This window comes from Petromyzon marinus, chromosome 40 (genome assembly GCF_048934315.1).
Source record: "Petromyzon marinus isolate PM22_M1 ecotype Great Lakes invasive population chromosome 40, UKy_Petmar_22M1.pri1.0, whole genome shotgun sequence".
Lineage (NCBI taxonomy): Eukaryota > Metazoa > Chordata > Hyperoartia > Petromyzontiformes > Petromyzontidae > Petromyzon > Petromyzon marinus.
The window spans coordinates 3,589,691-3,733,869 of record NC_133706.1 but is presented as its reverse complement, the minus strand read 5'-3'; the positions used below and the strand labels follow the sequence as shown (position 1 = coordinate 3,733,869).

The 144,179-nt window shown below is 45.4% G+C and overlaps 3 protein-coding genes and 1 long non-coding RNA gene across 4 annotated transcripts; 2 read left to right on the top strand and 2 right to left on the bottom strand.

The window, feature by feature from the left end:
* Nucleotides 1-40,077: 40,077 nt before the first annotated feature.
* DDX41 (DEAD-box helicase 41) lies at nt 40,078-72,190 on the bottom strand. Its single transcript, XM_032968567.2, has 17 exons — nt 72,002-72,190; nt 66,016-66,111; nt 64,723-64,885; nt 63,520-63,594; nt 61,773-61,833; nt 60,014-60,150; nt 59,180-59,252; nt 58,604-58,757; nt 57,630-57,766; nt 55,883-56,045; nt 53,563-53,694; nt 52,679-52,750; nt 51,851-51,947; nt 49,722-49,871; nt 47,631-47,702; nt 41,952-42,062; nt 40,078-40,925 (listed from the first exon to the last, which is right to left on the bottom strand). Exons 1-17 carry the CDS (start codon nt 72,074-72,076, stop codon nt 40,789-40,791), a joined length of 1,905 nt encoding a protein of 634 aa, XP_032824458.1. The 5' UTR covers nt 72,077-72,190; the 3' UTR covers nt 40,078-40,788.
* LOC142930512 (uncharacterized) lies at nt 70,549-70,945 on the top strand. Its single transcript, XR_012946448.1, has 3 exons — nt 70,549-70,644; nt 70,695-70,816; nt 70,859-70,945. It is a non-coding gene; the product is annotated as an uncharacterized LOC142930512 (long non-coding RNA).
* A 4,055-nt stretch (nt 72,191-76,245) lies between the features above and the next one.
* LOC116950646 (small ribosomal subunit protein eS27-like) lies at nt 76,246-80,361 on the top strand. Its single transcript, XM_032968571.2, has 4 exons — nt 76,246-76,355; nt 77,847-77,955; nt 79,100-79,210; nt 80,167-80,361. The coding sequence occupies exons 1-4, from the start codon at nt 76,299-76,301 to the stop codon at nt 80,193-80,195; spliced, it is 306 nt and encodes a 101-aa protein (XP_032824462.1). The 5' UTR covers nt 76,246-76,298; the 3' UTR covers nt 80,196-80,361.
* Nucleotides 80,362-83,695: 3,334 nt separating this feature from the next.
* On the bottom strand, nt 83,696-116,964 carry LOC116950645 (tropomyosin-like). The gene is made up of 8 exons (XM_032968570.2): nt 116,692-116,964; nt 107,687-107,820; nt 105,516-105,633; nt 103,410-103,480; nt 101,653-101,728; nt 91,706-91,768; nt 88,648-88,717; nt 83,696-87,062 (listed from the first exon to the last, which is right to left on the bottom strand). The coding sequence occupies exons 1-8, from the start codon at nt 116,821-116,823 to the stop codon at nt 86,980-86,982; spliced, it is 747 nt and encodes a 248-aa protein (XP_032824461.1). The 5' UTR covers nt 116,824-116,964; the 3' UTR covers nt 83,696-86,979.
* Nucleotides 116,965-144,179: the final 27,215 nt, after the last annotated feature.

Below are 144,179 nucleotides of genomic sequence, written 5' to 3'. Positions count from 1 at the left end.
GGTGAGTAGAATTTAGTACTGCAGAGGTGGTTTTTCCAGTGAAAGGTCGCAGTATATCAGCAAGAAAACGTGCCAGTTTGTAGGTGGGGGAGTTGATAGTAGAGACGATGGGACGAAGGGGTGTATCTTCTTTGTGTATCTTTGGAAGGCCATATAATCTTGGTGGTCTGGCAGCAGAGGGTTTCAACGAGAACTGTTTGATCTCATCAATTAATGCTGTTGAATCAGAGATGATTTTGTTCGTTTTGGTGGCCAGGCTGTTGGTGGGATCTCTTTTTATTTTTGTATAGCTGCCATCGTTGAGTAGTTCTTGAATTTTGTTGTTATATTCTGTTTTGTCCATGATGACAGTGGCATTGCCTTTGTCGGCTGAGAGGACGACAATATCATCCCTCTTTTTTAATTGAGATAATTCAAAACGTTCGTCTTTGCTGATGTTTCTGGGTAGCAACTTAGCGTTTTTGAGGGTTGCAGCGATTTCAGATCTTGCTACGTCTGCAGAGATGTGACTCAAGCCCTTGAGTGCAACGTCGACATGGGCAATGATATCATTAACCGGTAAGTGTCTCGGTGTAACAGCAAAGTTTAAACCTTTAGCTAAAACGGATTTCAGACCATCAGAAATGGAACTGTTACTGCGATTAATTACGACTTTGTTGACGTCTATCTTTTCGGTGTGTGGATCAGATTGTTTGCTGGAGAGGTGATTGAATTTGGAAATCAAATTGTCCCTACATTTGTTCGACATAGTGGCAGCCGAAGAGGTAGTCATATTGTCTACATGTTCCCAATCCGATGTAGACATTGTTGCTGTCAGACTTACATGCACCGAACTCGATCAGTTAGACAAGACACTCTACAAATCACACTAAAAATTGACAGCAACAATGTCTACATCGGATTGGGAACATGTAGACAATATGACTACCTCTTCGGCTGCCACTATGTCGAACAAATGTAGGGACAATTTGATTTCCAAATTCAATCACCTCTCCAGCAAAACATCGGATCCACACACCGAAAAGATAGAAGTCAACAAAGTCGTAATTAATCGCAGTAACAGTTCCATTTCTGATGGTCTGAAATCCGTTTTAGCTAAAGGTCTAAACTTTACTGTCACACCGAGACACTTACCGGTTAATGATATCATTGCCCATGTCGACGTTGCACTCAAGGGCTTGAGTCACATCTCTGCAGACGTAGCAAGATCTGAAATCGCTGCAACCCTCAAAAACGCTAAGTTGCCACCCAGCAACATCAGCAAAGACGAACGTTTTGAATTATCTCAATTAAAAAAGAGGGATGATATTGTCGTCCTCTCAGCCGACAAAGGCAATGCCACTGTCATCATGGACAAAACAGAATATAACAACAAAATTCAAGAACTACTCAACGATGGCAGCTATACAAAAATAAAAAGAGATCCCACCAACAGCCTGGTCACCAAAACGAACAAAATCATCTCTGATTCAACAGCATTAATTGATGAGATCAAACAGTTCTCGTTGAAACCCTCTGCTGCCAGACCACCAAGATTATATGGCCTTCCAAAGATACACAAAGAAGATACACCCCTTCGTCCCATCGTCTCTACTATCAACTCCCCCACCTACAAACTGGCACGTTTTCTTGCTGATATACTGCGACCTTTCACTGGAAAAACCACCTCTGCGGTACTAAATTCTACTCACCTGGTATCGACAATCAAAGGCATTTCCCTGTCCCCAAACGACCTGCTTGTCAGTTTTGATGTGGTGTCCTTGTTCACCAAAGTCCCGGTACCTGACACCATCGCTATCATTGAAGACCTGGTTCATCAAGGACTGCATACTGATGTACCCCCCCTGGTGAGACATTGCTTAACCAACACATACTTCACCTGGAATGGAACTTTCTACAAACAAACTGAGGGCACCCCAATGGGCTCCCCCCTATCTCCGGTTGTAGCCAACGTATTCATGGAAAAATTTGAAACTGAAGCCATCCAGACTGCCACTCTACGCCCGACCTTATGGAAGAGGTACGTTGATGACACCTTTGTCATCTGGCCACATGGCCAGCCTGCTCTAGACCAATTCCGCGACCACATCAATTCCATACACCCAGCCATCAGATTCACCATGGAGGTCGAAAAAGATGGCAAACTACCCTTTTTGGATGTCTTCATTAAAAGGAAACATGATGGTTCAATGAGCCACTCTGTCTACAGGAAAGCTATCCATACAGATGCTTACTTGAAACCGGATTCCCACCACCATCCATCCCAGAAGAACTCCCTCATCAAGACTCTATACCATAGAGCCCAATGCATTTCCGACCAGGAACACATTACCAGTGAACTCAAGCATGTACACCAGGCTCTCAGGGCTAATGGCTACTCCGACTACACAATCCGCAAAGCCATCACTCCAGTCATGAAGAAGGATCCTCTTGTGGAGCCACTCAAAACCATCACCTTACCCTACATTGCAGGGGTCACTAAAAAGATCTCCAAAATCCTGAATAAACACAAGATCCAGGTCCGATTCAACACAGTACATAAAATCCGTGATTTAGTTCCATCTGTAAAAGATGCTGTTCCAGACATACAGTACCCGGGCGTTTACAAACTAAAGTGCCTCTGTGGTAGTAGTTACATTGGAGAAACCAAAAGACATATCTCGGACCGCATCCGCGAACATAAAGCAGACTTGAAACACGGTAGGACGAACTCCTCTGCCGTGGCAGATCACTGTTATAATTCAGTGGGCTCACATGACATTGACTTCTCCAAGACGGAGGTTCTTTGCAAACCAACCGGCTACCATGAGAGATTCGTTCATGAGGCCATTCACATATACAAGCACAGAGACAATTTCAACCGAGAAGATGGATTCTGGCTTAGTAACCACTGGAAAGATGTTTTAAATCATTTCTGTTCTTAATTAATTGTATTTTTACGAGGACCTTCAGACCGCAGCTCCTTCGCCAGCATTGACTCTTAATACCTCTCACACCACGGTTAATGGTATGGTTTTACAACATGGAGTATAATAGCGCCTCTCAGCTGTCTCTCTTCCCCTCCTCTGTTCCGACCATGGACGAACTCGTCCGTCTGAACGGGGCCCGTAGCTATCCACCCATTTTTCGCCATATAGCATTGTGATATATAACGACTTATTGTTGGTAGCTTAGCTGATTGGAGAATATAGAGTTTATTGATAACATTAAGGTAATTTATATTTTAGTTTTTTATTGGTTCACTATATAGTACTGTGAATAGCTCAGATGTGTAGGCCTTGACTTCAACATAGTCATTTCTGTGACCAGTCACTAGCTAATCACTAAGTTATTTCAATGCTAAATTCGCCTAGTTATTTCAATGCTAAATTCTCCTGTTTGATTTGTACTAAGTGCTTCGGTGAATGTGTATGCTCTGACTTTAACGTAGCTATTTCTGTGAGCAGTTACAAGCTATTCACTCAGCTATTTCAATGCTAAATTCTATGCTAATTCCATTGTCAAGGGGTGCCTCTGCGGATGTGTATGCTTTAACTTAGCTATTTCAATGCTAAATCCTATGCTAATTCCTTTAACAAGGGGTGCCTCTGCGGATGTGTATGCTTTAACTTTTAACATAGCTATTTCTGTGACCAGTCACAAGCTAATCATTCAGCCATTTCAATGCTAAATTATATGCTAATTCCTTTGTCAAGGCGCTTTGTTCCTCTCACACAGCTTAAAGGCCGTGATCTGAACGTGGCTCTTTCACTCCAGCGCTGTCCTACCAGACAGTCTCGTCCCTTCACCTGATGAAGGCCGCTTGTGTTGTGGCCGAAACGTCGTGAGAATATTATTGTGTTATTTTATTTTATCAATTTATTATTTTATTCTCATTCTACGTGACTTTACCGAAAGAACCAAAGAAGATCAAGGCATCATGTTTGCAATGACCACAACACAAGCAGTCAAAATGCAAACAAAAAAGACATCTCTGATAATAATATGCACTGTCCTTGAATTTGATTGGTCCACACCCGAGACAGCTTTTCTTAGAGCCTAATCTCCATTGGTGTTGGACCAGAAGACGCCAAAAGGCGTACAACTCAAAAACAGCGCACTATCAGAGTATTGAGGGCTCGGGGTGAGCATTAACATTATGAGCCCTCCTTTGCCAGAAACAAGATATAGGAATAGGTTTTAGCCTTTTAACTGACTGCTTGTGTTGTGGTCATTGCAAACATGATGCCTTGAATAAAGGTGTCAGTTTTTGTGCCAGTTAAAAGGGTAAAACCTATTCCTATATCTTGTTTCTGGCAAAGGAGGTCTCATAATGTTAATGCTCACCCCGAGCCCTCAATACTCTGATAGTGCGCTGTTTTTGAGTTGTATGCCTTTTGGCGTCTTCTGGTCCAACACCAATGGAGACTAGGCTCTAAGAAAAGCTGTCTCGGGTGTGGACCAATCAAATTCAAGGACAGTGCATATTATTATCAGAGTTGTCTTTTTGGTTTGCATTTTGACTGCTTGTGTTGTGGTCATTGCAAACATGATGCCTTGAATAAAGGTGTCAGTTTTTGTGCCAGTTAAAAGGGTAAAACCTATTCCTATATCTTGTTTCTGGCAAAGGAGGTCTCATAATGTTAATGCTCACCCCGAGCGCTCAAATACTCTGATAGTGCGCTGTTTTTGAGTTGTACGCCCTTTGGCGTCTTCTGGTCCAACACCAATGGAGACTAGGCTCTAAGAAAAGCTGTCTCGGGTGTGGACCAATCAAATTCAAGGACAGTGCATATTATTATCAGAGTTGTCTTTTTTGTTTGCATTTTGACTGCTTGTGTTGTGGTCATTGCAAACATGATGCCTTGAATAAAGGTGTCAGTTTTTGCCAGTTAAAGGGTAAAACCTATTCCTATATCTTGTTTCTGACAAAGGAGGTCTCATAATGTTAATGCTCACCCCGAGCCCTCAATACTCTGATAGTGCGCTGTTTTTGAGTTGTATGCCTTTTGGCGTCTTCTGGTCCAACACCAATGGAGACTAGGCTCTAAGAAAAGCTGTCTCGGGTGTGGACCAATCAAATTCAAGGACAGTGCATATTATTATCAGAGTTGTCTTTTTTGTTTGCATTTTGACTGCTTGTGTTGTGGTCATTGCAAACATGATGCCTTGAATAAAGGTGTCAGTTTTTGTGCCAGTTAAAAGGGTAAAACCTATTCCTATATCTTGTTTCTGGCAAAGGAGGTCTCGTAATGTTAATGCTCACCCCGAGCGCTCAAATACTCTGATAGTGAGTGCGCTGTTTTTGAGTTGTACGCCCTTTGGCGTCTTCTGGTCCAACACCAATGGAGACTAGGCTCTATGAAAAGCTGTCTCGGGTGTGGACCAATCAAATTCAAGGACAGTGCATATTATTATCAGAGTTGTCTTTTTTGTTTGCATTTTGACTGCGTGTGTTGTGGTCATTGCAAACATGATGCCTTGAATAAAGGTGTCAGTTTTTGTGGCAGTTAAAAGGGTAAAACCTATTCCTATATCTTGTTTCTGGCAAAGGAGGTCTCATAATGTTAATGCTCACCCCGAGCCCTCAATACTCTGATAGTGCGCTGTTTTTGAGTTGTACGCCTTTTGGCGTCTTCTGGTCCAACACCAATGGAGACTAGGCTCTAAGAAAAGCTGTCTCGGGTGTGGACCAATCAAATTCAAGGACAGTGCATATTATTATCAGAGTTGTCTTTTTTGTTTGCATTTTGACTGCTTGTGTTGTGGTCATTGCAAACATGATGCCTTGAATAAAGGTGTCAGTTTTTGTGGCAGTTAAAAGGGTAAAACCTATTCCTATATCTTGTTTCTGGCAAAGGAGGTCTCAATGTTAATGCTCACCCCGAGCCCTCAATACTCTGATAGTGCGCTGTTTTTGAGTTGTATGCCTTTTGGCGTCTTCTGGTCCAACACCAATGGAGATTAGGCTCTAAGAAAAGCTGTCTCGGGTGTGGACCAATCAAATTCAAGGACAGTGCATATTATTATCAGAGTTGTCTTTTTTGTTTGCATTTTGACTGCTTGTGTTGTGGTCATTGCAAACATGATGCCTTGAATAAAGGTGTCAGTTTTTGTGCCAGTTAAAAGGGTAAAACCTATTCCTATATCTTGTTTCTGGCAAAGGAGGTCTCATAATGTTAATGCTCACCCCGAGCGCTCAAATACTCTGATAGTGTGCTGTTTTTGAGTTGTACGCCCTTTGGCGTCTTCTGGTCCAACACCAATGGAGACTAGGCTCTAAGAAAAGCTGTCTCGGGTGTGGACCAATCAAATTCAAGGACAGTGCATATTATTATCAGAGTTGTCTTTTTTGTTTGCATTTTGACTGCTTGTGTTGTGGTCATTGCAAACATGATGCCTTGAATAAAGGTGTCAGTTTTTGTGCCAGTTAAAAGGGTAAAACCTATTCCTATATCTTGTTTCTGGCAAAGGAGGTCTCATAATGTTAATGCTCACCCCGAGCCCTCAATACTCTGATAGTGCGCTGTTTTTGAGTTGTACGCCTTTTGGCGTCTTCTGGTCCAACACCAATGGAGACTAGGCTCTAAGAAAAGCTGTCTCGGGTGTGGACCAATCAAATTCAAGGACAGTGCATATTATTATCAGAGTTGTCTTTTTTGTTTGCATTTTGACTGCTTGTGTTGTGGTCATTGCAAACATGATGCCTTGAATAAAGGTGTCAGTTTTTGTGGCAGTTAAAAGGGTAAAACCTATTCCTATATCTTGTTTCTGGCAAAGGAGGTCTCAATGTTAATGCTCACCCCGAGCCCTCAATACTCTGATAGTGCGCTGTTTTTGAGTTGTACGCCTTTTGGCGTCTTCTGGTCCAACACCAATGGAGATTAGGCTCTAAGAAAAGCTGTCTCGGGTGTGGACCAATCAAATTCAAGGACAGTGCATATTATTATCAGAGTTGTCTTTTTTGTTTGCATTTTGACTGCTTGTGTTGTGGTCATTGCAAACATGATGCCTTGAATAAAGGTGTCAGTTTTTGTGCCAGTTAAAAGGGTAAAACCTATTCCTATATCTTGTTTCTGGCAAAGGAGGTCTCATAATGTTAATGCTCACCCCGAGCGCTCAAATACTCTGATAGTGTGCTGTTTTTGAGTTGTACGCCCTTTGGCGTCTTCTGGTCCAACACCAATGGAGACTAGGCTCTAAGAAAAGCTGTCTCGGGTGTGGACCAATCAAATTCAAGGACAGTGCATATTATTATCAGAATTGTCTTTTTTGTTTGCATTTTGACTGCTTGTGTTGTGGTCATTGCAAACATGATGCCTTGAATAAAGGTGTCAGTTTTTGTGCCAGTTAAAAGGGTAAAACCTATTCCTATATCTTGTTTCTGGCAAAGGAGGTCTCATAATGTTAATGCTCACCCCGAGCCCTCAATACTCTGATAGTGCGCTGTTTTTGAGTTGTACGCCTTTTGGCGTCTTCTGGTCCAACACCAATGGAGACTAGGCTCTAAGAAAAGCTGTCTCGGGTGTGGACCAATCAAATTCAAGGACAGTGCATATTATTATCAGAGTTGTCTTTTTTGTTTGCATTTTGACTACTTGTGTTGTGGTCATTGCAAACATGATGCCTTGAATAAAGGTGTCAGTTTTTGTGGCAGTTAAAAGGGTAAAACCTATTCCTATATCTTGTTTCTGGCAAAGGAGGTCTCAAAATGTTAATGCTCACCCCGAGCCCTCAATACTCTGATAGTGCGCTGTTTTTGAGTTGTACGCCTTTTGGCGTCTTCTGGTCCAACACCAATGGAGATTAGGCTCTAAGAAAAGCTGTCTCGGGTGTGGACCAATCAAATTCAAGGACAGTGCATATTATTATCAGAGTTGTCTTTTTTGTTTGCATTTTGACTGCTTGTGTTGTGGTCATTGCAAACATGATGCCTTGAATAAAGGTGTCAGTTTTTGTGCCAGTTAAAAGGGTAAAACCTATTCCTATATCTTGTTTCTGGCAAAGGAGGTCTCATAATGTTAATGCTCACCCCGAGCGCTCAAATACTCTGATAGTGTGCTGTTTTTGAGTTGTACGCCCTTTGGCGTCTTCTGGTCCAACACCAATGGAGACTAGGCTCTAAGAAAAGCTGTCTCGGGTGTGGACCAATCAAATTCAAGGACAGTGCATATTATTATCAGAGTTGTCTTTTTTGTTTGCATTTTGACTGCTTGTGTTGTGGTCATTGCAAACATGATGCCTTGAATAAAGGTGTCAGTTTTTGTGCCAGTTAAAGGGTAAAACCTATTCCTATATCTTGTTTCTGGCAAAGGAGGTCTCATAATGTTAATGCTCACCCCGAGCCCTCAATACTCTGATAGTGCGCTGTTTTTGAGTTGTATGCCTTTTGGCGTCTTCTGGTCCAACACCAATGGAGACTAGGCTCTAAGAAAAGCTGTCTCGGGTGTGGACCAATCAAATTCAAGGACAGTGCATATTATTATCAGAGTTGTCTTTTTTGTTTGCATTTTGACTGCTTGTGTTGTGGTCATTGCAAACATGATGCCTTGAATAAAGGTGTCAGTTTTTGTGCCAGTTAAAAGGGTAAAACCTATTCCTATATCTTGTTTCTGGCAAAGGAGGTCTCGTAATGTTAATGCTCACCCCGAGCGCTCAAATACTCTGATAGTGAGTGCGCTGTTTTTGAGTTGTACGCCCTTTGGCGTCTTCTGGTCCAACACCAATGGAGACTAGGCTCTATGAAAAGCTGTCTCGGGTGTGGACCAATCAAATTCAAGGACAGTGCATATTATTATCAGAGTTGTCTTTTTTGTTTGCATTTTGACTGCTTGTGTTGTGGTCATTGCAAACATGATGCCTTGAATAAAGGTGTCAGTTTTTGTGGCAGTTAAAAGGGTAAAACCTATTCCTATATCTTGTTTCTGGCAAAGGAGGTCTCATAATGTTAATGCTCACCCCGAGCCCTCAATACTCTGATAGTGCGCTGTTTTTGAGTTGTACGCCTTTTGGCGTCTTCTGGTCCAACACCAATGGAGACTAGGCTCTAAGAAAAGCTGTCTCGGGTGTGGACCAATCAAATTCAAGGACAGTGCATATTATTATCAGAGTTGTCTTTTTTGTTTGCATTTTGACTGCTTGTGTTGTGGTCATTGCAAACATGATGCCTTGAATAAAGGTGTCAGTTTTTGTGCCAGTTAAAAGGGTAAAACCTATTCCTATATCTTGTTTCTGGCAAAGGAGGTCTCATAATGTTAATGCTCACCCCGAGCCCTCAATACTCTGATAGTGCGCTGTTTTTGAGTTGTACGCCTTTTGGCGTCTTCTGGTCCAACACCAATGGAGACTAGGCTCTAAGAAAAGCTGTCTCGGGTGTGGACCAATCAAATTCAAGGACAGTGCATATTATTATCAGAGTTGTCTTTTTTGTTTGCATTTTGACTGCTTGTGTTGTGGTCATTGCAAACATGATGCCTTGAATAAAGGTGTCAGTTTTTGTGGCAGTTAAAAGGGTAAAACCTATTCCTATATCTTGTTTCTGGCAAAGGAGGTCTCAATGTTAATGCTCACCCCGAGCCCTCAATACTCTGATAGTGCGCTGTTTTTGAGTTGTACGCCTTTTGGCGTCTTCTGGTCCAACACCAATGGAGATTAGGCTCTAAGAAAAACTGTCTCGGGTGTGGACCAATCAAATTCAAGGACAGTGCATATTATTATCAGAGTTGTCTTTTTTGTTTGCATTTTGACTGCTTGTGTTGTGGTCATTGCAAACATGATGCCTTGAATAAAGGTGTCAGTTTTTGTGCCAGTTAAAAGGGTAAAACCTATTCCTATATCTTGTTTCTGGCAAAGGAGGTCTCATAATGTTAATGCTCACCCCGAGCGCTCAAATACTCTGATAGTGTGCTGTTTTTGAGTTGTACGCCCTTTGGCGTCTTCTGGTCCAACACCAATGGAGACTAGGCTCTAAGAAAAGCTGTCTCGGGTGTGGACCAATCAAATTCAAGGACAGTGCATATTATTATCAGTTGTCTTTTTTGTTTGCATTTTGACTGCTTGTGTTGTGGTCATTGCAAACATGATGCCTTGAATAAAGGTGTCAGTTTTTGTGCCAGTTAAAAGGGTAAAACCTATTCCTATATCTTGTTTCTGGCAAAGGAGGTCTCATAATGTTAATGCTCACCCCGAGCCCTCAATACTCTGATAGTGCGCTGTTTTTGAGTTGTACGCCTTTTGGCGTCTTCTGGTCCAACACCAATGGAGATTAGGCTCTAAGAAAAGCTGTCTCGGGTGTGGACCAATCAAATTCAAGGACAGTGCATATTATTATCAGTTGTCTTTTTTGTTTGCATTTTGACTGCTTGTGTTGTGGTCATTGCAAACATGATGCCTTGAATAAAGGTGTCAGTTTTTGTGCCAGTTAAAAGGGTAAAACCTATTCCTATATCTTGTTTCTGGCAAAGGAGGTCTCATAATGTTAATGCTCACCCCGAGCCCTCAATACTCTGATAGTGCGCTGTTTTTGAGTTGTACGCCTTTTGGCGTCTTCTGGTCCAACACCAATGGAGATTAGGCTCTAAGAAAAGCTGTCTCGGGTGTGGACCAATCAAATTCAAGGACAGTGCATATTATTATCAGAGTTGTCTTTTTTGTTTGCATTTTGACTGCTTGTGTTGTGGTCATTGCAAACATGATGCCTTGAATAAAGGTGTCAGTTTTTGTGCCAGTTAAAAGGGTAAAACCTATTCCTATATCTTGTTTCTGGCAAAGGAGGTCTCATAATGTTAATGCTCACCCCGAGCGCTCAAATACTCTGATAGTGTGCTGTTTTTGAGTTGTACGCCCTTTGGCGTCTTCTGGTCCAACACCAATGGAGACTAGGCTCTAAGAAAAGCTGTCTCGGGTGTGGACCAATCAAATTCAAGGACAGTGCATATTATTATCAGAGTTGTCTTTTTTGTTTGCATTTTGACTGCTTGTGTTGTGGTCATTGCAAACATGATGCCTTGAATAAAGGTGTCAGTTTTTGTGCCAGTTAAAGGGTAAAACCTATTCCTATATCTTGTTTCTGGCAAAGGAGGTCTCATAATGTTAATGCTCACCCCGAGCCCTCAATACTCTGATAGTGCGCTGTTTTTGAGTTGTATGCCTTTTGGCGTCTTCTGGTCCAACACCAATGGAGACTAGGCTCTATGAAAAGCTGTCTCGGGTGTGGACCAATCAAATTCAAGGACAGTGCATATTATTATCAGAGTTGTCTTTTTTGTTTGCATTTTGACTGCTTGTGTTGTGGTCATTGCAAACATGATGCCTTGAATAAAGGTGTCAGTTTTTGTGGCAGTTAAAAGGGTAAAACCTATTCCTATATCTTGTTTCTGGCAAAGGAGGTCTCATAATGTTAATGCTCACCCCGAGCCCTCAATACTCTGATAGTGCGCTGTTTTTGAGTTGTATGCCTTTTGGCGTCTTCTGGTCCAACACCAATGGAGACTAGGCTCTAAGAAAAGCTGTCTCGGGTGTGGACCAATCAAATTCAAGGACAGTGCATATTATTATCAGAGTTGTCTTTTTTGTTTGCATTTTGACTGCTTGTGTTGTGGTCATTGCTAACATGATGCCTTGAATAAAGGTGTCAGTTTTTGTGCCAGTTAAAAGGGTAAAACCTATTCCTATATCTTGTTTCTGGCAAAGGAGGTCTCATAATGTTAATGCTCACCCCGAGCCCTCAATACTCTGATAGTGCGCTGTTTTTGAGTTGTATGCCTTTTGGCGTCTTCTGGTCCAACACCAATGGAGACTAGGCTCTAAGAAAAGCTGTCTCGGGTGTGGACCAATCAAATTCAAGGACAGTGCATATTATTATCAGAGTTGTCTTTTTGGTTTGCATTTTGACTGCTTGTGTTGTGGTCATTGCAAACATGATGCCTTGAATAAAGGTGTCAGTTTTTGTGCCAGTTAAAAGGGTAAAACCTATTCCTATATCTTGTTTCTGGCAAAGGAGGTCTCATAATGTTAATGCTCACCCCGAGCGCTCAAATACTCTGATAGTGCGCTGTTTTTGAGTTGTACGCCCTTTGGCGTCTTCTGGTCCAACACCAATGGAGACTAGGCTCTAAGAAAAGCTGTCTCGGGTGTGGACCAATCAAATTCAAGGACAGTGCATATTATTATCAGAGTTGTCTTTTTTGTTTGCATTTTGACTGCTTGTGTTGTGGTCATTGCAAACATGATGCCTTGAATAAAGGTGTCAGTTTTTGTGCCAGTTAAAGGGTAAAACCTATTCCTATATCTTGTTTCTGACAAAGGAGGTCTCATAATGTTAATGCTCACCCCGAGCCCTCAATACTCTGATAGTGCGCTGTTTTTGAGTTGTATGCCTTTTGGCGTCTTCTGGTCCAACACCAATGGAGACTAGGCTCTAAGAAAAGCTGTCTCGGGTGTGGACCAATCAAATTCAAGGACAGTGCATATTATTATCAGAGTTGTCTTTTTTGTTTGCATTTTGACTGCTTGTGTTGTGGTCATTGCAAACATGATGCCTTGAATAAAGGTGTCAGTTTTTGTGCCAGTTAAAGGGTAAAACCTATTCCTATATCTTGTTTCTGGCAAAGGAGGTCTCATAATGTTAATGCTCACCCCGAGCCCTCAATACTCTGATAGTGCGCTGTTTTTGAGTTGTATGCCTTTTGGCGTCTTCTGGTCCAACACCAATGGAGACTAGGCTCTATGAAAAGCTGTCTCGGGTGTGGACCAATCAAATTCAAGGACAGTGCATATTATTATCAGAGTTGTCTTTTTTGTTTGCATTTTGACTGCTTGTGTTGTGGTCATTGCAAACATGATGCCTTGAATAAAGGTGTCAGTTTTTGTGGCAGTTAAAAGGGTAAAACCTATTCCTATATCTTGTTTCTGGCAAAGGAGGTCTCATAATGTTAATGCTCACCCCGAGCCCTCAATACTCTGATAGTGCGCTGTTTTTGAGTTGTATGCCTTTTGGCGTCTTCTGGTCCAACACCAATGGAGACTAGGCTCTAAGAAAAGCTGTCTCGGGTGTGGACCAATCAAATTCAAGGACAGTGCATATTATTATCAGAGTTGTCTTTTTTGTTTGCATTTTGACTGCTTGTGTTGTGGTCATTGCTAACATGATGCCTTGAATAAAGGTGTCAGTTTTTGTGCCAGTTAAAAGGGTAAAACCTATTCCTATATCTTGTTTCTGGCAAAGGAGGTCTCATAATGTTAATGCTCACCCCGAGCCCTCAATACTCTGATAGTGCGCTGTTTTTGAGTTGTATGCCTTTTGGCGTCTTCTGGTCCAACACCAATGGAGACTAGGCTCTAAGAAAAGCTGTCTCGGGTGTGGACCAATCAAATTCAAGGACAGTGCATATTATTATCAGAGTTGTCTTTTTGGTTTGCATTTTGACTGCTTGTGTTGTGGTCATTGCAAACATGATGCCTTGAATAAAGGTGTCAGTTTTTGTGCCAGTTAAAAGGGTAAAACCTATTCCTATATCTTGTTTCTGGCAAAGGAGGTCTCATAATGTTAATGCTCACCCCGAGCGCTCAAATACTCTGATAGTGCGCTGTTTTTGAGTTGTACGCCCTTTGGCGTCTTCTGGTCCAACACCAATGGAGACTAGGCTCTAAGAAAAGCTGTCTCGGGTGTGGACCAATCAAATTCAAGGACAGTGCATATTATTATCAGAGTTGTCTTTTTTGTTTGCATTTTGACTGCTTGTGTTGTGGTCATTGCAAACATGATGCCTTGAATAAAGGTGTCAGTTTTTGTGCCAGTTAAAGGGTAAAACCTATTCCTATATCTTGTTTCTGACAAAGGAGGTCTCATAATGTTAATGCTCACCCCGAGCCCTCAATACTCTGATAGTGCGCTGTTTTTGAGTTGTATGCCTTTTGGCGTCTTCTGGTCCAACACCAATGGAGACTAGGCTCTAAGAAAAGCTGTCTCGGGTGTGGACCAATCAAATTCAAGGACAGTGCATATTATTATCAGAGTTGTCTTTTTTGTTTGCATTTTGACTGCTTGTGTTGTGGTCATTGCAAACATGATGCCTTGAATAAAGGTGTCAGTTTTTGTGCCAGTTAAAAGGGTAAAACCTATTCCTATATCTTGTTTCTGGCAAAGGAGGTCTCGTAATGTTAATGCTCACCCCGAGCGCTCAAATACTCTGATAGTGAGTGCGCTGTTTTTGAGTTGTACGCCCTTTGGCGTCTTCTGGTCCAACACCAATGGAGACTAGGCTCTATGAAAAGCTGTCTCGGGTGTGGACCAATCAAATTCAAGGACAGTGCATATTATTATCAGAGTTGTCTTTTTTGTTTGCATTTTGACTGCGTGTGTTGTGGTCATTGCAAACATGATGCCTTGAATAAAGGTGTCAGTTTTTGTGGCAGTTAAAAGGGTAAAACCTATTCCTATATCTTGTTTCTGGCAAAGGAGGTCTCATAATGTTAATGCTCACCCCGAGCCCTCAATACTCTGATAGTGCGCTGTTTTTGAGTTGTACGCCTTTTGGCGTCTTCTGGTCCAACACCAATGGAGACTAGGCTCTAAGAAAAGCTGTCTCGGGTGTGGACCAATCAAATTCAAGGACAGTGCATATTATTATCAGAGTTGTCTTTTTTGTTTGCATTTTGACTGCTTGTGTTGTGGTCATTGCAAACATGATGCCTTGAATAAAGGTGTCAGTTTTTGTGGCAGTTAAAAGGGTAAAACCTATTCCTATATCTTGTTTCTGGCAAAGGAGGTCTCAATGTTAATGCTCACCCCGAGCCCTCAATACTCTGATAGTGCGCTGTTTTTGAGTTGTATGCCTTTTGGCGTCTTCTGGTCCAACACCAATGGAGATTAGGCTCTAAGAAAAGCTGTCTCGGGTGTGGACCAATCAAATTCAAGGACAGTGCATATTATTATCAGAGTTGTCTTTTTTGTTTGCATTTTGACTGCTTGTGTTGTGGTCATTGCAAACATGATGCCTTGAATAAAGGTGTCAGTTTTTGTGCCAGTTAAAAGGGTAAAACCTATTCCTATATCTTGTTTCTGGCAAAGGAGGTCTCATAATGTTAATGCTCACCCCGAGCGCTCAAATACTCTGATAGTGTGCTGTTTTTGAGTTGTACGCCCTTTGGCGTCTTCTGGTCCAACACCAATGGAGACTAGGCTCCAAGAAAAGCTGTCTCGGGTGTGGACCAATCAAATTCAAGGACAGTGCATATTATTATCAGAGTTGTCTTTTTTGTTTGCATTTTGACTGCTTGTGTTGTGGTCATTGCAAACATGATGCCTTGAATAAAGGTGTCAGTTTTTGTGCCAGTTAAAAGGGTAAAACCTATTCCTATATCTTGTTTCTGGCAAAGGAGGTCTCATAATGTTAATGCTCACCCCGAGCCCTCAATACTCTGATAGTGCGCTGTTTTTGAGTTGTACGCCTTTTGGCGTCTTCTGGTCCAACACCAATGGAGACTAGGCTCTAAGAAAAGCTGTCTCGGGTGTGGACCAATCAAATTCAAGGACAGTGCATATTATTATCAGAGTTGTCTTTTTTGTTTGCATTTTGACTGCTTGTGTTGTGGTCATTGCAAACATGATGCCTTGAATAAAGGTGTCAGTTTTTGTGGCAGTTAAAAGGGTAAAACCTATTCCTATATCTTGTTTCTGGCAAAGGAGGTCTCAATGTTAATGCTCACCCCGAGCCCTCAATACTCTGATAGTGCGCTGTTTTTGAGTTGTACGCCTTTTGGCGTCTTCTGGTCCAACACCAATGGAGATTAGGCTCTAAGAAAAGCTGTCTCGGGTGTGGACCAATCAAATTCAAGGACAGTGCATATTATTATCAGAGTTGTCTTTTTTGTTTGCATTTTGACTGCTTGTGTTGTGGTCATTGCAAACATGATGCCTTGAATAAAGGTGTCAGTTTTTGTGCCAGTTAAAAGGGTAAAACCTATTCCTATATCTTGTTTCTGGCAAAGGAGGTCTCATAATGTTAATGCTCACCCCGAGCGCTCAAATACTCTGATAGTGTGCTGTTTTTGAGTTGTACGCCCTTTGGCGTCTTCTGGTCCAACACCAATGGAGACTAGGCTCTAAGAAAAGCTGTCTCGGGTGTGGACCAATCAAATTCAAGGACAGTGCATATTATTATCAGAGTTGTCTTTTTTGTTTGCATTTTGACTGCTTGTGTTGTGGTCATTGCAAACATGATGCCTTGAATAAAGGTGTCAGTTTTTGTGCCAGTTAAAAGGGTAAAACCTATTCCTATATCTTGTTTCTGGCAAAGGAGGTCTCATAATGTTAATGCTCACCCCGAGCCCTCAATACTCTGATAGTGCGCTGTTTTTGAGTTGTACGCCTTTTGGCGTCTTCTGGTCCAACACCAATGGAGACTAGGCTCTAAGAAAAGCTGTCTCGGGTGTGGACCAATCAAATTCAAGGACAGTGCATATTATTATCAGAGTTGTCTTTTTTGTTTGCATTTTGACTACTTGTGTTGTGGTCATTGCAAACATGATGCCTTGAATAAAGGTGTCAGTTTTTGTGGCAGTTAAAAGGGTAAAACCTATTCCTATATCTTGTTTCTGGCAAAGGAGGTCTCAAAATGTTAATGCTCACCCCGAGCCCTCAATACTCTGATAGTGCGCTGTTTTTGAGTTGTACGCCTTTTGGCGTCTTCTGGTCCAACACCAATGGAGATTAGGCTCTAAGAAAAGCTGTCTCGGGTGTGGACCAATCAAATTCAAGGACAGTGCATATTATTATCAGAGTTGTCTTTTTTGTTTGCATTTTGACTGCTTGTGTTGTGGTCATTGCAAACATGATGCCTTGAATAAAGGTGTCAGTTTTTGTGCCAGTTAAAAGGGTAAAACCTATTCCTATATCTTGTTTCTGGCAAAGGAGGTCTCATAATGTTAATGCTCACCCCGAGCGCTCAAATACTCTGATAGTGTGCTGTTTTTGAGTTGTACGCCCTTTGGCGTCTTCTGGTCCAACACCAATGGAGACTAGGCTCTAAGAAAAGCTGTCTCGGGTGTGGACCAATCAAATTCAAGGACAGTGCATATTATTATCAGAGTTGTCTTTTTTGTTTGCATTTTGACTGCTTGTGTTGTGGTCATTGCAAACATGATGCCTTGAATAAAGGTGTCAGTTTTTGTGCCAGTTAAAGGGTAAAACCTATTCCTATATCTTGTTTCTGGCAAAGGAGGTCTCATAATGTTAATGCTCACCCCGAGCCCTCAATACTCTGATAGTGCGCTGTTTTTGAGTTGTACGCCTTTTGGCGTCTTCTGTTCCAACACCAATGGAGACTAGGCTCTAAGAAAAGCTGTCTCGGGTGTGGACCAATCAAATTCAAGGACAGTGCATATTATTATCAGAGTTGTCTTTTTTGTTTGCATTTTGACTGCTTGTGTTGTGGTCATTGCAAACATGATGCCTTGAATAAAGGTGTCAGTTTTTGTGGCAGTTAAAAGGGTAAAACCTATTCCTATATCTTGTTTCTGGCAAAGGAGGTCTCAATGTTAATGCTCACCCCGAGCCCTCAATACTCTGATAGTGCGCTGTTTTTGAGTTGTACGCCTTTTGGCGTCTTCTGGTCCAACACCAATGGAGATTAGGCTCTAAGAAAAACTGTCTCGGGTGTGGACCAATCAAATTCAAGGACAGTGCATATTATTATCAGAGTTGTCTTTTTTGTTTGCATTTTGACTGCTTGTGTTGTGGTCATTGCAAACATGATGCCTTGAATAAAGGTGTCAGTTTTTGTGCCAGTTAAAAGGGTAAAACCTATTCCTATATCTTGTTTCTGGCAAAGGAGGTCTCATAATGTTAATGCTCACCCCGAGCGCTCAAATACTCTGATAGTGTGCTGTTTTTGAGTTGTACGCCCTTTGGCGTCTTCTGGTCCAACACCAATGGAGACTAGGCTCTAAGAAAAGCTGTCTCGGGTGTGGACCAATCAAATTCAAGGACAGTGCATATTATTATCAGAGTTGTCTTTTTTGTTTGCATTTTGACTGCTTGTGTTGTGGTCATTGCAAACATGATGCCTTGAATAAAGGTGTCAGTTTTTGTGCCAGTTAAAAGGGTAAAACCTATTCCTATATCTTGTTTCTGGCAAAGGAGGTCTCATAATGTTAATGCTCACCCCGAGCCCTCAATACTCTGATAGTGCGCTGTTTTTGAGTTGTACGCCTTTTGGCGTCTTCTGGTCCAACACCAATGGAGACTAGGCTCTAAGAAAAGCTGTCTCGGGTGTGGACCAATCAAATTCAAGGACAGTGCATATTATTATCAGAGTTGTCTTTTTTGTTTGCATTTTGACTACTTGTGTTGTGGTCATTGCAAACATGATGCCTTGAATAAAGGTGTCAGTTTTTGTGGCAGTTAAAAGGGTAAAACCTATTCCTATATCTTGTTTCTGGCAAAGGAGGTCTCATAATGTTAATGCTCACCCCGAGCCCTCAATACTCTGATAGTGCGCTGTTTTTGAGTTGTTCGCCTTTTGGCGTCTTCTGGTCCAACACCAATGGAGATTAGGCTCTAAGAAAAGCTGTCTCGGGTGTGGACCAATCAAATTCAAGGACAGTGCATATTATTATCAGAGTTGTCTTTTTTGTTTGCATTTTGACTGCTTGTGTTGTGGTCATTGCAAACATGATGCCTTGAATAAAGGTGTCAGTTTTTGTGCCAGTTAAAAGGGTAAAACCTATTCCTATATCTTGTTTCTGGCAAAGGAGGTCTCATAATGTTAATGCTCACCCCGAGCCCTCAATACTCTGATAGTGCGCTGTTTTTGAGTTGTACGCCTTTTGGCGTCTTCTGGTCCAACACCAATGGAGACTAGGCTCTAAGAAAAGCTGTCTCGGGTGTGGACCAATCAAATTCAAGGACAGTGCATATTATTATCAGAGTTGTCTTTTTTGTTTGCATTTTGACTACTTGTGTTGTGGTCATTGCAAACATGATGCCTTGAATAAAGGTGTCAGTTTTTGTGGCAGTTAAAAGGGTAAAACCTATTCCTATATCTTGTTTCTGGCAAAGGAGGTCTCATAATGTTAATGCTCACCCCGAGCCCTCAATACTCTGATAGTGCGCTGTTTTTGAGTTGTACGCCTTTTGGCGTCTTCTGGTCCAACACCAATGGAGATTAGGCTCTAAGAAAAGCTGTCTCGGGTGTGGACCAATCAAATTCAAGGACAGTGCATATTATTATCAGAGTTGTCTTTTTTGTTTGCATTTTGACTGCTTGTGTTGTGGTCATTGCAAACATGATGCCTTGAATAAAGGTGTCAGTTTTTGTGCCAGTTAAAAGGGTAAAACCTATTCCTATATCTTGTTTCTGGCAAAGGAGGTCTCATAATGTTAATGCTCACCCCGAGCGCTCAAATACTCTGATAGTGTGCTGTTTTTGAGTTGTACGCCCTTTGGCGTCTTCTGGTCCAACACCAATGGAGACTAGGCTCTAAGAAAAGCTGTCTCGGGTGTGGACCAATCAAATTCAAGGACAGTGCATATTATTATCAGAGTTGTCTTTTTTGTTTGCATTTTGACTGCTTGTGTTGTGGTCATTGCAAACATGATGCCTTGAATAAAGGTGTCAGTTTTTGTGCCAGTTAAAGGGTAAAACCTATTCCTATATCTTGTTTCTGGCAAAGGAGGTCTCATAATGTTAATGCTCACCCCGAGCCCTCAATACTCTGATAGTGCGCTGTTTTTGAGTTGTATGCCTTTTGGCGTCTTCTGGTCCAACACCAATGGAGACTAGGCTCTATGAAAAGCTGTCTCGGGTGTGGACCAATCAAATTCAAGGACAGTGCATATTATTATCAGAGTTGTCTTTTTTGTTTGCATTTTGACTGCTTGTGTTGTGGTCATTGCAAACATGATGCCTTGAATAAAGGTGTCAGTTTTTGTGGCAGTTAAAAGGGTAAAACCTATTCCTATATCTTGTTTCTGGCAAAGGAGGTCTCATAATGTTAATGCTCACCCCGAGCCCTCAATACTCTGATAGTGCGCTGTTTTTGAGTTGTATGCCTTTTGGCGTCTTCTGGTCCAACACCAATGGAGACTAGGCTCTAAGAAAAGCTGTCTCGGGTGTGGACCAATCAAATTCAAGGACAGTGCATATTATTATCAGAGTTGTCTTTTTTGTTTGCATTTTGACTGCTTGTGTTGTGGTCATTGCAAACATGATGCCTTGAATAAAGGTGTCAGTTTTTGTGCCAGTTAAAAGGGTAAAACCTATTCCTATATCTTGTTTCTGGCAAAGGAGGTCTCATAATGTTAATGCTCACCCCGAGCCCTCAATACTCTGATAGTGCGCTGTTTTTGAGTTGTACGCCTTTTGGCGTCTTCTGGTCCAACACCAATGGAGACTAGGCTCTAAGAAAAGCTGTCTCGGGTGTGGACCAATCAAATTTAAGGACAGTGCATATTATTATCAGAGTTGTCTTTTTTGTTTGCATTTTGACTGCTTGTGTTGTGGTCATTGCAAACATGATGCCTTGAATAAAGGTGTCAGTTTTTGTGGCAGTTAAAAGGGTAAAACCTATTCCTATATCTTGTTTCTGGCAAAGGAGGTCTCATAATGTTAATGCTCACCCCGAGCGCTCAAATACTCTGATAGTGTGCTGTTTTTGAGTTGTACGCCCTTTGGCGTCTTCTGGTCCAACACCAATGGAGACTAGGCTCTAAGAAAAGCTGTCTCGGGTGTGGACCAATCAAATTCAAGGACAGTGCATATTATTATCAGAGTTGTCTTTTTTGTTTGCATTTTGACTGCTTGTGTTGTGGTCATTGCAAACATGATGCCTTGAATAAAGGTGTCAGTTTTTGTGCCAGTTAAAAGGGTAAAACCTATTCCTATATCTTGTTTCTGGCAAAGGAGGTCTCATAATGTTAATGCTCACCCCGAGCCCTCAATACTCTGATAGTGCGCTGTTTTTGAGTTGTACGCCTTTTGGCGTCTTCTGGTCCAACACCAATGGAGACTAGGCTCTAAGAAAAGCTGTCTCGGGTGTGGACCAATCAAATTCAAGGACAGTGCATATTATTATCAGAGTTGTCTTTTTTGTTTGCATTTTGACTACTTGTGTTGTGGTCATTGCAAACATGATGCCTTGAATAAAGGTGTCAGTTTTTGTGGCAGTTAAAAGGGTAAAACCTATTCCTATATCTTGTTTCTGGCAAAGGAGGTCTCATAATGTTAATGCTCACCCCGAGCCCTCAATACTCTGATAGTGCGCTGTTTTTGAGTTGTACGCCTTTTGGCGTCTTCTGGTCCAACACCAATGGAGATTAGGCTCTAAGAAAAGCTGTCTCGGGTGTGGACCAATCAAATTCAAGGACAGTGCATATTATTATCAGAGTTGTCTTTTTTGTTTGCATTTTGACTGCTTGTGTTGTGGTCATTGCAAACATGATGCCTTGAATAAAGGTGTCAGTTTTTGTGCCAGTTAAAAGGGTAAAACCTATTCCTATATCTTGTTTCTGGCAAAGGAGGTCTCATAATGTTAATGCTCACCCCGTGCGCTCAAATACTCTGATAGTGCGCTGTTTTTGAGTTGTACGCCTTTTGGCGTCTTCTGGTCCAACACCAATGGAGACTAGGCTCTAAGAAAAGCTGTCTCGGGTGTGGACCAATCAAATTCAAGGACAGTGCATATTATTATCAGAGTTGTCTTTTTTGTTTGCATTTTGACTGCTTGTGTTGTGGTCATTGCAAACATGATGCCTTGAATAAAGGTGTCAGTTTTTGTGGCAGTTAAAAGGGTAAAACCTATTCCTATATCTTGTTTCTGGCAAAGGAGGTCTCATAATGTTAATGCTCACCCCGAGCCCTCAATACTCTGATAGTGCGCTGTTTTTGAGTTGTACGCCTTTTGGCGTCTTCTGGTCCAACACCAATGGAGACTAGGCTCTAAGAAAAGCTGTCTCGGGTGTGGACCAATCAAATTCAAGGACAGTGCATATTATTATCAGAGTTGTCTTTTTTGTTTGCATTTTGACTGCTTGTGTTGTGGTCATTGCAAACATGATGCCTTGAATAAAGGTGTCAGTTTTTGTGGCAGTTAAAAGGGTAAAACCTATTCCTATATCTTGTTTCTGGCAAAGGAGGTCTCAATGTTAATGCTCACCCCGAGCCCTCAATACTCTGATAGTGTGCTGTTTTTGAGTTGTACGCCTTTTGGCGTCTTCTGGTCCAACACCAATGGAGATTAGGCTCTAAGAAAAGCTGTCTCGGGTGTGGACCAATCAAATTCAAGGACAGTGCATATTATTATCAGAGTTGTCTTTTTTGTTTGCATTTTGACTGCTTGTGTTGTGGTCATTGCAAACATGATGCCTTGAATAAAGGTGTCAGTTTTTGTGCCAGTTAAAAGGGTAAAACCTATTCCTATATCTTGTTTCTGGCAAAGGAGGTCTCATAATGTTAATGCTCACCCCGAGCGCTCAAATACTCTGATAGTGTGCTGTTTTTGAGTTGTACGCCCTTTGGCGTCTTCTGGTCCAACACCAATGGAGACTAGGCTCTAAGAAAAGCTGTCTCGGGTGTGGACCAATCAAATTCAAGGACAGTGCATATTATTATCAGAGTTGTCTTTTTTGTTTGCATTTTGACTGCTTGTGTTGTGGTCATTGCAAACATGATGCCTTGAATAAAGGTGTCAGTTTTTGTGCCAGTTAAAGGGTAAAACCTATTCCTATATCTTGTTTCTGGCAAAGGAGGTCTCATAATGTTAATGCTCACCCCGAGCCCTCAATACTCTGATAGTGCGCTGTTTTTGAGTTGTATGCCTTTTGGCGTCTTCTGGTCCAACACCAATGGAGACTAGGCTCTAAGAAAAGCTGTCTCGGGTGTGGACCAATCAAATTCAAGGACAGTGCATATTATTATCAGAGTTGTCTTTTTTGTTTGCATTTTGACTGCTTGTGTTGTGGTCATTGCAAACATGATGCCTTGAATAAAGGTGTCAGTTTTTGTGCCAGTTAAAAGGGTAAAACCTATTCCTATATCTTGTTTCTGGCAAAGGAGGTCTCGTAATGTTAATGCTCACCCCGAGCGCTCAAATACTCTGATAGTGAGTGCGCTGTTTTTGAGTTGTACGCCCTTTGGCGTCTTCTGGTCCAACACCAATGGAGACTAGGCTCTATGAAAAGCTGTCTCGGGTGTGGACCAATCAAATTCAAGGACAGTGCATATTATTATCAGAGTTGTCTTTTTTGTTTGCATTTTGACTGCTTGTGTTGTGGTCATTGCAAACATGATGCCTTGAATAAAGGTGTCAGTTTTTGTGCCAGTTAAAAGGGTAAAACCTATTCCTATATCTTGTTTCTGGCAAAGGAGGTCTCATAATGTTAATGCTCACCCCGAGCGCTCAAATACTCTGATAGTGTGCTGTTTTTGAGTTGTATGCCCTTTGGCGTCTTCTGGTCCAACACCAATGGAGACTAGGCTCTAAGAAAAGCTGTCTCGGGTGTGGACCAATCAAATTTAAGGACAGTGCATATTATTATCAGAGTTGTCTTTTTTGTTTGCATTTTGACTGCTTGTGTTGTGGTCATTGCAAACATGATGCCTTGAATAAAGGTGTCAGTTTTTGTGCCAGTTAAAGGGTAAAACCTATTCCTATATCTTGTTTCTGGCAAAGGAGGTCTCATAATGTTAATGCTCACCCCGAGCCCTCAATACTCTGATAATGCGCTGTTTTTGAGTTGTATGCATTTTGGCGTCTTCTGGTCCAACACCAATGGAGACTAGGCTCTAAGAAAAGCTGTCTCGGGTGTGGACCAATCAAATTCAAGGACAGTGCATATTATTATCAGAGTTGTCTTTTTTGTTTGCATTTTGACTGCTTGTGTTGTGGTCATTGCAAACATGATGCCTTGAATAAAGGTGTCAGTTTTTGTGCCAGTTAAAAGGGTAAAACCTATTCCTATATCTTGTTTCTGGCAAAGGAGCTCCGATTGTGCTTTTTCACAAGCACAATCGGAGCTCCCCAGGGACTGGTGGATGGTGAGATGATGTCTGCGGCCAACATCTCATCAACCGCCAGTCGAACATGTTCCTTCTCTGCCGGGCTCAGCCGGTAGGGATTCTGTCAGATAGAGGCCGCGTCGCCCGTATCAATGTGGTGACTCAGAAGCGACGTGCACCCAATATCGAATTTACCTTTGCTGAAAATATCCGAAAATTCACTCAAGAGCATCTGCAACTTCCCCATCTGATCCGCGGACAAGGTATCACATTCAGCGCACAATTTGTCAATCCAACTGTCATCTTCATCACAGGATTGTAGTGCGTGAGGCTCAGCACCCACATTTCCGACGATGCCCCCATCCGGACGTGCCGGCGACGCATGAGCCAACACCGTACCCTCCTGGATGACCGTGGTATCCCACCCAGCATTAAGAACCTGAATAAAGGGTTCCTGGTCGTTGGATACCAACATTTGGGCTGCCACCAACGTCAGCCCGCGACTGACCTTATTGGATGGCCCCAAGACAATACCGTTCTCCGTAGCCCCTAAATCGAGCGGCTTCCGCAAGCGGAAGGGAACCAACATCTGCGCGCCGGGAGGGATGCTCACCGTTCGCCGCACAAGCGCCTGCACCGTAGCGTTGGCCGCACACAAAATGAGTGGGAGAAGGTAAAAATGCTATACAATGGCCGGAAGGTAATTCCCAACAGCCACGATCAATGCAGATTTTCACGGGCATCCTATCAAGGAAATCGGTTCCAAGCAAACATGGAACAGCCAAGGATGTGGAGACCAGGATGTGTCCAGACAATTTAACGTCAGCGATGCGCACCTCGACCGTTATCCAACCGATAATGCCCAATGAGTCGCCATTCATTGGCGGCGAAACACGGTGCATCAACAGGGTCTAGAACCCGACATTTAGAGGGCAAAATATTGTAAATCAATTCCGAAATGATAGTTGCCGATGCACCCGTGTCAACCAGCATCCTTATTTCCACACCCTTGATAAACCCCAGCACGGCAGATGAACCCGCGGCTGCGACCACCACTCGATGGGCCAGCTCCGACCACTGATCCGGTCAGAACTGACGAACGCTACAATTACGCGTAGGGCTCCCCCTCACCCCCGTGCGACCGGGACGCGAACCGAACCGCCTAGATGGATGAGGTGAGGCCAGGGGTCGGGTGTGGAGTGTGTCGCGACTCGCCTTAGGGTGCATGGGAGCGTAGGATGGCGGTGATGCCGGGTGGCGCCGTCGTGATACGCGGCAGCCCAATGACACGTGCCCTGGCAGGCCGCAATTGTAGCAGGTAACACGGCCGCCCCGGGAACGAGACGACGATCTTGGCCGCCGCTGCTCGTCCGTCCGTCGTGCGTCCCCGTCACCCCGGCCGTCACCACCCCGGGTCGACGCGCATGCCGACAGGGGCTCCGCTCAATCTGACGGCTCCGGCTCCATACGGGACATGGCACACCTAACCAGCGCCCTGTCCCACTGCAGAATTTGCTGGGCTTGGATGCACCTAGCGACCTGAAGAGGCGAGACGTCGCCATCCTCAGCTGGAAGGATGGTTTGGAGGGATTTCGCCAATGCCAGCAGTTTCTCAAAATGGGCTATTACTGGAATTTTCAGATTGTATTCTTGTTCATAATAAAGGTTTTTGGGTTAGATCGAGTTATTTATAAATGTGTCGTAACCCTCCACCACCCGACACGGCCAAACACTAAAAAATGTGCCACGTTTACAAAAGACAAATAGTTCACTACTTTATCCCACCGGTGTGTTGAAAAGTGAATCAACATCATTTACAATTTTGAGTACGATGTTTCGCTGGTAATTACATCCAGCATCATGGGGCAATATTAGTCTTTTGTAAACGTGACACATGTTTTACTGTTTGGCCGTGTCAGGTGGTGGAGGGTTACCAATTACATCCATTCTCTCAGTGTGAATATCTACATCGATTTATGTCGTTAACACCGACGTACATAACCGTGTTCGTTTCCAACAGAACAACAACTTTACGTGTGTGAGCATCTATATTATCTTATTACGGTAAAAGTTAGAACAAAACAGAATTATGCTTTCAACCCTGTTAAGCTGTGAGGTGTCGACCGCGCTGATTTCTCCGGCAATGCTGTCTATTGCTATCTGAACCGCTGCTTAAATAGACGAGGTCATCATGCCAACAACTCCCCAACTCTTGTGACCCCTTCATGGCGCCAGCCTGCCTTAACATTGGAGACATCAAAGTCATTATCACAGTAAGACATTTCGGTAGGAACCAGTCGAAACCAGTTTGCGAACAGTAAAGCAACTTTCAGAACAACAAACATTAACTTGCATTCACCCCATGTGTCAGACAAGGCCGTAATTATAATATATATTGGGGGGACACACATCCTCCTTGTTAACAGCACCTGCCCCAATAGCCATGGCATCTTTGCCTTTGGTGGTGGAAGCAGCGAGAGCGCGTTGGTGGCAAGGAGAGAGGTAACGCGCTGTTGGGAGATGGAGCGTGGTACAGCCACCAGCAGGTGGCACCAGACGTCTTCCTCATCTGCGAGAGATACTTCCAATCCGGCAACCGCGCAAACACGTGACATCGTCATAAGCAGCAGTCAGGGTCAAGTCACTGCTGGATTAAGGTCATCTCCAAGCTGTTGCCACCTCCTCACGATCCTGCGATGTAACGGGTGGCTCAGCGGTTAAGCGAGTGGCTCACAGCAATTAGAAACTTGCGGGTTCAAATCCTGGCTTGGTGGGGATTGACTCATACCATCGTCCCTCCCTATGACGGGGGGGGGGGGGTCGCATTCCCTCTCGTACATGAGGACAAAGGGGGAGAACCCGGCTGAGGCATGAGGGGCAATTCTATATACAGCGAGAACACCCGGAACGTCTAAATCCCAATCGGACTGCGCCTTGTTGACCTGTTGGCACAGCATGGACGTGAGAGTCCTGTGCAAGTGCTCTACCATCCCGTCAGTCTGGGGATGGTTGGGCGACGGCCGGATCTTGTTAGTGCCCAGCAAGTCGCACACCTTTAATAATTTAGAAGAAAAAATTCGACCTTGGTCCGTAAGGAGACGTTCCAGGGCCCCCTTATCCAAAACATACCCGTGTAGGAATGCGTCCATGAACGGACGCAGCCGACTGATGTGCCAAAGGCCATGCCACTGGCCACCGGGACAGGTACTCCACCCCGATGAGCAAAAATTAGTTTCCCCTCAAAGTGATGGGAAATAGTCAGAGAATGTCGAGAGCAACGAGCTCGTTAACACGGGACACCTCGATGGACTGCAACGGTGGTCGGGCCTGCCTAACCCTTACTCCTAAACCATAACCCCAACCCCTAACCACTAACCCTAACCTAACCCCTAACCTCTAACCCCAATCCCTAACCCAAATCCTAACCCCTAACCCTAAATCCTAACCCCAACGCCGACCCTAGCCCTAACCCTAACTACTACCCTAACCCAAATCCTAACCCTAACCCCTAACCCATAACCCCATCCCCTAACCCTAACCACTAACCCAAATCTTAACCCCATACCCTAACCCCTATCCCCAACCCCGACGCTGACCCTAAGCCAATCCCTAACCCAAACCCCGACCCTAAACCCTACCATAACCCCTACCCTAACCCGAACCCCTAACCCATAACCCCTAACCCTAACTCATAATCCAAGTCCTAATTCCTAACTCTAACCCCTAACCCCAACCCCTAACCATAAACCAAACCCTAAACCCAAACCCTAACTGCTAACCCTAAACTGAAAACCATAACCCCCAACCCCGACCACGACCCCGACACCAACCCCACCCCTAACCCAAACCCTAACTCCTAACCCTAATCCCTACCCTAACCCATAACCCTAATCCCTACCCTAACATAACCCTAGCCCCTAACCCAAATGCTAACCCCTACTCTAACCCTAACCCAAACGCTAACCCAAACCCTCACCCCTAATACTAAACCCTAACCCAAACACTAATCCCTAACCCAAACCCTAACCCCTAACTCTAACCCAAACCATAAACCTAACCCCTAATCCTAAACCCTAACCCTTACCCCTAACCCTAAAACATAACCCCTAACTTTAACCCCTAACCCAAACACTAACCTATAAACCTAACCCCTAACCCTAAAACCTAACATCGAACCCTTACCCTAACCCTAAAACCTAACCCCTAACCCCTAACCCCTACCCTAACCCTAAACTCTAACCCAAACCCTAACCTCAAACCCTAACCCAAACCCAAATCCTAGCCCCTAACTCCTAACCCCGACACCAGCCCTAACCCCTAACCCCTACCCTAACCCCAATCCTAACCCCTAACCCAAACCCTAACCCTAACCCCAATCCCAAACCCAAATTCTAACCCCTGACCCTAACCCCAATCCCTAACCGAAACCCAATTCCTAACCCATAACCTCTAACCCTAACCCCGATGCCAACCCTAACCCTAACCCCAACCCCAACCCAAACCCTAACCCCTAACCCCTAACCCTGACTCCGACCCTAATCCTGACGCCGACCCCAACCCTAACCCCTAACCCAAACCCTAACCCCTTTCCCGACCCTAACCCCTAACCCCTAAACTGACCCTAACCCCAAACCCTATTCCCTAACCGCTAACCCTATAACCTAACCCTTACCCAAAACCCCTAACCATAACCCCTAACGCCAATCCCTAACGTTAACCCCAACCCATAACCACCTAACTTTAACCCCTAACTACCCTAAGAACCATAACCTTAACCCTAAACCCTAACCCCTATACCTAACCTGTACCCCTAACCACTAACCCTAACCCCAACTCCTAACCCTAACCCCGAACCTCAACTCCTAACCCTAACAACCTTAACACTAACCGTAACCCCTAACCCATACCCCTAACCCGAACCCTAACTCTAACCTCAATCCCTAACCCAAATCCTAACCCGTAACCCATAACCCCATCCCCTAACCCTAACCACTAACCCTCTAACCCTAACACCAACCCTATTGTTCTGCTCGGTGTTTTGTTCCTTGCAATGCAATATAATGTATTTGTCTACAACAGGGCATCACGTGACTTGTGGAGAACCTATAGTGCACATATAGCCACCTCTAACCTGTCATGCACATGTAATGACGGAAATAACAGACCACGTACCTGACACAAGTGTACAATTAGACAGTCAGCAAGTAGGCCAAGGCCTCCAATTGGTGCAGAGAGGCCTCCACAGTGATTGGTAGGGAGGCCAGATTGAAAGAAATTGGAGGGAAGATTTGAAAGGTAAAAAGGCGTGAAGCATGGGTGAACTGTAGTAGGACGGTTGAGGACCGCTGGTGGGGAAGGGTTAGGATTGGCCCAATGGGAGTCAAGTGATATAAGTTACCAGAGAGGGGGCTTGGGAGTTATAAACGGAGACAGCACAAGTAGAGTGGATATTCGAGGAGATAGAGCTAAAGCCTCAAGAACCAGCTCTGGGCATCGTTAGTGCTGTATCTGAATAAAGGCTCATAAAAAGTCGCAACATGTGTCGGCGTCACTATAACTGGTGTCAGAAGAGTGGGGTTACAAAATAATATTGCGCCCAAACCAACGGAAGGACCCACTGATGATGTCCGACGATGAAGAGGTCTTCATTCCAGAACATCCCGGGCGACGAGGACCCGGAGATCAACCTCGGGAAAGCAAGAGAGGCTGCGGCAGCGCTGGTGACAACCGAGGAGGATCAGGCGCAATACTCAACTGAGCGTCGCCCGGGACTCAAGGATGGGAGCGGTTGGAGAGGCGGATCGACCGCCTCATGGACGGGGTCTCCCAGCTGGTGCTGCAGCTCGCCGGGAGGGAGGAGAGACTGAGAGTGACAGAGGTGGCGGCTGGAGAACAGACGGCCGGAGCCACCCGGCCGACTGTTGTGGAAGCCAGGGAGTCAGGGACGCCCGGAGCAGTGGCTGGGGCACCATCGCCAGAGTCAGCTCCAGTGGCACGTGTGAGAGCACCCGACAGGCCTCGCCGGCTAGGGCTGGTCAAGAAATTTGTGGCAACGGGAGGCAACTGGGGAGCCTTCACCAGGCGGTTTGAGGCTGCCTACCAAGCTTTAGATTGGACGGAGGAGGCGTTGAAGGCACTACCCTCAACGACGAAACCCTCGCTATCTTTAAGGCCATACTGACAGAGTGAAGGGCTATGCTACAAGCAGCCTGCCGCCACCAGCCTTCCTGTCAGGGTCTCGGTTCGTGCTGGTGGTGCCCACATCCTTGCGGGGAAGACTAACGCGAGAGGTGCACACAAATCAATGACTGCATCTGGGGTGCTGAAAAACAGTTAACTCTACAACGCATAAATCACTGGCCACGTATGTCTGCCAACATGTACGATTTGGTCGCGGGGTGTTATGAAAATTGATGAAAATAATAAAATTTAAATGAAATTTAAAATTTGCATAATTTATCCGAAATTATGTTAATTGGTGTAATGTCATCAATACAGCTCCCCTTCCATGTGTCTCCCTGATTTGTTTGCTCTGTAGCAGATCGGCCTGACCGTTTTGGTGCAAGTTCCAAATATCCCGCAATCCACTCAAAAATTCCTCTTAATACGAGCATCTCTGGAAATTCACTTCAGAGTGTATATCAAAACAGTTGTATCCAGAATGCATCAGTTCGACTCGTGTGACTCTGGTATTCCCTTCAGAGCACGTATAAAAACACTTGTATCACAGGATGTGGTCAGTTTGACTCGAGCAAATCATCTTACTTCAACTGTCTTTGTTATACGGCTTGCTCTGGAATTTCCCTTCAGAGTGCGTTTTTTTAGTTTGTTTTACACCCGTTACAGTCACAGAGCAACGTTAGATCATAAAACCTTGGTTGATACAACAGTGATTTGTTCCTTAATTCAAGCATAAACTGTCTGCGAGAGATTCCGGACGACGCCCCCAATATGTTGTATATATAGGTGTTATGAAAATTGATGAAAATAATAAAAATGCAATGAAATTTTAAATTAGCATAATTTATCCGAAATTATGTTAATTGATGTGATTATGCGCATAAATTATACTGATTCGAGAGATAATGGTATTAATTTATGCGAGTGGGCGTGGTTATGATAATGCAGGTCGAGCCTCGGTGACGAGGATTGTGTTATGAATTGGAATAACGCAATTGATCGTATGCAGTTCTGTAGGTGTTGTGAGCATGAATGAGAGAGAGTCGATTCGACTCTGCTATTTAATTCCGTATTATCGATAAGGATACGATTACTCTCGATTGAACATTATGAATTATGTGTGTTATGGATTATGTGTGGTGATAGGTCCCCTCAAGGTTCAGATCTCATACGCAGAACAATCTTATGCAGAATTTCATCACACACAAACCTTTTGCTTTAATACATTTTATTTCCTAGCTAAATTTAATTTTTGAATATGAAACTCTCTATCTTGGAATTTCAACACAGCGTTAACATGATACCATCACGATTACGTTGTTTCACTTTGATAACGGCACCTGTGGTTAATTCCCGACACGTAACGCAATCGATTGGTTGTTGAGAGAGATTAATACATGCAACTATTCTAGCAAAACCTTAACCTTATCATATGTAAATTCGTGTTTAAACATTGCCCACACAGTACCACATCCATTCATAGACCTTCAAGTCAATTCGTATCACGTTGTTAACAGTAGGACGATTGGTTATTATGCAACTCAATGACAGCAGTATTTTCCTTTATTAATTGATTTTTAATGCACCACCTTGGAGTGGCAACCCTTCTTGATTATCCCGATATGCGTATCGTGTGTCTTCTTTATCACTGGTTGAATTCCTTGCGTAAAGCAGACGCCGAGGATAGCATCTCTTGTGTCCAAAATGTGTTTCCTGTGTGTTGCGGCGCGGTGGGGGAGTGAGGGGGAGAGTGTGGAGGAGGGGTTGCATACGACCGGCTGCCAGTTTCTGTCCACCGCTGGCTGGATGAGTCAGCACGACGCTCGCCGTCGTCGCGCCGATGGGTGTTGAGTGCGGGGCCGCTTCCCTCTCGGCCCTGGTGACGCGAAGTTGCGCGCTGTAGCACGCTGGTGGCACGCTGTTGGCACGCGCTGGTGCTGGTGCTGGTGGCACGCTGGTGGCACGCTGTTGGCACGCGCTGGTGCTGATGCTGGTGCTGATGGCACGCTGGTGGCGCGCGCTCCCTCTCCTTGAAGATGCGCGAACGCGCCCGTGCTGGTTCGCTGACAGCAGTTTCTCTCCACTGCTGGATGAGCTGCTGCACGCTCTTGCTTGGCGTTGCTAGCCGCGCTCTTTCTCCTTGAAGATGCGCGAACGCGCCCGTGCTGGTTCGCTGACAGCAGTTTCTCTCCACTGCTGGCTGAGCTGCTGCACGCTCTTGCTTGGCGTTGCTGGCCGCGCTCTTTCTCCTTGAAGATGCGCGAACGCGCCCGTGCTGGTTCGCTGACAGCAGTTTCTCTCCACTGCTGGCTGAGCTGCTGCACGCTCTTGCTTGGCGTTGCTGGCCGCGCTCTTTCTCCTTGAAGATGCGCGAACGCGCCCGTGCTGGTTCGCTGACAGCAGTTTCCTCCACTGCTGGATGAGCTGCGCCGGCGCGCGCTCTTTCCGCTGCTGTGGTATCTGACGCTGCGCTCGCGGGCGACAGGTCAAGTTTTCTTCTGCTGTGTGAGCCGGGTCACACGCGCTCTCTTTGTTGAGGTTGTTGGCGGCTCTCTGACAGCAGGTTTCCTCCACTGCTGTATGACTCAAGTCGCACGCGCTTGGTCGCTGGTTTGCTGAAGTTGTTGGCGGCTGTCCAAGCTTTTCCGCTGCTGGTTGAGCCACGTTGCACGTGCTTTCTCTGTGGAGATGCTCGAGCGCTCTCAGCGCTGATTCGCTGATACTTTGTTGGCGGCTGGCCAAGCTTTTTCTTCTGTTGAGTGAGTTGATTCGCACGTGCTCTCTCTGTTGAAGTGACGGAACGCGCCCGTGCTGGTTCGCTGACAGCAGGTTTCCTCCACTGCTGTATGACTCACTTTTGTTGATACATCGCGACTCAGCGATCCTCGCTACTCAGCGAGGCTCGGAGCCAGCCGCTCCATGCGACTGCTCGTCCTGTGGACGTCTTGAATCGCTGATCTGTCTTGAATGAACTTTTGAAAATGCGGCTGACCATTATATTCAAAGACATTCTTCTCTCTGTGCAGTGAAGGGGGGGGGGGGGCGTGGTCTGTGTGTGTGTGAGTTCGTGTGTGTACAGATGGCTCCTGCGATAACGATCTGTTTGCCCTGGCGTGAAATTCCTCTCTCGCGCTTTGCGGGAGAGACAAAAATAGTCGGGAGCACCTTCTCCCCTCTATACTTTGAGTTAACATCGCTCAAATACCATTTGGTCCCATGTTCACCAAGACTCGTGTTTGTAACTACGTCCTCCCGACGCACCTCTCGGGTTACAGAGATTCGCATTGTTATGATGGAGTTATTAAAAATAGAAATAATTTTCATCCTGAGTTTAAGAGGCCCGTTTCCAGATTGTTGGAATCCATATCCCTTGGTTCTGTAAGGTTATATAATGGAATATCGTTTAAGGTTAACACGTTATTATTAATGTTATATTGCAATTTTCTTTAAAACTTTGTTTGCCTGGTTGCCGTGTGTGGGGTGGGGTGTGTTTTTTCATTAAACCCGGATGGCTTTTCCAGATGGCCCATTGTGATAAGGTGTGATTCCTGCTTCTCCGCACTGCGAGAGAGACAAAGGTGGTCGGGGTTGCTTGGGATATTGTTTAAACTCTTTCGTAAGTTTGCCCGTTCGCCTCATTCCTTCTCGATAACCTTTGATGTGACTCGGTATTCCTGCTCCCAAGTTTGTGATTTAACAGTAAAAGTATTAAAAGGTGAAAATCATTTGACGGCGAATTAATAATTGGATAAGGATTCACTGATGTGTCTAGTGGCCTGTTCTTAATTGGAGTGAGCGTTAGGACCGCTAATTTTATCTTATTCTTGTTATTGCATTTTAAATTTTAACCGTTGTTTTAATGACAAAAGAAAAAATGGTTTAACCCGTGGGCGTCCTCGTTTCTGGCTTGCGGAGGGCTTCCCTCTGCGTGACCTACCTTAGGGCACATCAAACTCTTGTTAATCTGGAGATCTTCGCAGATAGCTGATAACATCCTCGCCTCGAGAGTCTTTATTTATTTATTTATTATTTGTTTCCCTTTATTTATTAATGGCCTGGTTTTTCGTGTGCCTGGCTTACGGGTTTTATTGATTATTTTTTTCGTTTGTTTAAAAAATATATATATGATATATATAACAGCAAATATTATTGTTAATATCAATTTTGGAAAAGGCTCATATACAACAGTACACGTCGAAAACTGGCAAGTCACAGATCGCAGCCTCCCTTGCAGTCCATCGCAGTCTCCAGGCTAAACGAGCTAGTCACTCTTGATATTCCTGGGCACTTCCCATGCTCACCAAGAGGCAATTAATTCCTCTTGGTGGGAGTCGAATACTGTACAAGAAGGCCAATGACATGACCACTGCGTTCATCTATGCACAAAGGCTCCCCAGAACAACTCGCTGACCCGAGGGCGAAATTTTTAATCAATACTCCTGCGGGAGGTGTGCGAGGCACTGGGCACTAAGAAAATACGCACTTCCCCATACCACGCTCAAACCGATGGTATGGTGGAATGGCTGAACAGAACGATAACAATCTTGATTTTAAGCTTTCCTGACTGCAGGCATCCATACTCTTTGGTTCTTTTGGTAAAGTCACGTAGGTAGAAAATTAATAGATCACAAAGTTTCGATTGCAACACAAGTAATTGTCATCAGGTGGGGCAACCACAGCAAGAAAAAACTGCTGAAGTAGGCGAGAGATCTGCCGTGGCACGAGGTTATATAGGCCTCGGCAGTAGGGGGGGGAGAGAAGTTAACCTGATTGCTAAATTCAACCTCCTGTCAAAAAATAAGCCAGAACCACATGCTAAAAAGTTAGATGTTAACAAGATTGTCATCAATCATAGTAACATCCCAATTTCTGATAGCCGAAAATCGGTACTAGCTAAAGGGTTGAATTTCGCAGTCACCCCTAAACACATCCCAGTGGATGATATCATTGCCCAGGTCGACGTAGCCCTCAAAGGCTTGGGACACATCCCGGCAGACGTTGCAAGATCTGAAATCGCTGCTATCCTCAAAAACGCTAAGAAACCCATTAGCAGTCACCCCTAAACACATCCCAGTGGATGATATATAATATCATTGCCCAGGTCGACGTAGCCCTCAAAGGCTTGGGACACATCCCGGCAGACGTTGCAAGATCTGAAATCGCTGCTATCCTCAAAAACGCTAAGAAACCCATTAGCAACATCAGCAAGGACGAGCGTTTTGAACTCTCTCAATTAAAAACACAGAGATAACATTTGTCATCCTCTCAGCCGACAAGGGCAATGCCACTATCATCATGGATAAAACCACTTACAACAACAAAATTCAGGACCTTCATAATGATTGCAGCTATACCAAAATCAACAGAGATCCCACCAACCGCCTAGCTACAAAAAACTAACAATATCATCACTAAGTCGACTTCTCTAATCGATAAGACCAAGCAGCGCTCTCTAAAACCTTCGGCTGCTAGACCACCCAGATTGTTATGGCCTTCCAAAGATCCACAAAGAAGGTACCCCGCTCCATCCTATCGTCTCCACCATTAACTCACCCACCTACAAACTGGCCCAATTTCTGTCTGAGACCCTGCTTCCTTTCACGGGCAAGACCACCTGAACTGTACGTAACTCAGCTCACTTTGTTTCTCTAATCAAGGACATCTCACTCTCTCCAGATTATTTACTTGTCAGTTTCGATGCAGTCTCCCTGTTCACCAAGGTACCTGTACCTGACACCATTGCAATCATTGAAGACTTGGTCCAACAAGGACAAGAATCCAGATGAACCAACTTTGGTAAGGCACTGCCTTACCAACACTTACTTCACCTGGAATGGTACATTCTGCAAATAAAACGAGGGCACCCAAATGGGTTCTCCCTTATCGCCAGTTTTAGCAATGTTTTCATGGATAAATTTGAAACAGATGCTATCCAGACATCCACCCTACGTCCTTCCTTGTGGAAGAGATACGTAGATGACACGTTTGTCATCTGGCCACATGGCCTGCCAACACTGAACCAATTTCTCAACCACATCAATTCCATACACCCATCTATCAAATTCACCATGGAAGTGGAAAAGGATGGCAAGCTACCATTCCTGGATGTTTTGATCGAGAAGAGACCTGATGGCTCGTTGGGACACTGTCTACAGGAAAGCCACCCACTCGGATGCCCATCTAAAGCCTGACTCCCACCACCATCCAGCCCAGAAGAATTCCCTCATCAAAACACTACACCATCGGTCCCATTGCATCTTCGACCAGCATCACCTAGCCAGTGAGCTGGAGCATGTACACCAAGCCCTCAGGATGAACGGATATTCTGACCGTACAATCCGCAATGCTTGTCTCCCCAGCCATGGGGAGACAACCATCTGAGGATCCAACCAATACCATCACTTTGCCATACATAGCAGGGGTTACCAAAACAATCCAAAATCTTAAACAAACACAAGATCCAGGTTCGTTTCAACACAGTACAAAAAATCCGTGATTTGATCCCATCTGTAAAGGATGTGATTCCTGATATGCAATACCCGGGTGTCTACAAACTGAGTTGTGGCTGCGACAACAGTTACATTGGGTGATACGAAACGACATGTCTCGGACCGCGTTTGCTAACACAAGGCAGATCTGAAACACGGTAGGACCAATACCTCTGCCGTTGCTGATCATTATTTTAATGCTGTGGGCTCACACGACATTGACTTTTCCAAGATGAAGGTACTCTGAAAACCCACCGGCTATTATCAGAGATGTGTTCATGAAGCCATTCAGATATATAAACACAGACACAACTTCAACCGAGAAGATGGGTACAAACTGAGCAATCACTGAAAGGACGTTATTAACCAGGTAAAGTCTTAACTGACTGTGATGTTTCCATCCTACCTGCCTATGTCAGCTGTTATTTTTGACTCTCTGTGTCTTTCTCTCTCTCTGTCCATCTCTCTCCAATCTCTACTCCAGTACTCCAGTGGCCCAGGTGCTGCCGCAGGGTCCACTTTCTGCCCTGTCTCCTCCCCCCCCCCCACTAACCTCTCCCCCCTGCAGCCGATCTCTCCAAGTGCTGCCACGGGGTCCACTTTCTGCCCTGCCCTCTCTCTCCACTCACGTCCTCTCTCTCCCCCTACTGCCAAGGCCGATATAACCTCATGCCATGGCAGAAACTCTCGCCTACTTCAGTTTTTTCTTGCTTTGGTTGTCCCACCTGATGATGATTGCTTGTGTTGCGATCGAAACGTCATGATCTATTATTTTTCTACCTACGTGATTTTACCGAAAAAAACAAACAGAACGATAACATCTATGCTTTGCCACGCTGGAGGTGAGGTGTGGACCTACTGGAATCTCCATACCCCTGGGGTTTTGGCAACATATAGGCTGGCTCCACATGCCTCCACGGGATTTTCCCCTTTTTTCTTTTATATAGCTGAGAGCCAAATCCGCCCGTAGAAAGCCACTGGGTAAATCCTCCACAGGTGTGCCCGACCGACCTGTGTCCTTGCAGGTAACGCTCGATCGACTGTTCGAAGCACGCAGTGGCGATGGAAAACACGTGCAGTTGGGACATCGCCGTTGGTTTGTTCACCCGTCGCGTCTCAAACCCTACCTTCATCATTACACAAACACCTCATATCCATGTCCTGTTCCGCCGCTGTCTAGGGTGTCAGACGAGCCACAGCAGCCGTCCGGAGAAATTGAGTTACTCGTACATGTGTGGGGGCCGACGCCCGCCTCCCCGCTCCCCGTGAGCGGGCGGGGTGCGACGTCCACCTCCTCCACTCCCCCCTCCTCCTTGTCGGCTGCCTCTCGCCAGGCCCCCGCCGATCAAGTGATCGCCCCCCCCGCGCCAGCGCCCTCTCTAAGGGACATGGCTGATTGGCTGGCTCACCACCGCCCGGGGTTATTCCGCACACGCCCACGTATACCACTACACAAGCGAACGCGGAAGCTTGCACGCGCGTGCCCCTGCATGTGCGTATTTTGCGCAAAGGTTAGCGCTAAAGAAAACGGGCCGACGGCAGTATTAATATACGCGTGCCCCTCCGGGATGTTAAGCCCTAATCTGCTAGCACACAAAGACTAATGCTAAAGGGCTGTATGAATACACGCCTCGACGTTAATGTTCTTGCCGCTGTGTAAACGCCGGCGAGCGGGTTTATCGCACCCTGCCCCCCGCCCTAATTACTCACGCGGCACTGCAGGCGCGCGTTTTTCACACGCGTAAACACGCGCAAGCGTCGACGGCCGTGTATGTTTTAATACACGCGCACCTCACACACGCTCAAGTTACTAACACCGCGCCGACGCTGCAGCCCCGCGCTCGCTCTTTCGCACACACCGTCTCCCCGCGCAGTCGCACCACACAAATCGCAAACACCACGCCGAGGTTCTACCCACACACACAGAAATCACACTGCACCGACACTCTGAACTAAAGTTTATTAACAGCGCAAATACACACTACCTGGAGGTGGAATATTTCGTGAGGAGAGTTTAGCCTAACTCTGCCTATGAACGCAGTCACACAGACGTCCTACCACGTACCTCGAAGCTGGACTCGCGGCGTCCCACGGACACTGAGAGTCGGAGGGAGGATGAGGGACGACTTGACCTGTCACTGTCTCGCAGCAGCACATGCTGGCATCACATGGATGCTGTGAGCGGCTCGAAGAGGCAGGATGGCAGGGAGAGGGTCTTCACCACCCGGAGGTCGAAGCCAAGAGACCGAAAATCACCCGGGGCCCCCCTTTTTATTCTCTAAACTTCAAAGGCCCAGGGTGATGTCATACCGCGCAGCCAATCGTGCGCTTACCTGCACCCTCGCGCTTGTTTCCTCCTTTCTACCGTGGCCTAATCCCCTCACTTCAAAGGGCCGGGATGGCGTTTGTCCCGCACGACCAATCGTGCGTCTACCTGTGGTTACTGCCTGTTACTGCGTCCTTCCTCCAGTGCCGCGGCGGCGGCGCCGGCCACCCATTGTCCCTCGTTGCCCATTGTCTGGAAGGGCCCTTGCGCTTTTGCTTGGTTAGTATTCCGCCCTCCGTCCTCCCCCCAATGTTGTAACTCATTGCGGTTGGCCCAGGGAACCTTATCTGTGCCCATACAATTTTAAGCCAATTTTAGGGGCATCGCAATGTAACCCGTCCTGCGAGGGTCGGCCAATCTCCTGGCATCCGGAAACCGTGGGATTCTTCCTCTTCGGGCCCTTCAGATCAAGACCCGATGTGCCAGGCAATCCCCCGCCAGGACACTACGTGGGTGCGCTGCATGCGGGTGTGTGTTTAGTGCGGGGGCCGGGAGGGAATCGCGGCGCTTGCGAAGTTGCTCCGCAGTCGTGGCACCACACATGCTCCTGTGCCGCCCACAGGACCAACTCATATAGCGGACGAATCACTGCGGGACCCTGCAGCATATTCCGGTCTGGCAACAAAGACATGTTCGTGACGGTCAAGTCTCAATTCCATGGCATAGGAATTCGGAATCCAGGATGTGGAATTTACTCCTGATTTGGAATTAGGACTCCTGAGTATGGTTTTGAGACTCCCTGCAATGGAATTGAGACTTTCAAGGTTTGCAAGTCAGATGCCTCAAAAGGCAACATGGTACAGTATATAAAATGTTCCCTATAGCAGACGAGTAGAATGGTACATGACTCGAGTATGTAGAATGTAGGGTTCTGGAGATATTTCGAGAAAAATATTTTATCAGTAAGGTGTTACTGTAACGTGTGTTGTGTATGCAGTGTAATTCTTCAGCCATTTTCACCACCCGGAACCCTCCTGTGGACCCACCCCAGACCCCCCAGGACGTCAGACCTCTCCAGACCCCAGAATCTGAACGCCTTCAGATCTCACACCTCCCCACCCACCCTCACCCCCCCCCCCCCAAATTTGTATGAAACAAGACAAATAGATATACTCACAACGTTTATTTAAAAATAAAATTTTTATTGTTTATTATTGTAAAACGGATGTATGTGGATGTCCGTGTTCAGGCTGAGGGGTCTATGTTGAGGCTATATATCTGTTGAGGCTCTGGGTCTGTGTTGAGACTGTCTATATTGAGGCTGTGCATCTGAATTGCGGCTGTTGTTCTGAACCGAGGTTTCGGGTTAGTATTGTGGCTATGCGTCTGTGTTGAGACTGTGGGTCAGTGTTGATACTGTGGTCAATGTACAGGTTGTAAGTATTGAAGCTGTGCATCTGTGTTGGGTCCGTGGGTCAGTGTTGAGGCTATTATTATTTGGAGGCTATGCGTTTGTGTTGAGGCTGTCGATGTGAGCAGAATCGACAGAAGCTGTGCCTTTAGTAGAGGACACTATAGCAGTCGTGCCTGGAAGCAACGTAGCCATTACTACCCATTCTTATATTTCACAGATCTTTAAACATTAAACATACAACTCTGGGACACAAAGCATTTGTGCATCTTTACAAAACACCAGTCACTTTAAATCTGGATTGAAATGTTCCTTGAAGTGTCCTTTACTCCACCTCCTCCGTAAGCACTCAGACCTCCCCAGGGCCGAAATTCCCACAATGACAACACCGAGAGAAACCCATCCACTGTCCTCCTTCACCCTTCCCTCCACCCATCCGCCCAATGGCAGTGGAAGCCAGTGGGCCACTCAGTAGTCAGTGGAGCCATGCGCAAGGTAATCCTTGCGGCCAATGTTGCTGACTTGCTTAGTCTGCAGGGCCTCCAGTTTCGGGCACTCCGTGATACGGTGACCCAAACCGCCACAGAATGTGCAGCCACGCTCGCCTGCTCACATATGGATGCACGCACATGAGGATACACACGAGCACGCCCACACACGCACACACACGGGCACATGCGCACACACACGGGCACGCGCGCACACACACGGGCTCGCGCACACACACACGGGCACGCGCACACACACACGGGCACGCGCACACACACACGGGCACGCACACACACACGGACACGCACACACACACACGGGTACACACACACCACACCGCACACAAACACCGCACAAACACAGATGATGCTGGATGTAATTACCAGCGAAACGTTGTACTCAAAAATTGGAAATGTTGTGGATTCACTCAACACACCAGTGGGCTAAAGTAGTGAACTATTTGTCTTTTGTCAACGTGACACATTTTTTACTGATTGGTCGTGTCGGGTGGTGGAGGGTTGCGACACATTAATAAATAACGCAATCTAACCCAAAAACCTTTATTATGAGTATTCATTTTTTGCATTGCCTTTGTGCTGTTTGCCTTTTGGGGTTCTCTGGTCAAACACTGGTCTTGGCCAATGAGTTTAAAAGACAAATAAAGCATATTTGTTTGCATGGTTTACCACAAGCATGATGTGTGGTTAATGCAGACTTGATGTAAAAGGTGTCGATTTGGTGTTTGAACATGTTAAAACCTCCTGTATTATTGCCAGAAAGGGTAAAGCTTTGTAAAATTAAAACTATTTTATTTACCAGTTAAAGCGCACTGAGTTATTAGCACTTTTTTGAATTAGCGATCTCGGCACAAATTATTGCTCATTGAAGTGGCTTATCATGTGGAAAATTATAGTAGCAGCCAGGTAATCTAAACACGTCCATTCTAAATGTGCAGGGAAAAACCGGAAGACCCGGAGAAAAATCCACGCAACCACGGGGAGAAAGAGAAGACGTAAACTCTAAATATACAAGTATCGTTAGGGTTGTGATCAAACCACGACCTCCTTCATACCAGACGTAGGAGATAACATCTTGCCACCGCGGTGCCCCCCTATTCTTTCGTTTATCCCTATGACGCTCACCTCCAATGTCCAGCATCGACTCGTCGCCCGTCTGCAGCAGCTGCAGCACAGGCGGCACCTTCTGCTTGGCCTCCATGAGCAGAGCCTTGAGATCCATGAGCACCGACTCGTCTGTGGACATACGTGTGGAGGTTGACGTGTATGTGGAATGCCCGGTTAGTGGGAAGCGGTGGGGCAGCGGTTCGCGCTGCGCTATGAACCCGGCCATGACCCAAGTTTCGATTCCTGCTCACAGCCATCAACAACAGTGACGATTATCTGAACTGGTTCCGGGCCTCCCCCAGGTCGACTCAGCCTGAAATGAGCACCTGGTGCAGTGTGTAAACATTGCCACTGGGGAAACAAAGGTGGTCGGGTGTGGTGTTGGCCCACCCCCTCCTGTGCCATAGGTGCTCGCTAACAGCAGTTTACCCAACAGTTTAAGTCTAAACAAAGGATATTTTTATTTGGAGGTTAAGGTCAAGCAAAATGGCAACAGAGAAATGGGGATTAAGAGGCTGTCACAGCCCACACTCCGGGTTTGATTGTCTTGTTAATCACCAATTAACTGGTAACCGTTCTCAGACCAGTAACCGTTTCCAGCAGAACATTACCAATGAACGCAAGTATCAACATCCAAACAACAAGACCCAAGTCACCACATGCTGGCCAAGGAGCCTCTACTAAACATCTCTAGATTTTTGAGGAGCTCCTTGAAGTGTTCTGTCCACCACTCAACTATCTCCTAAGTTGAGGTCAATTTTATGCCACCCTTCCTGAATACAGCCTGGGCCACGTCCCGTCGACCCCTCTCCTAAGGCGTCGGATGGTTTGCCAGAATATCCTTTAGGCTGCCCTGGAGTCCCTTTCCATGGCCTCTACAAACTCTTGTCACGCCCGGGCTTTCGCTTCTGTGACTGCTACAGCCGCCCGCTTGGCAAGCCGGTACCTCTCAATCGAGTCGGAGACCTTTTTCCAAGCAAAGCTCGGAAAGCCTCATCAACTTGACAGCTTCCCTCACCACTGGTGTCCTAGAGTTGCTGCCATGACAGGCACCAACTGCCTTCAGGCCACAGCTTTCCGCAGCTGCATCCCAAATCGAGGTCCTGAACATCGTCCACTTGGAATTAATGTCCACGACCTCCCTGGGAGTTCAGGAGAAGTTTTCCCGGAGGTGAAAGTTGAAATTGTTCTGCACTGGGTCTTCCGCCATAAGTACCCAGAAAACCCGTACTATTTGTTTGGGCCTTTCACATCTATCTGGTCGGTGCCCCAAGGGTCAAATCCAACTTACTACCAAGTGGTGAGTTGACAGCTCTGCCCCTCTCTGTCCAAAACATATGGCCTTAGGTCCGATGATACGACTATAAAGTCAATCATTGACATTCGGCCCAAGGTGCTCTGGTACCCAGTACACTTATGAGCATCCTTGTGTTCGAACATGGTGTTTGTTATTGGCATTCTGTGGCTCGTGCAGAATTCCAATAACATCTCACCCTTCGGGTTCAGATCAGGGGGGCCATTCCGCCCAATCACTCCTCTCCAGGTATTTTCATAATTTCCCGCGTGAGCATTGAATTCACCCAGTAAGACGATGGAGACGGTAGGTGACACTCTGTCGAGCACTGCAGCCACCGTCTCCGAGAAGGCCGAATACTTTAAACTGTTGTTTGGTGCAAAAGCTTGGAGTTTTCCTTTCCAAGACCCGAAGTTTCATTGAAGCGATCCTCTCATCCACTGGGACAAACTCCACCTGAACAGCACCCAGCCGGTGGCTTCTGAGCACTGGCAGAGCCAGTGGGGAGGGTGGGGTGGCACGTGCCCCGCCCATGGCTCTGATCGAAATCCCTAATTTCGATCGGATCATTGGGGTTTATTAGTAATAAATCGGCATTTTGCAACCCCTACTGCCACTGTGTAGCATATTATTATGTACCAGGGACTCTATAAGATATGACAATAGTCTGAGTTCATAATTGGCAATAAGTAACGGCAAAGCAGTTATAAGTGACTCACAGAATTGTGCGCAGTTGCGTATACAGTACACGACTTCCCTGAAGGCATACCTTCAGCGGCGTGATGCCAATCACACACAGATCGAATTCGACCCTTGATCATTGGCTGCGCCATCGCCGCACACGCGTCGAATAAAGAGAAGTTTGGTTCCAGTGCCAATGTTGTGTGTGGAGGTGTGACCGACTATCTAGTCGCTACCTTTCCACCTCCTCCACCAGCTCTGGCTTCTTCCCCCCCAGTGACGTGACATTCCACATCCCAATAGCGAGTGTCCATCGCCAAGGTCCAGTCTATTTGACACCATCCCTCTCCCTGCCAGACTGGCAACGCACCCGCCCTTCACCCTTAATCCGGCGGATGGTGGGCCCACAGGACGGTGCCACATAGCCATTTCGGGCTGGGCCTGACCGGATTACATGGGTCACCCAGCCACCAGGCGCTTGCAGGTCGAACACCACCACCAGGCCTGACTCCAGGTGTGTGTCCCGGTATCCCTCGTCTGGGCGAAGTTCTCTAATTTTGGTATTTTTTTACCTTTCATGCGGGGCCTTTTTTTGGATTGTTATTTCTCTAAAACCTCCCCCCAGACCTGTTTCCCAAGGGAGACCCTACCAGGAGAACAAGATTCCAGGCAACATAGCTCTGAGGGTCAATGGAACAAAGCCCACCACCACGATCCTTCAGTGGGGTGTGTGGAAATGTATAGCAACTCTGAATGCATGTTCATTTCAAATGTGGAGGGGAAAAACCGGAGGATCCGGAGAAAAATCCACACAACCAAAGGGAGTAAATACAAACTCCAAATGTACAGGTATCAGGGTCAGGATCGAACCCACGCCCTCCTCCATATCAGACGAGGGAGATAACATATCACCACCACGGCGCCCCATTTGATCTACATCCAGATGGTATTTGATCTACTCTTCCATGCTGACCAGACATATTGGAAGTGGTGGGTGTACCCACACTTTACCTCACCACACGTGACCCACTGATCAACTATAGTGGACCGATTTATACTGATGGGTAGATTGCTGGGCAGTTGGGCTGATTTAATAATCTTACACCATTGTTTCAATTGGTGCCCCTGGAGAGACTTGAACATATGCGCATGTGTAATGTCACAGCATCGAAGCCACACCGCCGGTGCCGGGCCCCCCGTCCCCCCCCCCACAATCGAATCGCAACCTGGCCCCCCACACACCCCCCACCCCAGCCCCCCCCCCTCCCCGATGCTTGAATACACTCACACACACATAGTCTCTCGATTGGGATCGCCTGGTCGAACAGTCGGGTATTACTACGAGGATTCCTCCGAGGAATGTACAATAGTTTCCCGGCGCCAGGAGTTTGGATCAACCCAACAGGGCAGTCTACATTGCACCGCCTCTGAATTGGCTTAATAGTGTATGGGCGCAAAACGATTACCGGGTCAGCTGTGATGAGTTATACATTCCTGAGAATAGCATCAGGGTGGGCCAGAGTGAAAAGTGCTGGAAATCAGACAATGGGTCAGGGGAGATCAAAGGCAACCGCGGTCTGTGTGAGAGGAAAGGCCCCGGATGTGGCTATAGGTAGGCGCACAATTGGCCGCGCGGTATCACGTGACCCAGGTACTGTGCAGTTGGAAATAAAGGTGAGAACTGGGAACGAGGGGGCCATCTTGTCTTCTAAATCTTCGCGGTGGACATCTCAGTCAGCCCCCCTCTCTTCGCCGCTCACAGCGTCTGTGCGAAACCAGCAACTGCAGCTACGAGGTACGACGGAGGACGCTTGGTCGACTAGCAGGATTGGCAGTGTTAGAGAAGGCTTTTCTCGCAATACACTCTCGGTCGTACCAACTAGACGGCTTACATTCAAGGATTCGCGCTCAAAATAAAGAGTGTAGACGGCATGGTGTCTCCAGTCGTACATTGAGTGTGTGTGTGCGAGAATAGTCGGGAGGGGGCGGTGCAGCATAACGCCCAGAGTTCACACATTGGCACACGCGATATGGCCCCGGGGTGGTGTGCGCAGTGGCGTGGGAGAGAGCCTATGCGTTTGTGGCGCATCCTGCGCTGAGCATTAGCGTTGTCTGCCGCGCGTTCATATCGAGCCTTTATGCTGGTGGTCGCGCGTCCCGCGCTGAGCACTAGTGTTATCTGCCGCTCCTCCATGCCGAGCGTTGGTGCTAATGGTCGAGCGTTGGTGCTAATGGTCGCACATTTCGCACTGCATATTGGGTAAATCTGTGTCAGTGTGTGGTTGCATCATCGGGGAATTAACTCGATGAACCACGCCAAGAACGACGGAAGAACAGTGTCCTCCCGTAGCGAGTGTAGCGCCAGGATGCCCCGTTACCCGCGCATTGTGCACAAAACGAGCGCGCCGCCCCACACGAGAGTCGGACGAGGGGAGCGTGGGGTCGACATTGTCCCACAAGGACGAAGTGGCGGACGGAGCACAGGGCACCGGGACTCGCGGCTGGGTGACCCAGGCGCTCCCGGTTGAGGCGACATGGAGCCCCACAAATGCATGTTCAACATCTTTCACACCGTACGTAGCCAATCATGTTAACCAGTGCCATTACACCACCATGGCAGCTCCCTTCGTTTCTCAGTTAAAAAGGTAACACTGATGTGTTTATTGCTCGAGACATTTCCAAATGCTCTGGACATTTAATGACCCAAGTTTGCATCTGGGTTTTAGCCATCCAACGAAAAAAACACATCATATTAAATTGTGTTGCCACTTAATTGTGCATAGCGAGTACAATTTTAACGTGCCATTTTATTCAGGGACTGTGTGTTGTCTTGGTGTCGTCTGGGATGGTGTTTGTTGTTTTGCTGCCTTGCCCAAGCTTGCATTTAGTGTTAAACAAAAATCTGACATTTATATATTATCATTTAGTGGCTTGCTTACCTTTTTCTCTATTTTGCACTCGTTTTGCTTTCTGCATTGTTTGTTGTTGGAACTTGCTGACCTACCCTTAATGGGCATTTGTGGAAAAAAAGTTGTTTAGCTCATCGGATTCCTCGAGTCCAAATAAAGATTCTGATCCTGATTCTGATCCAGGTATGGGAATTACAAACCTCAAGCACTTTGTGCAGGGCATATACAGGCTGTGTGCCTCATGCAAATAAGAGGAAAATTAATGACTTCACAAGTAGTTCTGTGATGTCATCTTCCAGGACCTGGGACATCATGTGACATCATGTGACATCACACTGCTCACTTGGAGAGTTCTGATTGGACATTTCCATGAGCAAGCACATATTAAGGCCATGACATTACACAAGGGGTTTGGGGATGTAGCCAGCATAAGAAGGGCTAACTCATTCTCCTCAAAGCTGATGTTTACATTCCACAACGGGGGGAAGGCCAGCAAAGGTTCCGATACCAGTTTTAATTGATATTGCCCATAGCCAGTGTTCACACACGGACATACACACACAGAACGAAAACAACAGCTGTCATTCGCCATGAAGTGGCGGTGACGTCAACACGGCGCCTGCGTCAGGTCACGTGCACTGAGGTCACATGAAGGCTCGCTGACAGGTCACGGGACAGACCCAGGTGTCATGGGTTGACTGACTGTGCATACAAATTCACACCCACGCACGTGTGCCCACAGACCCACACACCCACGACAAGACACATAAAGAGACACACGAAGAGACACACAAAATACAGAGAAACACTTACCGCAGGACTTGTTAATGAAGGTGGTGGCGATACCCGTTTTGCCAGATCGCCCCGTACGGCCGATTCGGTGAACTGAATAAAGCAACAAGGCACAGAAACACGCAAAACAGCCTCATCTATGACGACAATTTCATTTTACCAGATAAAGCCCACTGAGCTATTAACTATTTTTCAGGAGCTCAACAAAAAGTGGCTTATCGCATAGAAATTCATAGTAGCAACCAAATACTTTAAATGCATGATTCTAAATGTGAAGGGAAAAAAGGATGACCCTGAGAAAAATCCACGCGACCATGGGGATAACATGAAAACTTCAAATATACAGGCATCAGACTTAAAGCTTTCGTGACTGCAGGAATACATATTCTATGGATCTTTCGGTAAAACCACGTATATAGAAAAATTATAAAAATATCACGACTTTTCGATCACAACACAAGCAATCGTCTTCAGGTGAAGACGAGTGAAGACAATTGCTTGTGTTGCGATCGAAACGTAGTGATATTTTTTTATAATTTTTCTATCTACGTGGCTTTACCGAAAGACCCATAAAATACAGGCGTCAGGGTTGAGATCAAACCCACCGCCTCCTGTATACCACCACGGAGCCCCAGTTGCTCAGCATGGGTCCAAAGGTCCAAAACGTCAAGCGGACAGCAAAAAACAGCACCATCAAAGTTGCAAAGGATAAACGTTAACAAATTTCTCGAAATGGTCAGCAAGGTTATTGAGAGCTTGGACAAAGAGACAATATGAGGAGGGAATTTCGATTTCGAGGTGGAAGATCATGCAACACCTCTGAATCGGTTCACGACCTTAACTGGTGGGGAATGAAACGCTCGTCATTCGGGCTCACGGAGTGAGAGACAACCAAAATATAAAAAACATTTGCTTGGTGGAAACAAAACGAAAAATATCGATTCCTGAAGCAAATTGCAACATTGAGAACCCGTCGTGTTGCTGGAACCATGAATTTGGTATTTCTCCTTCTCTCTCTCGTTGCATATCTCTCTTCCCATGTCTCTCTTCCTTGTGTGCATCTCTCTCTCCCCATGTCTCTACCTGACCCCCTTCCCCCACCCCCATCTCATTCTCTAGCCATGTCTTTCTCTTCCTGTCTCTTTTGCCATGTCTCTCTCCAAGTGTCTCTCTCATTCCCTTCCACAACCATTCCACCCAATGTCAAGATTAAAGCTGACTATTTGAAGCAGACGGTACGTCATATTTTATTCAAAATAAACCCACGTAAAAACCAGGATAGCCTACTGAATTAAAACTGCAAATCGCTGCAATAAGATGCTAATACACTTTTGTGTGTTGTTGTAACTTGCTGACCCCGTGCCACTCCAAGACATCTGTGAAAAAGTACTTCCATCATAACTAATCGTATTCCTCCTCCAGTCTAAATTTCAAAGTATATATTTACCAGGAAAAGCCCACTGAGCATTTAGCTCTTTTTCACAAGTGACCTGGCCACAAACGATAGCTCAACAAAGTGGCCCATCAAGTTGAAATGTAAAATAGTAAAATAATCTAAATGTAGGGTATGCCATGGTGGCAAGATGTTATCTGCCTCGCCTTCCACAACCATTCCATGCTCCCCCCATGGTCGCATATAATTTTATCCGGGTACTCCAGTTTTTTCCTCCACATTTAGAATCATTCATTTAGATTATTTGGTTGCTATAAATTCCCAAATAAGCCACTTCGTTGAGCAAAAATTTGTGACCAGGTCATTTCCGAAAGAGAGCTAATAGCTCATTGGGCTTTACCTGTTAAATAAAAAGAGTTAATAATAGTTGACCAAGTTCTAAGTGTGGAAGGAAAAATCAGACATCCCAGAGAAAAATCCACATTACCACAGGGAGAACATGCAATCTCCAAATATATAGGTGTCGCCATGGTCGAGATCAAAACCATAATTTCTTGCATACCCGGCGAGGGAGATAACATCTCGCCACCTCGGCACCCCCTCATTCCGATTTTTATATCGCTGGGTCACACGTCACTGCACCAAACCGCACCGCTCAACTCGATCTCTCCGCCATTCACCACAGGTGAAAGATGAACAGGTGCTCCCGCTCTACCTACCGTAGTTCTCGATCTCCTCCGGCATGTCGTAGTTGATGACGTGCTGGATGTTGGGGAAGTCCAGACCCTTGGAGGCCACATCTGTGGCCACGAGGACGTCCTTCTTGCCCTCGCGAAACGATTCCATCGCCTTGGTCCGCTCCTCTTGGTCTGCATGGGGAGAGGGGACGGCCAATGGGAGGTTAAAGCGGCTGTCACAATAAAGGCCATAGCTTTTTTCCCATTCTGTTCCACCATGAAGGGTGCTAAAGCATCACAGGTCTGCTCTGCCTGCCTCATCAGCACCACCAGGAGGTCGTGAATTCGGTCCCAACCCTGACGCCTGTATATTTGGAGTCTGCATGTTCTTCCCATGATCGCGTAGATTTTTCTCCGGGTCTTCCAGTTTTTCCCACCACATTTACAAACAAGCGTTTAGAGTATTTGACTGCTTTAAATTTCCACATGATAATCCACTTTGCTGAGCTATCATTTGTGGCCAGGTGGCTTTTGAAAAAGAACTAATAGCTCGGTGGGGTTTACCCGGTAAAAAAAATGGTTTAGTTTTTTATCTTAACTGCGAAACTATTACAACTATACAAAGCACAATTTGGCCAAAGGTGAAATCCTGTTGTCGTATCTGGGGCACAGCAACTGTGTTGTTGATGCTAATGCAACGTCGTCACAGAGACATCACCTCTGATGAAGTTTCTCCCTATACCTTTAAAGTCTTTCTTATCGTTAACAAAGGTTGAGCATAGCCTCTGTGCTTGGTCATGACAGAAGAGCTGCGCGGAGTTAGTTTAATTAGCAGCGTTGTCTAACACCAAAGTGCACATGAAGTGCTAGTATTTGTGGCCAGGTCGCTTCTGAAATAAAATGTTTTTTAAAAGTTTACCATGTAGTAAATGTGGATGGAAAAACCAGAGTACCCAGAGAAAGTTGACGCGACTACAGAGAGAACATGCAAACTCCAAATATACAGGCATCAGGGTCAAGATCGAGCCCACGGCCTCCTGCATACCAGGCGAGAGATAACATCTTGCCACCGTGGCACCCCAGCCGCTCAGCATGGGTCCAAAGGTCCAAAACGTCAAGCACCCAGCAAGAAACAGCACCATCAAAGTTGGAAAGGATAAAAGTGAACACATTTCCCGAATTGGTGGGCAAACAGACAATGGGAGGAGAGAATTCCAAAAGTGGGCAGTACGAGGGAAGAAGCAGAGGGTTGCGACGTGCAGTGTGGGCGATGTGATGGATAGCAGCACAAATCAGGGTGGTGAAGTATAATCAAATAACCCTCACGGCCCATACAGCGTGTGGAAGCGCTGACCCAGCAGTGCGATGACAAATGGACTATACATCGTATGGAATGGATAACTGTGAAGGCACTGGGCTTTTCACACTCACTCATGCATTAAAATGAGTGCGAATAAACTGGGCTGTATGGATGTGCATCATGAATATTCTAACACTGTTCTCCAATTAGCTCTTCCACAGTACAATCACCAGCCTCGTTGTGAAGTATATAAGTAACAAAATAAGTAAGTAGATTAAATATGCCTCCTTCACATGTCTGTCAACTACATGTAAAAAAATAAGAGTATTTTACACATCATCAATCACATGGCCTTCTGGTTGTTGTAAATTTCTGACCTGCCCCTAAGGGACATCTGTAAAAAAGAGCTTCATAGCTCGTCAGATTCCTCCAGGATAGAGTTTCCCATTCTGCAGGAGTGCATCATATCAGCAATAATAGCTAAACGCAAGCAAACTCTGTCGAGATGTTATATTTCACCTGGTATGCATGTTCTCTCTCCCTGGGGCCGCGTGGATTTTTCTTCGGGTACTACAGTTTATTCCTCCACATTTAGAAACATGCGTTTTAGATTATTTGGCTACTACTATTATAAATTTCCACATGATAAACAACTTGGATGAGCTATCATTTGTGGCCATATTGCATCTGAAAAAGAGCTAGTAGGTCAGTGGGCTTCACCTGACAAATTAAAAAAAAAATAGTTTATTTTAAGATTCTGATTCCGATTCTGGGGAGTAGATCATTTCAGCAACATTGAGTTGAACAGAAAAAAACTCTGGATCGACTTCAACATTCAGTGTCTCATCAGCGGTCAGGCGGTGGTCGGTACCTTTGCCTCCATGAATGGCGACTGCCTCCACACCCTTGAGCAGAAGGTACTCGTGGATAGCATCAACGTCCGCCTTCTTTTCAGCAAAAATCAGCACCTGCCAAGGGCAATCGGGAGATGTGCGATTGTGCAATAAGCAGTCGGAGTCTGCTTACACCGATACACTGCTTTACATATACCCGGTCAAAGTCATCTTGTCTTCATTTGCTATGGGCTAAGTGTTTCTGTGGGTCTGTCTTGAATGTGTGGGTTAGTGTTGAACCTGTGGGTTAGTTTTGAGCCTTTGGGTTAGTGTAGAGTTTGTAGGTCTCTATTGAGGCTGTGGGTGGGTATTGATGCTGTGGGTCTGTGTTGAGGCTGTTGGTCTGTGTTGAGGCTGTGGGTCTGTGTTGAGGCTGTGGGTCTGTGTTGAGGCTGTGGGTCTGTGTTGAGGCTGTGGGTCTGTGTTGAGGCTATGGGTCTGTGTTGAGGCTGAGGGTCTGTGTTGAGGCTGTGGGTCTGTGTTGAGGCTGTGGGTCTGTGTTGAGGCTGTGGGTCAGTGTTGAGGCTGAGGGTCTGTCTTGAGGCTGTGGGTCTGTCTTGAGGCTGTGGGTCTGTCTTGAGGCTGTGGGTCTGTGTTGAGGCACGGGTTCGTGTTGAAGCTGTGGGTTTGTGTTACGGGTGTGGGTTCATGTGGAGGCTATGGGTCTGTGTTGAAGGTGGGGGTTTGTGTTAAGGGTGTGGGTTCGTGTTGAGGGTGTTTTTTCAAATTGAGGCTGAGGGTTTGTGTCAAGGATGTGGGTCTATGTTACGTCTCTGCGCGAGCTGAATGTGTTGCAATGTGCGTACTGGGGGTGAAGATTTTTGTAGACACTCAAGTAGATAGACCATTTTGGCCTCCTCCTTCACGTATTCCACCTCCTGTGTGGGTACGGAGAGAGGCGAGAGAATGCACGTCAGCGCAAGAGTGGAGAAAAACATGGCAATCACACAGACCACATATTCCTATACCACATATTCCTACACAAGGGCATCCTTCTAATGCAAGGAAGGTATCCATCCATGCGAACTAACGCATGCTAAAACGGTGAAACAAATGCGAAATTATAACAATGCTGTGTACACACACCACCTACACACAAAGACAAAGAGCCCCTATAAAGCCTTAACAGACTAGGAGAAAGTGCGATTAGTGAGCACCTATGCAGGCAGGCACTGGTGTTGGCCATGAGCAGGAATCGAACTCGGGTCACCGGGTTCATAGTGCACTGCGCTAACCTCTGCGCCTCTGAAACCACACAAACACACACACTAGCGTACTGCGCTATGAACCCGGCAACCCAAGTTCGATATCCACTCATGGCGAACACTACTGACGATTATCTAAACCGGTCCTGGGCTTCCCCTAGGTCGACTAAGCTTTTAGTGAGTACCTGGTGCTGTATGTAAACATCGCCACTGGGGAAAGAAAGGCGGCCGGGCGTGGTGCTGGCCACTAACCCCCTGGTTTGCCGTGCCAGCCTTTATAGGTGCACGCTAACAGTACTTGTCCCAACAATCTGTTCAGGTTATAAGGGAGATCTTGGTCGAAAACGCCTACACACACACACATACACTCTTACACAATATCCTACACCCAAATACATTTACACCCATATCCAATACACCTGCACTCACACCCTAATACCCCTACACTCACTCACACCTATACTCACCTACGTACTCATCCTCACCTGGATGACGTCTAAGCTGGCCGCGCCCGCACGCCCGACATTGATGGTGACTGGCAACACGAGTGCACTGCGTGCAAAGTTCTGGATCTTCTTGGGCATCGTAGCGCTGAAAAGGAGGGTCTGCCTCTGGCCCTGTCGGCAGTAAATCACAGGGACACAAAGGAACCACTCAATACGGCACAATACAAACAACAATACAATACGGCACAATACTAACAACACAGGGTCCACTCAATACAATATAGCACGATACAAACAACACACAAAGACCACTCAATACAACACAGCACGATACAAACTATGTCAGGGTTCACATTCGACAAATACAATAATTACCTGCCAATGACTCAATTAGGATTAGATTTTTCAATCATCGCTCCCTACTGAGATTAATGCCCCAGGTCACTGTTACAAATGAGACTCATCCTGGTCTCTTGAGTTATCACCTGGGTAAACAAAATAAATGAAACAAAAAAACACCAAAACAACAAAGCACAATTGCTCACAATATGTGTTCGTTCGTTTCTCAATCCACTCGTCCTGGTGAGGGTCACGGCGGCAGTATATTGAGGACGGCGGTCCAGATCTCCCTTTCCCTGGTGACAGCCTCTAGCTCTTCCTGGGGAATTCCCAGGCGTTCCCAGGCCAGCCGAGTAACATAGTCCCGCCAGCGTGTCCTGGGACGGCCCTGGGGTCTTTGCCCAGTGGGACGTGCCCAGTAGAGTTCCAGGGGGAGTCTACCGTGGGGCATCCTTACCAGGTGCCTAAACCACCTCAAATGGCTCCTCTCGATTCGGAGGAGCAGCGGCTCGACTCCGAGATTCTCCAAGATTACCGAGCTCCTCATCCGATCACGGAGAGTGAGCCCAGCAACCCTGCGGTGAAACCTCATTTCGGCCCCTTGTACCCGGGATCTCATCCTTTCGGTCATTACCCAAAACTCATGACCATAGGTGAGGGTGGGAACGTAAATCGACCTGTAAACCGAGAACTCTGTTTGAGAACTCAGCTCCCGCTTCACTACCACAGAACAGTACAGCGCCCGCATCACTCCGGACGCCGCACCGATCCGCCGGCCGATCTCCCGCTCCCACTTACCAGCACTCGCGAAAGAGACCCCGAGGTGTTTAAACTCCTCCACTAAGGGCAGCTGTTGATCTCAGTATTGGAGGTGCTGATCCTCATCCCAGCCGCTTCACACTCGGCATCAAACCGTTCAAGTGCACACTGGAGATCACAGACTGACTAGGCAAAGAGGACTACATCATCTGCAAAAAGCAGCGACGCCACCTCCATGCCCCGTACCGGATACTCCCCCCATAACTCGGCTGCGCCTTGATATCCTATCCACGAAAATCACAAACAGGAGTAGAGACAAGACACACCCTTGGTAGAGTCCAACACCCACAGTGAACGACTTTAACACCACGAATATGGACACAGCTCTCACTTCGGAAAGAGGGACTGGATAGCACACAAAAACGGCACTGATACAGTCTGTCCGAGACCATTCCTCTCCCTGCCATACTGGCATCACACCCACCCCTCACCCTTCGTCCTGCGGATGGTGGGCCCACAGAACTGTTCACAATCTATCACAACACAATACATCTAAAAACAAATGAATGTGTGTAAATGTGGGCTCGTGGTTAAGTGAACAGGTTAGAAGTATTCAGGCTGGCCTACCTACGATCCATCCTGGGTTTCATTAGACTGGATTGTGTAAGGAGCTCATAAATCCTTGAAAGATCTGGACACGGTCCCATCGGTGAGCTCATCTGGCAAGCAAGGCCGCATTGGCTGGGTCATATAGCCTTCATGCCCAGCTACCGTATACAAGGGGCTAAACGGCCACGGCATGGGCTAGCAAAGATATGAACTGATGTGATACGAGAAGATATGGAGCTGAGTGGACTTGCCGATGACTAGTACCAGCAGGGTCAAGATCGGCCTCTGTGGAGGAGGCTCGTGAAGGACGCTACTGGGCAATTGGAGGTAGTCGTACTCCAACAACAGCGGAGGGCAGAAGAGTGATGCTTACAACAACGAGGTAGCTAAAACACAGCAAGCTGCCACAGTTGGGGGTACAGGTGGTGCATCTGCCACTAATCTCAATTAAGTAAACCCATGACACCAAGATCTGTTCCCTGACCTCCTGCCAGCAAGCCTTCGGCACTTCACGTTGCTTTAAAGTGTACATATTCTGGCACAAGCACCATGGTGACATCACCGCCACTTAGTGGCGAATGGTGGTTGTTGTTGTTAACTGAATAGGCAGACTAATGAAAGTGTGTGCATGTGGACGACTGGGTAAACGCACCCTAAAGTAAGAGAAGATGGTTCGGATGTCCTCCTCAAAGCCCATGTCAATCATGCGGTCAGCCTCGTCCAGCGCCAGATAGCGGCACACATCAAGGCCCAGCATGCGCTTCTGCAGGAGATCCATGAGGCGGCCAGGGGTGGCCACCATCATGTGCACCCCCCTGCACAACCACCAGTCACCAACAGCCAGTCAACAACAATCATAACAGATTGCAACAACTGCTGGACGAGTGAGTTTCTGTGTGATTAAATAGGTGAGCGAGTGAGAAGTTGTGTGTGCAGGTGAGTAAATGGATTCTCGAGTAGGGGAGCAGTCGTGTAGCGGTTAGCGCAATATGCTACGAACCCCGTGGCCCAAGTTTGATTCCTGCTGACGACCACCAACACCAGTGATGATTATCTGAACCGGTCCTGGACCTCCCCTTAGTCAACTCAGACTCAAATGATTACATGATGCAATGTGTAAACATTGCCACTAGGGAGACAAAGGCGGCCGGACATGGTGCTGATTTTATTTTATTATTCGCACAAAAAAGACAAGTGAAAGACAAACAGTGAAAATAAAAAACAAGGTAAAAAGGTGTGCAGGTGAGTTTGAAAACCCAGGAGGGCTTATATGAAAACCACACCAAAAAAAAGGACAATGTATACACCCACACTCTCGTGTGCCATGTTGGCCTTCATAGGTGGTCGCTAACAGCACTTGCACCAAGAGTCTGCTGAGGCTATATTGGCTATCTGTTTTTTTGTTGAGTAGGCAGGTGAGCAAGAGGGTAAGCGAGTGAACAAACTAGTGAGTGAGTGAGCAATGTAGTAGGTTGAGTGACTGAATGGGCGAGAGAGTGAAGGGGTTAGTGAGTGGTTGAATGAGTAAGTGAACAAGCGAGCAAACTGGTGAGCTGGCAGTTAAACAAGCGATCAGCTGAGTGGGCAATTGGTCAAAGTTATGAGTGACAGGTTGAAAATAGAGTATATAATAGGGCGCAATACAAAGGAGACATAGGGACCACTCAATACAATGCAATACAGCACAATACAAACGACACATAGGGACCACTCAATACAATACAGGTATCCCTCGATTTATGAAAGGGAAGCATTAAAAAAAACATAATAAGAATGAAATGTCTTAAATCGGAATATCTTTTCCCATGGATTTAATACCAAAAATTTGGGATGTGTTTGGAAAGTAATTCCCACTCTACTCCTAACCTAAAAATATACACCTATATCACTATTCACAATCCCAAAAAAATCATAACATAAATATTAAAACGATTGAAAAATAATGAATATAAAACTAAAATAATTATTGACCAAAAGACCAGCATGTTGGAATGACTGGAAAGGTGATGTGGAGTCATCACTGTTCCACTGTAGGGATACTATGACACTAACGCAGATGGATGATGCAACCTCCTGGGTAGCTCTTGTTTGATCTCATGTCACGCGAAATTTAGTTAACGCGAAAATTCGATTTTGTTCATCGAAAAGTGTCCAGAAACTGTCAATTACATTCACGCGAAATATCGTAAACTGAACGTTCGGAAATAAAGGGATACCTGTACGGTCAAGCAAGCATGAGTGATTGTTTAAGCTAAGAGGCTGTTGAGTGGGCGACACGGCGATCGTGTAGGCAGGGGTTACGGCGAGCGGAAGAACAATCGATTGAGCGAGCAGATCGGTAGGTAGGCTAGTGCGAGCCAGCGAGCAAAAGGGTGGGTGACTGAGCAGTAGGCACCGACCGGTGGATCTCCTCCAGCTGCTCCTTGACGGACGTGCCGCCTATGCAGAGGGCAGAGCGCAGGGCTGGGAAGCCGTCGTCCTGCAGGCACTGCGAGTAGTGTACCAGGATTGAGTGCGTCTGTCGAGCGAGCTCACGCTGAGGGTGGGGAAAAAGAGGGGTGAGGAGGAGGGAGATTATGGGGGGGAGGAGGAGGACTAACAAAGAGAAATCAAGCGTGTGGGCTGTGATTGTGTATGTGGTTGTGTGTATGTGCAGTCGCGGAAGTGTAGCAGTTAGCGCACTGCACTAAGAATCCGACGGCCCAAGTTCAATTCCCGATCACGGCGACGATTATTTAGTGACGATTATTGAACCAGTCCTGGGCCTCCCCTAGGTCGACTCAGCCTCAAATTAGTACCTGGTGCGGTGTAAACATCGCTACTAGGGAGACAAAGGCGACCGGGCGTGATGCTGGCCACCCACCCTCTCGTGTGCCATTCCTTCAAAGGTGCTCGCTAACAGCACTTGCTCCCACAATCTGTTAAGGCTATACGGGGGGGTCTTTATTTTGTATCTTTGCTGTGCATTGGGTCTATGGGGGACGGTGGCACAGTGGTTAGAATGCTGTGCTACGAACCGGACGACCCAAGTTCGATTCCCGCTCACGGCAAACAACAGTGGCGATTATCTGAACCGGTACTGGGCCTCCCCGAGGTCGATTCAGCTTCAAATGAGTACCCAGTGCGATATGTAAACATCGTCATTCAGAAGACAAAGGCACCTGGGAATTGCGCGGCCACCCACCCCCTGGCGTGCCGTGCCGGCCTTCATAGGTGCTTGCTAATAGCACTTATCCCAACAGTCTGTTGAGGCTATACGGGGGATCTTTGTCTTTGCTAGTGTCAGTGCAAGTGCCAGTTTCAGTGCTCATGTCAGTGCAAGTTCCAGTGCTCGCATCAGAGCAAGTGTCAGAGTCTCAGCGCCTTCACTCACGGATGGGCAGATGATGAGCCCATAGGGCCCCTCGTTTTTCAGGAAGGGCAGCCTCTTCTCTTGCTCGGCGCAGAACATGATGATGGGCAGCGTAAACACAAGTGTTTTGCCTGAACCCGTGAAGGCAATTCCGATCATATCCCTCCCAGAGAGGCTGGCAATAGACAAAGGGTGGGCGAGTCATTAAGACGGGGGTGTGTGTGATCACCAGTGACAATTATCTGAATTGGTTCTTTGGCCTCCCCAAGGTATATTCAGCCTCAAATTAGTTCCTGGTGCGATGTGTTAATATCGCCACTGGGGAGACAAAGGCGGTCGGGTGTGTTGCTGGCCACCCACCCAACTCGTGTGCCGTATCGGCCCTCATAGGTGCTACACCCAATCAGCACATGCTCCAACAGTCTGTTAAGGCTATATGGGGGATCTTTGTATTTAATGGCCGGATAGATGATGCATCATCATCATCACCACTATCATTGTCACCATCCTTCTTTAAGTCAAGAAGCAGCATCACTTCTCTCTGGTAATGTCATAGCATGGATCCGGCTCGTGCTTCTTTCCGAGGGAGGCACTCACACAGTGGGGAGGCCCTGGATCTGGATGGGAGTCGGTTTCACGATGCCTTTCCTCTTGAGGCCCCGCACGATTGCTGTGGGATGGTATCATTATCATCATTATTACTGTCGTCGTCATCATCATCATCATCAGTGAGAAGAGTGGCCGAATACATTCATTGATGATTGGGCGAGTCAATGAATGTGTGGATAAGCGAGTTTGTGGATGAGTAAGCAAACAAACAAGTGGCTGACTAAATGTCTGAGTAAAAACCCCCACAGATTGTCTGATTTACCAAGTGAGTCGTGTGCCTGACTCAACAACAACTATCATTCACCATTAAGTGGCTGTGACGTCACCACAGCACCTGTGCCATGCTAGTTGCACTTTGAGGCTACGTGAAGTGTCAAATGCCCGCTGGCAGGTCATGGATGAGACCCAGATACCATGCGCCGACTGAATGAGATGACTGACAGATGCATCAACTGTGCTCCTCACTGTGCCCACTCCGCATTTTAAACGCTCGGCATTCCGCTCGATGTGTGAGCGTTGCTCCTCTGCCCTCCGTTGTTGCTGGAGGGCAACTGCCTCCAACTCACCAGCAGCGTCCTTCATTAGCCTCCTGCAGAGGCCGATCTTGACATGGCTGGGACCAATTATCGGCAAGTCAAATAAACTCCAAATCCTTCTGTACCACATCAGTCCATCTCGTCTCTAGCCTGTGCCATGCCTATCTAGCCCCCTCTATCCAGCTAAACAGAAGTTACTTGGGCATGCAGTGGCTGGGCATCCAGGCTACATGACTCACTCACCTGCCGGCTCCCTGTTCCACTAGTGAGTGACAGCAAACAGTACCTGGAGGAAACTTCATGTCTCTGAAGCTCTTGAGGGGCATGGGGAGCTCCTCCCCTTCCACCAGGATGTGCCATTTGCGCCTCACACGCCCGTGCCGCTCCTCTGGCATGTTCACCACGCGGCGGGGGGCTCTCCACCTGTGTCATTCGACAAAAGTCGGTCATTCGTTTAAAACAATCGGTCATTCAGCAGCAATCAGTCATTCAATAAATTAGTCATTCAACAGGAATCAGTCATTCAACAACAACCGGTCATTAACTAGCAATCGATTATTCAATAACAACCGGTCAATCAACAGTAATCGGTCATTCAACAGCAGTTGGTCATCCAAGAGCAATCAGTTATTCAACAACAATCAGTCATTGAACAACAGCCAAATGTCACCATTTGCTACTAAGTGGCAGTGATATCATCACGGCGCTTGTGCCAGGCTAAGAGCACTTGGAACCTATAAGATAAAGTGTGGAACGCTTGCTGGCAGGTCACAGGACAGCCCAGGTGTTATGGCTTTACTGACTTAGATGACTAGTAGATACACCACCTCTGCACCCCACTGCCACCTTGCTGCGTTTTAGCCACCTAGCACTCCGCTCATTGTTGTGAGCATCGCTCCTCTGCTCTGATATTGCTGGAGTGACTGCCTGCAACTCGTATTAAGCATCCTTCACAAGCCTCCTCCACAGAGGCCAATCTTGACTGCTGGCATAAATCATTGGCAAGTCCAATCATTTCCAAATCCTCTCGTACCAAAACTAGCCCGAGCTGCGTCTGTTTAGCCCCCTCTACCCGGCCAAACAGAAGCTGCTTTGGCATGCGGTTGGTGAAATGCGGGCTACATGACCTAACCAATGCAGCTTTGGAACTGTGTCCCGATCTTTCCATGATCTGCGAGCACCTCACACTTAATAATCGCACATATGCATGCAGTTACACAAATACACACAGAGTTGGGGGTGATGATTGCTGTGTGTAATTTTACATGTTACATTATGAACTTACAACTCGCTTCACCTATTATAACATTTTATGTCTTGGCCTTATCCACGTGTACAGGTACCCCTCGATTTTTACGACAGGAATGTACATGCACAACTCGAAATTTAGTATAATCAAATTACTTTTCCCATTAATTTAAGACTACATTTTTTTTACATGTTTCGGACAGTCATTCCAACTCTACTCCGAACCTAAAAGTATACACCGATATCACTTTTCATAATACAAAAAAAACATAAATATTAAAACGATTGAACAATTAATTTAAACCAAAAATGTATAACCTTATTAAGGAATTCACCAAAAGATCAGCATATAGGAATGACTGGAAAGGTGATGTGGAGGCGTTACTGTGTTGCACAGCAGGGACACTGTGATGCTGTCGCAGATGGACGACGCAGCCTCACGGGTGCTTCTCGTTTGATGATCTCGTGGCGCATGCCGTAGTGAAAATTTGTTCACGCGGTAATTCGATTTCGTCAATCGAAAATTGTCCGTATTTTGTCAATTGCGTAACACGAAATTTCATAAACCAAACATTCATAAATTGAGGAATAACTGTACCTCTACTCAGTTTACCAAAAAATACACACAAGTCTAACCACGTGACAATTTATAGTGTTGGGATAAGTGTTGTTGGTGAGCACCTATTAAGGCCATAATGTTGCATAATGGTAATGTGCAAAGCACAATGCTTTCTTGTTTGTCTGCATTCATCCAGCAGTGGAGGAACCAAGACTGGTGATGACGATATCTCACTCACCCAGACTTGCAGGCCCTGGTATAAGTGATGCCCTTTGCCATTTCCTTCACCGACATCAACGCTGAAACGACACCAACATCAATATCAGCGCTGGACGAGACATGCCTGTACCAATGCCACTTACGCCATCACTTTCTTACTCCTGCTAGATATTGGGACTTGTACAATATCGACACCAGACTTTCAAGGACTACTTTACAGTCTTATCCCCACCACCTTACGGCTTTAGGGGCGCCGCAGCGGCGATATGTTATCTCCCTCGCCTGGTATGCAATAGGTTGTGGGTTCGATTCTGACTCTAAAACGCCTGTTGCATATTTGGAGTTTGCATGTCTCTCTCCCTGTGTCCACGTGGAATTTTCTCCGAGTCCTCCAGTTTTTCTTTCCATATTTATAAACATGCATTTAGAATATTTGGCTGCTATAAATATCATTAGTGGCCAAGTCACGAATGAAAAAAAGTTAATAGCTCAGCAGGTTTTACCTGGTAAAATAAAAGATTATTAGTTTTAAAATAAAAGTTTTTGACATTATGAGACCTCCTTTGCCAGAAACAAGATATAGGAATAGGTTTTACCCTTTTAACTGGCACAAAAACTGACACTTTTATTCAAGGCATCATGTTTGCAATAACCACAACACAAGCAGTCAAAATGCAAACAAAAAAGACAACTCTGATAATAATATGCACTGTCCTTGAATTTGATTGGTCCACACCCGAGACAGCTTTTCTTAGAGCCTAGTCTCCATTGGTGTTGGACCAGAAGACGCCAAAAGGCGTACAACTCAAAAACAGCGCACTATCAGAGTATTGAGGGCTCGGGGTGAGCATTTACATTATGAGACCTCCTTTGCCAGAAACAAGATATAGGAATAGGTTTTACCCTTTTAACTGGCAAAGGAGGTCTCATAATGTAATGCTCGAGCCGAGCCCTCAATACTCTGATAGTGCGCTGTTTTTTAGTTGTACGCCTTTTGGCGTCTTCTGGTCCAACACCTATGGAGACTAGGCTCTCAGAAAAGCTGTCTCGGGTGTGGACCAATCAAATTCAAGGACAGTGCATATTATTATCAGAGTTGTCTTTTTTGTTTGCATTTTGACTGCTTGTGTTGTGGTTATTGGAAACATGATGCCTTGAATAAAGGAGTCAGTTTTTGTGCCAGTTAAAAGGGTAAAACCTATTCCAATAAAAGTTTTGTTTAGGAAAGGTCATGCAAAGAGTTCAGCATGTGCAGCCACATTGCCAAACACTGCCAAGTGCTGTGACGCCCCAGCCAAGGCTCTGGAGACTAAACCTTGATTAATGAAGTGGGGAAACAAAAATCTCCAATTCTGAACACCAACCCTCATCTCAAACCAGTCTCCTACTAGTCCAGGGGCCGGCAACCTGCGACTCGGGAGCCTCATGTGGCTTTTTAGATGCCCCCTTGCAGCTCTTTGGCTGCCCCTTTGTGGGCAGCAGTTTTTGTACTTAAATCTTAAACATAATTTTACATCTTAGATAACTGATCAAATATGGCAGGGAATGGGTCACTATGGAATGTCTTGGTGACAACAAAATGAACAGTTAAAGATTAATAATTAAGGGGGGAAACAACTAAATAGACGCAGTTTATTCCATCACCTATTTTGTTTCAGGCAGCATTTGTTTGTTATCTGCTGTATACCTGCTATGTTTGTGGCTGTGTACACGTAGATTAAATTATAATTATTAACACAAATGAATCAACATGGTATTTTAGTTACCTTTTCCCTCTGCAACGCTCTCCAAAATCTTCTTTTCCTCCTCCAGCATCTTCTCCTTGGCAGACTCCTTACGAGCTGCAAACGGAGGGTACATAAAGGAGGATCCAGTTAGTGACTGATAATACAGATGAGGGGACACAAAGGGGGCTCCACACTGTGACATAATACAGACGGGAGTATACAAGTGGGGCTCCAGTGTATGACCAAATATACAGACGGGGGACACAAGGAGGGCTCCAGATTGTGATCGTGTATGCAGTATATAATAGTGCAGTGTATAGTGTATGCCGTATAGACGAGTGTAGTGTACAGGTGTGTCTGGCTTAACGAGTGTTCTTTCTACGAGAATTCACTCTCACAAGCAATTTTAATTTAGACCCATTTGTTTCGCAAAACGAGCAAAATGTTCCCTTATCGAGCCGAGACTGATAAAAAAATATGCATCCCATGGCGGCAGGGGGCGCAGTGTGACCTGCAGCTGTTTGTTTAGCAGCACTCCTGTGCTAAGTGCACGCGTTTGGTTGTGTTGGGGAAGGGGGCCTTGTGGTGTCACTGTAATGGACGGGTGGCAGGAGGGGTGGATGGGTATGGGGAGCGGTGGTGTAACGGTTAGCGTGCGGCGCTATGAATCTGAAGACCCGTGTTCGATTCCCGCTCAAGGCCAACACCAGTGACGATTATCTGAACTCGTCCTGGGCCTCCCCAAGGTCGACTCGGCCTCAAATGACGACCTGTTGCGATGAGTAAACATCGCCACTAGGGAGACAAAGGCGGCCAGGCGTGGTCCTGGCCACCCCACCCCTCATGTACCACACCGGCCTTCATAGGTGCTCACAAACAGCACTTTCCCCAACAGTCTGTAACAACTATAAGGGGAATCTTACACTGTGTGGCATTACATTTTATGTTTTATTACTTTATTTTTAAATTGTAATTTGTACTTCTCACGTAAAAAAGTGGATAATGTTGTGGCTGAAACGTAGTTCAGCTTTTAACATGGGAGTCAATGGGAAAACAATGATCGTTTATCGAGTTTTCACTTAGCAAGCAAACGTATCTCGCTCGTTAAGTGAGACATGCCTATATAGTGTATAGACTATTGTCATGTGTAGTGTATAGACTGCTGTAGTGTGTCGTGTATAGGCTAGTGTAGTGTAGGGACTAGTATAGTGTACAGACTAGTGTAGCATATAGTGTGTGTACCCTCTGCACGCTCCTTCAGCTGCTGGTGCTGGTCCAGGAGGCTGATGTTGGACCGTGGGCCGGCCGGCTCGTCCTCCTCGCTCGCGCCTCCCTCCCCAGCCTCCCCTTCCCCCGCGCCGCCCCTCCCCCGCCCGTACTGCACCTGCTTGAGCAGCCGCAACATCTGACACACACAGACAAAGATCCCCTGTTTAGCCTGTAACAAGACTGCAAGTTCGAAGATTTCGTGACTGCAGGAATTACTCTGATTCTTTCGGTAAAGTCACGTAGAATATAAAATAAAATAAATAAAAAATATTTTATTTCCTACATGACTTTACCAAAAGAACCAAAGAGTAAAACTGCAAGTGATGTGAGCGAGAAGAACCTATAAAGGCCAGTACGGCACATGAGGGTGGGTGGCCAACACTACGCCTGGAAGCCTTTTTTCCCCTAATGGTGACGTTTACACACCACACCAGGTCGTCATCACAGTCTACGCCCACCTAGGGGAGACCCAGCACTGGTTCAAATAATTGTCACTGGTGTTGACCATGAGCGGAAATTGAACCAGGATCGCTAGCTTCGTAGTGCAGCACTCTAACTGCTACACTACCAAAATACACATACAATGATATATACACAATGAGATACACAGAGAGACACACAGATATACAGAGATACACACAGCGAGATACACACACAGAAATACAAAGAGATATATACATTCACATATATACAAGCTGTCTCTGCAAGTCCTGTGAGAACATACGAAGGTCGGCACAGCCCGCAAAGGGGTGGGTGGCCATTGCCACGCTTGGTCCCCTTTATCTCTCTAGTGCTGCTTTTTACACACTGCACGATGTAGTTATTTGAGGACGAGTCAATCTAGGGCAGGTCAAGGATCGGTTCAGATATTCGTCACTGGTGTTGGCCGTGAGTGGGAATCCAACACGGGTCGCAAGGCTCCTAAGCGCAGCATGCCAACCGCTATGCCATCACTACCCACAACATGAAGAGCCCTCCGAAAGCCTTAATAAGCTGTTGGGGTAAGTGCTGTTTGTGAGAATATATGTAGGCTACCACAGTGCTCAAGGGGGTGGTGTGGCCAGGGCCACAGCCAGCCGCCTTTATCTCTCCAGTGCTGATGTTTACACACCGTACCAGGTCCTCATTCAAGGCTGAGTTGACCTAGGGGAAGCCCAGGACTGGTTCAGATATTTGTCATCAATATCACAAAGCCCTCAAGCCACTGACACTCACGCACAGAAAAACATTGGTTGGGATGGGGACACGATGATGACGGGACAGAACCTGCTGCTTCTTGCGCTCCTTGACTGGCACGTATGGCACGTAGTCGTCATCCTCTTCATCTGAAGAGGCCTCTTTGTGCTCAGAAGTCCGGGCACGCTGCAAGGGACAGCATCATCAGCATCTTCGACATCAGCAGCAGCAACAGCGTTATCATTATAATCTACAGCATAATTACAGCATCATCAGCAGCATGGCTATGATAATCATCAGCATCATCACCATCAGTATCAGTAGTATCAACATCATCATCAGCAGCAGCATCATCATCATTCATAGCTATTCGCTGAATTTTCCCGATTCAGGACTGCAATTCAATTAAAAAATCGCAGTCCTGTTTAATCGTCTCATTGGGATTGATTCTCGTTTTTTGAGTATTTTCTACAGTTGTTTGCTTCATTAGCATACCATTTGCATACATTTTACATCACCTGCAGCAACATCAATAAAAGCATCAGCACTCCATCATCAAAATAATAATAATACAGTAAAATTACCACAATCACCCCCCTTGATTGCTAAAGACAATTTGAAACCCCAATATTGACTAACCCCTGTCTTCTAGAAGATGTGACTGTCAACCAACCCATTCTTGAACAAAACATGTTGCACAAAATTAAACTTAGTTAATAGTGTGCTGAACACACATGTAAAATCTGTCTACAGTACTATACATATAAAGTTTATATATAAAGTACATGAACTCAACAATAAATTGATTTAGGACTGTAAATATACAACATAAAACATACACGCACACGGCAATACACACCGCACGTTCAAAATATAACAACAATGCCTCAGCCTGGATGATTTTAACCTATTCCACAATTCCCACACTGTTTAAACATCTCACTCTAGTCCGTAAATCCCTCCGTGGTCTTGCCAAACCTATCTTGCTTCTCTAATCTTCTGACTACTCTGTCCCATTCCGTCCTCTACGCTCCCAATCTTCACTGTCCCTTTCGTTCGCACCTTTTCTCTTCTTGCTCCCATTCACTGGAACTAACTTCCACTTCATCTTAAAAATCTTCACGAAAACCGGCTTCAGTTCCTCCCCCATCTCGTCTCCCCGAGCCCATCCTAGGACTGCTACTCCCTGTCCCCCAACTATGACCAGGCATACTTGGACCCCTATCACCACCTCTACCCCAACCCCTCCTGAACCACTCCTACCTTTCCTCTTGTCACCTAACTACAACACCACTTTTAATAACCCCACTCTTTATATTAACCACTATCATCTTAGGTACAATTTAATAATTATTGTAAAGCGCCTTGAATAAAGGCGCTGCTATATAAATCGATATAAGTTACACAACACACTCATCATGAGCCACGACACGATGCTGGAAGTCTACGCCTCGTTCTCCCTCCAGCTGTCACTCACTCCATCGCAATCGACAAATCCATGACCCATTCTCCTCTGCATATATTTTACAATACAGCACTCACTGATGCACTTCCAAATGCTGTTCATGACTAAATGGCGGTGACATCACCACAGCACCTGTGCAATGCCAGATGCATTTTGAGGCCACGTGAAGTCAAATGTCCGCTGGCAGGTCACAGAACAGACCCAGGTGCCATGGGTTGACCGACTGAGATGACTGGCAGATGCACCAGCCATGCTCTCCACAACCCACTCACCCAACAACATACCATCTCACCACACTGCAGGCCACAACAACCCACTTACCCACCAAACTCACCACACTGCAGGTCACAACCCACTTACCCATCAAACTCACCCGCTCACCACAATGCAGGTCACAACAACCCACTCACCCACCAAATTCACTCTCTAACCAAACTGCAGGTAATAACCCACTCAGCCACCAAACTCACCCACTCACCACACTGCAGGTCACAACAACCGACTCACCCACCAAACTCACCATCTCACCACACTGCAGGTAACAATAACCCACTCCCTCACCAAACTCACCACGCTGCAGGTCACAACAATCCACTAACCCACCAAATTAACCATCTCACCGCACTGCAGGTCACAACAACCCACTCAACCACCAAATTCACCCTCCCACCATACTGCAGGTCACAACAACCCACTCACCCACCAAACACACCACACTGCAGGTCACAACAACCCACTCACCCACCAAATTCACCCTCCCACCATACTGCAGGTCACAACAACCCACTCACCCACCAAACACACCACACTGCAGGTCACAACAACCCACTCACCCACCAAAATCACCACACTGCAGGTCACAACAACCCACTCATCCACCAAACTCACCACACTGCAGGTCACAACAACACTCACCCAACAAATTCACCCTCTCACCACACTGCAGGTCACAACAACCCACTCACCCAGAAAACTCACCGTCTGACCACACTGCAGGTCACAACAACATACTCACCCACCAAACTCACCATACTGCAGGTCACAACAAACCACTCACCCACAAAACTCACCACACTGCAGGTCACAACAAACCACTCACCCACCAAACTCACCACACTGCAGGTCACAACAACACACACATTCACCAAACTCACCACACTGCAGGTCACAACAACACACCCACCAAATTCACCCTCTCACTTCACTGCAGGTCACAACAACCCACTCATCCACCAAACTCACCACACTACAGGTCACAATACTCACTCACCAAATTCACCCTCTCACCACACTGCAGGTCACAACAACACACTCACCCATCAAACTCACCACACTGCAGGTCACAACAACCGACTCATCCACCAAACTCACCACACTACAGGTCACAACAACACACTCACCCACCAAACTCACCACACTGCAGGTCACAACAACACACTCACCCACCAAATTCACCCTCTCACCACACTGCAGGTCACAACAACACACTCACCCATCAAACTCACCACACTGCAGGTCACAACAACCGACTCATCCACCAAACTCACCACACTACAGGTCACAACAACACACTCACCCACCAAACTCACCACACTGCAGGTCACAACAACACACTCACCCACCAAATTCACCCTCTCACCACACTACAGGTCACAACAACACACTCACCCACCAAATTCACCACACTGCAGGTCACAACACACTCACCCTGTCACCACACTGCAGGTCACAACAACACACTCACCCACCAAACTCACCATACTGGTCACAACAACACACCCACCCACCAAATTCACCCTCTCACCACACTGCAGGTCACAACAACACACTCATCCACCAAATTCACCCTCTCACCACACTGCAGGTCACAACAACAGACTCACCCACCAAGCTCACCATACTGCAGGTCACAACAACCGACTCGCCCACCAAACTCACCACACTGCAGGTCACAACAACACACTCACCCACCAAACTCACCACACTGCAGGTCACAACAACACACACATTCACCAAACTCACCACACTGCAGGTCACAACAACAGACTCACCCACCAAAATCACCACACTGCAGGTCACAACAACCCACTCATCCACCAAACTCACCACACTGCAGGTCACAACAACACTCACCCAACAAATTCACCCTCTCACCACACTGCAGGTCACAACAACCCACTCACCCAGAAAACTCACCGTCTGACCACACTGCAGGTCACAACAACATACTCACCCACCAAACTCACCATACTGCAGGTCACAACAAACCACTCACCCACAAAACTCACCACACTGCAGGTCACAACAAACCACTCACCCACAAAACTCACCACACTGGAGGTCACAACAACCGACTCGCCCACCAAACTCACCACACTGCAGGTCACAACAACACACTCACCAACCAAACTCACCACACTGCAGGTCACAACAACACACACATTCACCAAACTCACCACACTGCAGGTCACAACAACACACTCACCCACCAAATTCACCCTCTCACTACACTGCAGGTCACAACAACCCACTCATCCACCAAACTCACCACACTACAGGTCACAATACTCACTCACCAAATTCACCCTCTCACCGCACTGCAGGTCACAACAACACACTCACCCATCAAACTCACCACACTGCAGGTCACAACAACCGACTCATCCACCAAACTCACCACACTACAGGTCACAACAACACACTCACCCACCAAACTCACCACACTGCAGGTCACAACAACACACTCACCCACCAAATTCACCCTCTCACCACACTGCAGGTCACAACAACACACTCACCCATCAAACTCCCCACACTGCAGGTCACAACAACCGACTCATCCACCAAACTCACCACACTACAGGTCACAACAACACACTCACCCACCAAACTCACCACACTGCAGGTCACAACAACACACTCACCCACCAAATTCACCCTCTCACCACACTACAGGTCACAACAACACACTCACCCACCAAATTCACCACACTGCAGGTCACAACACACTCACCCTGTCACCACACTGCAGGTCACAACAACACACTCACCCACCAAACTCACCATACTGGTCACAACAACACACCCACCCACCAAATTCACCCTGTCACCACACTGCAGGTCACAACAACACACTCACCCACCAAATTCACCCTCTCACCACACTGCAGGTCACAACAACAGACTCACCCACCAAGCTCACCATACTGCAGGTCACAACAACCGACTCGCCCACCAAACTCACCACACTGCAGGTCACAACAACAGACTCACCCACCAAATTCACCCTCTCACTACACTGCAGGTCACAACAACACACTCACCCACCAAACTCACCACACTGCAGGTCACAACAACCCACTCATCCACCAAACTCACCACACTACAGGTCACAACAACACACCCACCAAACTCACCACACTGCAGGTCACAACAACACACTCATCCACCAAACTCACCACACTGCAGGTCACAACAATACTCACTCACCAAATTCACCCTCTCACCACACTGCAGGTCACAACAACACACCCATCAAACTCACCACACTACAGGTCACAACAACTGACTCATCCACCAAACTCACCACACTACAGGTCGCAACAACACACTCACCCACCAAACTCACCACACTGCAGGTCACAACAACACACTCACCCACCAAATTCACCCTCTCACCACACTGCAGGTCACAACAACACACTCACCCATCAAACTCACCACACTACAGGTCACAACAACACACTCACCCACCAAATTCACCACACTGCAGGTCACAACACACTCACCCTCTCACCACACTGCAGGTCACAACAACACACTCACCCACCAAACTCACCATACTGGTCACAACAACACACCCACCCACCAAATTCACCCTCTCACCACACTGCAGGTCACAACAACACACTCACCCACCAAATTCACCCTCTCACCACACTGCAGGTCACAACAGCCCACTCACCCACCAAGCTCACCATACTGGTCACAACAATACACTCACCCACCAAATTCACCCTCTCACCACACTGAAGGTCACAACAACCCACCCACCAAACTCACCATACTGGTCACAACAATACTCACTCACCAAATTTACCCTCTCACCACACTGCAGGTCACAACAACCCACCCACCAAACTCACCATACCGGTCACAACAACACACTCACCCACCAAACTCACCGTCTCACCACACTGCAGGTCACTACACTCACTCACCCTCAAAACTCACCGTCTCACCACACTGCAGGTCACTACAAACACACTCACCGACAAAACTCACCACTCTGCAGGTCACAACAGCCCACAAAACTCACCGTCTCACCACACTGAAGTTCACAATGCAATGCACTCCCACTCACAACTGATCACCTCACTTCTCTGCTTCTTCCCTTGCACTGCTCCACTTTAGAATGAACTTCCATCGTTTATTTTCCCAATCCCTGATAGACCTTACTTCCGTAATCGTTTTAACTATTATTATCATTGCTCGGGTACTGTATACATAAACACACGCAGGCCCAGTCAGGGCCCACTGGGCCTAGGCAAGCCCGCTTCTCGCCTGCCCGCCACGCCGCAGCGGGGGTCCGTGCGAGGACGGCCGCGTCACCTTCACAGGGGCCTCGTCCCTCTCGTCGCTGCGCTCTCGCCGCCACGACACGCGCAGCTTGGCCTCCACGTCCATAGCCACCACAAGCAACAGCGCGGCCCGAGCTCCAGCAGCAGCCACCAAGAAGACCACGACAGCAGCCTCGGCACCCCACCCCGGGCGACAACAACGCCCCCCAGTGGCGCGACACGAGTGCGTCACTTGAGCGTGTGCGTCAAATCTACATTGTGTGTGTAACTTGTGTGTTGTGTGTGTAACTTGTGTGTGTAACTTGTGTGTTGTGTGTAACTTGTGTGTGTAACTTGTGTGTGTGTGTGTAACTTGTGTGTTGTATGTGTAACTTGTGTGTGTAACTTGTGTGTGTAACTTGTGTGTTGTGTGTGTCACTTGTGTGTGTAACTTGTGTGTTGTGTGTGTCACTTGTATGTGTAACTTGTGTGTGTAACTTTTGTGTTGTGTGTGTCACTTGTGTGTGTCACTTGTGTGCGTCAAATCTACATTGTGTGTGTAACTTGTGTGTGTAACTTGTGTGTGTGTGTGTAACTTGTGTGTTGTATGTGTAACTTGTGTGTGTAACTTGTGTGTGTAACTTTTGTGTTGTGTGTGTCACTTGTGTGTGTCACTTGTGTGCGTCAAATCTACATTGTGTGTGTAACTTGTGTGCGTCACTTGAGCGTGTGCGTCAAATCTACATTGTGTGTGTAACTTTTGTGTTGTGTGTGTCACTTGTGTGTGTAACTTGTGTGTGTGTCACTTGTGTGTTGTATGTGTAACTTGTATGTGTAACTTGTGTGTGTAACTTGTGTGTTGTGTGTGTCACTTGTGTGTGTAACTTGTGTGCGTAACTTGTGTGTTGTATGTGTAACTTGTGTGTTGTATGTGTAACTTGTGTGCGTAACTTGTGTGCGTCACTTGAGCGTGTGCGTCAAATCTACATTGTGTGTGTAACTTTTGTGTTGTGTGTGCAACTTGTGTGTGTCACTTGTGTGTGTAACTTGTGTGTGTAACTTGTGTGTTGTGTGCGTAACTTGTGCATGTCACTTGTGTGTGTAACTTGTGTGTGTAACGTGTGTGTTGTATGTGTAATTTGTGTTGCGTGTGTATCCAGTCTAAATAAAGATTCGGATTCCATGGTCCTTCAACGAAGGGACAGCTAAATTATACGATCTCTCTCCCCTGACGTCCTCTCGTCGTGGCCATCAGACCTCGGCATTGGCATCGAGCTCCTGAACCACACAGGACTCTCCCGTCTTGCAAAACTGCTGGGTTTTTTTCCCCTGGATTTTTCTGTTTGCGCATAGTCACTTTAAGATGTTTTCTTGTTCATGTTTTAGTTTTTTGCTTGTTGCGGTTGCACCAGATTCAAGAGCCGAATGACTCACAGGGCTATACCAAATAAATGGAACTCTGAAAACTGAAACTCTAGGCCATCAGGTCAGCCAAGCCTATTCCAACTCAGAGGTTTGTACCTCTTGGATATGAACTCGCGTGTGACGGGGTAAAGTGTGGGTAATTATACTCATGTAACTAGTAACGCGCACAATATGTCACGGCCTTATACGACTTGAGTCGCAAAGGGTAGAGAACCCCAGCATCTGCCTTGCGAGGCAAGCAAGAGTTTGCCTAATGCAGCTTAGCTCTAGGCTAGAGCTCCCTCTCGTGGAGGCTGCAGCAGCAGCTCACCTGGAACTGCGAAACTTCACCTGCCGGGGCCCGACTTGCGGCTGCAGGGAATTTATCATTTAAAACATGTTTGTCGAATATTTCCCCAACTCTTGTGTGACACAACTTATTTTTGCGCTGATTTTCCATTTGCCCCGTTTCTATACTTTATTTGAACGTTATTATATGAACTTTGCTTATGTTGTTTTGTTATTTTGGTGACCCAGGTCACTCGAGTTGTTCACCTGGAATGAACAAAATCGACTTTTAAAACTTGAACCATTGCAGAGCTGCGCATTTACCTTTACCACGCTTGGCGAGTAAGGAAGGAGCGCGCTGCACGCCGCCCACAACTATCAACAACCCACTGTCGCCATTCAACCACCAAGTGGCGGAGGCGTCACCACCCCATGCACTTTTAGGCCACATTAAGTGTCGAAGGCCCGCTGGCAGGCCAGGTGCCATGGGTTGAGTGGCACAAGGCCGTAATTATAATATATTGGGGGGGGGGGACACACACATGCCCCTCCCCAATATTCAAATCTGCTCAAAATGTCCCCCCCCCCATATATTGCTATAAAATATATTTCTGTTTATATTGTTGTGGTTATGGTTGTACTTTATTAATCCCTAATCTCTGCCGTTACATACAATGAAACAAGAAAAGGTAAATAAGAAAAAGCAGAGCAATGTAATACAATACACTATTAGACATTGTTGTAAAAAATAAATAAAAAGTCCATCCCATGTGTTAGTGATTTTTTTATATTTTAGGCAGGAAATGGCAGGAAATTTCGTTTTCAAATTTAGATTTTTTTTCTGGGGGGGGGGACCCCAGACCTCCTGGAATATTTGGTCCCCCCCAACGTTGACTTCATGGCTACGGCCTTGGAGTGGCAGATGCACTAACTGTGCTCCCCACTGTGCCAACTATCTGAATGTTAGCCGCCTAGAGCTCTGCTCGTTGTTGTGAGCGTCGCTCCTCCGTTGTTGTTGAAATGCATTGCCTCCAACTCCCCAGCGACGTCTTTCACGAACCTCCTCCACATAGGCCAATCTTGACACCGCTGGTACCAGTCACCGGCAAGTCCAATAAACGCCACATGTTTCTGTACCACATCAGCCCATCTCTTCTCTAGCCCGTGCCGCGTCCTTTTAGCCTCATCATCATGCGGCGACTGGCCGTGCGTTGCTACATGACCCTACAACTTTGAAAAAACGACTTTGCTGTTTTTTCCTGGATTTTTCTGTTTGCGCGTAGTCACTTTAAGATGTTTCTTGTTCATGTTTTTGGTTTTTTTTTGCGGTTACACCCGATTCAAGAGCCGAATGGCTCACGGGGCTATACCAAATAAATTAAACTGGAAACTGAAATGACCCAGCCAACGCAGCTTCGCCTGCTGGAGGAGCTCACTGATGATGATGACTGCCTAGATTTGAAGTTTTCGTGACTGCAGGGATCCATACTCTTTGGTTCATTTGGTAAAGTCACGTAGGTATAAAAATGTATTTTTTTTTATACCTACGCGACTTTATTTTTTATACCTACGTGACTTTATTTGCGACTTTATTTTTTATACCTACGCGACTTTATTTTTTATACCTACGTGACTTTGTTTGCGACTTTATTTTTTAAACCTACGCGACTTTATTTTTTATACCTACGTGACTTTATTTTTTATACCTACGCGACTTTATTTTTTATACCTATGCGACTTTATTTTTTATACCTACGCGACTTTATTTTTTAAACCTACGTGACTTTATTTTTTTATACCTACGTGACTTTATTTTTTATACCTACGTGACTTTATTTTTTATACCTACGTGACTCTATTTTTTTATACCTTCGTGACTTTATTTTTTATACCTACGCGACTTTATTTTTTATACCTACGCGACTTTATTTTTTATACCTACGCGACTTTATTTTTTATACCTACGTGACTTTATTTTTTATACCTACGTGACTATATTTTTTATACCTTCGTGACTTTATTTTATATACCTACGTGACTTTATTTTTTATACCTACGTGACTTTATTTTTTATACCTACGTGACTTTATTTTTTATACCTACGTGACTCTATTTTTTATACCTTCGTGACTTTATTTTATATACCTACGTGACTTTATTTTTTATACCTACGTGACTTTATTTTTTATACCTATGCGACTTTATTTTTTATACCTACGCGACTTTATTTTTTATACCTACGTGACTTTATTTTTTTATACCTACGTAACTTTATTTTTTTATACCTGCGTGACTTTATTTTTTATACCTACGCGACTTTATTTTTTATACCTACGTGATTTTATTTTTTATACCTACGAGACTTTATTTTTTATACCTGCGTGACTTTATTTTTTATACCTACGCGACTTTATTTTTTATACCTACGCGACTTTATTTTTTATACCTACGTGACTTTATTTTATATACCTACGTGATTTTATTTTTTATACCTACGCGACTTTATTTTTTATACCTAAGTGACTTTATTTTTTATACCCACGTGATTTTTTTTTATACCTACGTGACTTTATTTTTTATACCTACGCGACTTTATGAATTGCGTCCAGCGCTTCTGTGCCCCCTCCCCCTCGCTCCCCCCCCCTCGCACTTCGCGCATGCGCGTTGCGCCGCTCTCCCTTTCCCCTGGGCCGCGTCGCGTCGTCGCCATGCCTGTGAGTTGAAGCGCGTCTCCCGCTCCCTTTGACCGCGTCTCCTCGCGTCCCTCAGCCGTAATCGCGACTCCTAACGCCGCAGCGAGATGCGGGGCTTCGTCTGAGCACTACGAGCGGCGAGATCGGCGTTCGGATTCCGATCGCGGCCGCGTGAACTCGGCGCGGCGCGGGCTAGTCTAGCCGAGGGCTGACTCCGCGCTGTAGGCCTCCATAGGGAAGCGTGTGAAACGCGGCCTCGCTCGGGTTGCCAACCGTCCCGGTTTGAATGGAACAATCTGCGGGTTTTTGTGGTTTTCGGGCGTAGGGAGTAGTTTCTGTACCGAGATCTGGTGCCGCTCTTGTGTTGAGCTTAACTACAGGATACCACTGCACGTTTTGGGTACACCCAAGATGCTGGCTGGGAAATGTGTCCCCAGTTTTGCTGCGTGGAAAAGGCGACCTGAAGTTATCGCTGTTATAATTCAACTTCAGTCGCGTTTTATTAAATTAAGTGAACATTCTGTAACAGTGTGTTTGGCTTGAGATTTATGGGCCCGTATACACACGCGAGTGTTTTGTTTACTTGTAAACACGTGAGGTCATCCGATTGTAACAAAGATGAATGTTTTTCAATATACTCGTCCCTGATAATGTGGAGTTTCTCCACCGCTCAGCCGCCAGGCGGGATTAGTAGAACCGCGATGTTTTTGTGAAGAAGGAAAATAACTTGAGCTCGGCTTAGTCTACAGCTTGGTCAACTCTACGTGCACTTTAACAATAACCCCGTTCAATTTACTGTAAAATTATGTACTGTACCAAACTTCATTGTAGTTAAGTGTTGATATTGCACGCAATGTATTCTTGGAAATAATGTTAGTATTACATGCTAAGGGTTCTTGTGTTGGTTTAAATAGGAATTTAATAAAATCCACTCTTATTGTTTAAAGCTCAGTTACTTGGAATCCCTCGGAGTGTTATTTACTTTGCACATTAAAGAGAATGGCAAGGCACCGTGGTTCGTGGGTGTGTTTATAGCTTGTAGAGCCACCGAAAGGATGTTTTTTAAAACTGTTAAGGTTTTAAAATCTGAATGGTAAGCATTACATCCACAAGGCACGTTTTAAGAGGATACGTGTGTTTTTATATCAACATGTTTTAACTGGATAATGAGATGGAACATCTGGTTTGCAAGGATGTGTAGTGTCAGAGTAGTGATGGAAGATCTTGATGACGACCGCTTGTGTTGCGATCGAAACGTAGTTTTTGTTATTTTCTTTTAACCTATCTACGTGACTTTACCGAAAGACCCAAAGAATAGTGATGGAAGGTACTTTTAAAACTGGTGAAGTTTGTATTTAGAAGCCTTGCGTGAAGAGTAGCAGTGTGAAAGTATGTGCATCCGTGAAGGTGAAAGTCACTTTCCTGGGCTGTGGGTCACACAATAGAAGCGGGTGGCTATCTTTGTAATCTAAGCCTTGTGTTTGTTTTGCTTTATGCTGCCTGTCCTCGCAGCTCGCCAAAGACTTACTGCATCCGTCCCTCGTCGAAGAGAAGAGGAAACACAAGAAGAAGCGTCTCGTTCAGAGCCCTAACTCCTACTTCATGGATGTGAAATGCCCAGGTACAGCAGCCGCTAGTGAGCGTCAGTCAATCTTCTTCGACCACCTTAGGTGGTTACAAACGCCTGTTTCCCTACCTGGTGGCCCGAGGATCGCGAGGGTTCTCTGGCCGTGGTTTGTTGTTTTCACAAAACACCAGCATTTTTTTTGTTATTGTCTGTTGCACAACTATCAGCGTTATCCATCCAATAAACGTGTCAAGTCGCAGTGATTTTTTTGCCCAAATAAGCATTGAGGCATTGGTACTCATCTGTTAAAAGCCCTGCAAAGCCAGTGGTGGATATTCCATGTTCTTATAGCAGGGGTGAGTCTATCCATAGGACACCCAAAAAGTGATACTCATTTTATCAAACACCAACTCACAAGCTTACGATTGCATGCCACTCATTCTGCTGAGCCACCCAGCCATTCGCTTCTCTGTTCGCTGCCAATGTAGTAAAAGAAACCGAGTCTGACCCTTGCTGCTCTTCGAAAATATTTTTGTATAGAGACCCACTTTTTGTCCAATCACAGTCGTTACGATTTGCTCAAATAATCCACAGTGTGGAGACGCTCTCATCCAGCAGTGGATTGACCAATGGCTGTACGCAAACAATGGTGGTATCGGATAAAACTCGCTCAAACTCTTACTGTCCATCGCCTGTAACTTGCTGACCCGCCTTTACTGAACATTTATAAAACAGCATCATAGTTCAGCAGATTCCTCTAGTCTAAATGCATATTCTAATTCTGCCTGTATTGTTTACCTGGTCACGATTATAAGTGCGGCAGGGTGGAATTGTGGTTACACTCAAGTATCGCAACAAGAAGAGCTTGGGTTCGATTCCTGACTTGGCTGCCTTTATGGGTGGAGTTGTATGTTATTGCCCTGTTCTGCATGCGTTTCCTCCCATAGATAAAAAAAAAACACTAACTGGTATTGGCCAAACATCCCAGTGCTGAAATTGAACTTGCAGATTACTAATTTGGGATTACACATGGCGCAACATAGCCATCTACTGTGAAAACATGGCAGGACCCACCTGAAAGGCTCAAGACCCGATCCTGGACAAAAACAAGCGTAACGTTAAGCCTAAATGGAGAGATATCTTAGAATCCTTATTTTATTATCAGAATCAGGTCTCACGAGGGTGTTGTGTGCCACAGGCTGCTACAAGATCACCACCGTGTTCAGCCATGCCCAGACGGTGGTGCTGTGCGTGGGCTGCTCCACGGTGCTGTGCCAGCCCACGGGGGGGAAGGCGCGACTCACAGAAGGTGAGGGGCGCTATCTCGGGGCCAGTTTCTTGACCCCCGGCTGGCGTTCTGGAAAAGTGGCCATACATGCCATAGCGTATCAATAACACGATAGGGTGTTAACCATAACGTGCCTGCCATAAGCCTCGTGGTGGACGTTAAAGATCTCGTAAAGTCATTCACAAGAGTAGTCCACAGTGTACTGGCGTCCCGGTTCAAATTTGCCACGTTTGAAAACTTAAAAAGTACTTATTCTTAGCTCTTTCGGTAAAGTCACGTTGAAGGGAAACAATAAAATAATAAAATATATATAAAACAATATTTATTATTTTATTGTTTCCCTTCAACGTGACTTTACCGAAAGAGCTAAGAATATGAATTACTGCAGTCACGAAAGCTTTAAATCAAAATGTAAAAAGTACTTGTTTGGGAAACACTTCATGATCGTTGCCCACTGCTGAGAATAATTAGCAGGACCCTCCTTCCTGGGTAAACAATTGCAATGATAATGCAGATGAGTAGCAATCCCCTCGACCAGGGGTGGGGAATGTCCGGCCCGCGGGCCGTATAAGGCCCGCAAAATCATTTGGTCTTTAGCCCTGCCAAGGCAACCACAGGTTGGACTCGAAATTAAATAAATCTAGGAGCAAACCTGGAAAGGCAGTTGAGAGTAGCAACATTATCAATACCAGCTAACATCACACGCCTCACCAAAGAGAAGCAGTTCCAGCCATCACATTAGGGGTGAGTTAATTAAATGTTTGACCAAATATAACAGGCTAATTTTTAAGTTGATAATTTTGTATGGCCTGCGAATGTTGCAAATATCCAAATGGCCCTTGGCAGAAAAAAGGTTCCCCGCCCCTGCCCGAGACAGTCCAAAATTAATTCGTCTCAGAGTTAAACTTTGTTCATGCAGAAACCTTGATGTCGTGTCTGACGTAGCTCTGTTCGTGTTGTGTTCTGTTCCTTTGCAGGGTGCTCCTTCAGGAGAAAGCAGCATTAGTCTCTCCCGCCTCCCGTAATGATGTGAAGATGGACATCATGGCCCCACGACTACTCTTTTCATGACATTGTGCGTCGTTTATAAGGCCGATGTAGTCAAAACTACGCGGCGAAACAGGTGCCGTCTGCCCATCTTGATTTCATTGTAATAAAGCATCCCAACAAAATATTTCGGTTGCTGGTGATTTGAGTGGAACATACTTTATATACATTTCGCCTGAAATAATCCCTCGAGATGGGAAATGTCTCGTTTGCAAGGGTGTCCAGTGTGTCGATTTTACTCGTACATAGCAAATAGACACATACAAAGATCTGGATAGCTATTATGGACCAGTATGGCACACGAGGGGGTGGGTGGCCAGCACTATGCCCTTTCATCTTTGTTTCCCGAGTGGTGATCTTTACGCACATTAGGGCCTAATTTGTGGCTGAGTTGACTGAGGGGAGGCCCAGGACCAGTTCAGATAAAAGTCAGTGTTGGCAATGAGTAGGATTCGAACCCGAGTTCCCGGGTCTGTAGCACAGTGCGCCAACTCCTACGCCATATAGACTCGCACGCCTACAAATACGCCTATACACTCGCATACAGATTCCTACATACCCACACACAGCAAACGTAATGGCACATTCACAAAATGTTTAAGACAAAACATTTTGACAAAACATTTTGTCATGCCTCCCTATCATGTTCATATTATTTCTGCTGTAAAATAGCTTTATGGAACAATATTTACGATGAGCATTTGTTTAATCAGGAAAACTGGACACTGAAAAAGAGGTTCATAACTCATCGCATTTCTCCAGGATAAATAAAGATTCTGATTCTGAACAAGTCTGGTTTTGATTTCTGAGTCCCACCAGCAGAGGTCCACAAGACCAATTGGTCTGCTGATTGTCCAGTGTTATTTTCTCAGAGCAAAGTCAAGTGATTTTTTGTTGTTGCTCAATGACATTGAGGCAATGGTCATCCCATTTGCAGCCGTGAGCTCGTGGTGGAAATTGCACATTCTATGACAGGGGTAAGTATCGATAAGACAAGCACCTGATCTCCACAGTGGTGCTCATTTCCGGTGGGATGATGGTTTAAGTCAATACATAGGATTTTAACTCGTGACCTTCAGATTGTGAGCTGCTCGCTCTACTGCAGAACCACCTGGCCACTTCATTGCGAAATATTTTCCATTTTATTATCCACAATCTACCACGAGTTGAATTCCCAGTGATGACTGTCAGTGGCCAGTGATCTGAACAGCCACTCCTGCTTCCACCACACCCGCACTGACCAAGTTGATAAAGTATGGTCAAACAAATCCCACATTACACGGCATTGGGAAGCCCTCAACCAGCAGTGGATTGATCGAGCGTGAAAAATTCAAAAGATGCTTCATGTAGCAGATCACATCCACCAAAATTAATTAAAAATGGTTTCAACGGGTAAAATAAGATGCTATGTGGGGCTGCTTAGGTACATGAACTTTCAAATTATGTCCGACCACTTCCCATGTTAACAGCTTCTCGTTCTTTTTACACAACTCAACAGTATTCTTTGGGTGTTTCGGTAAAGCCATGTAGATAGAAAAAAACTAATCAAAGTCGCGACGTTTCAATCGCAACAAGCATTTTAAAGCTTTAAGTCAAGATTCAACAGTAGTTTTAGAGTCAATTCCAATGACCCAGCCAAGTGGAGGCCCGACACCTAACATTGTTATTCGCCATTAATGCATGGTCTTAACATGTTACTGATAAATTGATTTGTATATATGGTATTCGTGCCATTCTTAGAGCGATTCAGAGTCCAGAAGTGAGCCAGCATACACATGGCCTATTTTTGTATGTTGAACGTCTTTTGCACCGTAGTCAATCGTACAAATCAGGATATTTTAACGTCTACTGCAAAGCAAACGGTTCATGTTATGGTGAATACACAATTCAAACTTGTACCATCAGAAGAGGACACGGCGTGTGGCGAGGACACATGGGGTGGTGGGGAAATAAAAGTTTCCATGGTGGATAGAGAACAGTCGGCACCCAACCAAGTGCCGTGCAACCTAATCACCTGCAACTCCTTTATCCACAGCTGACCAACTAGTTATGCAACAAGCGTGGTTAAAAAGTGTCTGGCCTCACCTCTTGTGGCTAAATCCTCCTCCACTCACAACATGACAACATTCAGTTCACTAATATATAATGGGCAACATTTTGAGCATGGCCATTTATCGCACATCCATGCGCTCTTGCTTGAAATGTCACCTTTTATATTTTCCTCAAAGGTAGCGTTATCGACAAGCCTCACGTTTTATTATTTGTGCCCCACTGCCAACGCAGCAGCACCAAATGTTTAATCGTTCACAAAACGTGCAGTACCTGATGAAATGCGTCTGCTGTAAGACGTGCACGTATAAGCGGCCAGTTGTATGCAACCAAGGGCTAGGTATCCACCAGGTACGAAGGCGTAAATTGGCACATGCTAACTTGTAATGCGTTTAACACGACTTTTATATTTTTTATTTAGAATACGAAACATTACATATGGCACCCCCCCCAAACACGGGACACGATAAAAAGCCGAGCACAAGACAAGGGCCGATGGTCGCTGGCTTCAGGAGATGTCTCTGGATTCGTGAGTAATCAGGAGGTAGCGATCAATCCAGTTGCAAGCAATTAACGATGCAAGTATTCAGCTGCATGATCTACGTTCATCTCAAACGGTCGATCGTTCTCGAATCATTCCTGGCAATGTCACGTTTCAAGCAGCAATTTTACATTCAGGCGAGAACCTCATCCGAACGCGGATTTCGGACGCGCAACGTGTAAGCGCGTTCAGACAGGTCAGCTGGTGCGTCTGTGTTGTTACCATGAAACAAAATACACCCCGCAGAGATAAACACAACAAAATAATTCCCAACGCTCTGGGACGCCAAGCGCACTCAACTTTAAACTAAATGAAGTTGACGTTTTAAATGATTGTTTTGGCAGCACTGGGAATAACTTTTGCATTTATATGGCCTCGGTAACTCAAAGCACCTGACATTTAATCAAAAACATTTGATGGGCACCCCCAGCGACTGCTCTCCCTGTGCGGCAGGTGATTTGGCACCTGGCCTGCATGCATGTCTGTCAAATTGCTCAATTGTTATCCAACTTGAGCAATTTCAGTGGCAGTCATTGGTTGATTTGTGAAAACATTCAGCACTACCAGTGCAAGTGATTTAAAGTGCTTCGCTCGTTACTGGAGTGATGAAATCAGCTCGTGTGGAGGTGCTAGATGGATTGTTGCATCGCTGGATCGCGATAAGTGGCAGCGGCTAGCGGGGGCCTTCATCCAGCAGTTAAATGTTTATGGCTGATGATACTCATCGCTGCGTGTAATGATAGATCGCAAATTGCTCAAGAATGATTTGTGTTATTTTGCGTTGACTTGCATTCTCTTTGCTTACTTGCATTAAAGTGTAATTGTGATCGATTCCTACAGGCACGGTTCAATGAACGTTCACGAGTTGATTAAGAGACAAATCATTACATGCTTTATTTGTTGACGGTTATATTGACAATGGCAATTTTGTTTACTGTACTTCGAGCAACCGTACAAATTCAAAACAAAACATGTTTGGCCTTAACGGGCTTCATATGGCATCCGTTGTGTATATAGACCGTTACAGTACAACTGCTTAATATGAATGTTCATTACACATAGGGGATTGTGCCGCCGATATCCCTATGCTCCGAACCCAATGCTGCACTCAGAATGGTGGCGATTATTCGACGTGCAGAGTTATCTGGTGACATTGGGGTAATTGCGATTTAATTTTACCTGCAACTGGGAACGCTGGTGGAGCTCTATTTTGATTTGGGTGCCTAAAATGGCAGGCACTTGCATAGAAAGCCACAAATAACGCTGGCAGCTATTTAAATGTCGCCTCTCTGCTTTGTTCGCGTTATAAATAACACTTATTGCCGATGATGAACGAGGTGGCTCCGATGCGTGTCGGCTGTTGGCACATTCAACTGCAATACGTGTGCTTGGCCTTTCTCACGGGCTCGACAGACTTGGCTCAAGTGAGTCGTGGCTCGAAGCCGTGCTTAACGTGACCTGCCTATGTGCAAGGTCCCAGCCATGCCCAGCATTCCCATGAGCTGAGCCTGAGTCAGGCCACGGATGATCCACTCATGCCTGTTTGTAAGCAACAGAGGGGCTCGAGCCCAAGCCGTACCTGAGCGATGGCTGAGCCAGAGCCGTGTATAAGAATCCAGCCATTATGACCCATAGAGGCTTAAAAATGCACGCAACGCTCGCCGAGGCAACTCGGCCAGATCCCCACAAAGTACTAAAACTCAACAATGGCAGGGTGGCATCAAGTTCAAGAGAATGAACACTAACATTTTATAAAGAAAAGTGATGTAGACGAGTTTTTGATTCTTAAGACAAAGACAAATTTGAAAATAAACGCATAAGGCACTTAAATATAAATTGGTTCCTTTCCATTACCCGTTCCAATAAGCATCGTCTTTAGCAAAACCTCTGCTTGCAAACTTTAGGGATTTCATAAGTGTTCCATACACAGTTCCTTATATACAATTCAAACTTATTACAGGTTTTTGATGCGATGTCGAAATTTTACATCAGGCAGATCCGGTCTCAACATGGTAAAACTACAGTATATGGCATTTCAGAAACAAGCGAGGGTGTTTTTAAAGGTTATTGGCAGAATGTCAAGTTACCAGATTAAAATTCGCCACTTTCCAATTTGCACGTTGCAAGCGATCGCACGACAAAAAAAAACCCCTACAGCACAGAATTAAACAGAGACACCACAAGAACCAGAGCTGTGAATTTTTCAGCTTTTCTGTTGGGAAAGCATTTCTGCTAAAATCACCGCTGCCCGACTGAAGTTACCCACAGCAGCCGATGCGTCTCAGCGGGCGTGTACACTGCACGTTTAAGGCTACGCGATAACCACGCTGTTTTGGAAAGGTAATAAAAGTGAATCGCTCACAGGGGATGGATGTTGCAATAGCTGCTAAGGTCACGCATTTATTTTAGCACGCAACGCTGTGCATTTGGAAAGTATGTCATGAAATAATGGGCATAATTTCGGAGTTAAAAAAAGTATCTGGTAAAAACAGATCAAGTGATTCACTTTTATGGACCGTATAAACGCATTGCTGAGGTGTTGCTACCGTAGGTGATACCAATCTCTGCTCTGGCTCATAGACGATTAAATGTGCCGAACACTGAATCAAATGGAAATGCACAACTCAAGATCGATGCACCGAGACGCAGCACGTGTCGTGTTTGTGTAACGAGGTGCAGCGTCATGCAGACACCAAGTGCACCTTGCAGAGTCATTTACTTTGGTTGTTTTGCACTAAACTGCAGCCTTAACAAATGAAAACTGTCGAGAGTGAAACTGTGGAAATGTTGCACAATGCAGGGATTGAGCCTTGTTTGGGAAACGAAACTCTCGTTTCGCTGGCATTAAAAACATTATTTTGGCATACAAACTTTAATCAATATCAGATGGCAATTAAACACAGTACACAGCGGTTAGGGATGCAATGCACTACACACCTCTGCGCAAATATAGTATTGGGACATTTCTAGATGTCAAGGAATCTACGAGCCAACAAAACGTGACACTGTGCACACTATGAAAAAACACATAGCACGGCAGGGTGCTGTGGTTATTAAAACAAGGTCCAGGGAAAGTTTAAGAAATCCTACCAAGATCTCTTGTAATGGCACTATATTTCAGGCATGTACTTTTAAACGTAAACTCAAAAAAAATTACAAAAATCCGATGCATAGACGAAGGGAAATATGACTTTAGAGCATTGGTCCCTGCCATGTGACTGACGATGATTAACCCGATCACGAAACGATGAGAGGAGGCTTTGGAATTGTTTTTAAAAAACGACTGCATGAGACTTCAGGGGAGTGATCGAATCAAAATGATCGTACGTGACACCTAAATAACGCGTTCATTGATGTACAATCATGTTGCTTTACTGTAGGATGCAAGGTGATCGTGTCGAGCAACACGCACCGATGCCAGAGGGCATCATGGGTAATTTTCCACAATGCCATCAGGACGGGGCCTCAAGAAAACGCGCTGCAATTCTACACATCGCGCTTGGGAAAACTGACCAATTCAACCCTCATGCAGAGAGCTGTACAGCACAACCGCGAAAAAACCTACGTCATATTATGAGTTATTATGGCCATTGTTTATCCAGGAACGCTTCGCCGAGTCTCAGGGTCCTACCACGTTTTTAACAGCAGGGGTAATGTTGCTCTGTGTGCAATCCCAATCGAATTATTTGTAGATAATTTTTCAGCAATGGGCTGTTTGGCCAATGTCAGTTACATTGCGTGGTTATTTTAGCTATGGGTGGACACTGGAGAAGCTGGTAGAAACCCATATGCAGAACAGAGGGAGAAAATACAAACTCCACGCGCCCGAGTCGATAATCAACGTCAGGTCCTTCTTGCTGTTAGGCACGAGTGTTACCACTGCGCTGCCACCCTGCAGCATGTAGCAGCAGCACGTGGGTGCACACATTTATTTTTTCAAGCATATTTGACATTAACGCAATTAGAGCGTTTAAATTCCGAAGCCTCCTCTGGTCGCATGAAGAGGCGGCTGTGTTTGAAGTGCGTGCAGGGGCTCACGTAATGCAGCACACGCACGCAGCAAGCACGCAGCACGCACACAAATACGCAGCAAGCACGCAGCAAGCACGCAGCACGCACCAAGCACGCACCAAGCACACAGCACGCATGCAGCTCAGATGCTGTTGAGCTCGTTGAGTGTTTGATCGAGGACTCTGTTGATTTCCATGTTTTCCTCCTTGGCTTTGATCAGTTGCTCTGAAACAAAGAGTTGCAGGAGTGGGTGAGCACAACAACGCACTCAGAGCTTTGCATTTTAATTTACATCGGCTTGCAAGCTCTCACCTGGTGAAAACAAAACACAAGAAATTATGAAGTTTTTGTTTGGCCAATGAGTGATGATTACAGATTCAGTTCTTAGCGATTTAGCTAATCAATTGGCTTCGGCTGAGAGTTGGTGAACTGCTGTTGTAAGAGATACACTCAACAACAACCACCGTTCGTCACTAAGTGGCGGTGACAGTCACCACGGTGATTGTACCAGGCCATGAAATGTCGAAGGTTCGCTGGCTGGTCACGGGACAGACCCAGGTGCCATGGGTTAACTGACTGAGATGACTGGGAGATGCAACAACTGTGCTCCCCACTATGCCAACTCGCCCAGCCCTCCGTTCACTGTGAGCATCGCTCTTCCGTTCTCTGCTGTTGTAAGATGGTGACAGCCTTCAACTCACTCATACAGGACAAAGATCCTCCATATAGTCTGTAACACTGTTGAGGCAAGTGCTGTTAGCGAGCACATATGAAGGCCAGCATGGCACATAAGGGGGGGTGGGTGGCCAGCACCACACGCAGCCACCTTTGTCTCCCTAGTGGCGATGTTTACACACCGTACCAGGTAGTCATTTGAGGCCGAGTCAACCTAGGACAGGACCAGTTCAGATAATTGTCACTGCTGTTGACCATGAACGGGAATCGAACGCAGGGTGTCTGGTTTGTAGCGCAGCGTGCTAACTGCTACACTACCGCTCCTCACTCACATACTCATGTGGTTACTCACACACTCACCCACCCCTCCACCTTGAAATGTATATTTGGCACAGTGCGATGTTATAATGCCCATGGTTTGGTGTCCGTAGCTGCCGTCGCACACAGGATGGTAGTTGCTTTTTTGTAATATATTTTTTCCATCATTACACCTATGCCAATTGTGACCTGATGAAGGTAATGTGTGTACACAAATTCACACAGGTCTGATTCCTTACGATTTTTTTGTACAGTTTCTGAGCACAGGCCCAAAGGCCCAAAATGCCAAGTGGCCAGAAACAACCAGCACTATTAAAGTAGGTTATCGCAACCAATATGATTCATAATAGATTTTCTGGTGATGACGTGATCTGAACCAGGTTTATGTCTTAAGACCCCAATAAATATTGTTTCAGCTCACACACGGATGAGTTGAAAAACAATCCTCAAAAACTAGATCTTGCAATTAGAGGGTCTTATGACATAAATCTGACCAGATCATTAAGTGGCCTGACCCAAAAATATATTACGCATTAGCATAATATATTTGTTGGCTACGTACAGTGTGAAAGAACTTCAACATACATACATACAATAGGTAATTGTTCATACTTTTTGAAGTGAGTAAGCTTAATGTAAGAGCTTGGGCAATGAGGCAATGGGAGGGAATGATGCATGGGGCTGCAGACTGCACGACGGAGCAGTGGTGCCTGTACCAGAGATAGATCACCCTGCCCACCGAGCATCCCACCCCTACCCACCAACCTCTGCCTGTCACCCACTGACCCCCCCGCCACCCATCCAACCTCCAACCCACCTTCCATGTAGTCCACCTGCTGCTCCAGTTTGGTGACGTTCCTCTGCCCGACGTCAGCACGGTTTTCGTACTGCGGTCACGGGAGAGAGAACATGGAGAGGAAGAGACAGTGGAATGGAAGAAAGAAACGCAGGGTGGAACGGGAGAGAGAACAAACATGCTTTTATAATGTATGTATTGTCCTTGAAATTTAAACCGATTGGCTTACACCAGAGACAGCCTCCTCTTTATGGCCTGGTCTCAAAACTGTTCGACCAAAGAACACCAAAAGGTGAACAGCACAAAGACAATGCAAATATCAAAGGATTGTATTTGCTCTGTTCGCCTTTTGGCGTGTTTGTTGCATGTTTTGCCAGAAGCATGTGGTTAATGGTTACTCGATGTCTTGTGATAAGCGTCTATTTGTTGTTTGAGCATTTTAATACCTCCTGTATTCTTGCCGGAAAGGTTAACGCCTATTAATTGTTTCATCAATTGTCAGAACGTACTTTTTGCGCAAAATAAAGTTTTTCCGCGCCCATCGGACACGCGTCCACTAATGGAAAGCTCAGTGGAGATTTTAGAAAAATGTCGGTTAATTTACAAAGTGCAGGAGCCACTTGACAACCAACGTGCTCGTGGCAAAGCCAAAAGGACTCTAAGAAGGAATGCTCCTGTGTCAATGTTGACATCACCTATGATTGCAAAATGTACATCAAGTAATCAATAATTCTGCTACTTTACAGTACGGCGTCCCTCAGATAACGCGCAACACACGTTCCTGAAAAAATGGTGCACAAGTCGAATCGTACTATATTAAGCCTATTTTCCCATAGGCATACATGTTATAAGATTAAAAATAAAGGATAATTTTATTTCGTTATTTTAGCCCTAGATTGACAAAATACATGTAAATGTAATACTTAATCAAACAAATATTCTTAACATTACAAAATTACTTAAGGAGTTTAAAAAAACAAATAATAAAGATAAAAAAATTACTACTCACAAAGATTACTTAATAAGGAATAACTTCAGGGCTTCTTGAACGCTTCTGTGGGCTGCTTGCAGCACCGTGTGCGCAGTGCAAACCATGGCAGATCTACGATGGCTGCACCCAGCCTGTGACACTGGGCGCTGCCATGATTGCAAATTATTTCATTTAGAATAATTTTTATTTTACGATTTTAGTTTTTTCTTGAACGTGTAACTGTGGAATTAATAGTGTAAGCATCAAGTATGTCCCTAAAATATTAATCGCGTAACTGCAAATTCTCGCTATGGGGGGGGGGTGCGTTTCGTGAGGGGCGCCAGTATTTTGCAATTCTGGCAGGTGGCTCAACGGTACTGAACGTCTGTGAAAAAGAGCTTCATAGCTCATCGGATTCCTTGCAGATAAACTAAAGATTCTGATTCTGATAGAGGGAGCAGCTTGCAATCGGAAGGTTGTGAGTTCAAATCCCGGTTGGAGGGTTGACTCGGCCCATTATGTCTCCTCCCTCTGGGGTCAATAAGATTAGTAGCACTACGTGGGGAAGATGAAGTGGTTGTCCTGTGGAGACACTCGGCCCACCATAGGAACGTGGAATATCCAGCACTGGCTCTTGCAGGTCTGTAAATGGGAGATGGGCGCCAATACCTCAACGCTCGCGTTCAGGAAATTGATTTCATTTGGAGTAGCTCACAATCCACATCTCGTTCAAGGGTAAGACTGAGCAGTGTAAAGACTTCAGTCACAGAGGCCTGCGAATTAGGGATGACAAACCAATGTAGGCTACACTTATAAAACAAATATCTCCCATATAGCATTAACAGACTTTTGGGGCGAGTGCTGTTAGCGAGCACCTATAAAGGCCAGCATGGTACATTAAGGGGGTGGCTGGCCAGCACCACGCCTGACTGCCTTTGTCTCCCTAGTGGTGATGTTTACACACTGCATAAGGTACTCATTTGAGGCCGAGTCGACCTAGGAGAGGCCCAGGACCAGTTCAAGTAATTGTCACTGGTGTTGGTGGCCATGAGCGGGAATCGAACTTGGGTCATCAGTCTTAATTTGAAGCTTTCGTGACTGCAGTGGCTATGTTTTCTACAGTTACATGCTAATTTCTCACATTAACATCATGCTAATCTCTCACATTAACATAGCCACTTCCGTGCCCTCGTGGAGGAGGCCGCTTTCCTATCTTACAGTTACATGCTAATTTCTCACGTTAACATCACTAGCCCCGACCACTTCTTTATGACCCTTGGGCTACACCCATTTTAAACCTTTTAAAACAGTCTGCCTCAGCAGCAGTCCATGTTTTCCCACCTGATGACGGACGCTTGTGTTGCGCCCGAAGCGTCGTGTTTATTTTATTTTATACCTACGTGACTTTACCAAAAGAACCAAAGAGTTTGGGTCATCAGGTTCGTAGCGTAGCGCATAGCGCTAACCGCTACACCACCCCGCCCCACCCTTGCAAGAGTCACGCGGTCCACAGGCAGCAGCTTTCACAACGGCGACTACTTTACAATAAACGGTCATTTATCCTGAGCCTCACCACACAAAAGAGTGCCCCACAATGGCCCTGTGGATGGTAGAATTAGGGGGGGCCAACGTGGCATTCTGCTCGGAGAACGAGCAGCTACAGCGGGCACTCTTAAATGTTAAAGAGTGACACTAAGACGAGTCACGCATGCCGCACGAGCGTTTGTGTAATCACGGGTTTCGGATTCCCTTGCCAGGCTCCAAACCAGCTGTCTTGCCAGTCTGCCCTCCCACTCAACAACCGCCTACAGTGCCAGAGTATTCATTATTCGTATTACTTTTCACTTGCGGACGACGTCACGGGATCTTTAACATCCACCATGAAGCGGACGTGTAGTATTTTAATTGTTAATACACTGGTGGTAATAACCAGGGTGGCCGTGAGATTTGAACCTCTGCGGCAAGCGCCCGACAGCCTGGCCACGTCACCTTCCCCTGTGTGGTGATAGTATCGGGGAGTTGCTGGCAGTGCAGTTTCCCCCCCCCCCCACCGACAGTGAATTTTATTGGTCCAGAGGAGCCCTGGCAGCCACGCGACGTCAGACCCACCTCTCGCAGCTTTGAGCGCAGCATCTTCAGCTCATCCTCGCACTTGTTCTCTTTCAGCACGTACTGCCAACGGGAGACAAGCAAATGCCAAATGCACTGAAAACGGCGAACGAGAACCTCATGGCACAACACTGACTGGCAAGCATTTACAGTAGCAACCCGATTTACGCCCTCTCGCTTTACGTACTTTCGCTATAACCGCCTCAGCTTGTTTATATCCAATCCCGTTTTACGTACCGTGTACCGCGCCATAACGTACTCGAGATTTACGAACGTTACCATTCAGCCTCTAATCTTTAATGTTCCACGGCAAACATGTAGGCACCAGATGGCACCCAAGGACCTCCAATTAGCACAGTTGGCTACGTACGGTGTGAGAAAAGTTCAACATACAAGTACATGCGTTAGCGTCCCTGACTGGCTACAGTATCCTATTAACATTTTTTCCCCCACATACTGTATTTATGGTAACTATTTTTATACAGGTGTAAACTATTTGGATGTGATAAAGAACAAATACATAGTATAATAGATAAGGTAATATAATAGCCAAACTAGATTTCTTGCCCGTCCAAGGACGGGTGTATATTGCAGTAAATCTGAAACTTGCAAGCGAAAATCAGACCGCGACGTGATATTAATTGCATCAATTCGTGTGCAATTTGTAAGGCCGCGGTGACACAGACTTATTTCATTTAAAGGTTATAATCCCTTGTTCATCAAGACGTCGTTTTTACTTCTATGTCTCAACAGCGTTACGGAGATCACGTGACGTGAGGGTTCTGCCTCTGTAGTGAGGGTTGTAAGTTGACGCCGAGGAGGGAGGAGGCGCCTCGCCCCCCCCCCTATGTGGAGTGACGTCACCCGCTAATAATTATTAATGGAGGGGGGAGATCCATGTGGAGTGACGTCACACGCTCATGATTATTAATGAGGGGGGTTGCCCCATGTGGAGTGACATCACCCGCTAATGGTTATTGGGGAGGGGTGTGGCATGTGGAGTGACGTCACCTGCTCATGATTATTAATGAGGGGAGGCGTGCGGCATGTGGAGTGCGCGACCTTCTTGTGCGTTAGTGTAAATTTCCACAAGGCATGAATATTAATGAAGGGGGGGGGCCTCTTTTGCAGTGACGTCACGCACGGATGTCGCACTGTGCTGCGTAGCTTAATTTTTGACCGTCACTTTTTGTAAAGAAACGTCATATTTGAAGCAACTTTGCAAAAAAAAATATCTTTCTCCGCTCAACCTTCTTCCGCGTGAGTGTAAAAATCCACCCGCGCATGGTTATTTAATAATTAATTTTGGGGGGGGGGGCGGGTGCGGCATGTGAAGTGGCGTCACGTGCGGGACATTTCTGGGCTATTATAGTAGTAATATTAATATATACTGTACTTACTTTTCACACCGATGGTTGCCCAGTATAGATGCGCAATGGGTTACTCAGAATCCTCTGTTTAGGTACTCTACCACGTTACAATCCACCTAAAATGCTTTCAATTTACCTTCTGGTTTTCATGAACGCATCATAGGCGTAAACCGGGGTATGCCTGTACAAACTATATTTATAGTCTTCTCCGCAAAGACAGTTACGGTTATTGTGTTGAGTGTGTGGTCTTGTGTCGAGCTGGGATGCATGTCTAACGTTGAGAATCCTTTGGGAGTGGTGGTGCAGTAATTACGCGCTGCGCCATGAACCCGGTGATCCGAGTAGAATTCCCGCTCACGGCCAATACCAGTGATAATTATCTAAACCGGTCCCGGGCCTTCCTAGGTCACTCAGCCTTAAAAATGAGTACATGTGCAGTGTGTAAAGATCTTTATTAGGGAGACCAAGGCGGCCAGGCATGGTTCTGGACACCCCCTCGTGCGGTGTGCTGGCCTTCATAGGTACTCGCAAACAGCACTTGCCCCAACAGCATGTCAAGGCTATAGGAGGGATCTTTGTCATCTTTGCCTATCAATGTGGCAATTCACCAGCATCTGTTCCAAGCGATCCTGAGAACTCCTGAGACACTGAATGTCAAAAGCGGTCAAGAGCTTTGTTTGTTTTGAACCATCGCTGCCAAGATTGTGTGCTCCCAGAAGACCGTGTGGCTGATGGGATGTGTATAAACTTGTATTTTTCATGTCGAGGGACAGATATGAGTCACGTGTTTTCTGCTTATTTACTTTGTTAACAATATAGAGAAATTTGCACCAGTCAAACAAAAGCACTCAAATGTAAACCTGAAACGCTAATTTTCACGGACCAAACATAAAATTACATTTTCTACTGTACTATGAAACTCAAAAAGAGATTCAGTTCGTGGATTTAAGTGGTTAATTTTTTTTCCTCTAAATTAGCACTTACAGCTGTGGTGTTAAAAAAAGGGTGACATTGGTCAACCCCTCAGCCAATGCCACTGAAACAACGCTGGAGGCGTACGTTTGCCGTGATCCCTTGGGTGGCTCAGTGCTAGAGCGAGCCACTCACAATCGGACGCTTGCGAGTTCTTATCCTGGTTGGGGGGGGGGAGTTGACTCAGCCCATCATTCCTCCCTCCAGAGTCAATTAAATGGGTACCACTAAGTGGAAGTCAACAGTGGTAGTTCGATGGACACTCGCCCCCACCATGGGAATGTGGAATTTTCACCACTGATTCTGCAGGACTGTAAACTGGAGATGAGCACCAATGCTTCGAGGCTCATTTAAGCAAGAAATTACTTTGACTTTATAATTGATACTACACAGCAGAAAATCAAGAACTTATCAAAACACACAAAAATAACTGACGTAGGTCCGCACACAGCAAGGCACACATGGTAACGATTATAAAATCCCGTAATCAGACGTCCCTCGCAAGTTTAGAATTTTGTACGTGATGTCACCAAAACTGAGACCTTTGCTAAGAACACGAACGTGGTTACACGTTTAAATGTCCACGGACAATCGGAGAATTCTTTCCCTTTTCAATGCCGAGTCTCATAAGCACAACACAGGCGGCACCACAGCCACACAGGGTGCTCATTGAGTCGCCATCATGCGATCCGGCCGGGCTGGACCGCGCTTCACTCCGTGAAGTTCTCAACTGGTTTTGCATTAATGGTTTGGATGCTCTAACCGGACACACTTTACTAACAAACAGGCTCAACAGAGCTTTTCAAAGCGCATTTTTATATTCTATTTGGTCAATTCGGCCAGAGTTTATGTAATAATATTGTTGGCGATTCCGTGTTAGTAGTGGCGCATAAACCCAAGTGAGAAAAAAACTACAACATACGGTATTTGTCACATGCTATAAAAACAAAAAAACTATATTTTATTTTACCAAGTAAAGCCCATTGAGCTAAATAGCTCTTTTTCAGAAGCGACCTGGTCACAAACGATTGCTCAACGAAGTTTCTTACGTGGAAATTAATAGCAGCCAAATACTCTAAATGCATTTCTAAATGTGGAGAGAACCGGAGTGTCACCACCTGGAGAAAAATCCACTCGACCACAGGGAGAACATGCAAACTCCAAACATAACAGGCATCAGGGTCAGGTTCGAAGCCACGACTTCCTGCATACCAGGGGAGGAAGTTAACATCTATATCATTTGATTTGCTTTTATAGCCACGGTGTTGTTGACAAATGCATCAAGTCGGAGCTCGCTTAGACCATGGCACTTGACCGGATCCGCATGAACCACAGGTGTAGAGACACCCAATGCACAAGTGGGGGAAAAAAAATGTTACTCTCTTCCTGCGTGCGACGGCAGCCACCAACACCAAACCATGGACTATGTAACATCGCATTACGCCAAATTTAAATCTGAAGATAGTGGGTTGTTGAGAGACTTAGTGAGGGACTGAGTGGGTGAGTGTCTGCATTTCACCAACTTTCAGCCAGAGCAATTGAATGGCCAAATTACTCACAAACAGAACCTCTTTTGGTTGCCATCCAATGGACATCCAGAATTGAGGTGATCCATTTATTGACACCCCACTTATTGCTAACGACCCTCTTTCTTCTCAACATGAGATTGAATAATAGGTTTTTCCCCTTTTTTCTGGCAACAAAACAGGTGTTAAGATGTTAAAACACCAAATTGAATTTTTTTTACAAGGAATCATGTCTGCATTAACCACAATGCTTGTGTTCAGAATGCAAACAAAAAACACTCTCATAATATATGCATTGTCTTTGAAACTGATTGGTCCACACCAGAGACAGCTTTACAATCAGTTTCAAGGACAATGCATATATTATCAGAGGAAAAAAGCAGAAAAACCTAATATCATATTTTGGTACTGGCAAAGGAGGTCCCATGATGAGATTGAATATCGTACAAGCGATGGCTCCGTATCTTTCAGATTAGATATTTAACACATTTAATGTGAGATTGGTGGGAGACGTGTTCATGCTTTGAAATACAAACTTTTTTCTCTGGAATTAAATCCTATTATATATTAATGGGTGGGCTATCTATAAATGGATCATTTTGTGAGTTAAAACGACAGATAGGTGCCCATGTCATGGTTAACAAAACAGATAAGCAGACAATTCGCCTCCCCCTCATAGATTGAAAAAATATTGTACACATTCCATCAGCCACACGGCCTTCTGGGAGTGCACCTAAGCAGCAACGCTGGTTCAAAAATAAACAAAACTCTGGACCGGTTTCGACATTCAGTGTCTCCTCTGCAGTTAGGTTAGCTGGTCAGTTGGTACATGCGTGTGGCATTACAGTTGGCGGTGCGAGTGGCAATACAACCGCCATTGTGTGCGGTGACTTTGGAAAATATTACAGAGGAAAAAATAACTACGCTGCTATTGTTGAGTATTATGGCAATGGTGCCAGCGTTCGTGTGTCCTGCTTTGGCACTGCGACATCTCAAGCACGTCCATAAGCACGTAGGAAACAATTTCTCATGTGTTTAAGGTCATTTGAATGCCAGGACACAATGTCCTCCTTGTCACCAAGGACGAAGTTCTCATGATTTCATGACGATAATGCTCCCACCAACACCTTGCATACAACCAAGTACAGGCATACCCCGGTTTATGCACAGGAAACGTTCCTGAAAACCAGAACGTAAATCGAGATGGGATGGTGGATCGTAATGTGGTACAGTACCTACACAGAGGATACTAAGTAATCCATTGCGCATCTATACTGTACAACCATCAGTGTGAAGAGTGAATATTATTGACATATTAAGATACATTACATTGTCTATTGTACGATATGTATTATTGTTTATCATATAAAAAAATAGTTTACAGTTGTATCAAAAATAGTTGCCATAAATACGATATGTGGGGGAAAAATAGGAATAGAATACACATGAAAGGGCGATAGCAAGTCAGGGACGCTAACGCTCGGATGCTTCATGATATCTGGCGCCTGATTATTCGCCATCGACCGTAAAAAAAATTTGGACTGAATGCTTAAGTTAATAAATCTCGAGTACGTCATGGCAAGGAACACAGTACGTAAAACGGGATTGGGTATGAATAAGTTCAGTACGTTATAGACAAAGTACGTAAAGCAGGAGGGTGTAAAGCGGGGTGTTACTGTACTGTAATAACAATCACAAAAATTACAAATTTACTCAGGAAAGCCACACCAAGTTCGATTATGCTTTTTCACGAGGGTCTTACTGCAATGAAATTTTAGCCAATGAAATTAAATGTGTTTTTAGCTATGGGAAGCAACCAGAGAACCCAGAGGAAATCCATGCAGAACAGGGGGGGATCATACAAACTCCACACAGAAAGGCACCCGAGTCGGGAATCGAATCCAGGTCCTTGCTGGGAGGCCTGAGTGTTACCACTGCACTGCTGCCCTGGCTACGTAAGCACAAAAGCCAACCGACTTCACAATAATACCGATGATGCTTCTACTAAAAATGATCTGTTTATTCAACAGCAGTTTGCAAAACATGCCGACATTTACCACAAACCATCACTCGCACACTCAAGGTGCGGAGAAAACGCAACATTGCAAAAATAAGCAGTTACATTTCTTGAATTTATGGCAAAACATTGTATTTTCCATGTATTCTGTGCAACACGTTAGGGGCGTGCATGCGTATGTTTTCAAAGACAAAGGACCCCCATATAGCCTTAACGGGCTGTTGGGGCAAGTGATGTTAGCGAGTACCTATGAAGGCCGTAACAGCACACGAGGTGGTGGGTGGCCAGCACCATGCCGGCCGCCTTTGTCTCCACAGTGGCAATGTTTACACACCGCACGAGGTACTCATTTGAGACTGAGTCGACCCGTACGTGTGTATACACACAGGCAATATGTTGTTTGTATATGGGAACACTGACAGCCCAACGAGTTTAAACTGAGTTGAAATGAATCCCTTCCCATTGTTTCCTACCCCAAGCTCTTATTATATAACCTTGCATAATTGAACACTGATAGTGCTGTTTGTTGCTGAATGCTTGAGGTTTTGGGCCTGTCATTTAATTTCTTAATCACTCAGCACTTAGTAATCTAAATAATAACTCGGGGGCCTGTGTCAATCCACTGCTGGGTAAAGTCCTCTCCACGGGGGGGGGGGGATCGTTTGACCATACTTCACCATACAATTCAGTACAGGTTAGTAAAGGCCACCCTCCCCAACAGGACTTGTCACTGATGTTAACCTTGCCCGGGAAACGAACATGTGCTGCCCCACCACTGCTGCAAACTGCATTCATTATGTTAACATTTCATTTGGAAACATTTCTGAATTAAATATTTAAATGTGAGTGTGTACGAGTCATTCCATAGTTGCTGTGTACAAATCTCCGTGCAAATGAGATTATCCATCCCGTTTCCCAGGGTCGATGTAGAGGGATTTTTCCAGGTGAAATATTTTTATAGCGCTTTGCTTTTTGGCAAATTTGCGCTAAACTTCGCTAATTCATCAAGCCCATTGTAAACCCCAATAAACATAAGACGTCAATCTAATTGCTTTTTAACTATTCCGAGAACAAGAATTGGAATAAGTAACAAAGCCTTTGTCGTTGCAGCACCAACGTTTTGGAACAACCTTGTTTTCTCCCTTAACATCGTAAATATTCCTTCAAAAATATCTTGCAGCAGATTAGTGCTGGATACAACCATATTTGCCAATTTTATTGAGGGACTGTGTTGTTGTGGTGTGGTCTGGGACTGTTTGTGTTGTTTTACTGCCTTGTTTATTTCTTTTATTTCTTTAAAGTTACTTGAATACCTTTTCTCTACTTTGCACTCCTATAGTGTTTTTGTATTGTTTGTTGTAAATTGTCGACCCGCTTCTACCTGCCATCTGAGAAAAAGAGCTTTATCGCTCATCCACCAGGATTCCTCTAGGATAAAGATTCTGATTGGAAACTTAACAGGAAGGGGGGGGGGGGTGACCAATCCCACAATTACACTTCTCTATCAGGCCACATGAAACTCTTGTCCAAGCGAGCTTCGTATTGTTGTCGTTTTATTGTGTGCTCAGTGCTGGAATCATATCAGATCAGGATCAGAGGCTTTATTCATCCTGGAAAAAATCCGTTGAGAAATTCGATATACTTTGAGTACCATTTTGATTTTGCATGGCAATGCCGTGGATTTTTTTTTTCACCATCGATAAAACATTTTATGGGCTGATGACCGTTTTTATTTTAATACACAGGGTGATCTATTTACAGATACGTAACAAATAATTTGAAATTAGTTAATAGTGTGATATACATTTTATTTCAAAGCCTCTATGAGCCCACCCCCCCCCCCCCAAGAATGATAAAAAAAATACAATACTGATGTTATATAGTGCTCATGAGTCATCAGCATGTCCAGAGACAAAATTTCATTTATACTTTCAGCATAGCGGACCTCCTCATGACAGCTGTTCCTGGGTGGCTGAAGGTAAATCAGCACCTGACCGGCAAGCGGGCATTAGTCTGGAAGCAGGGGTGATAATTGCTGCGCTATGTGCAACCCCAATTGAGCTCAACAGACTAATGAAATCTCGTAACACTTCTCTCTGAAAGCACTCTCTTCAACATGACCCATTTGATCTGCTCACATTTATGAACAAGAGAGTCGTTATAAATCAGTGGGGCATCTATAACTGCGCCATCCTGTATTTATTTCCATTTTAATTATATTTCAAACAGTTACAAACTCACACAATGTATCTTCCAATGGACTCAAATTACGATGACTCTGAGAATGCACATCTACACAGGGCCACCCAGAGGTCCAGGGTTGGGGGCCCAGGACTGAATGTCTCCATGGGCTCTCATTCTTTGCAACAAAATACAGGCCTTTTCTGGGGGCCCTTTTGTGTGCGGCTAGGAACAAATTTCCCCTTTTGTACCCCCTCCTCACACACCTTTGGGTGGCCTTACATCTACCAGGCAAACACCGAAGGCACTTTGAACACACACACACACCCCCACCTTTAGACACTGTTGCAACGGACGCAAGCGGAAAAAAAGGCAGAACAGTCACCACCGATACCCAGAAGTGGCATAAAAAACAGCGCTCACAGTTCCCTGTTTTGTGCAAGGGCAAAGGTTTATCTCAAGCGGGCTGGCTAGGACAGGGTAATTTGTATGATTAGACAAAGGCATTTCCGAATGAGCTACTTCTTGTCACAATAAGCAGTTTTAGAGAAGATCTGGGTCAAAGTTTAATTTAAAAAATCAGCCAGGTCATTTGTGGCCTAACCCAAAAATCAACTATTTAAATGTAACTATTTTTATTGGCAGGTAGCTCAGCGGTAAAGCGAACGGCTCGCTATCAGAAGGTCACAAATTAATATGCTGGTTGCGGTGGGGGTCAACTCGGCCAATCGTCTCTCCCCCACCGGGGTCAGTAAAATGAGTCCAACTATCCGGGGAATATCAACAGTGGTTGAACTATTGAGAGACTCGCCCCCACCATAGGAGCGAGGAACTTCTACCAATGGCTCTGGATATCACTGGCTTTGTTTTCACGCAAGGCCAAGCAGATGGACCACTTTCCTATTTCGCTACGATCTTCACGGATGTGGAAGCACTCCGGTATGAACCCTGAAAGCTAGACACGTTTTTGGCAGCATAAGCGATAGCACCAGGCACGAAGGGGCTGCAAGGTTTACTTGTCCGCCTGAGCGTCACGACGCAGTGTGATGACGTGCCGGGTGTGTGTGCGTGCATGGGTACGTGGGTGCGTGCGTGGGTGCATGTGTAGAAGCAGTGAAGGGAAGAGGAGGCAGAGGAGGGTGAAGAGAAGCACCAAGTAGAGCAGGGGGCCAGAGCAGGTCAAGGGCAGTCACGAAGAGCAGGAGACACCAGGGGAAGAGGCCAAAGAGACAAATCACACAACATAGAATTGGTAGCTCACGCAAACACAATTCAACATTTACAACTTCTGCATTTAACCCTGATATTCCGAATGTGCTATCGATATCATGGAACTGAAATTTACATTCGGAACTACAATGGTAAGCAGTGCACCACGACAAAACATTTACAAACTAAGCGATTCATCATGAACGTGCTATTGGCCAAATTTCCGCAACTAAATGAATGGCTGATGCCTTTGGATTGGGCCCTTTAGATACCATAATCACTTATGAGTGAATGTGAGACTCCAAGACAGACTGACTTTAATGACAGCTTATACCCCTTTTCCATTGGCACATCAGAGCCGAGCCAGCGCAAGGTCCTTATGATCACGAATGTTTTTTCCACCGACTGATTGCAGTGCTGATCCGAAACAGAAACAAGATCCTCGCGAGAACTCTCGATCTAGGTCGGGGGCCAAGCAGCACCAGACGGGAACAATGGTGCATTCGTTGTTTGCAACATCGGTATGCTCGTGGCTCTGGCTGGTTCGGCGCAACCCTGGCACAGCTTGGTTGTGCAGTGCAAAATAGGAATTACATACCCATTAGCCCCAAAGGAGCCCGTGGTTTAAGCAATTTGCAGAGGTGCAAACTGCTACTCCGAGGCCAATCTCACCTTCTTTTCGCCCGCCTTCAGTGACTGTAGCTGTGCAGACTTTAATCTGAGCTCCTCCTCCAGCTGCTTGGCACGGCTGAGAAGAAACGAGCGGTGCGTTAGCTACACAGCACTAGTTCAGGGGTGTTTGTGTGTGTGTTTTTTTTGTTAAACCAGGTGAGGACTCAAAAGACAAGGATGAGTCATTTGCAAAAGTGACTGACTTGGGTCACCAAAGTGACAAAATCAAAAACATAAAAAGGACAATACAGCAAATAGAAATGACAGCAAAAATCAACAACTAATAATAATCAGCCAAAAGCAACAATGATAACCACGGTTGTCACAGCACCCTGGCAAACTCTGCTAAGTGCCCACTAACCAAACCAGTGAGATCCCAAACTTTCTGGATCGGCAGGCCATGATCAGCCTTCAACATATTTTCGCAGACGACCCCTGCGCCACTCACATATTTTTCAAAATTAAAACTACATTCAAAATCTCTGTCCAATGTCTATTAAAAAGCCATGCAAACTCTTCAAAAGTGTTTAATTGACTTGTTTTAATTGGTTATCTGATGCTGCTCGTTGTGTGACGAGCACAATAAGATAGAATTGGCATTATTTTTTTTTTAAACATAAAAGCATCTGCAATAGCTCCGCATACCACTTTACCACGGCCTTGCGGACAGCCGGTGGGGGACCCCTGATCTCGACTGAGGGTTCACGGTGAGCGCAGACAATGCCTTCTCGGCAAGGCATACATCACGAGCGCCGTGAATGCCAAAAGTGAAATTCCATTCCTGAGTTGCCACTATTTTTATGTGACCACTGTCCCATCCATCCCTTATAGCAACGTATCCCTGTCCAAGCCTGCTTACGTTTCTTAACCAGTCGACCAGATCCTAACACTAGCTCGACACAATAAACCAACCGTACAACCATAACCTAACACCAGACTCTACCACCCAAGCACCATCCCTTATTTCTCACCATAACCAGAACCCTAGCACTCAACCCCATCTCCCAAATCACTCTGTTAACGCTTGGAATCTGCAACACTCACCCCATTGCCATGCCCGGTTCTAACCAGAACACACTTTGCAACTTGGCACCAACATGCGATAATCGGCAGGCAATCGCAAGTTCCCAGCACTAACACAGGCTGCAGTGTGTCGCGTACACACACGTGTTTTGTATACATCGCTATATATGTACAGTATACTGACAAGCCTCTGACCAAATTACACAGAATTTTAAAAAATCAAAGCAGTGGCAGCCATGTAGACATGACTTATAATGACACGTAGGTTTTTCCAGCTAATGTTATGAATTACAATTAACTTTTGGGTTAGGCCATGTAATGATCTGACCAAGGAGGCACTACATTTTGATTTAAAGCTTTCGTGACTGCAGTAATTCATATTCTTAGCTCTTTCGGTAAAGTCACGTTGAAGGGAAACAATAAAATAATAAAGTATATATATAAAACAATAAAAATGCTCACGACGTTTCGACCATAACACAAACGATCGTCATCACCGATGACGACCGTTATGGTGTGTGTTATGGTCGAAACGTCGTAAGAATTTTTTTTATTTTTTATATATATTTTAATATTTTATTGTTTCCCTTCAACGTGACTTTACCGAAAGAGCTAAGAATAATAACAAGGAGGCACTGTTAAGATCCCTCCGCCACCTGAAACTGCTCCAAACAGCTTCAGAACAAGATCAGAGAAGTCAGAATAAAATCCAGTGAGGATGAATTGTAACTTACAATTCTGAATGCTTGGCATGATCGTCCAACTTATCCATTTCACTCTCCAGGTGGACAAACTTGTTAGTTGCCTGTGTGGATCACACACACACACAACGGTAAACACAAAGACTTCCCCCCTATAACTCGAACATACTGATGGCAAAGGGCTTGCCGTCAGGTGGTGCTGCTGCGGCTGGCGGAACGCCCGACCGCCTGTCTCCCACGGAAACCCAGATAGGGGGGGGGAGATAAAATGTCCAATTGAATCAGATCCTTTGTCTCCTCCACACCACAGAGTTTAAGCTGGAGCCTCGAGTTGTCTCACATGACCAACGACAGAGGACCAAAAGGGCATGGAGCTTGAGAGACAGAAATAGTGTGGTGGAGCATGGCCACATAATTACTGCTGACAGAGACACCCCATCAACATTGACACAGATTGTGTCTGTTGTCTGAAGGTGAAACGCACAAATGCTCACACAACGGCGACTCTCATCATCCGTCACACGACACGAGTGGTGCTTCCCCACCAGCCTTTGGCAGAGACGCGGTCTTATCTCCTGACATGCGGCTTGTGAAAATAAAAACACCTCGCACGTCCATGTTTTCAAAAGCTACGGCACGCTAACCTGCAGTGAACTGTCAGCCCAGATCTTCACGTGCCAAACAGCAATATCAATTTCATAAATACATTTGATTCAACTCCCCTTCTTAAAGGTGTGTCCGGCAAACCCTGAAGAACGGGAGTTGAGTAAAATCGTTCCCCAAAACTGATAAATGAATATCTCAGCTGGCGCTTCACTGCAGTTAGCTAGTGCCCTGTAGAATTAAAAGAAAATATTTTTTTGCCACGTCTAAGCCTGTTTCATTAGTGCATGTCCAGTACAATGTATCCGCTACGTTGCAGTGGATCGTTATAATTAACCTTTTTAGGGAACGCAACAGAAGATCCGCATGTTGGAATAACTGTTAAAGGTGATGTGGAGACGTTACTGTTGTACTGTAAGAATACCGTGACACTGTTGCGGATGGATGATGCAGCATCTCGAGTGGCTCTTGTTTGATCCCACGGCGTGTGCCATGTGAAATTTAATCAATGTGGAAATTAGATTTCATTAATGGAAAAGTGTCTGTAATTGTGCAAATCTTTAACATAAAATTTCGTAAACCGAACGTTCGTAAATCGAAGGATACCTGTATTGGAATGTTTAGCCAACACCAGAGGCTTCGTATCACACATTTGAGAAACTCGATGTGTGCTTTGGGTGTATCGGTAAAATCCGCAGGACGTCAGCACCACCGAGGGATAGCGTGTTCACCGTTTGTTGCAGAGGTTCGCAGTTTGAATCTAGCAGTCTACCCTGGTTAATAGCAAGTTGTATATTAACCATAAATTACAGTCTGCTTCACAGTGGATGTTAAAGATCCCGTGATGTTATTTGACAAATAGCGGACTGTTTTGTGGGAAGGTGTCATGGTCTAAATTTGTCATTATAAAAATACTTAATTTGGAAACACCGAAGCAAACGTCATTATCCGACTAAAGCTTAGCAGGACCCTCCTGAAAAAGTCTTGGGAGTCTCAGTGAGACTTTCCTGGATAAAATCGGGTAACGATAATAATAATGATAATACAACAGATAAATATAATGGGACAGCTCAGCTCTATCGCACACCTCTTTTAATGATGTAGTAAGTTTTTCTAAACCCACTTGAACCGCATTCTCTGATGACATCACCACTCAGGGTTCCGCAGTGGCGAGATGTTATCACCTTCGCCTGGTATGCAGGAGGTCCTGAGTTGGATCCCGACCTTGACGATGCCTGTCTATTTAGAGTTTGCATGTCCTCCCCATGGTTGCATAGATTTTTCTCTGGGTCCTTTGGTTTTTCCCTCCACATTTAGACACACGGGTTAAGATTATTTGGCTGCTTCTATAAATTTACACATAAGCCACTTGAGCTATCACTTGTGGCAAAGTTGCTTCCGAAAAAGAGCTAATAGGTCAGTGGGCTTTACCTGGTAAAATAAAAAGTCATAATAAATAAAAAGATACTTGATCAAGTTGGTCAGTGCGGGTATGGTGAAGTCGTTTGTTTTTTACTCCCCAGCTCTATCGCGCACCTCCTCAAACTTGCGGTCAGCGTTCTCCGCGATCATCTTGGCCTCGCGCAGCTGGTCCTCTTGGCGCCCCAGACGCTGCAGCTCCTTGACAGCGCGCGACTCGATGACACGCGTGCCCCTGCACACGAGTGGTAACGAGCGGCAGAGCAACGGTTAGCTCGCTGCACTGCAGACCCCGCCCACCCGGGTTTCGATTCCCGCTTACGGTCACCAACACCAGTGGACGTTCATCTTGAACCGGTCCTGGGCCTCCCTTCGGGCGACTCCGCCTCAAATTAGTACCTGGTGCAGTGTGTAAACATGGCACTGGAAAGACAAAGGCAGCCAGGCGTGGTGCTGGCCACCCACCCCCTCGTGCCGTGCCGGCCTTCATAGGTGCTCACTAACAGCACTTGCCCCAACAGTCTGTGAAGGCTATACGAGGGATCTTTGTCTGTGCGACAACGACAAGGTGGCGATGTGCCCCACGTTAGTGCCGGCATGGAGTGGCTCTGAGAGAGCAAGAGACGGGGGAGCTCGTGTATCCCGCAGCATTGATCATTCCTGCAGTTTTGCTCGACACGTAACGATCAATGCGAAACGCGGTTGTGAGGATTGTTCTTCAACTGAAGCGATGGGCGAGCAGAGACAATCAGAATCCGAATCTTTATTTAGACTGCAGGTGGAATCCAATGAGCTATGAAGTTGTTTTTGCAGATGTCCAGTCGGGGCATTACAAAAAACGATATGCGCACCAAATAGAGAAAAAGGTAAGCAAGTCACTAACAATATATATCAAGTAAAATAAAAAAAATGTTAACACGCTTTAATGAAATGTACCGTACTAGCAATGGAAGAACTCCACGACTCCAGGAAGTGGCCCCGAAGCTTGCCACGACGTAAGGGGGACCGTGGCCAATTACAGCCAACGTCAGTTGAGCGTGGACAATTAGAGCCAAGCCAAAACACAACATATAAAAAATTATGTTTTAAAATGTTTTTTTTTTATGATAGAATATAGTATTGTCATCAATATGACATAAGTTTACCAAGTTTGCAGTCGATACCACATTGGGAAGTGGGTAAATATTTAGTTAGAAGATTTGAGGATACAACAACAGTGAGTTAATAAAAAGCGTGTAAAAAAAGTATATTTGTAAAAATTACATACGTACATAAATTCTAGTCAATTTTTCAACACTAAATGCAAACTTAGGCAAGGCAGCAAAAGAATAACACGGTCTCAGACCACACCCAGACACAGTCCCTCAATAAAATTGCCCATTAAAATGTAACTATCGCTACACAGGTAAGGATCAATGTTACAAATCACATTCGCAAATATGGTTGTATCCAGCAATGATCAGCTTCAGGACATTTTTGAAGGAAGATTTACAATGTTAAGGGAAGAAACAAGGTTGTTCCAAAACACTGGTTCTGCAACGGCAAAGGCTTTGTCACCTATTCAAATTCTTGCTTTCGGTATAGTTAAAAGGCAATTAGATGAACGTCTTATGTTTCTTTCGTTTGACAATGAGGTTGATGAATTAGCTAAGTAAATCGCAGATTTGTGAATGAAGAAAACGCAATCAAAATCATTTACCTGGAAAATCCCCCAATGGAACAACCCTGACAAACGGGAAGGTTTACACAGTCCCTCATTAAAATTGCACATTAAAATGTAACTATCGATACACGGGGCAAGGAATAATAATTGGCACGTTGTTAAAAGCTTGTGCATATGACAATTTCATTTGTTTGACCATGTTCGGTGGTGAAGGGGTCTTAATGGCACAAATTTGGTCGGATCATTACATGGCCTAACCCAAAAATAATTATGAATTACTCTGGCTGTGACATATTACGTGTTAAATTAATGCCGTCTAAGTCATGTCTGCATAAGTCATTGAAGTGTAAATCAGTACTGTATTAGTCAGTTCTGTGCAAGTCAGTCAAGGGTAGTACGAGTCAGCTCTATGTAAGTCAGCGGAGGGTAGTACGAGTCCATACTGCATCAGCGCTGTCCTCCAGACAGTCTCGTCCCCTTCACCTGATGAAGGCCGCTTGTGTTGTGGCCGAAACGTCGTGAGAATATTATTGTGTTATTTTATTTTATCAATTTATTATTTTATTCTCATTCTACGTGACTTTACCGAAAGAACCAAAGAAGTACTGCAGTAGTCAGCACTCACCGCTTGCTTTCGTCCGCCACCTTCTCGGCCTCTTCAAGACGCCGCAGCGCGCTGTTGAGCTGCTCCAGCGTGGTGTCCAGCTTCTCCTCCTTTTCCGCAATCATGTCGCGCAGCTGCGCCGCCTTCGCCTCCGCCTGCCGGGGCAGGGGGAACATTTCACTCGCGGGTTAGCAAAACCTCGGAGTCAGCAGAGGCAGGGTGGTGGCAGTGCAGCAAGGCCCCGGGTTCGATTCCCAACTCAGATGCCTGTTCGTGTGGAGTCTATGTTCTCTCCACCCTGTGCTGCATGAGTTTCCTCCGGGTTCTCCCATTTCCTTCCATCGCTAAACACACGTACAAATTGATGTTTGAGTTAGGCCGCACACTGGGTTCGCCCAACCCAAAAAATATATTTACCAATCAAAAAACATATGAATCCATTCAATACAATGCCTGCACGTGTACGCTCACCACTTACAAAGCATTACCTAAATTTTCATCAGAACTGGGCCTAATCGTGGATTTAAAAATTGTAATTGTCCACTTCGTTGCTGATTACTTCGGCATCCTTAAGACAGAAAACCCGCCTATAAGCAGTGACAAGCGTGACATGGCCAATGATGAAGCTGGTGATGTCACCAAACCCCATCCATCACTTTACATTCAGCTGCACTTGCAGGGACAAAAGGAACACTTTTTTTACTCCTCTCCCCAACTATCATCACCTTTCGGATTATTTGATCGATCAACCTGGTAATCAGTGGAGGAATCCCTCAATAAAGTAATCGGATTATAGCCCAGCTCTAATACAACGCCTCCACATGTGTTCACCCAAGCTCTTTAAAAATCACTGGCTACATGTGAAGTGATTATATTATGCTTGACATATCTGGCCTATGGCAACTTTCTTCGCCCTCGGGGGTTGAATTTATTCCATAATTAATCAGCCGTATGTTGAGAATGTGGGCCACCGTGCTTGCACAACCACAATAGCGACTGGTGATAAATGACAATCTAACGATTTACCCTGCCTACAATATCAACTTTATTCATTTCTGTTATTACACTTGTTCACCCAGGAGAGTTTCGCTGAGTCTCAAGACTTTTTCCGGAGGGTCCTGCTGTGAGTGGACGTTAAAAAGCGATGAGATACGTCCATCTAATTGCCTTTTAGCTATCCCAAGAATTGGAATTGGTGACAAAGCCTTTGCCATTGCAGCAGCAACTTTTGGAACAACCTTGTTTCCTCCCTTAACATTGTAAATCTTGCTTCAAAAATATCCCAAAGCAGAAGATTAGGACTGGATACAACCACATTTGCAAATGTGATTTGTAACTTTAATCCTTAGCCGTGTATCCTTTTTAATTAAATTTAATTGTGGAACTGCAGGTTGTCTTGATGTGGTTTGGGACTTTAGCTGTTGTTTTGCTGCCTTGCCCAAGCTTGCATTTAGTGTTGAAAAATCAGCAGGTATGTCTGTAAATTTTTATTGCAAGCTTTCGTGACTGCAGGGATTCATATTCTTGGTTCTTTCGGTAAAGTCACGTAGAAGGGAAACAATAAAATAATAATCTTTATACTTTTTTTATTTATGTTTTATATTTTGATTATTTTATTGTTTCCCTTCTACATGACTTTACTGAAAGAACCAAGAATAGGTATGTATGTACTTATGCAATGTGCTAATACACTTTATATGTTTATTTATTTATTGTTAATAACTTGCGTACCTTTTCTCTACTTTGCACTCTTATCGTTTTGTATTGTTTGTTGTTGTAACATGCTGACCCCACCCCTACTGGACATGTGAAAAAGAACTTCATAGCTCATCAGATTCCTCCTCCAGTTTAAATAAAGATTCTGATTCTTTGTAAAACAGACAGCGCATAGTATTTCATGACGAATGCAGCCGCATGATTAATTGGGGCAGCCTGTCGGATTCGAACTGCAAACCTCTGCGACAAGCAGTGAATGCCCTCTCACTGGGTCGTGTCACCGCCCACGAACCGATGAACCGCCACGACTCAGGTCATTAAGTGAATCAAGAACCGACTGTTTTGTTTCATCTCGTTTTTATAATCTGTCTCGTTTGTTCGGTCCCATTCGTTTCATTATATTAAATGTTGCCATCTTAGTTCTATAAACCGGTTATAATTATTATATTAAAATAAAATTTTATTGTATTTCTACATACGTGACTTTACCGAAAAAAACAATGAGTAATTTATGCAGTCACGAAAGCTTTAATTCTTTATTAACTTCTCTATGCACAATTCAATATACTAATTGGTATAGAAGTATACTGTATACATACCCATATGTATCGTGACTTATGTGTCTTTGAATGACTTAATAGGTTTTTCTAGACCCACTTGGACCGCAATTTCTGGTGACGTCGCCACTCTGCAGGGATGGAATTTGAACAATCCAACCCTTGTAATTTACAAGTCAAAATCAAGTACTCTAATCCGCTAAGCTCCCCAATCGAATTATTGATCCTAGTGGTCACATCTTCCGAGTTGTTTTTACGAAAACTAAAAACCTTCACCCATAACACCGCCTCATTTTTGTTTTCAGATCTGGTTTGATCATAGCGAGGCCTCACCCAAATCTATATTATGGAACATAACATTGACTGCAAAAACCTATGAGTTAACTTGGCTGAGATGGTGGTGAAGAGCTTTCGCCAGGTCAAATGACAAAATGCAGATTACCGTCGGGTTATGACCATAAATGTCCTATCACGGAGAGCCGCAGTACATGATGCTAATAATAAATGAGACTCTTGAAACAATGCGCTCCTCTTTGACGGCTTTAAATAAACACTGCATTAGCCGTTGTACCACAACCATAATAAATATTAAGACTCTCCAAATTGGGTTACAATATGCGATGAGAATTACTGCAACACAATTGTAATATCACTGGAAATTGTATTTAGGATGAAGTAATTCCTTACTGGGAAGTTAGCACACTGCACGACAAAACCGGCCACCCGAGTTTGATTCCAGGCCTAGGCTAACATAAGTATTAGTGGTGATATCTGAACTGGGCTAAAGCTACCTGGCCTTTATCAACCCACACTCACAAAGGTGATGAAGCATAGGTTAAGTTTAAAGTCCGTTTTGTTTAAGCAGGTGAACTCAATAGACTAGGATAAGCCTAACTTTCAAGTGTGAGCAAATATTAGTAAAATTACAATAATTAAGTAAATAGAAATAACAAAAACAACTGTTATCACACGAGATTCAAAATTATTGCAAACATAAATCATACATTAGAGCAAAGTTAAATATTAAATTCCCTGCAGTGGCTAATCGTCTCAGGCAGATTTACCTTCAAAATTACAAAAAAATCTACTATTTGAACAATTATAGGGCAACAACAGCACCAACATGTAAATAAACAATGGTATATGTCAACATCGTGGAGAGACCTTCATCCAGCAGTTAATTCACAGAGAGCTGAAAATTAGTCTTGTTTCTAATGGGGCCAGCTTCCTTTAAGACTTAATGAAACAGTGCAGCAGAACTGAGAATTTAAAACAAAGCAGTGGTTCTATGGGCAAATGGTTACACAACTGACAAAGCACTAGAAGGCATTCTCCAGGGGAAACAATAGCAATACTTTCCAATTCTGAATAAACAGAACATGCCGGCAAGTCAAATCAGCCAGTTAAAGGAGGCAACGTCGAAAACGAGTCATTGTTAACTAATGCGTGTAAGTTTTCACTGTCAATGTTACGATTTGTAATGAATTTGTCGGGTTATGCTACGTAATGATCTGACAAGATGTGTCGTAAAGGTCCTCCACCACTTAATACAGCCAAACAAATTGAACTGTCACGTGGTATACAAATCTTTGAGCATGCTGAACATCAATTATGAACAAAGTCATTGTGGTTTTAGTGCTGAACAGAAATTCATTAAAATTAAGCCTGACAGCACAGTATATAGGGCAGCAGTCTGGAAATCGGGTGTCCAATACAAATCCAGAGGTAATTTAATGCACAGCCCTGTAGCAATTCACGCCTGGATGAAGACCTCCCCATGCAATGCTGATTATGAGGGTAGGTTTGACCATTCTTCACCATCCTGGTCAAACATTGGCTTACAGGGAGTAAACAGATGAGTGATACGAGGGCATCCGCTGAAGCTGTCCACAGCCAACAGCAGCTGTTGTATTGATGGCAATGCTCACCAAGGTCAGGGCAAGAGAAAGAATACACACACGAGACAAAGACACCCCCCCATTCCCCATATAGCCGAACAGACTGAATGTGAAAGTGACAGAATGTATGGGAAAGTGACAGATTTTTAACGAGCACCTATTATAGCCAGGACGACACATGACGGGTGGGTGGACATCACCATGCCCAGCCTTCGCGTCCCCAGTGCCCGATGGATTAAACATTTAAGGCTGAGCCACCCTGGAGGAGGCCCAGGACCGGTTCGTATATTCGCAGCTGTTATTGGTTTTGAGTGAGAATTTAACTCGGGTCACCGGGTGCATAGCACAGTGCTACCCACTACGCTACCGCTCCCCACATGGACACTCACTCACAAAAACACACTTTCAGTCACACTTAAGACATACATGCCTGTATGTAAACGTATAGATGCTTTCAGACACACAATCTTCAAACCTACATCTCTAATAGATATACACAAAACTCGCATAACACAGCCCCTTACATTCAGGGCCATCATACTTTAAAGCTAAAAAGCCCCACAAGACGAAAGCACACTGTTCCAAGGAAAATGGTTTGCATGGTTTCCACTCATACTCTATGAATGTCACAAACACTGGGAATGCCTTAACTTTAAACATGTCCTTTGTTGCGCTCCCATCAAAATCACTTTGACATGCAACTGTCAATTCTTTAAAACTTCACCAGCAATTGGATTCGACTCGTACATTCGTGTCCATTTACATATTACGACAACAGTCAGCCCTCTATCTCTTTAATGTTTCTGTAACTTAATTGTAATTGTCCTGCAAAGTCTAAAATCCATCTGCACAAGCCAGCTTGCACGACAGATAATTGATTATTTAACAATGATTTAAGTTTGTGCAATATTTTAGATTTCTAATGCGACAGCTGTTTTCTTCTGTTTTGTATTTGCTTCATTGTATTTTTTTATGAGTTTGCCATTGTGGAGACCCAGGTCACTATCAAATTAGACTCACCCTAGTCTCTGAGTTCTCTCAAGGATAGAGAAAAATACTTATTCACGTACAAACTTAGAACCAATTTCAGACACTTTTCAATCACACACATTTGTACAAAAGTATAAAGACAAAGATCCCCCGTATAGCCTTTAACAAACGGTTGGGGCAAGTGCTGTCAACAAAGCCCCTATGAAGGTCAGCAAGGCACACGCGGGGGTGAGTGGGCAGCACCACACTTAGCCACCTTTGTCTCCCTAGCGGCGACGTTTACACACTGCACTGGGTACACATGAGGTTGAGATAACCTAGGGGAGGCCCAGGACCGGTTTAGATATTGGTCCCTAGTGTTGACCATGAGCGGAAATCGAACTCGGGTCACTAGGTTCGTAGCGAAGCATGCCAACTGCTACACTATCACACATCTTCTCATAAAAACAATCAGACATGCTTGCACATCTTTTAGACAATTACACAGAAACATCTTCATACAACTGGTGTTTACCACGAAGTGGTGGTTGCAACACCACAGCGCTTGTGCCAGGCTATGTGCACTTTGAGGCCACATGAAGTGTCAAAGGCTCCCTGCCAGGTCACAGGACAGACCCAGGTGCCAGGGGTTGACTGACTAGATGACTGGCAGATGCACCACCTGTGCCCCCTACTGTGCCAACTTGCTGTGTTTTGCCACCCGCAACTACCCTTGTTGTTATGAGCGTAGTTCATCTGCCCTCCGCTGATTTTGGGGGGCGACTGCCTCCAAGTGCCCAGTAGCATCCTTCACGAACCTCCTTCATAGAGGCCGGTCGCACAAACAGGAAAGCCCACTCAGCTCCATATCCTCCTGTACCGCATCAGTCCGTCTCTTCTCTAGCCCGTGCGGCGCCCGTTTCGCCCCATCTATCCAGTCGTACAGAAGCTGCTTGGGCATGCCGTGGCTGGGTATACGGGCTACATGCCCCAGCCGCACGCACACACAATCTGCACACACACCCACACCCACGCACGTCTGCACGACTCACTGACGCCGTGGCCGCCATCGCAAGCCGAGAAACTTCCGGCCACAGCACAGGACGTGAGTCCAAAGACAAATATTCCTCGTGTAGCCTTAACAAACTTTTGGGGCAAGAGCTGTTAGCGAGAACCTATGAAGGCCGGCACTGCATACGAGGGGTGGGTGGCCAACACCACGCCCGACCGCCTTTATCTCCGTAGTGGCAATCATTACACACCACACCAGGTACTAACTTGAGGCTGAGTCGACCTAGGGGATGCCCAAGACCGGTTCAAATAATCGTCACTGGTGTTGGCTGTGAGTGGTAATCGAAACGGGGTTGCAAGGTTCATAGCGCAGTGCATTGGCCACTAGACTACCGCTTCCCCCCACAGGACGTGAGTCACCCAGAGCGAGGAGCCTTGAGAAGAGGAAGGGCGTGGTGCATGGGAGCCCTGGGTGCAGAAACAACCAACGTGCTTTCTATTCATGGGCGCCTTTCTTCTACTTTCTCAAGGTTTCTAACACGAATTTCTTCCTCATGATTCCTCCAACAAGTGTTGTGCATGTGTGCGAGTGCAGTGGAGAGCCGAAGTGTAGTGGTTAGCGTACCGCGCAATGAACCCGGCGATCCGAGTTCGATTCCCACTCACGGCCACCAACACCAAGGGACGATTATCTGAACCGGTCCTGGGCATCTCCTAGATTTTTCCTCCTCAAATGAGTAACTAGTGCGGTGTATTATACATTGCCACTGGGGATATAAAGGCGGCCGGAGATAGTGCTGGCCACCGACCACCGCCCGTTTAACGTACCTTCTTCATAGGTGCTACTCGCTAACAACATTTTCCCCAAAAGTACGTGAAGGCTAAAAGATCTTTGTCTTTTTTTGCAGCGGGGCTGTTGGTGGTGGGGGAGGCTTAAGACAGTGAGAGGCTGCTGCTGGTCCGGCTGCCACACCTTGCATGACACGCGCATTCCACACATTTCTGCGGTGCACACACTGTCTGAGCTAGCAGACCCCGAGTCCACACGACTCCTCCTCCCTCCACACTTCATGTTTTTATAACTCTACAATTATACCCTCACCGCCTTCACCACCCCGGTCGGCATGAAGTCAAAGCATCCATGCGCTCCAATTAAACAAAGTGTAGCTTTAAAAGTAAAAATATTTACATGTAGGTGGCATTTTATGCAAATATCATGCTTCGTGGCTTGGTAAAGACTTTGTCAATCAAGTCCCCCCCTCCCCATCCTCACGGCATGTGGAGGCACTCATCTAGCAGTGGACTGACAAAAAAGCTGTAAATGATTACATTTTATTACCCTGTGTAATGACTCCGTTTTCTTTCGGGGATGACTATAACGCCGCTGTTAAACTCCCACACAGAGGCTGTTACAGGCTGATGTGGGGCTACATTGTGTCGAAAATGGCAGTGGAACAACATCCATTGTTGTACTGAGAATCTATGCTCCCCGCCTTCACCAAACCCGCACCGAGCCAGGGTGCTAAGATATGCCCAAATCAACGAATGACCCCCGCAGGGCGTGGGGAGGGCCCTCGTCCATGGATTTATTAGCACCGTTGGCTACGGACGATGCGAAAGAAGTAAAACATACAGACAGTACAACTTTCAATTCAACATTTATGGCACTCAACATCTGACAGCTGCTTGCTATCTGCCCTCCGTGGAGGCTTGAGATGATGGCACAATGACACCAACACTCTCGGCACAAATCAAACTTCAACCGCAACCAATGCAGTGCACGACAGAGATTCAAGATATTGAATCAAAAATTATTGTTGGAGAGGCAAAAACTTGCACTTATATATCCGCGCGAGCGCCCATTGAGATACATCTCTTTAATGAAAACGATATGGTCTTTCAAAATTGAGATGCATATACAGTATACACACAAACACATTGTGCACGCAGGCATGCGGCATGGTCATGGCGGTTGTTTGACCATACTTCCCCACGCTGGTCAGTGCGGGTTGCCAGAGGCAGTACTTTACAACTAAATCAGCTCAACTCCGTGTGAGATGTATAACCGGGGCTGATACTGTGACTGCCTTGGGGCTATATTTGAAGGAAATGAATTAGGACGAGTGGGTCAAGGATATATTTAGGTTAAGGGGTAAGGTTAGGAGCAGGGTAATATATCTGGCTGGCTGTTAATATGTGAGTGCTACGGTTCCATTTTGAGCTGTACTCAACGAAGAGCGAGTGTGGGTGAGTTAAATGAGACCCTAACTGTGGGAGATACGGTGACGGGGATAGAGTTGGGATGCAGGAATGGTTTACATTGGAGTTACATCCAGGCACCCAGTGGCATCCCGCCTTTTACCAACCCGCACTGCCCAGCGTGGTGAAGTATGGTCACATAACAGCTATGACCCGCACGGCATGGGGAGGCCCTCAGCCAGCAGTGCAGGGACACAAGTCGCTGTACATGTACCACGGGTCGCGTCACGGTTCACGTTCGCACTGTGTAGAAGGTGAATACAGTTGTCTGTAGGCGATAGTCAGTCGCTTACATACATTCTAGTCGCCTCTAAGTTGCATATAGTTTGTCTTCAAGCCACCTCTCCTTACTGTAGTTGCACGTAAGTCACCTCTGGTTGCTTCTATTTCCTTCTCAACAATTTTCGAGTTGCCTGCAAGTCACCTCCGGTCTCTCTCCCAGAATATTCTCGAGTCGCCAACTCATCTCCTCGAGTCGCCTGCGTGTCGCCCCCTCGTCACTTCTATTTCCCTGGAAGTCTCCTCTTAAGTTTCCCTGTAAGTCACCTCGAATCGCTTCTATAACTTTGTGCGAGCCTGTCTCCTCCTCGTAGTCGCCCTCCCGCCATCGCCTCACCTGCGCTCGCACCGACTCCTCGGCCCGCACGGCGCGCTCCAGCTCGGCCGCGCGGCTCTCCGCCGCGTCCGCCTGCTGCTGCAGCGTCTTGATCTTCATCTTCACCCCGTCCAGCGAGTTCACTCCGGCCATCGTTGACGAGTAGATTGAAGGGAACGATTTTAATTAAACTGAACGTTCAAGTAGTGCCCCAGACGACTCGCTGCTACTGCTGCTACTGCCGCCTCCTTTCGCCCTTCCGCGACTCCCCGCCCTTCCGCGCCCGTGGTCTGTAGAGGTTCTTTTCATTTCCCAGCGCGGATCGGCCGACGCCGGCCGCTCCATTGGTCAACGGACGATGGCCGGTTTGGAGCGTCAGCCAATAGTGACGCGAGGCCTCGAGACGGATTGACCAATGGCAACGTCCGACAAGGAAGCCCCCCCCCATGCGCATCCGTTGTACGAATTCTACTGCGCGCCCGAGAACGCCTGGATTGGTCAGTCGCGCCGACCGGGGTTGACGTAAATATGGTAACACTGATGCGCACGTCTGGTGAGCGCATGGCTTATTAGTGTTACCATATGTAACGTACTGTTTAATTGTCTTAAGATTTATACGTATTTTCCCTTGAGGGTGATAATTGTGACATCTACTTAAAACTTTATCTTACCTCGCTTGATGCGAGAAGAAATCTACATTGGGCCATGTTCATCCGTATCATTCTTTTTGGAAAATTTGGGCTGTACAATACTTCGCTAATTCATTAACCCCAATAATAAACTCACAACGTCCGTCTAATTACCTTTTAACTATCCCTAGAACAAGAATTGGCATTGGTGATAAAGTCTTTGCCGTTACAGCACCAATGTCGTGGAACAACATTGTTTCCTACCTTCACATCGTAAATCTTCATTTTAAAAAACCTTGAAGCAGAAGACAAGTGCTGGATACAACCACATATGCTAACTTTGACCTTTAGCCGTGATTCGAAAGGTTACATTTTAATATGCAGTTTTATTGAGGGACTGTGTGTTTTCTTGTTGTGGTCTGGGACTGTTGTTGTTTTGCTGCTTTCCCGAAGCTTGCAAATACAGCGTAGTGTTGAAAAATCTGCAAGAATGTATCCACATATTCAATTGAGGCTCTATTACCAGTGTGTTTTTTGTTTGCATTTTGACCACAAGTGTTGTGGTTAATGCACACATGATTAATTGTAAAAAGGTTTCAGTTTTGTTGCCAGAAAAAAGGGGAAAACCCCTATTATTGGGATTTAAATACTTTGTTTCTATTTATGTTTTTGTGACTTGCTTACCTTTTCTCTATTTTGCACTGCGATCAATTTTTGGATTGTAACTTGCTGGCCCGCCCCTACTGGACATCTGTGAAAAGAGCTTCATAGCTTATCGGATTTCTCCTCCAGTTGAAATAAAATCAATCTTAATTTTAATCGCTTAAGGGTGTCCAGAGTGTAAAGCAACCCGCACTAACGTGCGTGGTGAAGTATGGTCAAATGAAACCGAATGATGACACGGCCTTCATCCAGCAGTGTACTGATCATGGTTGATGATGAATGATTCATTTGAGCTTTGTCCTGTTTGGACAATACAAATAATTCGGTGATTCTGCTGCTGCTGCGTTGACAGTGATGCACTAGCACAGTCAACAGCAACACTCAACACGTTCTGTATCAGTCACGCTGCCTCAACATTAAAATACTGTCTATATATGTGGCGACCTTTCGGGCAATGCGATGAAAAAGAGTCATTGCTCCAAACGTCGCCTATCATTTTTTTTATTTTAAGGCCAGGCACACACGGTGTTGCTATTCGCACGGAATGTGTTAAGTTGTTTTGTTAAATACGCAGTATATTGTACTTTTTGTCCTTTATTTAATACCCAGACATTAACTCATTGATGCTAAGACTCTCTATTTTATTTAATACCCAGACATGAACTCATTGATGCTAAGACTCTCTATTTTGACACTGAGTGCCCTCTGTTCAAGTTGACTTGAAACAAAAGTGACCGTGATTGAATTACTGTACCCACAAGACTCCCATGTGTCACTAATTACTTCGTACGTCAGCCTGCACGGAGATGGCACGTATTGCATAGCATGTATGCACATACATTGAACTTCTTTCGCCCCGTACGTGGACAACCGCGCTAATCGGAGGTGCGGGGGAAGGACATCAAACTAAACACAAAAATCAGTTTTCGGAAATGCGTTTTCAGTCTAGATTTAAAAGTGCATAGCTCCAATGGCTCCCTAATAACAGTTTTCCTTAAAAAACACAATATCTGCTTAACAGTCCCCAAAAATGTCAAGCGGCTAGTAACAATAAGCACTCTGATCAAAGTTCTAAAATGTGAGAGTGTAACGTGTTTCTTGAGTTGAGCGAGATTAATTGTGGGGGAAGGATACGATGGCGATGATGGCAGAGAGAATACCAGAGTGAAGCAGAGCAAGGGGAGAAACAGGGAGTGAAAGTGAGATGACCTGCAGTAGGTGGGTGGGTGAATGATGTTGTGATCTGCAGTATTGTGGTTGAGTGGGTGAGTGGGTGAGTGTGTAGTCGACCTACACACCCACCCACTCTTAACCGGTCCTGGGCCTCCCCTAAGTCGACTCAGCTTAAAATTAGTATCTGGTGCGATGTGTAAACATCGGCACACGGGAGACGAAGGTGGCCGGGCGTGGTGCTGGCCACCCACCCCCTCGTGTGCTGTGCCGGCCTTCATAGGTGCTCGCTAACAGCACTTTTCCCGAAGGGTCTGTTAAGGCTATACGGGGGATCTTTGTTGGAATGAGGTGCAGTGTGGTGGATGAACACAGTATGGATGAGGTGAAACAGAGCCTTGTAGACCAAGTCTTCAACACGAGCTGAGAAATCATGAATGAAGTTCACGGGCCCAGTAATCATGGTCGTAGCGATAGATGAGTGATAAGGGGGCAACTGATCACAGGTGACTGGAGTGACTTTGTGAGTGCTTGATCATCAAACACCCTGACTGCAAAACCTAGAATTATGCAAAGTGCAGTAATGTAAGAACTTAGTGCTCATAAAATTACGGCTTATTTTCATCAGCAATGAAAGTCATGTGTTTATTGTTAGATGTAAGAAGATGCGACCCAGGTGGAGCGGTGGCACAGTGGTTGGCGCCCTGCACTCTGAACCCAGTGTCCTGAGTTAGGGTCGCTACCTCTTCCACAGACCTAACCTGGATTCCTCACTCAGCCTAGGCCTATCAACACTGTGCGATGCCCAGTAATGAATTCCAACACACGAGTGATAATCTTGATTTGAAGTTTTCGTGACTGCAGGGATCCATGCTCTTTGGTTCTTTGGGTAAAGTCACGTAGGTATATAATAAATTAAATCTCGACGTTTCGATCGCAACACAAGCAATAGTCATCAGGTGGGAAAACCACAGCAATAATTGTTTTGTGTGATAGTACCAAATCTTGATGCAAATCAATTCCTGTGACCCGAACACAGACGAAAATTCCTGGACTGTCCGGCTCAAACCCAGACAGGCGGCAACCCGAGGTCTAAGTTCGATTTCCGGCCAGGGCCTGCATCAGTGGCTAGTCATAACCAGACCAATACCGGGCGCCCCCTTCACACATCTACACTGACCAGAGTGGTGAAGTATGGTCAAAGAACCCCCATGCCCCACAAAGCGTAGAGAGGCAGTCATCCAGCAGTGGAGTGACAAAAGAGCCGTACATGGGATCATACCGTTGTAAACTTGACACTGCAATTTCATTGTCTCAGTAACATAGCGTGGTTGGGATGGACCCTGGTGCGTGGAAGTGAACAGGGCCCCAGTTCGATGTAACCCCCCCTCTACGTGTCCTGGAGTCTCGGCCCTGGTACAGTTACTCCACAAAGCACAGCTCGATAGCTACGCCACGAGGGCAGCTTCTGTTGAGGAGCACCTATTTAGGCTGCCATGATGACAGTGGTCATGATGACAGTGAAAACGGTTCTTACAGTGCTCTATTTATGGCTGAGCTAACTTAGCAGAGGCTGAAGCCAAGCGAGGCACGCCACTGGCCTCAATCTCTTGGCCACAGCTGCGTGGGTCAATGGGAAAGACAGAAATACTCTTGCGATTGCTCCCGCGTCGCTGCAATTTTTGGCCACATTAAAGCACTGGCCCAGCAGGCCCTTGGAATGCACCGAGACAGGAATACACTCTGCGGTGGTGACTGCAGGAGTACTGCATCGCAGGGGCATTGCACAATCTCGGCCAGTGACACAAAAAAAACAAAGGGAAGTTAATTGCGTGGCGGTGTTTGATGGTGCAAACACAGCATTGGCAACAATCACATGGGGCTCAAGGATGGGCCCAGAAAGCCACTTGCCATGTGAACTATTTGTAGGGTCGCCATCATTTTCACATTTCGCACTGAGCCTAGGTCTATCTACACCGTGCAGTCTATTGCAGTCTACTGCACAATACAGGTAGTCCCCGACTTACGATATTTCGATCTTACGATAGCGATATGACAAAGTTGTAAAATATTTATTTAATTTCGCGCGGCAGCCAAACGCAGCAGCGTACGAGGTACGATACTGTAGCTTTATCATCGCCATCCTCTTCCGACAACTAAGTTAATATAGCCATCAACAACCTAACATCGTTCAAGTATGCAGACGACGGACATCATCTTGGTGAGTACAGTAGAATATGATACGACAAGTTCAATGCATGTATGATACGTAGCTTTAGCGATTTCATTTTAGGGTTACCACGACACGATACGTACGTTCAATGCATGTTAAAAGTTTCTATGGCAGATAGGATTGTTTCCGGAAAAAAAACTTTCTATTAAATTGCAGTTCATATAGGTAGGCTAAGAATTTACCTTGTTTTTTTTTACTTTAAATTGTACTGTGCAATACAGTATTGTAATTAATAAATACATACGGTATATCTTTATACAGTACGGTACTGTAAATTGCTCTGTTTTGCTCAATTATCACCATTCTTTAAGACTCCTGGGTAGGCTGGGCCATCTTCGACTTACGATGGGGTCGTTGTAACGCATCCCCGTCGTAAGTCGGGGACTACCTGTAATGTTAAACACAATACTGGTACCAGATATCGATACAAATCGATTCCTGCCTCCCAAACAGACGCCAATTCCCAGACGGCCCAGGTCAAAGCTGGATTGGTAGCGGCCATGATTAGGTGCCATCTGGCTGGTTATTTTGGTAACCCAGATTCAATTTGTAAATTAAACTCTATCCTGGTACATTGAGCTCTCTCCTGGTTAAAGTACATACACTGAAACGTCACGATTAAGTGGGGTTTGCAAGTTATACAAACCAACATCGTTCTGTCCTGCGGAACTGCTGCAGAGCGTATCCCTTTGTGAAGCATAGCGCCTTCATGATAGCAGGGTGTGTTAATAATGGCACGGATATCAATTATACTGATCATTCGTATAACATGTTTGTATGCGTGTCGTTCGCTATGTGTCATGTCCGTGGATTCACCACTGCCCCAAGTAGCAGTGGAAATGCCATGTTCCTATGGCGGGGCCGAGTCTGTCCCCAGGGTAAAATCAAGGAACAGCCGTTAACACACACAAGCCAAAGTGACAACAGCACCTGGCGAACTCCACTAACGCCGATGAATAACGCATACGGGGTTAACGCCACAGTGCACAGGCATGTGCCTCTATGTATATCCTCTTAGCGCCGCTCATATTTATTTATTTAACTTGAGGAGCGAGCGTAAGTTCCTTAAAAGGTAAAGAACTCGGGGCAGGCGTGGCAGCTACCTCTGGCTTGGGCTGACAAGCCCTCACCTGCCTGCCCTCGTAGCCTGAGCCAAGGGGTTTGGTCGCTACCAGCTGGGGTGGAAATTGCAACTCGTGTACACCACGGGCAGTGGCAATTGCCAGCAGTATTCACCATGAGCAGTGCTCACCGTGGGTGGTGCACACCATGGGTGGTGTCTACCACGAGTAGTGTCCACCACGGGCAGTGTCCACAATGGGCGGTATCCACCTTGAGCAGACATCTTTTACCAAAACGATGTTCTCTATCATTTGAATAAATTTTTTTTATCAAAGCTACTCCGATGCCCTTGCTGTCCGACATTATCGTGATCTAGAGATAAAACTCCTCTTGAAAATTATTGGTAGCTTGTGTCGCCCTTGGTGGGAGCGATTATACATTTTTGGCCAATGGCTCCAGGATCCAATATTGCCGGGGTGACAGCGATAGGCGACCTACAGGGAAGTGGCGTCATGTCAGCTCTTGCGTCACTGTGGCATGGCTGTACCCACAATACGAATAATAATACATACAACGTACAGTACTAAAGTAGAGGAATTTCTCAGTCAAATGATTTCTTCCTCAAATGAGCGCAATGGTGGAAACATACCTGTCAACCTCTTATCAGTGGCCACCTTATTACAGACCAATTCAGACCTTATTGGTCACCCCGTGCCCTTATAAATATCAACGTTCATCCTACAAAGTCTCATCACAAGAGAGAAACACAAACAAATAGACAAATTATATTCTTTGGGTCTTTCGGTAAAGTCACGTAGATAGGTTCTTGTTTTTTTCTTTGAACCTATCTACGTGACTTTACCGAAAGACCCAAAGAATACGAATTCCTGCAGTCACGAAAGCTTTAAGTCAACATTTAAATAGACAAATTGTTTTTTGCCTGTATTAAAACGGCTGTACGCCGTATGGACCTGTACAAGAATACGGGTACACCGTATGGGTTTACAGGAATGTGGAAATGTCACATTCATATGGCGAGGACGCATGTATCAACTGGACAACCACTATTGACTTCCGACAAAGTAGTACTCATTTTATTGACCCCACTATTCTTCTTTCATATGGCTGATGTAGATACAAAGCAACAACTACAATTTCACATTCAGGTGGTTAAGCCAAATAACCACGACAGGAGCAGCAGAGAGTGCATCGCTGTGATGTCTACTTTATATTTGTGGATCGGGCATTGCGTCGTTATATTTGTATGGTCTGTTCTGAGTGACCACAGTCGCAAATTATTGGAGAGTTTATAATTTTCGATTTGTGCATCAGGTATCCGCATCTGCCATGGTTTGTGCAGATGCGGTTAAAGGTGGACCATGAGCTTCGTGTGGCAGTCGCCTATCACTCAGCATCGTCCATATCAGGCGTATTGTTTTTAGGCAGGGAATGGTCCTTGCGATCTTAAACATCAAGCCCTTAATTTAGATTCTGTTGTAGGCCGATGACAAGTCCACAAAGGCTGCGCCGGTCTCATCGTGGCGACCGAACATCGATATTCGATCTCCCAGTCTTCAGAGCAACAACACAAGCCACGCCACAGTGATGATAAGCCGAGCCAATCTCCAAACAATCTCCAAAATTCTGATTGATATCCGCTCGCCCTACTGCTGAGCCACCAAGCTATGGCGAGATGAATGTCTAAGAGCATAGTTTTTTTAGAGAACCCCCCTATGGCAGCTTGTCCCTATGCAGCACGAGGTGAACACACTACTCTGCCAGTGGGCAGTGGTCTGCCAGTAGCGGGCCAGTGTTACTATTAGTTAATCTAGTTAAATTAATTTAACCAATTACGGAATATGTTGGATTGTGACGTTGAAACATGTAGCCCACTGACTTTACCGAAAGAACCAAGAATATGTAGCCTACTCTTTTTTGGAATAATGTCACGGGATCTTTAACGTCTACTTTGATGCAGACAATGCATATTCTTTGTATTATTATGACACTTGCAGGTTTGACTTGGGGCAATTGCTGGGCTCTGCTACGGGAAAAATATAACAACATCTTGAAAAGAAATATCACATCGCTACAGTGTTTGCTCGATAATATAATCTGTAGCAACAAAAATAAAAAAAAACGTTTCCTCATACGGCAGTCGCTGTTGACACGTTCCGACTACATCCGACCTAGAAAACTATGAACATCACACTTTTAAATTTGGATTTAAAGCTTTCGTGACTGCAGGGATTCATATTCTTGGTTCTTTCGGTAAAGTCACGTAGAAGGGAAACAATATATTTTTATTATTTTATTGTTTGCCTTCTATTTTTATTATTTTATTGTTTCCCTTCTACGTGACTTAACCGAAAGAACCAAGAATATGAATCACACTTTTAACTTGAATATCCTGGGTGTGGGCTGCGGTACGTAAGATTTTACATAACATTTTATTTCCAGCCCCTAAAATGTCATCTTTGTAGCTCGAGGATTGTTAGACGAGTTATACATCTTAATTGAGTGAAGGGGGCATTATTACGTCCCTAGGTAACGATAACGGGTAAGTCGTTGGTGAATGCAGCCCTGGTACAGGCTGCACGTGGCTAATTGCAGTTTTCCATCCACACAGACCTAACCCGGACACATTCCTCAGTTAGCCGAGACATATCAACACTGTGCAGTATACCGGAATAAAGTTCAACAATAATACCGGTACCAGATGTCGGTACAAATTAATTCTCGTCACCCAAATACAGATGCCGATTCCCGTACTGTCCGGGTCAAATCTGGGCAGGTGGCAACCCCAGTCCTGGGACAGAGAGGCATGTGGTCACCATACCCATACAGACATCAACCTCCGAACTTTTGACCTCAGTGGCAGGGCAGTCATCAGCGAATTGCGATCTTTAACTCCATGTCTGGACATTATCTTCATAATGACTGACGTTAGCCAGAGACAACAAGACGAGTAAACACAACGCAAGACATAGACAAAGAGACAGACGGGCGCAGAGACATACATTGGAGAGAGGCAGACAGGGAGATAGATAGAGAGGCAGGCAGAAAGATAAAGACGCAGACAGAAATATAATCTGACACATAGACAGACAGCCAGACATTTCGACAAGCTCACGGACGAATATACTGATGAACAAGCTGGGTCATTCACTGTTCGATGAAGGCTTCTCCACGATGTGTCTATTGTGGTGGTTGTTTGACCATACTTCACCACATTGGTCAGTGCGTATCAGTTAAGTGGGACGTGGCCCAAGACCGGTTCAGAGGTCACTCGCCACTGACATGAGCCGTGTGTGAGCACGAATGGAATTCACAGCGCAGTGCGCTAACCACTGTGCTGAAACCACAGCGTGTGCAGAGTCGTGATACCTTAATCACTCACGCGCAGTGGGGGTTATCAGTGTCGGGCAGACGTGTCTGCGGAGAAAATGGGGCTAGAGTAGGGCATAGCCGCTGCTGCTTCGATGCCAAGATATGGGCTTCAATATAAGATATGGGCTTCAAACGAAAGTTTTAAGTCAAAATTTAACTTCAATATGAAGACCATCATCATCAGCCATGGTCAATCTACTGCTGGATGAAGGCCTCCTCACGTCGTGCAGCGGTGCGTATTGTTGGATTGTTCTTCACATTGGACAGTTCGTGAAAGGGGGAGCCCAGGACTGGTCCACTTAACTATTTTATATTACCACTTAGATAAGTGCTGTTTGTTGCTGGCAGTTTGATGTTTTGGGCACTTGAACCTGTGCTCAGCAACTGTGTTTAAAAAAAGAAAAAAACAAGATATTACTCATATTCTTAGTTCTTTCGGTAAAGTCACGTTGAAGGGAAACAACAAAATAATAAAAAATATATAAAACAATAAAAATTCTCACGACCATAACACAAACGGTCGTCTTCAGGTGAAGACGACCGTTTGTGTTATGGTCGAAACGTCGTGAGAATTTTTATAGTTTTATATTTATTTTATTATTTTGCTGTTTCCCTTCAACGTGACTTTACCGAAAGAACTAAGAATATGAATTACTGCAGTCACGAAAGCTTTAAATCAAGATATTACTCGCCACTGATGTTAGCCGTGGCGGGGAATGATGCTCGGGATATTGGATTCACAGTGAAGTGCGCCAACCAGAGCGCCACCGCTCCTACTCGCACAATACAGTACACGCATTAAATAGCCTAAGCATTCGGGAATTTCGATTCACGCATGTTGTTTCTAATGTGTTCAAGCCACACCTACAGCCACTAGAGGCACTGCAATTGACTGTGATGTTGAACAAAGGAGCGATTCTTGACTAGGTGCTGTCACAGACGCAGTCTGTAGTAATTTCACCGTATGGGGCGATGTTGCCGTGCGTGATCCCAATTAAGTAATTTGCGGTGTCAATTGTTAAATTTTGGCCATAACACCGGTACACAATAGCCTAATCTTTTCAAATGACGTCATGTGATATTGAACATTAACTGTATAGCAGATGGCAGTTATGGTATGGTTAATAGGATATTACCCGCAGTATTAACCAGGGTGGCCTACGGGATTCGAACTACAAGCGTCAAAGTGAATATCACCACGAGTGTATACCACCACAGTTCTGGGCCACCTGCGTACCACCACAGTGCTGGGATTCCGGTTGCCGAACGAATTCATTATAAGGTCGCATTCAGTGCACACAAAGTGTTGCCACAAATGAATCACGATACATTCCTGATCTTGCCAAGGAGGATAAACCATCACACAAACTCCAGTCACCCTAGCAGCGGCTTTTGGCTCGCCATCGAACAAAGATGTTCACTGCATCGCGCGCTTCTAGGTGTGCTTCTGCGGCCATCTGGAACGCTTTTCGTTCTGACACTTGGAAGCCACTGGAGCCTTCCACTTTGAAATCCTCTAGATTGAAAACTAATTTCTTGATCACATTTGGCTATGTACGGTGCGAAATAAGTTCAACATACGTGCTGGGCAATGTGCATACCACCATTGTACTGAACCATTTGCATACCTCAATAGTACTGGGCCATGCAGGGGCGCAACTATAGGGGGGGTATGTGGCATCGTGATGCGACAGAGACCCAGTCGGCCACAAGGGGGTCCCGAACCAACAGATAAACAAGTAGCAACATGTTAAGAACAAATATCCCTCCAAAATATCCAACAATGAACCATAAATGCAAAAAAACCATTGTTACAAATGAACAAAAATAATATTTCCAAAAAAACACATCGTAAAATATAGTAGCGCTACTGCTGGTGTTTATTACTGAACACCAGACTGCTCTGCTAAGTGACATGCGCATCCATAGCTCTAGCTACATCAGTAACGTCACTTCCAGTCAGAGCGTTAAAAACGGCGTGATAAAGTGAACCGCAAAATTAGGCATGAGAAAACACTTGGTCATGCTCTCAAAAACGAACAAAAAGTAGAGGATGGAGAAAAAAAATAGAACATAAATTTCAAATTGAATTACCCAACAGCCATCAAAGCAAAATATCGATCCTCCTTCTACCAGTGACAGTGAGGGGAAAAGCAGTGAGGCTAGCAGACAAGCAGTTACGACAACCACCAATGATGGCAGCGAGGGTAGCAGGCAAGCTTCTGTAGTATCGCAGCGCCGACTATCGGCCACTAGTAGCAATTGTCGGTGTACCCACCCAAGGGTAGACTATATACGGGAGAGTCCACAAGGTGGAATAAAATTTTGATTTAAAGCTTTCGTGACTGCAGGGATTCATATTATTGTTTTTTTTCGGTAAAGTCACGTAGAAGGGAAGCAATAAAATAATAAAAATATAAAACAATAAAATTATCACGACGTTTCGACTGCAACACAAGCAATCATCATCAGGTGTGAAAACCACAACAAGAAAATAACCGCCACTTTTTTCAAATTTTCTTGTTGTGGTTTTCACACCTGATGATGATTGCTTGTGTTGCAGTCGAAACGTCGTGAGAATTTTATTGTTTTATATTTTTATTATTTTGTTGTTTCCCTTCTACGTGACTTTACCGAAAAAACCAAGAATAAGGTGGAAAAACTGAAGCAATGGTCATGGAGGGATAAGAACTGGGCCAAGGGTCACGGAAGGGATCCATCTTGAAGCCCCCAGAACCAGTTAGAAGGTTCGAGAAGGGGGGAGTGGCCAGGGCAGGGCCGGGTCCCGCTTGAAGCATAAAAGGGGGCGGGAGCTCTGGGCTGTCCGTGGGAGTGGGGATCGTCTCATCATTGCTGCCGTCTTCTTTGCCGCCGTCATCGCTGCCGTCTTTGTCATCGCTCAACGTCGCCGCTGCTAGATAGTCAGCCAGCTATCTAGTCAGTTAGCGGGAACGAGTTGAACATCATTGGCTGATATTTTTTAAAAAAATTAATAGTATATTGCTTCTCTTGTAAACTTTTTGCAAGAGCCAAGATACATGACAGCCGCTTAGTTAAATGATATAGCAACTGGCAAAATCTGTCAAGTATACGACAACAGCATGAAACAGGGAATAATCGTATAGATACCTTGCCTGGAAATAAATGGAGACACGGTTATGACTGGGAAAATGCATTGACAGTCAACTGCAAAACGCTATTGAAGTGGAGAGGGCGAGATGGAGAGCAATCCTGAATCGAGTGTTGAATGTCTTTCTGTTCCTTGCAGAGATAAATTTACCGTTGAGAGGTAAGAAGGCTGAATTGGGAAACCCAAGAAATGGAAATTTCCTTGGACTGATTGGACTTTTAGCTCGTTATGACATTGAGATAGCTGAACATGTTCAAAATGTTAGGATGACAAAGGGTGCTCCATCCTATTTGAGTTGGTGCATGCAAAATGTATTTTTAAGTCCATCTCAGATTGTGTCATTCGTTAAATGAAATCTTGACTGAAAGCTTTCGTGACTACAGGAATTCATATTCTTTGGGTATTTCGGTAAAGTCACGTAGAAAGGTTCAAAGAAAAAAACATGAAACTACGACGTTTCGATCGCAATACAAGCGGTCGTCATCAGGAAAAGGGGCTTAGCGTCTAAAGACAAACTGTTTATCAACGTTTGAAATGGGCGTAGCCCAAATGTCAGCAGCATGGGCGGGACAACTAATGTTAATGTAAGTGGTGGGCGGCGACCGCGATGGTGGGTTTTCCACCAAATAAAGGGCTGCCAGGTAAAAATTAGCATGTTAATGTAAGATCGGTGAGCGGCCTCCAGGGCAAGTGCGCTGAGGTGGCTATGTTAATGTGAGAGATTAGCATGTTAATGGTAGATCGCAGAGCCGCAACCTATAGGTCGGCGCGCGAAGGTGGCTGTGTAAGTGTGAGACAATAAACCTGTTAAATTAGGGAACAAGTCAGAGCAGTTAAATATAATTCTGTAGAATTAGATTGCGCCCCCGACATTTCAAAGCAGAAACAACCATCTGTAATAATCTGACATGTTGATATAAATTAAAACAAAGTGTCAAAGATTGAGAAATTGTTGGATTCACATCTGTTACTGACACAACAGGTAGAGGGCTTGCAGAGACTTTTATGAACACTTTTGACAACCTAGGCATTTAGCTAGCGAATTGTTGCAGCCAGAGTTATGATAATGGCTCAAACACGATAGAAATTCACCGTGGTGTAGAGTCATTAATACTCGAAAATAATCCATAGCCCTTATGTATGCCTTGCACGAGCCATAGCCTTAAATTGCTCTTTATGTGATGTTGCCTCCTCAAACAGAGTGTGTTTACATTTTTTTGGAACCGTACAAAGGCGGTCAAGCGCTGGGACATTTTGAAAGAATGTGTTGACATTACATTGAAACCACTGAGCGATACGAGTTAAAGCTCTGCGATACCAGCTCGGATGTATCCTTGATGCTTTAGAAAAGCTTGAGCTCGAATAAAAAGATGGAAAAAATTGTTCAGAGGCAATAAATTGTCAAATGAAATACAGGGTATGGAATTTTTGACTTGTGTGGTTATCTGGCACGATATGTTGATGGAAATCACACGCTTTAGTATTGCAATGCAGTCCACCGAGATATCGCTGGACACAGCTGTTATGCTGGTCGACAAGTATAGAAAGGATGGATTTTAAAATTCCATGTCCACTGCTCACATGCTAGCAACGGAATTTGATGCGCGCACAGAGTTTCCCCAGAGACGCAAAATAAAACGCTAAATTTTCACGATAAATTGGACACTGATAACACTGACCACTCGGAGGGTCAAGACCCCCAATTCTGCTTTAAACAGGGCATGTTTTATGTCATTATTGATACAGTTCGTGGTGAATTTGATGACAGATTTCAAAATCTAAACCAGATTTCAGGGAAATTTCGCTTCATCATTGAGATGAATAAAATATCAAAGTAGGATTTGGAGGAATCATTGGCACGATATGCCGCCACATCACGGGATGTTTCCCAAGATATAATTCAGGAAATTTACCCTTGAAGCCGTCTTCTAAATGAGTGCAGAAATTCCCTCGATAAACTGAATTTCATACTGAAGAGGAATCTTCAGTTAGTTTTCCCAAACGTGGCAGTTACGTTAAGAGTCTTCCTTACCATGCCAGTTCAAGTGGCATCCGCAGAGAGGCGGAGAGGTCTTTCAGCAAGATGCATGATAACTTAATTGTGAGTATTTACCTTTACATCTTACTGTCACTGTCAAACTATCTTCCTCTAAACCCAATACATGGTGCAACTAAAATAATATATAGTTAAATTTTAATTTAAAGCTTTCGTGACTGCAGTAATTCATATTCTTAGCTCTTTTGGTAAAGTCACGTTGAAGGGAAACAATAAAATAATAAATTCAATATATATTTTATTGTTTCCCTTCAACGTGACTTTACCGAAAGAGCTCAGAATATAATATATAGTTATAGACAACATTATTGTATACGGGTTAAGAACATTTGTAGCTATTTCAGTAAAAGTGAGTCGGGAGAACGGAGGGGGGCCTACAGTCGCATCTTGCATAGCCACCACCCCCAACTTGAAATAGGGAGCTGCGACCCTGGGGCCATGTCATACCACCACCATCGTCTCGCTAGCGTATGTTTCTTTGAATACATTTTTAAAGGCCTTTTATTCCTTCAAACTTATTTTATTTGGAATTCAATTTTAGTGAACGTGCTATAAATCACTGCCTGTTCGTGTCTAGTCCTTTACAAGGTAATCCACTTGCACAGGAACCCACGTTTCCCTATCGTCGTGTAGCCCTGTAGCGGCTCGCTCATGGAACAGCGGTGCCCGGGTGTTTAAACCCCCGAGGTGGAGGAAGGGGCGATTCCTAGAAGAGTCGCCATCTCGGAGTGAGATCCCAGAAAAATGATGGGATGAGTTGCTCCGAGCTTCCCCGATGGATGAGCAGTGACCTGGAATCCCAGAGCTATCTGGGGAGCCAGGGAGACCTGCCTGGTGAGACTGACAACTGTGGAGCTGCTGACGTTGCCGCAGCCTTTGAGTCCTTGTGCCTCTAGTCTGCCTGGTCCCAAGACCCAGTCTCTCAGTGTCCTAAAACCAGTTCAGTTTAGTTTTCATTTATTAGGTATAACCCTGTGAGCCATGCAGCTCTTGACTCGGGTGGAAAGCAACAAACAAAACCATGAACAAGAAACATCTTAAAGTGACTACACGCAATAGAAAAATCCAGGAAAAAACAGCAAAATCTTCCAGAAAAACACCGTATATCAACGCTGTGTGCAAAAATCCCAGTGGGATGCAAGTCAAACAATAACAACCATAAGACAATTTGGATTAAAGTTAGCAGGCTAACTCTGTACTACAAACAAATATGGCTAAACCAAAACGTTTTCAAAATCACAAAAATAAAGCGATAAAAACAATGTAAAAGTGATGATAGGAACTGTGATTCAAATTTAAAAATATACGAAATACATAACATGTACAACCAAACTTTGCAGTCATAGCTTCTGCATGAGTCATTCCATAACAGCAGGAGTATCAGCAGTAAAAAAAACATTTCAATACACCTTTAAAGATCAGCACACTATAATCAAAACTCAAGATCATACTTTGCAGCGGTCATCCGGAATGATACCTTTGATTTCAGGCCATTTCGAATAGCAGTGGCAGCTAGGGATATACAACTCCTCTAGAGCAGTTTTGAGTGAAGATCTCACAGGTAGTGATCCAAGTTGCAGTTTATTGGCGATAGCATTCCAGACCCTGGGGGCATCAATACAAAAGGCCCTTCCTCCAGTATTTGTATGGCAATAAGGAATGTGAAGCTGGTAAATGAGCGAAGACCTTAGGTCACATTTGTTCTTCGAAACAGTGAGGAGATACAGCAGGTCGCCTGCTGATTTTTTGGAAGTACATCGTGAATAAATAAGATCTGATGCACAAGCCGTCGATCATTAAGAGAAGTTAAGTTTGACCCAATGTAGAGTTCGCAGTGGTGGGTCCTATATGGGCAGTTCAATGCAAATCTTAAGGCCGAGTGATAAATTGAGTCAAGCTTCTTCAGTATGGTACTGGGGGCTGATTTATATACGATGTCACAGTAATCAAGTAGAGACAGTATGGTAGCTTTTATAAATCCCAAGCGGAATATAGGGGGGAAGCAGTGCTTGTGTCGATACAGAAAACCAATTTTGTATTTTGTCTTTTTACTAATATAATCAATGTGATCTTGAAAGTTAAGTTTTTAATCAAAGATGACCCCAAGATACTTATAGATATTGACTTGCTCTATTTGATGATTATTTAAGGAATATAACTGGGGAAAAATAACTTCCTGCTTTAGTCCTGGTGAGAAGCATAGCACCTTGGATTTGGAGGTATTCAGGACTAGTTTAAGAGCAACTAGCTGATGTAGTTTGTTGAAATCACCCTGGAGCTTAGCAATCACGTCATCCAGAGAGCGGCCAGCAGTAATCAGTATCGTGTCATCTGCAAACAGATTTACCCTGGAATTATCCATGTCAGTGCCCAAGTCATTGACATAAAGAGAGAATAAGAGGGGGTCGAGGATGGAACCTTGTGGAACCTCTTTTGTTATCTTAACACTGTTTGACCTCCAACCATCTATGGGTGCGAGAAGAGAGGTAATGTTTTAACCATTCTACTGCGTGTTTGGAGAAACGGAGGCAACTTAGTTTACTAAGCAGGGTGTTGTGGTCGACTGTATCAAAGGCTTTGGTCAAGTCAAGAAAAAGACTGGCGCAGTACTGCTTATTATCAAGGCTACTTTAAATGTGATTCAGAGAGTCAAATGCAGCTGATGTGGTGCTGTATTTTTTTCGGAACCCAGATTGGTTTTGATTTAATAGATTGTTGTCGGACAGGAAACTGCTAATTTGGTAGTTCAATCATTTTTCAAAAATGTTCATCAACGGGGACAAAATTTAGATCGGTCGGTAGTTATTTGGATAATCTTTAGGGCCCCCTTTATGAAGTGGATGGACATATGAATGTTTGCATTCTAGAGGTACTGATGCTTCTTTGATGGACAGGTTGAAAATATGGGCTTAGGTTTGTATATTAGGTGACCAACAGTTAGCAGAGCAAAGACGGGAATACTATCTGCTCCTGTAGACGAGGACCTTTTGAGGTAGGACAGTTGTTTCAGAACATTACTTTCGTGGATAGGCTGGAAACTAAATTCGTTTAATGTTTGGACAGGAGTGTAGGAAATTGCACATAGATATAATAAAACAAAATAAAAGAAAATTATTAAATCACGACGTTTCGGAGGCAACACAAGCTTCCGTCTTCAGGTGGAAAAGTCAACGCAGAATATCTGTGTCAGGAGCACAGTTCATAGACAACAGGGATTATATACAGGGTATGGGAGGGGGGAGGAGTCAGTAAGGGGGCATTGGTGGGTGGGAGGGCTGGGTTAAGCAGCCTTTTGATAGGCTGCTGCGGGTAACAACCACTTCGCACTGCACGGGAGTGGGTAAAAAAACTACCTTTTGTTATGCTGTGTGTGGGGTCGCGGAGATTTTGAAAGCGGGTGCAAACGGCTGATGCTGCGTGGGGATTGGGGGGATTTTGAAAGCAGGTGCAAAACGGCTGATGCTGCTTGGGGGGTCGGGGAGATTTTGAAAGCAGGTGCAAACGACTGATGCTGCGTGGGGGGTCGGGGGGATTTTGAAAGCAGGTGCAAACGGCTGTTCAATTATAAGGTAGCTGAAGTTTGATATGCAACCACTGAGAAAAGGAAATGGCTGTACAAAAAAATTGAGAGGCAGCTAACGTTTGACTTGATTTAAAACATCTTTCCAGTGATTGCTCAATTTGAAACGATCCTCTCGGTTGAAGTTGTGTCTGTGTTTGTATATCTGGATGGCCTCGTGGACAAATCTCTGATAATAACCGGTAGGTTTGCAGAGCACCTTGGTATCGGAGAAAACAATACCATGATCACCCACAGCGTTGTAACAATGATCAGCCACGGCAGAAGAATTTGTTCTGCCTTGTTTCAAATCTGATTTGTGCTCGCGAATTCGGTCAGAGATATGTCGCTTCGTCTCCCCGATATAGCAGTCCCCGCAGGTACAACTCAATTTGTAAACACCGGGGTACTGTAAGTCAGGAATAACATCCTTTACTGACGGGATCAGATCACGGATTTTGTCCACTGTGTTGAACCGGACCTGGATCTTGTGTTTGTTTAGAATTTTGGAAATCTTTTTAGTAACGCCTGCTATGTATGGTAACGTGATGATTTTGATCGGAGTGTCAAGTGGTTGTTTCTGTATGGTGGGAGAAACAGCTTAGCGGATGGTACGATCAGAGCAACCGTTCATCTTGAGGGCCAAATGTACATGTTTTAATTCACTGGTCAGGTGGTGTTTGTCAGAAATGCAGTGAGCCCTTTGGATTAACGATTTGATGAGATAATTCTTCTGAGTTGGGTGGTGGTGGGAATCAGGTTTCAAGTAGGAGTCTGTATGGGTGGGCTTCCTGTAAACAGAATGTCCCAAAGAGCCATCAGGCCTTCTCTCAAACAGGACATCTAAGAATGGTAGCTTGCCATCTTTCTCCACTTCCATGGTGAATTTGATGGAAGGGTGTCTGGAATTGATGTGGTCTAGGAAAAGGTTAAAAGCTGGGAGGCCATGTGGCCAAATGACGAACGTGTCATCCACATATCTCTTCCACAGGGAAGGGCTGAGGGTGGATGTCTGGATGGCGTCTGATTCAAATTTCTCCATGAAAACATTGGCTATCACTGGTGATAAGGGGGAACCCATGGGGGTACCCTCATTTTGTTTGTAGAAGGTGCCATTCCAAGTAAAGTAGGTGTTGGTGAGGCAGTGCTTAACCAACGCCGGTACATCGGGGTCAAGTCCATGTTGGACCAAATCTTTGATTATTGTGATGGTATCAGGTACCTTGGTGAACAGAGAGACCACATCAAAGCTGACGAGGATATCATCAGGAGACAGTACGATGTCCTTCACCATAGAGACCAATTGGGTTGAGTTAAGTACTGCTGAGCTGGTCTTGCCATTCATAATAAAGGTTTTTGGGTTAGATCGCGTTATTTATAAACGTGTCGTAACCCTCCACCACCCGACACGGCCAATCAGCAAAAAAGTGTCACGTTGACAAAAGACAAATAATTCACTACTTTAGCCCACCGGTGTGTTGAAGAGTGAATCCACAACATTTACAGTTTGAGTACGACGTTTCGCTGGTAATAACATCCATAATTACCAGCGAAATTACATCCATAATTACCAGCGAAACGTCGTACTCAAACTGTAAATGTTGTGGATTCACTCTTCAACACACCGGTGGGCTAAAGTAGTGAATTATTTGTCTTTTGTGAACGTGACACTTTTTTGCTGATTGGCCGTGTCGGGTGGTGGAGGGTTACGACACATTTATAAATAACGCGATCTAACCCAAAAACCTTTATTATGAATAATATTGGTCGCGAAAGCCTACGTGTTAAACTGGTCTTGCCAGTGAAGGGAAGCAGAGTATCTGACAGAAAACGGGCCAGCTTGTATGTAGGTGAGTTGATAGTGGACACGATAGGTCGTAGTGGGGTACCTTCTTTATGGATCTTGGGAAGACCATAGAATCTGGGAGGTCTTGCAGCGGAGGGTTTTGGGAAGGGACGTTTGGTTGGTTCAATCAGGGAAGTTGAACTCGTGATGATCTTGTTGGTTTTTATCGTTAGGCTGTTAGTAGGGTCATTCTTAATTTTTGAGTAGCTCCCATCATTGAGTAGGTCCTGGATTTTGTTGTTGTATGAGTTTTTATCCATAATTACAGTGGCATTGCCTTTGTCAGCGGAGAGGATGACTATATCATCTCTCTTTTTTAAATTCGCAAGTTCAGAGCGTTCATTTTTGTTAATGTTGCTAATGGGTTTCTTAGCATTCTTAAGAATAGTGGCTATTTCAGCTCTTGCAACATTCGCTTGCATGTGTCCTATGCCTTTGAGGGCTACATCGACCTGAGAGATGATATCCTCTACTGGTATATGTTTTTGGGTGACAGCGAAATTTAGTCCTTTAGCCAGTACTGTTTTCAGATTGTCCGAAATCGGGGTGCTACTCTGATTAATAACGATTTTGTTAACGTCTAGTTTTGTGATATGTGGTCCTGGGTTATTCCTTGATAGGTGGTTGAATGTAGAGATCAGGTTAGCTTTGCATTTGACTGACAGTGAATCAGCAGAGGCAGCAGTCATGTTGTCAACGTGGTTCCAATCAGAAGGTTACATTTTTTGTGTTAACATTAAATGAGATTGTAGGAGAGTCCTGTCTAAACTATCGAGTTCAAATCGGAGTAACCTTATCCTCTCTGAGATTAAAGCTAGGCTAGCCTTAAGCAGAATCTGTTTAGAGTTCGGTGAAGATACAGCAGCAGATGTGAGTGTGAAAGCGATGGGTATTACCTTGTTGTCGCGGCATCTTTTGAGGAAGGTCAGCGTCTCGATGAGCTGTGAATTCTTGTATCGTTGTCTGTTAAAAATTCTAACAGATAGGTGGAAATCCTCCCCGTAGAGGTTATTAATTCTAGATTTGAAGCTTTCGTGACTGCAAGGATTCATACTCTTTGGTTTTATTCGGTAAAGTCACGTAGATAAAATAAAACAAAATAAATGAAAATAATTAAATCACGACGTTTCAGAGGCAACACAAGCTTCCGTCTTCAGGTGGAAAAGTCAATGCAGAATATCTGTGTCAGGAGCACAGTTCAGAGACAACAGGGATTATATACAGGTTAAGAGAGGGGGGAGGAGTCAGTAAGGGGGCGTGGGTGGGTGGGAGGGCTGGGTTAAGCAGCCTTTTGATAGGCTGCTGCGGGTAACAACCACTTCGCACTGCACGGGAGTGGGTAAAAAACCCACCTTTTGTTATGCTGCGTGTGGGGTCGGGGAGATTTTGAAAGCGGGTGCAAAACGGCTGATGCTGCGTGGGGGGTCGGGGGGATTTTCCAAGCGGGTGCAAAATGGCTGATGCTGCGTGGGGGGTCGGGGAGATTTTGAAAGCGGGTGCAAACGGCTGAAGCTGCGTGGGGGGTCGGGGGGATTTTGAAAGCGGGTGCCAGCGGCTGTTCAATTATAAGGTAGCTGAAGTTTGATATGCAACCACTGAGAAAAGGAAATGGCTGTACAAAAAAATTGAGAGGCAGCTAACGTTTGACTTGATTTAAAACATCTTTCCAGTGATTGCTCAATTTGAAACCATCCTCTCGGTTGAAGTTGTGTCTGTGTTTGTAAATCTGGATGGCCTCGTGGACAAATCTCTGATAATTACCGGTAGGTTTGCAGAGCACCTTGGTATCGGAGAAAACAATATCATGATTACCCACAGCGTTGTAACAATGATCAGCCACGGCAGAAAAATTTGTTCTGCCATGTTTCAAATCTGATTTGTGCTCGCGAATTCGGTCAGAGATATGTCCAGTTCAACACAGTGCACAAAATCCGTGATCTGATCCCGTCAGTAAAAGATGTTATTCCTGGCTTACAGTATCCCGGTGTTTACAAATTGAGTTGTACCTGCAGGGACTGCTATATCGGGGAGACGAAGCGACATATCTCTGACCGAATTCGCGAGCACAAATCAGATTTGAAAAACGGCAGAACGAATTCTTCTGCCGTGGCTGATCATTGTTACAACGCTGTGGGTGATCATGATATTGTTTTCTCCGATACCAAGGTGCTCTGCATACCTACTGGTTATTATCAGAGATTTGTCCACGAGGCCATCCAGATTTACAAACACAGACACAACTTCAACCGAGAGGATGGTTTCAAATTGAGCAATCACTTGAAAGATGTTTTAAATCAAGTCAAACGTTAGCTCCCTCTCAATTTTTTTGTACACCCATTTCCTTTTCTCAGTGGTTGTATATCAAACTTCAGCTACCTTATAATTGAACAGCCGTTTGCACCCGCTTTCAAAATCCCCCCGACCCCCCACGCAGCATCAGCCGTTTGCACCCGCTTTCAAAATCCCCACGACCCCCCACGCAGCATCAGCCGTTTTGCACCCGCTTTCAAAATCTCCCAGACCCCACACGCACCATAACAAAAGGTGGGTTTTTTACCCACTCCCGTGCAGTGCGAAGTGGTTGTTACCCGCAGCAGCCTATCAAAAGGCTGCTTGACCCAGCCCTCCCACCCACCCACGCCCCCTTACTGACTCCTCCCCCCTTCCTTAACCTGTACATAATCCCTGTTGTCTCTGAACCGTGCTCCTGACACAGATATTCTGCTTTGACTTTCCCACCTGAAGACGGAAGCTTGTGTTGCGTCCGAAATGTCGTGATTTAATTATTTTCTTTTAATTTTGTTTTATTTTATCTCCATGACTTTACCGAACAAAACCAAAGAGTATGAATCCTTGCAGTCACGAAAGCTTCAAATCTAGAATTAGGTTAAATTAATCTGCAAAATTTGTGGCCACAGCTGGCGGGTTTAGCCAATTCTATTTCAGATCACCCACTAAAACTTTTTCACCTTTAGCGAGGCCCCCAAGAAGCTCTCTCAGTGCAGATGCAGCTTCAACATCCTTACTACTAGGCAGTCTATAGCAGCACACTGCCAATATATGTTGATTATTTGGGAGAGTTATTCTGTAAGCCAGACCTTCAAAGCAACATTTTTTTAACAAGGAGTGAGCTGGTGAACATGCAATAATATTACGAACATAGATGGAAATTCCACCTCCTTTAGACCCTCGGTCAAGCCGAAAAAGGTTGTAGTTGTCAATCGTAATCTGCAAATCATTTACGGCAGGAGTGAGAAATGTTTCTGCAAGGCAAAAAATGTCCGGGTCCAGATTTGCCACTTCTAGTTTTAGTTGACTTAATTTAATCACAAGCCCTCTGATGTTGATTTGTAGAACACCACCTTTTCTGCCAGAAAAATCTACAGAATTATGAGTTATTTACATTTGGACCAGGATGAAAGGATGAAGAGTGGCGCACCTTGGACGAATAGCAGCTCGCAGATGGTGCCATTTTTAAGAGCAGAATGAAGTTTTGAAGGAGTACTGGTGAAGTAATGGGACAGAGATAGGGTTTAAAAGGATACAATGATGGAGTATAGAAGTGTCTATAAAATATTTCATTAGCAGGTGTAGTGGCAAATTGAGCAACAAGTATGGACGAGAAATAACGAGGGTTTGCCAGTGGTAGAGTTGAGTGTGGCACTAGATATGGCCAGGCGGGACAGCAGTAGGATACACAGCAGGAGAACTGCCATCTTTAAAATATCAAGGGTACACACAGTTTAGCACACAAGCGAAAAAAATACTTGTAGGAGGCCAAGCGCGAAAAATGTCTTGCCGCACTCGTACTACATGCACGGCTTCTCACCCATGTGCTTGAGTTTTTGGAGATGAGCACCGCCCTCATTGTGTCATCGGAGCAAGAGATCACTATTGATCATAGCATTTGAGGTGAAGCAGAAGAGGGTGGCGTGCTCATTGACGACCTTTAGCTTCTCGTTGCACTCGGGCGACAACTTAAGGGTTTCCAGGTCGTTGAGCGAACGCTGGAGGGCGGCTCCGTGCTTGCCGATCAGGTCGTTGCATGTGCTCATATCCTCGAGCTTGGAGGACAGCGAGCGGAGCATGGTCTGCAGTTCCATCTTGTCGGCCTGTGTGCCTGATTTCTCATCGTCCGAGTCATATGTTTGCAGCACGCTTGTAGAGTCAGCCCTCCTTCACCACCGTCACATCCGCCATGGCGTCGTAGTCCTTTTGCCGTGGCTCTCTTGGTCTGCTCAAGCACTCCACCACAGACTCTCCGTGCACCTCACACGAGCATGACCGATGCGTTACTCCTCACCACCATGACCACGGCGGTCCGCAGGGCCCTGGATGCTGCTCCCTGTGACTTCGGGAGATAAAGGCGGCTGGGCCTGGTGCTACCCACACACCTCCTCCTGTGCCATGCCGGCCCCCATTTATGCTCCTCGGGAACAGCACCCAAAAGCACGTTAAGGCTAAATGGGGATCTTCGTCTGAGTGTGTTTGTGTGTCAGTCGACCCGTGGCACCTGGGTCGTGCACATAGCCTGGCACAAGCGTCATGGTGACGTCACCACCACTTAGCGGCAAATTGCGGTTGTTGTTGTCACTGTTTTTGTGTTTGTGTGTGTGTTTGTGTGTGAGTGTTTGTGAGTGTTGAGTTGAATATCTGTGCGGTTTTAAACGTCCCAGGAGGCCTGCCTATGACCCATCCTGGGTGTCACCAGGCCTTCTCGTGTGAGCAGCTCACAGACCTACGTTGAACTTCGTTCGCACCGTACACAGCCGACCGCGATAATCGGAGGTGCGGGGGAAGGACAACAAACTGAACACGCAAAAAAAACTGTTCTAAATAAAGTAGTTTTCAATCTGTCCCAGTGGCTTTCTCATAATTATTCATGAACCTTAAAGGATAATAAATACACAATACGAGAAGCCTGAAGCCTAGGGCTTTAGATGAGGCGCTGGCGAACTAGGCCTTGATCATTTTTTACTCAATAAACAAAGTAAATAAACCTTAAATTTGAATAAATATCCGTGCATATGTTTTTATTATAAATGTAGACACGTACATTTATATTTGAAAGTGCATAAATGTACACAAATTAACAGAAACAAAAAAATACAATACAAAAAGCTGAGGGCTTTAGGTAAGGTGCTGATGGACTAGGCCTTTATCACATTTAAACTCTTTAAACAAAGTGAATAAATCTTAAATTAGAATAAACATACGTGTATTTGTATCTTGTTGCATTATGAACCCAGAGACCCCAGTTCGATGTATTTGTAATAAATACAGACACGTACATTTATTTCTAAAAGTGCATAAATTTACACAAATGAACAAACTCTTTAAAATAATTTACAAAAAGCCATGGGCTTTAGGCGAGGCGCTAACGGCTAGGCCTTAATCACATTTAAACTCAATAAACGAAGTTAATAATTCTTCAATTAGAATAAATAAACGTGCCTTTGTATTGTAATGAACACTGTAATGAATACAGACATGTACATTTATATTTACACTCACTAGAGATATTATGGAAAGAGATGATGATGATGGAGAGATGGAGAAAGAACACACGATTAAACCCTGGGTCCCGAGGCCTTGGGTCCCGAGACCCTAGATCCTGGTCTCCGTAAAACCAAGAACCCGAGACACCGACATCTCAAGACCCGATATCTGGTCTTCCTGGTCCCTTGGCCCCAACATCCCAGAACCCAAGACTACGAGACCCTGTGTCCCGGTCTGGTCCTCGGACCTCGAGACTCCATAACCCCATAGCTCGATGAGACCCAGTCTACCTGGTACCAAGACCCAGAGACCCGAGACACCCATACCCCAAGTCCCAGAGAAGCAATCTCCCTGGTACCAAGACGACTTGAGACCCCAAAACTCCGAGACCCTGCGTGCCGGTCTCCTCAGATCCCATACCATGCATCCCAAGATCCTGGGTCGCTATATCCCTGGGTCCTGGTCTGCCTGGGTGACAAGACCCCGAGACACGGTCTCCATGGGTTTTACCACATTATTAGCATCAGCATAATCAGCATAATTAGCATAATGGCAATTATTAACATAATCACCACCATCAGCATAATCGTACACGCGTACACATAAACACACCTATAAAGGTAGGTACGGCACACGAGGGGGGGGTGGATCGCCAGAAACCGGGCCCGACCGCTTTTGTCTCCCGAGTGGCGATGTTTACACACCGCTCCATGGAACTCATTTTGAGACTAAGTCGACCTAGGGGAGGCCCAGGACCAGTTCAGATAATCGCCACTGGTGTTGTTCGTGGGCGGGAATCAAACTCGGGTCAACCGGTTCGTAGCGCAGCGCGCTAACTACTGCTCCCCAGAGGCACCTCAACAAAGACACACACACACCTGTCTGACTTTTCTCTTTAAATGTAATGATTGTTTGACACGACCCCTGAGCGCGGTGCCGTCACGGCGAGTGTCCGCCAGAGGGCGCCGCGCAGCCGCACACTGCGGGGCCTGGAGTAGCGCTGATCTGGCCACCAGAGGGCGACCCGCGACCCGGTGATTAAACTGTGCTCACGTTTGTCAACCATATCGTTCGTATTCAGAGCCCTCTCGAGGGTATGGGTGGAGCTTCGATGTCACGGTGTCAGATGTAATACTTCCGGTTTAATTTGAAGGTGTCGGGGATCCGGCACAGTGAGATTTACCCTGGGCCCCGCACCCTCCTATCGACCGTCGTGCTCCTATTACAAATATAATCTATGCCTAAAGCTTCCCGGCTGCCTTCTGACTGGGCTCCTCTCCACCCCAATCATAACTCTATTGTCCATAGCTGTGGCCACAGAGCCACCTTCCTTCCATATACCAGGACGTCCTCTCAGTAGAGGCACAGTGTGTATGGGTACGGTAAATAAAATCCTTAATATTCTTTGGGTCTTTCAGTAAAGCCACATAGAAAAAAAAAACCAATATCACGACGTTTTGATCGCAACAAAAGCAATCGTCATCAGGTGAAAAAAGAGGGGGGAAGCTGCTGAGGCAGGCTGCTTATACAGGTTTAGAGATGGGCGGGGCAGCTAATGTTAATGTAGGAGAGGTCTCCGTCACCGGCAGTAGCTCTTCACCAATCAGAGAGCTGTTTATAAAGGTTTAGAGATGGGCGGGGCAGCTAATATTAATGTAGGAGAGGTCTCCGTAACCTGCAGTAGCTCTACACCAATCAAAGAGCTGTTTATAAAGGTTTAGAGATGGGCGGGTCAGCTAATGTTAATGTGGTAGAGGTCTCCATAGCCTGCAGTAGGTCTACACCAATCAAAGAGCTGTTTACAAAGGTTTAGCGATGCTTGTGAATGTAAGCTTGGAGAGAGCTAGGAAAGAGCCATCGCCACATGGAGGTGGAAAAGGATGGCTTTTTTTATCTACGTGGCTTTACCGAAAGACAGAAAGAATATGAATTCCTGTAGTCACGAAAGCTTTAAGTAAAGATAACATTCTTAATGGAATGCACAGCCGTGTTCATGGTCGCCGGAAAATTCAACCAAATAATTATAAAACCACTACAAGCGTTTTCAATCTGGACAGTCATGCTGCAGATGCCAACCTCCCTGTGTCCTGTCGTAGCCCAGTGTGCTTTGACCCCACTCCCAGATATTTAGGGGTTACCATGGACAGAAGCATCAAGCCCCACGTAAAACAGATCACAGAAACTTGCAGGAACGACCTGGGGTGCCTCGGCTGTAGTGCTGAGAATTTCTGGCCTCTCACCAAGCTACTCGGTGGAAAAGTCACTGTATTCC

What these genes read in the sequence shown, in the direction of transcription:
- DDX41 (XM_032968567.2), bottom strand. Translation starts at nt 72,076, where the DNA reads ATGGACGTGGAGGCCAAGCTGCGCGTGTCGTGGCGGCGAGAGCGCAGC. An exon ending in GAGCGTTGCAGAGGGAAAAG is followed by an intron (nt 61,834 to 63,519) that starts GTAACTAAAATA and finishes GTGTCGTTTCAG; the next exon opens with CGTTGATGTCGGTGAAGGAA. An exon ending in GGCTCATCATCTGCCCATCC is followed by an intron (nt 57,767 to 58,603) that starts GTGAGTGAAGGC and finishes CCCCACCCTCAG; the next exon opens with CGTGAGCTCGCTCGACAGAC.
- LOC116950646 (XM_032968571.2), top strand. Translation starts at nt 76,299, where the DNA reads ATGCGCGTTGCGCCGCTCTCCCTTTCCCCTGGGCCGCGTCGCGTCGTC. An exon ending in GTCGCGTCGTCGCCATGCCT is followed by an intron (nt 76,356 to 77,846) that starts GTGAGTTGAAGC and finishes CTGTCCTCGCAG; the next exon opens with CTCGCCAAAGACTTACTGCA. An exon ending in CATGGATGTGAAATGCCCAG is followed by an intron (nt 77,956 to 79,099) that starts GTACAGCAGCCG and finishes TGTGTGCCACAG; the next exon opens with GCTGCTACAAGATCACCACC.
- LOC116950645 (XM_032968570.2), bottom strand. Translation starts at nt 116,823, where the DNA reads ATGGCCGGAGTGAACTCGCTGGACGGGGTGAAGATGAAGATCAAGACG. An exon ending in CATGCCAAGCATTCAGAATT is followed by an intron (nt 101,729 to 103,409) that starts GTAAGTTACAAT and finishes GTTTCTTCTCAG; the next exon opens with CCGTGCCAAGCAGCTGGAGG. An exon ending in GCAGGTGGACTACATGGAAG is followed by an intron (nt 87,063 to 88,647) that starts GTGGGTTGGAGG and finishes TCTTTGTTTCAG; the next exon opens with AGCAACTGATCAAAGCCAAG.